Source organism: Tachypleus tridentatus, chromosome 13, assembly GCF_004210375.1.
Source record: "Tachypleus tridentatus isolate NWPU-2018 chromosome 13, ASM421037v1, whole genome shotgun sequence".
NCBI lineage: Eukaryota > Metazoa > Arthropoda > Merostomata > Xiphosura > Limulidae > Tachypleus > Tachypleus tridentatus.
In genome coordinates this window covers 107,548,687-107,692,865 of record NC_134837.1, presented here as the reverse complement: position 1 = coordinate 107,692,865, position 144,179 = coordinate 107,548,687, and the positions used below count along the sequence as shown (strand labels likewise).

At 34.1% G+C, this 144,179-nt stretch overlaps 2 long non-coding RNA genes across 12 annotated transcripts; one reads left to right on the top strand and one right to left on the bottom strand.

Moving 5' to 3' along the window:
- Positions 1 to 60,602: 60,602 nt before the first annotated feature.
- Positions 60,603 to 105,992, bottom strand: LOC143240605 (uncharacterized). 2 transcript variants are annotated; one of them, XR_013021854.1, is made up of 3 exons: positions 105,665 to 105,992; positions 74,416 to 74,505; positions 60,603 to 61,076 (listed from the first exon to the last, which is right to left on the bottom strand). It is a non-coding gene; the product is annotated as an uncharacterized LOC143240605 (long non-coding RNA). The 2 variants fall into 2 exon arrangements; XR_013021855.1 differs by lacking the exon at positions 60,603 to 61,076 and adding an exon at positions 65,268 to 65,604.
- Positions 90,384 to 142,664, top strand: LOC143240603 (uncharacterized). Of its 10 annotated transcripts, none has more exons than XR_013021848.1 (3): positions 90,384 to 90,489; positions 128,875 to 129,012; positions 142,449 to 142,664. It is a non-coding gene; the product is annotated as an uncharacterized LOC143240603 (long non-coding RNA). The 10 variants fall into 10 exon arrangements; XR_013021844.1 differs by lacking the exon at positions 90,384 to 90,489 and adding an exon at positions 90,663 to 90,829; XR_013021842.1 differs by lacking the exon at positions 90,384 to 90,489 and adding an exon at positions 90,676 to 90,829 and having other exon boundaries at positions 128,918 to 129,012.
- The last annotated feature ends 1,515 nt before the right edge of the window (positions 142,665 to 144,179 follow it).

The window sequence follows — 144,179 nt, the reverse complement described above, 5'->3', positions numbered from 1 at the left end:
ATACTTGTTCGAATATTTGCCAGTGGTTCTTCTGTACTCATCTCATTCAAGATATTTAATATATAATCAATAATAACCATCATAACATTCTACCACGTAATACCATTTTACAAATACCCAAAGTATGCATTCAATGAAGACGTAGACTTCCAGTAACTTAGACTTAGACTTGTGGGTACTATGTACAAAACTGTCTCCAATTTTTTCTTTTATAGAGAAGTGCGCTCTGTGTAGAGATGAAACGGATTCTTATATTAAAGTAATACAAAAGTAATCGGGAGTTTACAGCGCTTAAGAAATTAGATATAAAGAGCTACATGACATATTCGATCTATCTCCGATGTATATGCTATATCTAAAACATCCTAACATCTAAAACCACTGAATAGCCAAAATTTATCATCATTTTTCTTTCATGATCATCTTTTTTCTTTAAAAAAAACTAGGGCTGACTCAGTTCTAGTAGTAACTATAAGTTTATCATTTCATAGAGCAAAATGGTCTTCACAATCTTTGACTACTTATTTCGCTATTGTTATATGCAAAATTTATAAAGCTTTAGAACACACTCAATCTCCCAGTAACCTACGTACGGCATCTTATAAACACTAAAAAAAAAAAATAATAAGAAAAAAAGTATTCTGAAGTTAACTAAAGGAAAGGAATAATTAAGACAGTAGAAATTTCTTTCAAACACAAATATTTCGGTAGACAAATTGGGGAAGCCAGTAATGCACATATTTTATTATCCACGTTAAGTTGAGATAGTTTAATCTACTATGTTATAATTTATTAGCCGATCAAGTGATATGTCCACTTACATCCCTGTATTGTTTGATTACTCTTCTCAAATTCAATAGCCAGCCTTATATAGCTTTTTATTAAGAGATAATATTCCATCATACCTGTGAAATACCTTACCAACGATTTTACTTGTTTACTTGGAATTCAGCACAAAGCTACACATCACATCTACCCATAACAGATATCAAAACTCAGTTTCTAGCGATGTGACTCTGCAGCCTTCAGTAACAGATTGGAGGAGACTATATACCACGTATGACGTTGCTAGACACAGCTAGATGTCTAACTATTGACATTTGACAGAATGAAGTTGATATTCTCTAACTGAAGCGATGGGATTACTTGAAAGGTTTTTCATATTGCAAGATTCATAAATATTCTGACTGCGCTTGTATCAACCAAGAACTCGATCAATCACCTTTGTATTCTCATAGGTATGTATTAAGCCCAAATTAGCTTTGAAGGAGTTGGGATAATTATCAAACCCTTTAGTGCAAGCTGAATACTGTACTCTTTACATGCTGGTGGCCAGCTATTCTAAAAATTAAGTTGATTTTTACAAAGATTGTTAGGTAAGTTGTCAAATAATAAGAGAATTAGCAGGATAAAACAAGAAATGATATTAAATTCGAGTACAATGAATGAGCTTTAGTAGTAGTGTTTACCACTCGCTTTTGATTTTCTTTTTACTTGTTTAACCAACAACATAAACTGTGGCATTTTAAACATGGGAGAGCTTGAGTAGCTCTGTCAATTTACTAGAATTCATTGTGTGTTTAGTTGGTTAACACGAGACATGGCATTGCCATGAAGGAGACAACTGATCAGAACAGTTTGCCTCAGGTTTAGCTTCAGTAGCGATCATTGCAAATTTCTTTCTTTCCAATGAACAGCCCAAATATACCATTTTTTTAGCTGGTTGTGATTGAAATTGCCTCGATTTGAGCGAGGATATCCGTCTCAACTAGGACCAACGTATCTTCCAGTACGTTTGTTGTAATCTGCTTAAGTCATTAGAAGGTATGCTTTATTGTATTCATAAGAGGCCAAATTTCATTTCATCCTAAAAGTTTTCATGAACACGGTTTTAACGAGCCATGATCTCCCTGACAGGATGCCTGTCAAGTCAAAAATACTTACAATTTCCAAGTGGTTTTATATTCCTGCAGTCTCCAAGGTTGTCGCAAGTTTTGGTTAGGTCACTGCGCTTCTACTTTGACCTATACATGTGTCAAAGCACAAAGTTGTTCACCTAGATTTGTCTGTCTTGGCCTTTAAGGAGTCAAAGTGCTATCAACTAGTCTTGGGTAGCTTGTCTAATAGCTTGCAAAATAGTTTCCTGGTAGATGTGGACTTGCTTTGTGGCCAGCAAGTGGAAGTCTTTATGGATGATCAGTTCTACTGGTTTTCAGCAGCTGGCCCTATATTTTCTTTCGAGGTGATAGCCCACTTAAAAATCTTTTCGAGTTCAGTAACATCATCACCAGTGGTGCCAGTCTTGTGGTCACTTTCTTCCCATTCTTGTATTTTATGGCATCTTGCAGGTACGAGGTTTTGCCCATGGAGAGCACCATCCTAGCGCTCAATCTCACGCTTAGCCACACATTTGAGGTCACCAGGTTTACCAGGTTCAGGTCTCTGACAGGGTAAAAGCCATAGACCATTGCTGTGACTGGGTAGGTATTCTTATGGTTTTGCTTGTCAGGGCCAGTGTGAGGATTTCTGGTATCCTCGTCAATTGTCACAATTTCTTGATCTTATTTCTTTCCGTTTCAACTGGGTCAAATTTGTCCTCAACAATCCAGTCTCCTCTTTCTGGTTCTCGTAAGAATGAACTAACCTTTAGTACTCTTTCATGTGTCATTTAGGCATCTAGGATGGGAGAACCTACCCAGACTTCCATAACATCGACAATCTGGAAATCGTCAATCTCTTCTGCCTCAACTTTCCCAGTGGAGAAGATTACGGTGGTGCTATCCAGCTCAAACACATCTTTAGTGTCATTGTATATCTCTACCCTCTGTTCAGCCACCAGGTATCTAAGTCAATAAAACACTGCTCTGTAGCAGATTCTGGAATTTCTGCAAATATTTTTTGATAAGATCATCCATGGTTGCAACGGACAGTTGGAGGTATGACCTATCTGAATCCTTTCTTCAAATAGGATATTTTACTATCCTCAGCTGAGGAAGAACTACTGCAAATTTTACCTTCACTTACCTTTCCAAAAATGGTAAGATGGCAAATCATCAGCCAACTGCGATGGGTATATCTAAATGAAAAAATGTACAGTTCAGTGGTTATGTACATTGACAATGGTTATGGGTTGCAACATGGTCTAAAATGCAGGTATGATCACACACCTTTCTGCTGGGGCTGGAAGCCATGACGTAGTGTGAAACACTTGTATGATAACATTCACTGCCACTGGGGCTGGGGCTGTGATGGGCCCCGAAATAATGCTGTAATTTCACATCCTGCTGTATGGCATGGGGGCCGAGGTGGTAGCTTAATGCGCTCAAAAATCTGGTTTGTTGGTATAGTACTAGTCATTCGGTAAAGTATTTGTATCTGTATTGTTTTCCATTTATTTAGTTATTTGATTTGATTCACATTGTTCGTACTACCATTAACTAGTAACTTTTTACCTCATTTCTCAATTTAATATGCAAATTAGAGTGTATAAGTGAATGAAGCTCTTAAAAACATCAAAGAAAATATAATATAATCAGTTACTGCTATAATAACTATACTTGGTCATATTTGTATTTAACAATTGAAACGATCCAGTTCATAGAAAGAACATATGCTGAAACAAAGGATTTTGGTGTGATGGGAATACCTGAAACTTTTATGAACCTAGTTAGTTTTTATGACAAGGTTATAAGTTATTTGATATGGACAGATTATTAAAAAAGACGTAGAAGAATGGTTTTATATGATGAATTGTGAATTATATAATATTCACGTTGGAGATATCAAAATAAACAGCAACGGTGTTGATTTTCTTTGGGTTTCTGTTTGTGTTTATGAAGAAAATTTTACAGATCACAGAATTAACTAATGAAGTTCATAAAAGTAGTCCTAAAGCCAAGAAAGTTTTTCCTTTGGTATAAGAATGGATGATCAAAGAAAAGTTGATTCATCGAGTAGTTTTTCAGATCACTGAAAGTTAGGGCTCCTGTGAACTAACTAGTTAGTTATTCAGGTATGTAATAAATCAAGGAAATTTCTTTCAAACGTTATTAGTATATTAGGGCTATAGTAGTTACATAGTTTGTGTTGAAACGTTTTGCCTTTTAAATTAAGTCTATAGGTGGGTACGACTGTTAAAGAAAATAAATTAATTTGTTATTGTTACACGAATTGAATCTCTGTTATTTCAGTCTTAAAAATAATCCAAGAAAAAAATTTTCAACTTGTAGAACACGTTACAACAGTGGTGCAGAAGTGAAATTAGTTTGGTGGAAACAAAATAGATCTTTTGTTAATCTAAAACTTTTTAGATGACCTCACAGGTGCAGAACGATACAGGAAACACACTGTTAATGATAAAAACAAACAGAAAGCTTTAGAAGAAAATTTAAAACACAAAAATGAAAATGAAATTTAAAAAAGTATAAAAAGTAAACGATCAAACGTAAGAGAAGTGTTTGTTTGTAGTGAAGTATTTTTAATAAAAAAAAGATTTGTTTTGTTTGTTTGTTTTTAAATTTCGTGCAAAGCTACACGAAGGGTATCTGCGTTAGCCGTTCCTAAGTTAGCAGTGTAAAACCAGAGAGAAAGTATTGACCATGATTGATGCGACGGAGATTTGAGCCCCCCACCCTTCAGAGTAGGAGTTGAGCGCCGAAACAACCTGGCAATGCCAGGGTAAGAGAAGTGTGTTTATGAGGAGAGTTAAAAGAAAGTTATAACACACAATGAATAATTAAGAACAAAAGTAAATCTGATAGGAGATAAGAACAATGAAACTATAGAAGGTGTACAGAGAGAGTTCAACAATAAGACAGTAAGACTGTCATGATAGAATTGAAGATTTTTGAAAATGTGATAGTAAGGTCAATGAGGCAGAAAAGAACATCAGTGATAGAATAAAACATTTGGAATATGAAAATGTAAATAAAAAGATTAAATTTGTCAGGCCCGGCATGGCCGGGTGGATTAAAGCGTTGGACTCGTAAGATGAGGGTCGCGGGTTCGAAACCGGTCATACTCGGCATGCTCCCCATTTCAGCCTTTTGGGCGTTATAATGTGACGATTAACCCCACTATTCGCTTGCCATGAATTGGCAGTGGGTGGTGATGACTAGGTGCCTTCCGTCTGGTCTTACACTGCTAAATTAGGAACGGCTTGTGCAGATAGCCTCAATGTAGCTTTGCGCGAAATTGCAAAACAAACAATTAAATTTGTCACTCCTTTTTTACCAGCCCCATAATTCAAACATAAAACACATTTACTATTAAATATGAAAAATGGGAATGTTCATCTTAGCTTACATGTTTGCATACTGTTCTATATTAATATAATTGTCTACATGCATTTAGCAGTTATTGAGTTAATGCTCAAGTAGTAACTAAGAAGGTAGAGCATAAGATAACATGTCCGAGGTGTTGTTCTGATCTTCTTAAGTTGTTTGAGCATTTGTTCGTCAAAACACACATAAATATATATTTTGCAGTACATAACGTGTTTCAATATAATATTTTTCGAAACAGATCAATACTGTATGTGATTAAGACTCATACTTACCGACGTGAAAATTTGTTCGAATGTCGAGAAATAGTATAAACCGAAATGGCCAATGCTAAGACAGTAGGGTATCCCTACTGTATTATATCCTGAATCCTGAAACTTCATCGGACTACAGAAGATGTTGTTTCAGAAAAATACTACTTGTAGGTGACGAAAACCTATTGTCAGAGATAACCGTGTTTTGATCAGGTTATTACTTCAAATTCGCGAAAAGTCCAGTGACATCTTATGACATTAAAGGGATTAACACATTGTTTCCAGATTATCCAGATAACAGTGGATAACACATAAAACAAGCAAAGTGATTTTGCAAAAAAGGGCTATTTGTAAACCAGTATTAATGAAAATTTATAACAATGACATACAGTTAGGATACTAGTGATACGTCATCTTTTGAAATGAATCCTGTTTTCGGCTTGATACGGGAAATGGTAGGAGTCCTCTTAGTTGATTGCTCAGATAACAAATGAGGAAAGTCTATTTTCCACACAGAAAATACACAGGAGTTGTAAAACATGTTTTAAGAGCTATTTATCATGGTGGTAAAACTGCTCTTCATATCCTCTAGAGAAACATCAACAGCGCCCCTACAGACATAATATGGATACTATATTTCTGCTATATGCTAGGACAAGGTTTGGCAATAACCTTGTGTTGCTCAATGACAAAGTCCAAAGTTCATGTATTACAGAGGATAATCTCGTCCTAGTGTTCGTTAAACGATCTTCAGATTTTAATTTCATTGAAAATTGTTGTTCAGAACTGAGTCAGAAAACTGATAAACACTACTTCAAACCGTTTACTGCAGCTGAGTCGAAGTGCCTTATAGTGACATGATGGGAGGATATGATGGCGGATTACATCAATAACCTCATGGTATAGCAGAGATTATTAGAGTACAAGAAGGGCTAACTAAGTAATGAATGTTTATTATGAACTGATACAAGATTACAGACGTTATTTATAATAAGTTGATGTTATATTTTGTCATTAAACATGTTTCAGTAAGGTTTTCTTGTGATAAGTGAAACTGAGTGACACATCTTACCACAAGTGTTTAATAAAATTATTTGCTGTTCTAAGAAATTGTTCATGATACAACTTAAGTGTGTAGATGTATAATAAAACATACATTTCTCAGTTTGACAATGCCAAGTGTATTTGCTTTCCATTTTAACAATTATTGTTACATGTCATGTAACGATTTTAGTTAAAACTATATATTTGGTCTACTCTTATTACCACTACTACTGTGACATCTGTTGTCAACTAGTCCAGTTATGTAACCACCAGATCTGGTTCCAGAATTTAGCTTGTCATATGAACAATATTTCTCAATCCAAAGATCAATGGTGTATGATGAAAAAGCACCATATGACGCATATCAGGCTCAGTTCAAAATAATTTATATAGTGAATTGGCGCAATTTAGGAAGTTATTCATCTTGTTGTTTTATTTTAAAAAAATCAACTTTAAAGGCATTACTTACTTTTACAGATGAGAGATGTAACAACCATCAAACACACGAAGCTTTCATATCATCAGGTTTAGAGAGACACAACAGAAGAAAACATCGAGACTAAAGTTGCGGAACAGGGAGAAAAAACGACTAGTCATACTTATGGAAAACGTTGAAGGTTTTTAACTTTTATCTTACTCATAAATTAGTAGTTTGCATGTGAACAACTTTTGGATGTCATAATAAACAATACTATGATAAATGGGTTAAAGCAAAGCAGGTGTGTATGTTTATAGGAAGTTCTCCAATTGCTAATGTAACTGAAATCCATCAGTTGCAAGTAAACAACGAAAGACACCAGTTTCTGTTGAAAAGTTTGTGTTTAGATGTAAATGTGAGTGGACTATAGCAACTATAAGGAAAAAATAAATTAATATGTTAAGTGATTGGATATTGTGTTTTTTTACCAAATAATCCATAAGAACACGTCGAACAATAGATCAAAGTTCTGACAATATTACAAATCACGAATAACGATCAAGATAGTATGTGAAATAAGATGTCATATAAATAAGATATTATCAATCATACATAAACTTTGTTTGTTTGTTTGTTTTGAATTTCGTGCAAACCTACACGAGGGTTATCGGTGCTACCGCCCATAATTTAGCAGTGTAAGGCAAGAGAGAAGGCTGTTTGTCATCACCACCCGCTGTCAACTCGTAGGCTACACTGTTATCAATGAATAGTGAGATTGACTGTAAATATATAAAGCCCCCTTGGCTAAACAAGCGAGAATATTTAGTGTAATGGGGATTTGAACTCACGACCTTTAGAATGCGAGTTGGGCGCCCGAACCACTTTGTCATGCCAGATTTATATGAATTTTGGAACTATAAGTCATCGATAGGAGAACCTCATGTCGATTTTTGTCATAAAAATGTGACTTTATGTTTAATATAAAGCAAACTAAAGTATGGGTGAAGGAAACGATGGAAAAAAATGATTAAAAATGTAAACAAAACCATTTTTAAAGATAAAATACAAATCTTTTCTTCACAGATAAAATGGAACATTGGATCATATATATCATAATATATCCTGTTCAGGTATAATGGAATTCTTTATATTGTTTTATTTTCATAAAAGGAATGATTACAATGTTTTCTATTTCTGACATCTCTAGACTTTAAATTATTTTGTTTTTATGACATACCTAAAATTTATAATGTATTCTGTTTATGAAATCTCTAGTGTTTATAATGTTTTTTTCTGCTTCTGACATTTTAGTATTTATAAAGTGTTCTGTTTCCGAGGTTATTCTTTCTTGTTACTTGTGTTATGTAATGTGTGTTTCAAACTCTGTTTACAGTTTTCTATCTTTATTCAAGTATCCGTGCTTTTCGTACTATAGCCAATCATTAAATACATTAATCCTTTCTTTAGGTTGTAGTGTTTGAATAAAGATTGTGTTATAGTTTTCTTAGTAGCTTATTTGAACTGGATATGGAAGACATCAGTTTAATAAAACTGAACTGAAACAACTGTATTAAACACTCTCATAGATATTTCAAAATTAAAGTGTTTTTCAAAATCTAATTCTAAAGAAAAATATTACGTATCCTCCATTATGTATTGTACAAGTGAGAGTTTGCTTGAGCTAAGTCAAGGACCTAAGAACGAATATATATATATATATCATAATTTTACTTACTGAATATGTTGAGCTAAGTCAAGGGCCTAAGAACGAATATATATATATATATCATAATTTTACTTACTGAGTATGTTCCATCAAATTTAAAATATGTTCATTTGTCTTTTGAGTTTTACTTGTTTTCTTATTTTTTTTTTGTAGATAAAATATTTCCGGTTCAAAGTTGAGTTTTATCCATTCCAATAAACTGGTATCTTGAACAGTGGTATTATATTTTTTTCCGTAAACGAAAGGCGTAGTAGTTAAGAGTATAATGTTGAATGCACACTTGAATAATTAAAATAACTTTATTTGATGACTTTTGTTTAAAAGATATAGCATCAGTGTCATTTGCTGATGACAACGTTTAATTCGCTGAAGTAGATTGAGTACCTAAAGCAAATAAAGTAAGATACCAAATGTTTTCAATATATATATGTAGAAATAGAAATATGTTGATATTTTTTAGAAGTTGTTAAAAATGGTTAAATTGAGAGTCTCGTTAATGAGGCAAAATGAAATTGGTAGGAAAATCCAAACTATGCCACTAGATAGCAGCACTCTGCCATTTTCTGGAGTTGAAAAACTTAAGGCTGAGCTCTGGGTTTTTTATTCTTAATGAATTCAAGATATACAGTAAATAAAAATGCCGTCATCTTAGTAGAATAATTTTTAATTTATAAACTGCCGAACGTAATCACAAGGACATATATTTTTCTAGAATTTTATACTTGAATAATTTTGAAATTTTAAATAAATTTGTCTTATAAAACTACAATAGGTTGTTGGTAGTTAATGCAAAATAGTTTGATAATTAAAATTGTTTTTTGAAATAAAATTGTTTAAATTATTTTACACTTTACACTTGCATCGGTACACAACTCTTTATAGCTTGTAACAAAATATAACCGTATCAGTTGCTACAAGCATCTGCTATTCACGAAATTTCGATGAAGATCTTTGGTTAAAGAAATTGCGCTTCTTACTCGTATCACCAAAGTTGGTTTTTACTTAATAGAAATGACCTAACATTTAGAAAGGTTAAGAGATTTACGCTAAATGAAGAAATTTGATACGTCAAAAATTATCTTAGGTTTTCAGGGACAAAAATTAATACATAAAAAATAACTAAAAGAAATATTTTCTTTTCGTATTCAAACTCACTACAGATTTACTGTAGTTTTATATATCACCAGTTCTAAAGACGTTATGAGTGCTTGTTTTAAAACAGTTTTCAAACTATCTGTTTCAAGGTAGACTCATTCTGCAATATTTTTCTTTGTAATTTGGGGTGATACCCTTAACGTAAACTTAAGTTATCTTCTAATTTCTCATACCATTTTATCTGATATAAGAACGTTTTAAATATTTATTCATATTATTTGTGGTTTTGGTTCATGTTAAAGTATATTTATAAGTGGTTTTTTCACAAATTAGTAGGTGTCGAACAAACGCAAGGGACAGAAACAAACAATTTTAAGCTTGAATTTGTCTTGTACAAAAGGTTATGATACTTTAATATTGTGAGGAATTTGGTTACTCTTTTGAGAATTCAAAAGGCTGTAAGGGCAAGCATGTTTGGTGCGACCGGGATTAGAATAAGAGCTAATTAGCTCTCAGTTTAGTGAATTGTACACACGTTACTTCGAAATTAGCTCGATCATTGTAAACCTGCGATAAGACGTCAAGGAAGTTCCAGACCAGAAGGAATACTCAATATTGTTTGTAAGTTTGTTAAATTTTTGTATGTAGATCAATACTTGTAATAACCGTTATTATAAACTTTATAATTGTTTGCATGTTAAAATATATTTGTATAAAAAAAACTGCGTGTATCAGTCTTGTTGGCATTTATAATAAATTGCATACTTATCAACATTTATTTAATTTATAAATCTAAATTATAATTTAACTCATGTTTCGGCTATTTAAAATTATAATAATTAACATAATAAACTGGGAGTTTGTGTCCAAAGTCTGAAACGCAGACAAAATTCGAAGAATCGAAGAACCGACATTATATGTATATCGTCAGTATCGTTTTGCTGGCCGAAATTTCCATACACTCTCTTCACACTAATGAATGTATCAAACACGACGCGCTAAGAAACAGAATATCCTATTGGTATATTATTGTCATAGTTGGTATGCTATAAATCTCGAAAACTGTAACTGTGATCAAAGCTTATTAATTAGGATCTTTAGGTGTTTGAAGAGAAACGTGGGTTAAGGCATTCGACTCATAATCTGAGTGTTGCGGTTTCGAATACCCGTCGCACCAAACATGCTCGCCCTTTTAGCCGTGGGGGGCGTTATAATGTGACGGTCAATCCCACTATTCGTTGGTAAACGAATGGCCCAAGAGTTGGTGGTAGGTGGTGATGACTAGCTGTCTTCCCTCTAGTCTTACACTGCTAAATTAGGAATGGCTAGCGTAGATAGCCCTCGTGTAGCTTTGCGCGAAATTCAAAAACAAGCAAACAAAAACACCTCTATGAATTTCATTGTTGGAATTTAACTGTTTATGTTATTGTTACCAAATCAATACACAAGCTATTTCCAAGAAAAAGAGACAACACAACATAATAGCGTTTCAAATGCTATTGCACTTTAGCCTATGAAGTTTGTTCTTTGTTCTAACTGCTATCAGTTTTTATGTTCTTTATAATGAATTGTGCCCTTTAAATGTTATCATGTTAATATACTGATTTAAATAAAACGTGTAAAATAACTATGTGCAGTATCTAAATATTATTCACACGCAATGTGTGTGTTTTGTAGGTGCATGTTACTGTAAATCGAGGTATTTCAACATCTACAAGTTCGGTAAATATGATTGTTAAAGATAAGTTTACTCCACTCTGTAGTTCTTGTTTCTATCACAGATTTTTTTTTCCTTTTGTTTAAATTGTGTATTGATACATTAGTTTCGAATATATGACCGCTATGTTGTGCTTGTTGCTTTGTTCAACAAACCGAAATCTCTTTCAAGTGGCTATTCTTAATCAAATAGGATTGTCTGTCACTCTTATAATGTACTTACAGCTGAGAGTATCAAACCTGTATGGTATGCTACCTATTGGGAATGTCTGTGTCCACTTGGGTACAAGTTTACATGTGATATTGTAATGTTTTTAACACCAGATGAATAATATATAAATATCACTTATTTTGGAGTCGGACATGCGTAAACAGTTAATCAGAACGTCTTATTATACCATCCATATCTAGCAGTCAAACGCATTAAAGAGTAACCCAAACTTTGGCTGCAGATGCTTTTGACTAGATAAATTTACTGTAATTTATCATTTCAAAACACAAATCAAGTGAATAAAGAAATATAATGAAAACCTGTTTTAATCGCAGGTGGTTCGATTAAAGCATAGAAGTTAAAAACAGAAACATAAGTAAAGGATGAATATGTCTGTCTCAATCAGTGTACATAAGTAGGCTTCGATTGAAGAGAGATTGGTATATCCCTTCTTCTGCAAAGCAGTAAAGGTTTATATATACGTAAATTACATGTCAAACTATGTTATATTAGTCTGAATTTGTAATAAAATTTTAACCTGGAGAATACGTTTGAATTTTGAGTCGCTTTTGCATCACGTGACACGACTGCTTTAAAAATGATTCAATTTTATGTATTTTAAAGAGAAGATGTTATAGCTGTAAAATGGAGGAGAAAAACTTTAACTTCATTTTTGATGAGTTAAACTTGAAACACAAAAACTAGCCTTTTATTCGCACATGTACACGTGCATATATTAATAAATTAAATTTCAATTAGGAAATATATGTTTTTCTTAAACTTACGGAGTTAAGCCTAAATACATCATCACTATGAACAGAAAGGTGGACAAAGAAAACATAATTTTTCTTTTGTTAATTGTATATATATACTTGTATCAATGTTAGAAGTTAAAAGTATCAGTTAATGTTTGTTTGTTGGTTTTTTTACTTCGCACAAAGCTACTCGAAGGCTATTTGCGCTTGTCGTCCTTAATTTAGTAGCGTAAGACTAGAAATAAGGCAGCTAGTCATCACCATTCACCGCCAACTCTTGGGCTACTCTTTTACTAACGCATAGGGGGATTGACCGTAACATTCTAACGCCTCCACGACTGAAAAGGCGAGAATGTTTGGTGTGACCGAGATTCGAACCCGCGAACCTCAGAGTACGATCGAACACCTCAACACGCTTGGCCATACCGGGCCCGTCAGTTAATGTTTTCACTAAACTATTACATTGAAACACAATTAGATTTTTACAATAGTTTTTTACCACATAAGCTGGGAAGTTATTTTCTCTTTTTACATTTCACAAAAGACTAGTATTTGTTGACCCTTTCTCTTCAACAACGTTTTCCATAGTCTGGAAAACTTTAAAAAATGAGGGAATGAGTGTTATGATTACTAAATGGCACAAATATACTGACATTCGCACAATATCTATATAACATAATATATTACTACAGTATTCATTATTACCTCACTAAACGTTTCGTATAAGATTGAAGAACTCAGTATATATGTATGTGTGTGTGTAATTAAAACATGGTTTACACTGTGAGATGACTTTGTAGGAAGATGTAGCGATACAAGTAGTGGCGATACGAATGCTTCCTCTTACCCATTTTCAACATCCACATCTTAATGTCCTTCCACAGTGTTTCACGTGATTAATTAATTGATTGATTGCCATTGGTCGCAGAACTTTCTTATGGCCCAAGGATGAAAGGTCACAGCTCAAAGTAGGAAGTGGGTACAATTCAAGGAATTGCTTTTCATTGCAGCCTTAAGGTGACTGTTGGAGAACAGACTTCAGCTGATTTTATGTATTTTTGTAATAGTAGCGGCCACTTTAATATTCTTTTCCTCTACAGAGAATGGTAGCACATTCTCCGAGATATATAAGATGTTTGTATGCCTTCACCACGTATTTTGTACATGTTACACTTTAAAGAATTTAGTTTCTTCACTTAAGGATGTAGCGCCATCTATGAATGTAGCCAAATTAAACTTACGTCAAAGATAAAAAATGCCCAAAAACATTCCCCTTGTTCCAAACTATCATCGATTGGTCCAGCGATCTAGGAGTAGTTAGAAAACGGACATATATTGTGCTATATATATATGACATATATATAACTTATGTGTATTTATTATCTCAGAGATTTAATATGAAGCGATTACTGACGTGTACGTAATAAGCACTTTACGCTAAAATAGCTCAATGAGTGAAAATTTTCGTTCTTGTACAAGTTCGTTTCATCAAACTTTGAAATATAACCTGAAATGTTATGTTACAGAAAAAATGTATTGTTGTTGTTTTTCGAACTATGGATTATATTTACCGACAAATACAATAACTACTCGGTCGATATTAAAATAAGATGTGTATCGTCTTGCAAAACTATATCTTGTACTTTAAATGTTAAACATTTTATTTTATCAGTTAACTGATACAAAAACATAGAGACATAACTAAGTGTTTTCTGTTGTTGTTTTTTTTTTTTAATGAAATATGTTACAAAACTAAGGTACGCCCAGGTTGGAATCTGTTTTAAACGTTTCGGAAAAAATGAACTTATAAGAAAACTTTAATAGTATTGAAGGTATTTATTTAATTATATATATATTATACGAGCTATTTCCTAAATATTCCTTATAAAGTTATTTGTGTTGTTAACTTGGACAATATTGTTCATTTGGCGCGGACTTCGAGTAGGATTTTCAGATATAAATGTATAAGTTAAATTTAGCTCTTTGTAATTATTTTTTTCTTCTGGTCCCTAGCTGGTACAGCCGTAAGTCTACAGATTTACAACAAGATCAAATCACAGGTTCTATTCCCCTCGGTAGATTCAACAGATAACCCGATGTGACTTTGCTATAAGAAACCACACAGACACCATTTTTTTTTCTTCTCGTGAGTAAACATGTAATAAATAACTCTATTATTAAAATTAGCACTATAAAACAATACTGAATTTTATATAAAATAGGCTCTAAAGAGGTTTGGTAGAGTTTCCATTGTCATTCCTAGTTGACACCCTAATGACATTGTAATTCTATTAAAATCTTTTTACTGCTTATTATATGTATATATATATAAATATACAGTAAGTGGATGAAAAAAGTGGCTCTCCTGGAAAACTTTAATTTGTTATATCTTTTATTAGATGACAGAAACATTTGTAAAACTATATGTTTAGAACACAATCGACGAGATCTGTTCAAATCCTAATTTTCATAAATACCCGAACATTTCATGATTTTCGTTATATTTTCTCATAAAACGTGTTGTGCACCTGCTGTAATATAATATATCTTCTTATTTAACTTACAAACCACAACATAGAGTGCCATCCCTGCTTCGTAATATTTTAGGTATTTGCATCAACCTACAGCATACATCAAACAGATCTTCATTATTAAAACTTAAACTAGGTATATCAAGACCCTCTTTCTACATCAATTTCTTACGCTTTTACCTGTTTTGAAAATCGCAATAAAACATAAAACTGTAGGCATTAAAAGCAACCACAGAACACTAGACATTTTTTAAAGAATATCCATGTATATATATATAATAGTGAGAATGCATTTTAATTTAAAATAACGCCCATCCGTGCCCAGAATTTTCTATCTCGAAGCTGCAAAGGATCGCAAGATCACTATTGACCATTTGACAAACGTACCACGAACTTTTCATCGTGTGTATTGCTTCCGTTTTATTTTAAAGAAACGCTTAAGTACATTAAAGAGAAAAATGTGTATTGAAGCTGCGTTATAAAACTTGGCAGATATGTGGTTGAATAAAATTGCTGAGGTTCCAGTTTCTTCTGCCATCTTTCTTATAAAAACTGTCACCGATCAGACTTTTTGGTCAGCTTCAAATACATGTTTAGCATTTTGGTAACAACACCAGGAGACATGCTAGCTTTATCTCAAAGACTTTTGGGATCGGAAAGTAAAGGTTTTATTACCGACAGCACTCGTTTTGTTGATGAGGACGTTGGTCTGAATGCAGTTTTATTGTCGTTTTGTAACTCGTTGTTGTGCTGAAGATTAGGATGTGCGGATGTTTCCGTTCAGTTATGGAGCATCAAAATCTTGAGTCATTTGGTGAGTCTTTTAAAGATCTCACTACGTAAGTTCTTCCAATATGAAGCTTTTATTGTACTTTGTCAATTCCAACCATAAGTCTATCAAGATCCATATTGATTACAGTAGAAGGTTAAGTCATGTATTATTTTGAGTTTAAGTTTGTTTGTTTTTTAATTTTGCGCAGTTACACGAAGTCTATCTGCGCTAGCCGTCTCTGATTTAGCAGTGTAAGACTACAGGTAAAGCAGTTAGCTATAACTACCCACACCCAACTCTTGGGCTTCTTTTTTACCAATGAATAGTTGGATTTACCGTCACTTTATAATGCTCCCACGGCTGAAAGGGCGAGTATGTTTGTTGCGACTGGGATCAAGTTAAATCTGTATTAATTAAATTCCCAAAAGATAATCCACAGTTGGTGAAAGCAACAGCTAATATTTTATCCTTTTATATTTTATGTAATATATTAAAATGTTAGTAGCACTGAGTGTGGTTTGTTAAAATTCTGGATAATTGAATAAAAATACACATTAGTGATGACGAGAAACCCCACTTGTAGAGAAAAATATATATGTAAAAACGACTGGTTTGGTTTGAGAAAAATTTTTATGTAGAGGAGAAAGAAGGTCAAAACCTCAGTAAGAGTTACTGAGTCGTTTTGATTACTAGTTCAGACAGTAATGTGTTACACCAGAGACGACACTTTTCTTAAAATTATCCTTCTTTAAAAAAAAATATCTTCTTAAAATTAGTTCATCGTATCTTGGATTGTTAAAGAATAATCTAAAATTATCTCTAAATCCTGTGAAACATGTATTAATTTCTAAAGCAGCAGCCAAACAATCTTCTTAAAATCAGTTGAAGTTGTGTAGGTTTGTCGAAGAATAAATCAACAATCTCCAACAAACCAGTTGAAGTTGCGTAGGTTTATCGAAGAATAAACAAACAATTTCGTTTAAACCAGCTGACATTGCATATGTTTGTCGAAGAATAACCCAACAATCTCCCCCGAACCTGCTGCAATTGCGTAGGTTTATCGAAGAATAAAGCAACAATCTCCTTCAAACCGGGCCTGGCATGGCCAAGCGTGTTAAGGCGTTCGACTCGTAATCCGAGGGTCGCGGGATCGAATCTCCGTCGCAACCAAACATGCTCGCCCTTTCAGCCATGGGGACATTATAATGTGACGGTCAATCCTACTATTTGTTGGTAAAAGAGTAGCCCAAAAGATGGGGTGGGTGGTGATGACTAACTACCTTCCCTCTAGTCTTACACTGCTAAATTAGGGACGGCTAGCGCAGATAGCTCTCGAGTAGCTTTGCGCGAAATTCAAACAAACAAACCTTCAAACCTGCTGAAATTGTGTTGGTTTGTCGAAGAATAAACCAACAATCTCCTTCAAACTAGTTGAAACTGTGTAGGTTTGTCGGATAATAAACCAACAATCTCCTTCAAACCAGCTCAATTTAAACATATTGGTAGCACAAGAACCCAACACTCTTTTAAAGCCATCTCAATTTCTATTTACAGTCAATTTTTTGATGGCTCTAGATATAGTACTGAAAATTCTCGAGACAGGTATATCTATTGTGTATATTTGTGCTTAACAACAAAAATATAAATTTTGCAAACAACTCATTGGATATCACTTTTTTAAACTGATATCTTAGCACATTTTAAAAATAAGTTTTATATAAGTATATAGAACAACGAATCAATACCCTCCTTAAAAACAGCTCATCTTATTTCGATTTGTGGAGCACTAACAGAACGATCTCCTTAAAACCTTCGGGAACGTTTATATTTATAAAACTAAAGTCCAAAATTCTCCTTTAAAATTAACTTGACTTATACGTGTTTGAAGAAAAAAATAACCAACATTTTCCTTAAAACTAGTTTAACTCATGATATATCGGATTGTTAACCAATAGCTTAAGACTCCTTAAATTCTTCCTCGCGTATATATGTTTGTAAAACAATAAACCCACTGTTGATTTGGTATGCAACAGTAAGGCACAACTTACATCGAATTTATAACAATACGCTAACAATCACCTAATAAGTCAGCTCAGCTTCAAGCTGGGGGGCGTATAAAGCTATAATTCGAAATTCGATTCCCCATAGAGAGCCAGATAGCCCATTATGGAAATTTTATAAAAAACAAAATAATGAAACATAATATTACGACATAAGCATTTGAACTGCCTTTAAATAATCCACGTGTACCGAAGGTTAAGAAAACAAACCTTTCAGGTATGGCGCATGACATTTACTTTTCGCCATGGTGTTTGTATGATCAGAATCAGAATTTTGTTGAAATCTCGATATTTTTGTGTTGTAAGAGTTTTTATATTTTCTGATGTTTCTAAAACTAAATTAATGGAAAATGACGTCATACGTAGTGTATTTTAGTTCAAATAACGTTAGTTTATCTCATGTGAAATTATATTTGGAATGTTTTTGACAAGATATGCCTGTAAAAAAGAGCAACAGTGAATTCTAATAAAAGTTGTCTCTGTCCTTAATAGCTGTGGTTTGTCATAGAGATTGAAATATAGGCTTAGCTAGAATTCGTTGATGTTTGAGGGAATTAAGTTTAAATTTTGTGTTATTAGTTTGAACCAGAAAAATTGAAAACGCCCTCGGATTTGTTATTTGTGTCTTCAGAATAAAGTCTTATTTTCGGTTTTATTTTTCACTCTGTTCCACGATAGGTGGTGCTATTATCGTTCTTATATTACTCATTATTTCATTGTAAAAGTAATATATTAAGTTTGGTATTTTTTTGTTTCATTGTAGGAAATTTGTTTTTGTTTGTAGTTTCGTATTTCTGACTGTGTTTAAAAAGGGATTGCTGTTTTTGATGTCATATGTCTGCGTATTTTAAGACAGAAGTTATTGTTGTTTTTTGCCTCGCATTTCTGGATATTTCAGGAAAAGGAAACTGTTTTTGGTTTTGTATTTCAAGGAATGAGCATTTTTTTTATTTCGGTTCTGTATGTGTTTCAGAGCAGAAGTGATTTCGCTTTGTATAGTAGTATTTGTGTGCTTCAAGGTAGTGTTGTCTTTGTGTCTCCTAGCAACGAATTAGCAACCCTCATAGAATTCACCACGATGAAGACAAACTTCATGTTCAACAACCACAACTATATACAAAGAAATGGCCTAAGCATGGACAACCCAGTATCACCAGTTCTAGCCAATATTTTTATGACACAAGTTGAAACACAAGCAATTAACAAAGCATTACATCCACCACTATACTGGTACAGATATGTAGATGACACGGTTGCAGGATTCACATCTACAGAGCACACACTTAATTTCTTCAATCACATTAATGCTAAACATCCCAACATTAACTTCACATGTGAACAAGAAGAAAGCAATCAAATATCATTTCTTAACCTCAAAATTACAATAACTGATATACAATTTAAAACAGAAATCCGCCAAAAAATCACCCATACTGGACTATACATTCCTTGGGACTCAGCACATGAAACAAAACAAAAACTCAAAATACTAAGAAACCAAATAAACACAGCCATAAAACTATGCTCACCAGATAAAATTAACGACGAATTAGACAAAATAAAACAATACTTCATCAACATCAATAAGTTTCCTCCACAAACCGTAGAAAACATTATACGCAAACACCTAGAGAGAAAGCAAAATTAACCAACAAAAGTAAACATATTTGACGAATCAAAAAATAACGAAACCATACACTGCTGCATACCATATATTCCCGACATCAGCAGAAAAATAAGTAACATTTGGCAAAAACTAGTAACAAAATATGACATTTCAGTTAAAATCAAATTTATACAAAAACCAGGCACAAAACAGAGGTTTATACTATGTAAAAACTGTACTGACAAACACCACACCAACATTATTTATAAAATACAATGTGATAACTGCCACGACTTCTATATTAGGGAAACAAGAAGAAAATTGGAAACCAGATTCAAAGAACATAGAAAGTCACCTTCACACGTTTACGAACACTGCAAGTCAAATAAACACAACATAACCATAGTAAACACTCAAATACAAAATAAAGAAACAAAAATAAACAAACGCAAAATTAAAGAAGCCTCACTTATACAACAACTTAAGCCCAAAATAAACCAATACAAAGGAACACCTTTATACCTATATTAAAAATAATATAATAAATAATAATAATAAAATAAATTATATAAAATTACATATTCAAACATCTAAGCACGCCATCTACATTCCCACACTACGTTTATACTTATATTAAAAATAATATAATAAATAATAATAAAATAAATTATATAAAATTACATATTCAAACATCTAAGCACGCCATCTACATTCCCACACTACGTTACACAACCCCTTTCAAACATGCGGTCAGTTACCTCTTCCTTTCTTTGTGAACCTGACGACGACCAAAGAAAGTCGAAACGTTGTTCGCTCCTCTACTTAAAAACCGTTCTCAACCCAAACAAGTCGTTTTTACATCTATATGTTTCTCTACAAGTGGGTTTTCTCGACATAACTGAAACTTTGCAATTGTTATGGGTATTAACAATTTCATTTATAAGCAGAGAACAACGTTTCGACCTTCCTAGGTCATCTTCAGATCAACAAAATCTCGTGACATCTTTGTTAACCTGAAGATGACCTAGGAAGATCAAAACGTTTTTCTCTTCTTATTGATAAACGTGTTAATACCCATACCAGCCGTTCTGACATACACTTTTATTTCAAGTGGGTTTCTCGTCATCAAGAAACTTTGCAATTTAGATAACAGAATGTTGGCGCAACGGTGAGAGTGTTTGGTAATTAAAAATATTAATAGGGAAGCAACGATCAAGAAGAGATGATTTTGAGCATAACAAGATAAATAATAGTTTCATCGATAAGCTTCTCGAACTTAAAAATGAATACAACAGATTAAATTAAAAAATTCTTTTTACTTTAATGTTAGAAATATTAGAGGAAAAAATTAGAAGATAAATGCAAGGTAAATTTTTAAATGAAATATTACGGAATGATGGGAACTATTGAAACTTGGTGTGATGCGGCAAACATTGATAACAACAGTTATTTACAAATTCTAGTTTTTTAAGTTATTGAAGAATAGTAGACTAACATGGGTGAAGTGGATTTCTATGTAAGGGATGAACCGCAACCTATTAGAACTGAAGACATTAAAACGACAGCGAAGATATTGACTCTACTAGGGCTATATGATCTGAGTTTTCAAATACAAGGAGTTTTTTAATTAGCAATTATTATAGGCCACTTGATCAAAGAGAAAATGTCAAAGATAATTATATAATGATGCAAAACGTATAGACTACTTTCAGGGGTGGATACAGAAATTTTTGGTGGGGGTATGATCGCCTAAGTAACAGTAACTTTAACCCGATCCCAAGTAAACTTCTTCTTGTTACTGCAACGTAAATTTCATGGAATTAATTTAGAAACAAAGTAAAGAAACATATATGACTATGAACTCTCATTTATTGATTTTATTCTAAAATATCAAGTTATAAGTGATCGCACACAATTTTGTTATGGCCAGTGGGGGGAAACATTCCCCATCTCTCCCTCTGTATCCATCCCTGACTACTTTAATTAAACACAACAACACTGGAGTGAAGCAATAATAGAGAAAGAGAGATCTTTTGAAATTATTAAAAATGGTTTTCCACACCAAATATTTGAAGAACTAACAAGAAGTGTGCCATTTTGGATTTATCGTTAACTACTAATGAAGATATTAAAGTAAGAGTACATTTGTGAAAGAACGATTATTGATATTCAACAACGCTCTTTTAGTAAATGTTGATGCAAAAATTAAATTTCAGCTCATGATTTTCAAAAAAGCTAACTTTTAGGCCATGGTACAAGATTTATAACCTGAGATAATTAATTAATACGTTATGTCATATTAAATTGCGAAGTTCTTTCAAATAAATTGTTTTTAATTCTGGAAAGAGAAAAATAAAAGCAATGAAATTAAAACATAATTTATTTATTAAGGAGATAATTTATTTATATAAAGCTTTAACAGCCATACCCGAAAAAGATTTTAGGCTAGAAAAGTTGTATAAAACTTAAATTTTCCCTAGCTTTTATTACAACTCTGTTTAGTGTATAAGAATGTTAACGACATTTTTTTAAACTTTTGTCTCGCGGAGTCTGTGCTGTTCTGTATATAGGTATAATATGTGTCCAATAAAATTACAGCATTTGTAATACAACAATATCTCATAGAACAGTTCAAAAGTATTGCTGTGATACAAGCTTCACTTTCGATATAACGGCAAAAGGGTTTAGGAATTACGCTTTTTACCAATTAGTTGAGTATTTTATTTAAATATGGGCAAAAGACGAAAACACATTAAGAGAATGATTGTAAAATGTTTCAAACGTTTAATTCCATCTTGGTATGTAGCAATTATTTATTGATTTATTCATTAAACTTGCTATTATTTTTTCTTTTAATGCGACCTACAACCGTTTTTACTAAGCCTAGCTATATTTCCAGACGCCTGAAGCTATGGACTAGGCTAAAATTCTATTCTATACTATAAAACTCACTTGTCTTTTTTCTTTTTTCATATATTGTATTATTTATTTTGACAATTCAAAGTTAATCGCATAGTTGAATAATTACATACAATATATTACAAGACAAGAACAGTTAGAATAGTGGACGAATTTAACTTAAAACCGATTTTATTTTTGTATTTATATGAAACAATATGTTTTAATAAATACCATCAGTTTATTTCTATAACTTCTGGACATACTTTATTACTCATCGTATGTCTGGTTCCCCGCTGGTACAGCAATAAGTTTACGGAATGAGAACGCTAAAATCAGGGGTTGGATTCCCTTTGGTGGACTTAGCTGATAGCCCGATGCGACTTTACTATAATAACACACACACATACACACGCTTGAATGTCTGATAGAATGTAAAATTGAAAAGTAAGTAATAACATTCAGTATATTTTGAATGAAGATATTATTCTCGGTTTAGTTAGTTAGTTTAGTTAGCTTGATGTTTTGTTATGAGAAGAACAGAAGTTAGTAAACAATTTCTAATAGTTACAGACATGATTTTTGTTAAATCTTCCACAACTATTTTATACTTCCTTTTAATTATGAAGCTTCAGTATGATATAAAAATAATTGTGTTTTGATGGAACAAAATGAGATAGATTTCATTAAATTATTTTGCACTAGATTTTAATAAAGTTTTAATTTCGTCGACAAAGTCCATGAAAATATGTGTAACTTTAATATAATTTAAAACCAGTTTTGTAACTTCGGACGTTCGAAGATCTCACAGAAAATCGTTAGCCGAGACATCGGGTATAATAATATAAAAGAAGATTAGGGTTAGTAACAATTAATAATCTAAACCGTTGAAATAGGGATCTTTAAAAGTACAAAACGAACTGAATCAAAATACAAATATTTTATTTTCAAAATTACAACTAAGGCGTTAAACAAAGTAAATGGCCCTGCATGGCTAGGTGGGTAAAGGCGTACGACTAGTAATCTAGAAGTAGCTGGTTCGAATCTCCGTCGCACCAAACATGCTCGCCCTTTCAGCCGTGGGGGCGTTATAATGTAACGATCAATCCCACTATTCTTTGGTGAAGAGTAGCCCAAGAGTTGGCGATGGGTAGTGATGACTAGCTGCCTTCCCTCTAGTCTTACACTGGTAAATAAGGGACGGCTAGCGCTGATAGCCATCGTGTAGTTTTACGCGAAATTCAAGACAAAATCAAAAGAAACAAGCAACGTTTAAATAGTGCATGTATTAATTCCTCAAGCTAGTAATCTCTACTTTGACCGCACATCTACTGTACTTGTTAATTTTCTTGAGTCAGCATTGGGATTTGTACCCATAGAGACGATGTGAACAATAGTTCCAACCTTATTTGTTTACATTTTTTAGAGTACCTAGTTGTAGGTTTTAAAATATAGTCACTGCATTTTGGTTTAACTTGTTTGTCTATTTTTGATTATCCCTATTCCCACTTTTTTAAATTAACGATTCTTACCAATCATATTTCTTAATTCGTTTTATACCCATTGATGGATAATAACTTTTAAGCTACATTCGTGAATATGCGTTGAGTTGAATGTTACATGTTTTAACCTGTTTACAGCTGTATTCTTGTTTTTTTCACTCTAACACCACAGTGAACTTATTCGAAATAAATAACAAATGTATAAACAAAGAGTAAACACATGGATTGATGTGCAACTACAACAAACAAAATCTAAAGTTTTTAAAGAGCCCTCTTGAGGGTAAAGAGTGCATCATAACAGATTAATGTGTCATCAGTGTCACAGTGTAATGTAACACGAAGCGAGAAGCAACAAATAATGTCATCACAATGAAATAATGTTTATTTTTAGATAATACAACACAGATATAAACAGACATAGTAACATGCTTACCCACTAGGTCTGCATAACATACATATATATATATGTTCTTCAACAGCCTGCTATTCATAAACATTTACTGGAATGAGACGACATAAATGATGTACGTAAAACAGATAACAGCGACACACTTTGCGTAAGTCATCAATTATCGATAAGATTTACAAGCATTACCTTAACACCTACTTTTTGAAAATAGCAATTGCTGTATGGAATAGTGGTAGTAATGGTAGTAAATACTGAACACGCACTCAAAATTTCAGCTAATTATAAGAAACAGTAAAGAGTAGGGAAATCTACTATGGTAATAGTCCACTGTTTAAAATTTTTCTCGAATGACGATGAACAACAACGACTCAAATAACAATATGCAACGGCTAAATCGGGGAACTTTCATGTGAATTTTCCAATTAATTCTCTAGAAAATGCAGGATTTATAGTTTCCAACTAATGGACGTATTGAATTGTTTGTTTTGAATTTCGCGCAAAGCTACTCGAGGGCTATCTGCGCTAGCCATCCCTAATTTAATACAGGCACTATTTAAACGTTGCTTGTTTATTTTGATTTTGTCTTGAATTTCGCGCAAAACTACACGATGGCTATCAGCGCTAGCCGTCCCTTATTTACCAGTGTAAAACTAGAGGGAAGGCAGCTAGTTATCACCACCCACCATCAATTCCTGGGCTACTCTTCTACCAACGAATAGTGGAATTGACCGTCACGTTATAACGTCCCCACGGCTGAAAGGGCGAGCATGTTTGGTGCGATCGGGATTTGAACACGTAATCCTCAGATTACGAGTCAAACGCCTTAACCCACCTGGCCATGTCGGGCTCGCATGGTGGAAAAATTGAAATGTTATAATAATTTATAATATTTCGCAGTAAGACAAAATTAACGAGACAAAACTAAATTTTAAAGTATTTTTTTAGTTCTTTTGGAAAATTCCTGTTAGATCCCACACTGCAGTAGACATCACTTGCAATAATCTTATAGTGGAGTCATAGCACCCATTTGTAGTTTGGGCAAACTGTCAGCAGTACATCTCCAGCTTTATCTGCTTATAGGCGTTGCATTGAGGTGGGTAAGGCGCTTGACTTGTAATACCAAGGTTGCTGGTTCGTATCCCCGTGACATCCTTTTAGCTGACGATCAATTCCAATATTCCTTGGTAAAAGAGTAGTTCAAGAGTTGGCTGTGGATGGTTATGACTAGTTGCCTTCTCTGTAGTTTTACCTTGCTAAATTAGTTTCAACTAATGGAGATAACCCTTATGTATTAGGTTGAGGAATAATTCGTGAGCGTTTTTAAATAATTTCATTCAAGCATTACATGCAAGACTATACAATACTTCAATGCATGAACACATTACACCCAAAACATTTATTATGATACTTTATTTCATGTAATACCTAGGTATATAGTATGCATTGTTGTAAATGAAATTGCAAGAAATTAAATGCAAAAAGCAGATGGTGTCGAAAATGCTCGATTTTGTTCACTTGACATTCCATTTAATGAGCTGAAAATGAAAGCAAACATTAAAGACATATGAAAATCAAACACACCATCTATTAGAGCAAAAAATTATCTACCAAATGACATGAAATATGTTGCGAAAGCGTTTCATTTATGAATATATTTTTTAACTTGAAAAAACGCTCACGAATTATTTCTCAACCCAATAGCTTTGCACGAAAGTTCGAACAAACCAAATCATTTGCTTACTTTTTGCGTTCTCTGTATGTAAGTTTCAAATTCTCGATTTTTCATTACCAAGTATATTAGCTCTGCTGCTGCATAGCAATAATTAAACATATGTATAGAGTAATACACAATCCTTACTATGCACTTTTAACGCTTTTCCAGTAAAAAGCAGTATTTTCAAATAAAACAAATACGTCTAAAACATCGTTGTAAACAAATCTTTGTGTTAGTAGTTACCTAATGAACAAGTCAGATTTGTGCCTGAGATTTCTTGTAAACTTCGTATTTAATACACGACAAATAATTATCTTTCAAGTAGGTTATGAACATTTGCAGCGTTCTGAATATTGTATCTGTCTTGTGTTTCTAGGTTTTGGTGGTAAATACGTAGCTGATATTGCTGTAGGCTTGCGAAAAGAGAATAATATAACAATATGAACAAATGTGAAAATATCAATTTTGTCTACAGTCGGAAAATCATTAATTTTGGTTATTATTAATGTTTGGGTAATGTGCAATATTGAAAATAAAAAAAAAAAAGACTTAAGGTATTGTTTCAAGAATAAGTCTGCTTTTTAATAGGTTTTACCCGATGTTCTATTAGGGTTTTGAGTAAAATTCTCTGCGATTCCGTTTATGAAACATTATCATAATTCACGATAATTATTAAAATATTTACCTCAAGTTGTTTGTCGTTTTTATTTGAAAACGGCTGTCTTTGAGTGAGCACGGAAAATTTTTATGAATAATAAATTTTACAATTTTGCAAACCGAGAGCTTCATATGTGTTTTTAAAAGCTATTTCGATGATACGTTCATTTTGTTATTATTTTATTGTTTTATCGTTACTAATAACATCAATATTTTTGTAACTACTTGAATTCCAACATTATGTAATATATCATTAAATTGCTTTACAGTTGCTCTGGAGGTGATGACGGAAAACAGAGCAAGAACAGAAGAATACAAGAAGATGAAATAAAGGAAGAAGAACTGATGAAAGCAGTAGAAGTTATAAAGTTAAAAGAAGAGTTTGAGACTGTTTTTTACCCATTGAATAGAAAAGAAGAAGAGGAAACAGAGGAAGATGAGCTTGTGGAAGTCGTGGGATACATTAACTCAAAAGAAGGGTTAGTGGGCGTTTCCTTTCCGCTTAACAGAAGTGAAGTTAATCAGCCACAGAAAAGGAGTAAAGATCTGCTTCGCTTCTCGGAAAGCAACCTATGGTGCAACAGTGACTCTTCATTTGATGAAAGTCCAATAAGATTCGAAACGACTGTTGCAATCCATAAAGTCCCAGAACCACAAGACTGTATCAGCTCAAGTTCTTCCTCTTCTTCTTTCTATTCAATGTGTTCACTGGAAGAAGCACACAACAGTCAAACGAAAGAAAATATATGTACCATTCAAAGCATAGAAGAGAACACGGAAAGCAGCGTTTCAAGTTTTACCAGGAGGCAGAACATAAGGAGGCGAGTCATATTGAAGAGAACGTGTTCGACAATGATATATATTCTTCTGATTTGTATATTATATTGCATTTTATATGTGTACTGACTGTTAGTGTGACCAGATGTGGAATCTAAAGATCCAAAAATTAAGATTCCACTGAAAGTTCCACACTTCCAACTGTTGATGTATTCTAAAATATTTCAATACCTCTTGCAATCATTTAAAGTCTTTGTTGATTTAATACTTTTTTTAAAATATTGTGTGTATATGTTAACAAAATTTGGCAGTGTTTCACTTCATAATATAAGTTTTTAACATGTAAAAAGTAATGTTTTGTAGTGAAGTATTTCTAATAAAATAAAGATTTGTTTTGTTTGTTTGTTTTGAATTTCGCGCAAAGCTACACGAGGGCTAGCTATCCCTAATTTAGCAGTGTAAGACTAGAGGGAAGGCAGCTAGTCATCACCTCCCCAATTCTTTGGCTAGTCTTTACAACGCCCCCACGGCTGAAAGGGCGAGTGTGTCTGATGTGACGGGAATAAAGATTTGTCCACAAATAAACTGACTATTTGTTTTTAATAGTCCGTGTGCAAAGTAATTTTCATGTTAAAACTAAAAATACTTTTCCTCATATCAAAAATTTCAAAATTCCTTTGTGTGATCTAAAAGACTTCTTGTTAAATACATTTCTAGTGTTTTTTCTCTATAAAAATTGATAATTTACATGTTATTTTTCGTTAACCTAACTCAAAAAGGGAATTTTGAAGAAGAGGATGATTAAAGGCGCTGTTAACAGTAACAGTAATTATTTATTTTGTTGATTTATTGAACTTTGTGAAATGCCACTCGAGGACTTTTTAAGCTAGCAGTCCATAATTTAGAAGTAATAGGCTGGAAGAAGGACAAATGAGCAATACAACTCATCTTTAACTTTAGGACTTCATAAACATTATAATGCCCCAATGTTAAGAAAAGGAAGCATTTTCAGTGACGGGATTCAAACTTGCGACCAGCAGGTAGTAAGTCAAGCGCCCTAACTATTAGTCAAAAATATTTTTATTAGTATTTTGCTTCTCTTAGAAATTGCAAATATTTAAAAAAGAATAAAAAAGCTTGTTTTTTATAAATATATATTTTAAATAACCTGATTATTCATGAGTGACATTTTCCCATACTTTCAGAAGTGCCGAAGCTCTGAAAATCTTCCAAAATCACGCAAGTTGATTTAATGTCGTGTAAAAATTCAGCTATTATCATAAAAAAACAACCCATTTTTATTATTTTATTAGGTAGGAAGTGGTATGGCATGGCCAGGTGTTTAGGTCATTCGACTCGTAATTTTAGGGTTGCGGGTTCAAATCCCCGTCACTTCAAATGTTCTTCCCCTTTCAACTGTGGGGGCGTTATCATTATACAGTAATCTCATTATTCATTGGTAAAAGAGTAGCCCAAGAGATGGCGGTGGATGGAGATGTCTAGCTGCTTTACCTCTGGTCTCACACTACTACATTAGAAATGGCTGGTGCAGACGGCCCTCATGTTGGTTTGCAAACATGTCTCAAATTAATAAAATATATCTTGCTTTTTTACATCTCATAAACATCAAAGAAAGACCCAAAACCAAGTGATAAATATTTTTAATCAATATGCTTCTTTTATTTATATCCCTCGCTAGTACAGCGGTAAGTCTAGGGATGTACAATGCTAAAATAAGGGGTTCGATTTCCCTCGGTGGACTCAGCAGATGTGGCTTTGTTCTAAGAAAGCACACATATATATCTTTTTTTTTCATAAAAAAGCATACAAAGAAAGACTAGTTTCTTGTGAATCAGACAATCTTATACATTTTTTGTTGTTAAAAGCAAAGCTTCGCAATGGATTATCTCTGCAGTGCCCATCATTAGTATGGAAAACACTTTTTGGGGTTCTTTATCCTTTAGACGTAGTCTCGCGCCACTGAAGAAAAGCTAATAACATAAAATGTTGATTAAAACAATGACTAAAAAAACATTCAAACCCCGAAAATTGTCAAATGTTTGTAAGAACAACACACCGAATCTAAGATAACTAGGTCGATATATACTGGAGATGTAATATTACATTGTTGGAACTTGTAAGATAATTCTAATCTGTTAGCTAACGTAGTCTACACTGTAGAAAATATTTTGTTATTTTAAGGTTTCCCTTCAATATAGTTTTCACATATGGAAATGACAAAGGAGGATCAGTGTATTTTCTAAATATCCCGATAAACCATAAGAAATAAGATATAGCATTCACATTTACTTCTAAAATTTTTAAATTGTCGATGAATTCGAACAATAAACGAACAGTACACATTTCAATTATTTTAAAATAATATATATATATTAAAACCAAATTAAGTTTATGTGAAAAAATACGATTTCACAGTTGTGTCTCAAATTCTAAATAATTCTTTCTACTTGTCAAAAATCCACACCGTCTGATTCAATTGATTTAGAACTCAACTGATAGAAAGAATTATTTTTCTCTATTCTTGTCACAAAAGTATTAGTAAATAGTTCACTTACATTATCCCGTGGGTTACTACAGTTGTATCATAAACTAAATTATTGTCTAATTTGTATTAAAGTCCATTATTTGCATAAAAGTGAATTATTTTAGAAAACCCTTTAACAAGACAAATTATTCTCCTTATTTTTGTTAAACTGTAAAACTCACTTTAGAACATTAACTGCTAAAGCTAATCTCTCACACGCAGGCTAACTTGGCATTTTCTTTGGATAGTTAATTTTTCTGACTAAACTGAACTTGACCTTTTCTCTACTAATTGCGTTCGCTTGGTCATGTATATGTATATAACTTGCTCAACCAAATTCTGAAATTTTCTACTAACTACGCGAGTTGCAAAATAAAGTTACTATATTCACTTAAGGGAGAACATGTTTGGTGTGACAGGGATTCACACCCTCGACCATCGGATTATGAGTCAAGTACCTTAACCACCACTTAGGCCCGGCATGGCCAAGCGTTCGAACTCTAATCTGAAGAATAAGCCAAAACGTTATTGAAATTATAACTAACATTGTTTTGATAAAAATAACCATAATTATGTTTCTAAGGACGCTATTTGTGATCACATATTTTACAAATAGAATTATGAGGAAAATTTAAGAGCTGACACATAAATATATCATATTGTTTTGAGTTTTATATTGAACTATAAATATTAATAAAATATATAATATTGTAAATAAGCTGACACCTGTGTTGTATAATAAGGTTGGGTCTGTCTTTAAGGGCTAATCTAAATCTATTTTCACAATTAATATTAACTTTTGACCAAATTGCAAGTAATTCCGAACCAAATGGCTCATTAGACACAAACAGTAAACAAAAACAAAATTCAGAAAATGCTTTATATAAATATATTAAATAAATAACTGAGTCGAGGATGTCTTTTATTACATTATAAAAGTTTATACAGAGATATTTAAAATTTTAGACTTATGTAACTTAATTTTCCCCAAGTGATTAACATAACAGACTTTGTGTGTGTTTTCTTATAGCAAAGTCGCATTAAGCTAAATGCTGAACGCACCGCGGGGAATCGAACACCTGACTTTAGCGTTGTAATTACGTCGATATATCGCTGTACTAGCCGGCGGCAACAGATTTTGAAACAAACCAAACAAAACTCAATGTTATTTAGCAGAAGCTATAAACTTGAGATGCGTCTTTTAATTACACAATTAATTTGGTATTTCTATATGAATAGGAAAAAGTTAAGTAAATAGTTTGATATATAAAATTATTAAAATAACTTTTAAGCATATTAGAATCGAACCAAATTATTCACAGTAGTGTGTGGCCTCAGTGTGTATGGCGCATTTGACTCGTAATCTCAGGGTCGCTGGTTCGCATCTCCGTTACACCAAACATGCTCGCCTTTTTTAGCCGTGGGGCGTTATAATGTGACGGTTCATCCCACTATTGGTGGGTAAAAGAGTAGCCCAAGAGTTGGAGGTGGGTAGTGATGCCTAGCTGCCTTCCCTCTCGTCGTACACTGCAAAATTAGGGACGGCTAGTACAGATAGTTCTCGAGTATCTTTGGGCGAATTAAAAACAACAACAACAAATCCTTATTTCTTGAAAACACTGATGGCAAAGTGTTTTAAAACGATCATTGGAGCATATACGAAATTACCCTCAAACATTAAAATTACTTCCACTTAAATATTTTGAAAAGTTACTTGAAAGAGTGAATAGAAATATATTTCTTTGCTGTTTGTTTGTTTTTATGGCAGAGTCACATTAGGCTTGCATTTGTGGCTAAGGAGGGTAATTGATGGTACTTTAATTACCGTCTAAGTCGGTATCATTTTCTGAAAAAACAGCAAGCGAACGTCATATTAAAAATATATTTGTCAGTAAATGTTGTCCGATTTTCTCACACATAAAGATTACAACTAGTTTGTATGACATATATATTATTTCTACTTCTTCAACAAGTGATGATGACATCAGTGTTCTTCACAAAAATCACTTCGTAAAGGCATCACTCTAAACCTGATGATATGAAAGCTTCGTGTGTTTGATGGTTGTTACATCTTTCATCTCATCATGTTTAGAGTGACACACCAGAAGAAAACATCGAGACTAAAGTTGCGGAACAGGGAGAAAAAACGACTAGTCATAGTTATGGAAAACGTTGAAGGTTTTTAACTTTTATCTTACTCATAAATTAGTAGTTGGCATGTAAACAACTTCTAGATGTCATAATAAACAATACTATGATAAATGGGTTAAAGCAAAGCAGGTGTGTATGTTTATAGGAAGTTCTCCAATTGCTAATGTAACTGAAATCCATCAGTTGCAAGTAAACAACGAAAGACACCAGTTTCTGTTGAAAAGTTTGTGTTTAGATGTAAATGTGAGTGGACTATAGCAACTATAAGGAAAAAATAAATTAATATGTTAAGTGATTGGATATTGTGTTTTTTACCAAATAATTCATAAGAACACGTCGACCAATATATCAAAGTTCTGACAATATTACAAATCACGAATAACGATCAAGATAGTATGTGAAATAAGATGTCATATAAATAAGATATTATCAATCATACATATGAATGTCGTCGGTGTTTGGGTAATAAAAGTTCATACCCTGGAGGGTCAGGTTCTCTATGACCTCTTCCTCCTCCCCGTACTTATATTCTTGGCTGATTGATATTTATAACTGTGAACTGAATATTATTTGGTCCTTTTCAGGGCAATGTCCATGTATTTTGGCTCGTATACAGTTATTACTTTATTCTATTAGCAGAATGTCAAGTTTGCTGATGGCATTTTTTAAATACATAAATAAATAAACTATATATATTTTTTATTATTTTTTAGAGTTTATATTTTTTATTATTATTTAAAATTTTTATATATTTTTTATTATTTAAAATTTTTATATATTTTTTCTTTTTATTTATTTTTATATTTGAAATATAAGTTAACTGGGGACAGATATTTAGGACTAGCTTCATCATGTATGAGGTACCTGTCTTGTTCGCATAGTAATTCGTTTTTCATCCAATTCTTATTAAAGTATATTATTGTACTATGTAGGAGTCTATCTATGCTTGGTATGTTTGAGTATTTGTGAACGAATTGAGATGATATAGTTCTTGGAACTCTGTATGCAGTTGTGAGGAGTGTGTTTTGGATTGTTTGTAGTTTAGTTTTAATTATTTTATTGCTTACAGTTATCCATGCTGGAGCTGCATAGTCTATTACAGGTCTGATATATGTTTTATAGATTTTTAGTATGTTATCTGTAGATGCTCCACTGTTTTTACCAGTTAGACTCCTAGCATAGTTAGTTCTTCGCCAGACTTTATTTTTAATTTCGTTCACATGATTGATCCAAGTTAGTTTTGAATCATAGGTCAGACCTAAAAATTTTGTTGATGGGGCAATCTGGAGTAGAGTGCCATTCATATATAGTTCTGGCTGTTGTTTTTTGTGTTTTGTCGATTTCGTAAAGGCTACGAGTTGTGTTTTTGCTGTGTTTATTTTTATTCTATATTTTTGACAGTATTCACTTATTCTATTTAGTTGCGGTTGTATGTTAGTGGCTGCTATCGTGGGTGTTGCGGCACTTTTCCAGACTGCCACATCATCTGCGAACTGTGAAGAGAATCCATGATTCGGATCCCTCAGTGGCATATTGTTTACATACATGATGAAGAGTATAGGGCTAACCAACCCTCCCTGAGGGACACCAGCTTCAGGAGTAAAGTATTCAGAAAAAAATTCCTTAAACATTTACTCTACATTTTCTATTTTCCAAAAAGTTAGATAACCAGCGAATAATTCCTCGCGGTAGTTCCATTTCATTCATTCGGAACCTTAGACCATCGTGCCAAACAGTGTCGAATGCTTTCTCGATATCAAGGAAGCAAGCGACTGTACATTCTTTTTTGTTGAAGCTATCTATTATGGTTTCGGTTAATCTGATTAGGTGTTCTGTCGTTTGTCTAAATTTCCTGAATCCATTTTGTTCTTTTGGTAATTTTGATGTTATCTCCAAGAATGTGGAGAGTCTATTAGTGATTATTCTTTCAAGAATTTTGCCTACACAGCTGGTCAGGCTAATTGGTCGGTAGCTGTTAGGTTTATTCGCTGGCTTTCCTTCCTTATGGAACATTAATATATTTGCAAGCTTCCAAGAAACTGGGATGTATCCTGAGGACAGTGATTAGTTAAAAAGTGAATTTAGGTGGTCAAACAATTTCGGAGTGCCCTTTTTTAGGGGATAGCTTGTATTTCGTCTTCACCTGATGCTTTGTTTTTTGTGTTTTTTATTGCTTCTAGTAATTCTTGAAGGGATATTTCATTTGTTATTAATGTGCTTGCATAATCTGTATCGGAACTTGTATTTGTATCAGTTATGTTTATTGTTAAAATTGGTTCAAATTGATGTTTATTGTTTAATATGTGATTAGTGACTTTATTGTAGAAATATGTATTCATATCTGGATCAGTAAAGTTTTAAAAGTATTTTGAAGTTGATCTTTGAAAGCTTTGGCTATTTCTTTATTTGTGTGTGCTATAGTGTTATTATGTTCGAGTGGAGGATATTTCTTTGTGTTTGTGTTTCAATTTATAAATCTTTTAAGATGTTACCAGAATTTTTTCGGGTCAGTTTTATCATTTAGTTTATTGCAGTAATTGTCCCATTTATTTTGTTTTTGTTGTTTTATTTGTGTTCTAATGTGATAAACAACAATCATACATAAACTTTGCTTGTTTGTTTGTTTTGAATTTCGTGCAAACCTACACGAGGGTTATTGGTGCTACCGCCCATAATTTAGCAGTGTAAGGCTAGAGAGAAGGCTGTTTGTCATCACCACCTGCTGTCAACTCGTAGGCTACACTGTTATCAATGAATAGTGAGATTGACTGTAAATATATAAAGCCCCCTTGGCTGAAGAAGCGAGAATATTTAGTGTAATGGGGATTTGAACTCACGACCTTTAGAATGCGAGTTGGGCGCCCGAACCACTTTGTCATGCCAGAGTTATATGAATTTTGGAACTATAAGTCATCGATAGGAGAACCTCATGTCGATTTATGTCATAAAAATGTGACTTTATGTTTAATATAAAGCAAACTAAAGTATGGGTGAAGTAAACGATAGAAAAAAATGATTAAAAATGTAAACAAAACCATTTTAAAGATAAAATACAAATCTTTTCTTCACAGATAAAATGGAACATTGGATCATATATATCATAATATATCCTGTTCAGGTATAATGGAATTCTTTATATTGTTTTATTTTCATAAAAGGAATGATTACAATGTTTTCTATTTCTGACATTTCTAGTCTTTAAATTATTTTGTTTTTATGACATACCTAGCATTTGTAATGTATTCTGTTTATGAAACCTCTTGTGTTTATAATGTTATTTTCTGCTTCTGACATCTTTTATTTATAAAGTGTTCTGTTTCCGAGGTTATTCTTTCTTGTTACTTGTGTTATGTACTGTATGTTTCAAACTATGTTTGGAGTGTTCTATTTTTATTCAAGTATCCATGCTTTGCGTACGATAGCCAATCATTAAATACATTAATCCTTTCTTTAGGTTGTAGTGTTTGAATAAAGATTGTGTTATAGGTTTCTTAGTAGCTTATTTGAACTGGATATGGAAGACATCAGTTTAATAAAACTGAACTGAAACAACTGTATTAAACACTCTCATAGATATTTCAAAATTAAAGTGTTTTTTTTTTAAATTTAATTCTGAAGAAAAATATTACGTATTCTCCATTATGTATTGTACAAGTGAGAGTTTGCATGAGCTAAGTCAAGGACCTAATAACGAATATATATATATATATATCATAATTTTACTTACTGAATATGTTGAGCTAAGTCAAGGGCCCAATAACTAATATATATAATTATATATATATATAATTTTACTGACTGAATATGTTCCACGAAATTTAAAATATGTTCATTTGTCTTGTGAGTTTTATTTGTTTTCTTTTACAACGCTAAAATCAGGGGTTCGATTCCCTTCGGTGGGCTGAACAGATAGCCCTTTGTGGCTTTGCTATATGAAAAACAAACAAACAAACAAAATTTGTTTTCTTAATCTTTTTGTGTAGATAAAATATTTTCTTGTTCAAAGTTGAGTTTTATCCATGCTAATAAACTGGTATCTTGAATAGTGGTATTATATTTTTTCCGTAAACGAAAGGTATAGTAGTTCGGAGTATAATTCAGAAAGCACTCTTGAATAATTTAAATAACTTTATTTGATGACTTTTGTTTAAAATATATAGTATTACCTAAAGCAACTAAAGTAAGATACCAAATGTTTTCAATATATATATGTATATATAGAAATATGTTGATATTTTTTAGAAGTTGTTAAAAATGGTTAAATTGAGAGTCTCGTTAATTTGGCAAAATGAAATTGATAGAAAAATCCAAACTATGCCACTAGATAGCAGCACTCTGCCATTTTCCAGAGTTGAAAACCTTAAGGCTAAGCAGGATAGAGGCTTTTATTATTAATGAATTTAAGATATACAGCATACAAAACGGCCGTCATCATCGTAAAATAATTTTTAATTTATGGACTGCCAAACGTAATCACAAGGACATATATTTTTCTGAATTTTATATTAATTTTAAAGAAATTTGTCTTTTAAAACAACAATAGGTTGTTTGTAGTTAATGCAAAATAGTTTGATAATTAAAATTGTTTTTTGAAATAAAATTGTTTAAATTATTTTACATTTTGCACCTGCATCGGTACACAGCTCTTTATAGCTTGTAACAAAATATAACCGTATCAGTTGCTACAAGCATCTGCAAAACACGAAACTTCTATGAAGATCTTTGCTTACAGAAATTGCGTTTCTTACTCGTATTACCACAGTTGTTTTTTTACTTAATAGAAATGACCTAACATTTGGAAAGGTTAAGAGATTTACTCTAAATGAAGAAATTTTATACGTCAAAAAGTATCTTAGGTTTTCAGGAACAAAAATTAATACATAAAAAATAACTAAAAGAAATATTTTCTTTTCGTATTCAAACTCACTACAGATTTACTGTAGTTTTATATATCACCAGTTCTAAAGACATTATGAATGCTTGTTTTAAAACAGTTTTCAAACTATCTGTTTCAAGGTAGACTCATTCTGCAATATTTTCTTTTTTAATTTGGGGTGATACCGTTAACGTAAACTTAAGTTATCTTCTAATTTCTCATACCATTTTATCTGATACAAGAACGTTTTAAATATTTATTCATATTATTTGTGGTTTTGGTTCATGTTAAAGTATATTTATAAGTGGTTTTTCATAAATTAGTAGGTGTCGAACAAACGCAAGGGACAGAAACAAAAAATTTGAAGCTGGAATTTGTCTTGTACAGAAGGTTATGATACTTTAATATTGTGAGAAATTTGGTTAGTCTTTTGAGAATTCCCCATATTTTTCATAAAGCATTGTTACAAATTTATTTATGGGGAAAACCATAGTTCTTGAGGGAAGATGGACACCGAACAGAGTTGTTCAGTAGTTGGTACCGTTCTATATAAACAAATACTTTATCCAACGTCAGAGACACTTAAATATATCAGGTGAAGAGTAAAACTAGTTGTATCCTTAAAAAAAACAAGAGGTATGCGCGATGTTTTCTTGGTGATAGTTTATCTGTGCTCTGCTTATAGCGGGTATCGAAACTCGATTTTCAGCGTTATAAGCATTCAGTTTTATCACTGATACACTGGAGAGCACTGTGGAGTTCCACTGAAGATCGTTCAACGTGATTGGTGTTTTATTTTACTGCATTTTAGTTTTAAAACTTCATGGTGTTTCACTATGTGTGTGTGTGTAAAAACAGACCGAAACGACAATATTTAGAACACACACAAATAATGAGAGGTGTAGTTGTATCCTGACCTTCCAAAAAGCAGAGACAAATTTCTCTTAGAAAACATAAAGAAGATAAGCCAGAACATTACTCAGAAGCTACAAGGCAACATAATTGTAGTTTGTATACATATCAAACCATCAAAAGACTCAACGAATCGAAGAAATACTGTTTACAATATTTCTTGTGAATGTGGACTTCAATATGTTGGAGAAAAAGATAATACTAAAGTTAAAATACAGGGGTGGAACAGATCTATAAGACTATCCAATAATGATCTAGTCCAACATGTTAAGGATTTGTTTGTTATTAAGTGAAAAGATATGCAATAAGCTATCTATGCCTTGTCCACCACGAATATTGTAAGGTAGTTTATATCGCTAATGCATATATTAGTGAGTCACTAGAAATTCGGCCCGACATAGCAAAGTGGTTAACGTTCTACTCGTTAATCCAAAGTCGTGGGCTCGAATTTCCGTCATACCAAACATACTTGCCCTTTCAGCCGTGGGAGCGTTATAACGGGACGGTGAATCCCAATAATCGTTGGCGGTGGATGGTGATGACTAGCTGCTTTTTCTTTAGTTTTACACTACAGAACTAGGGACGACTAGCACAGATAGCCCTGGTGTGGCCTTGCGCGAAATTCAAAAAACAAACAAAATTGTAATGGCAATTTGTGAACTTATATAAATTAGTATGTGTATAACAAAGTAACATGAACTAGTAATAAAAATGACGTAATATGATGCGAAAAGATATTGCACTTCACATCATATTATTTAAATAATAGGATGTGTTTGCTGAATTTTTAATAATTGAACGAAATAACTTATTTTTACATACAATACAAAGATATACCAATAATAATAAATGCAGTATATTCGTGATGATGAGAAAACGACTTGAAGTAAAAATATATTCTCAAGACAGTTGGTATGGGTATCACCACTTTAATTTAAATAAAGTAAAGAACGACGTTTCTACCTTTTTAGGTCATCATAAAATTAACCTTAAAAAGGTTTAAACGTTGTTCTGTATATTATGTTAATTAAAGTGGTAATACATTTTCAGTGCAGTTTACTCGAGTTTTTACCATAGGCTATGTTTTAATTAAGGACTTACGTACTGTTAATTGGCCATACTGAGTTTGGACGTGGAGTTATGGGTGTGGATCAGTAGCTTAAATCTTCTTAGAAATCTTAGACATTATTCTAGAAACATTAAAAAAAGAAAATATGGCTAAAATATTGATTTACCAAATTTGTTACATTTACTTTCAGAAACATAATTTAGTTTTGTTAATATTGAGTTTCTCTTTGGACGAAAAAATACAGACAGAAGAAGTACCGTATGTATAGAGTAACTTGCAAGTAACTATAACTATTACGTTAACGTCTACAGTGACTTTAAGCCTTTCAGTAAACGTTCGTTAAACGAACTTGTTGGAATTAAAGTTAGAGAAAATAGGCCCAGTATGCCCAGGTGGGTTAAAGCATTCAACTCGTAATCTGAGGTCACGAGTTCGAATCCCCATTGCACCAAAGATGCTCGCTCTTTCAGCCGTGGGGGCTTTATAATGTGATTGTCAATCTCACTATTCGTTGGTAAAAGAGTAGCCCAAGAGTTGGCGGTGGGTGGTGATGACTAGCTGTCCTCTCTCGATTCTTAAACTGCTAAATTAGGGAGGGCTAGCGCAGATAGCCCTTGAGTAGCTTTTCGTGAATTTAAAACAAAGCAAACCAGAAATAATAGGTTTCGCCATAATTATGAGGACTGGGTTTTTCATTGTATTACACTAAATCATTTAAAAGGATCCGTTCAGCAATAAACATTTTTAAACTGGTGTTTATCATGAAATTTTCTATATGATATATGCTTTCAGGAAACTGAAACCAACAAAGTTACAGAAGCACAAGAATTTTTTTTTTTCACAAATAGTTTAAAGAATGTCTGAAAACTTGAGATTATCGTGCTTTAAATTTGTAACTATATAGTCATCATGTCAAATGAGTAATGTATTAATATGTGAAATAACATACAAAGTTTATTTCTCGAGACAGTATTTAAGAAAGTGTGATACTATATTAAATTTTTATCGATGATATAGCATAAACGTCAGTAAAGAACTCAATAAAAACAGTAATATTAAATAATTTTAACATCTGTTTAGTTAACTAGAACCTTCGTTTTGAACTCTTATAAGAAAGGTTTGGTTTGAATTTCGCGCGAAGCTACAAGAGGGCTATCTGCGCTAGTCGTTCCAAAGGCAGCTAGTCATCACCCACCGCCAACTCTTCGGCTACACTTTTACCAACGAATAATGGGATTGACCATCACTTTATAACGGCCCCACTGCTGAAAGGGCGAGCATGCTTGGTATGATGAAAATTCGAACCCGCGACCCTCGAGTGTCTTAGCCATGTGGTGATGCGGGTCGGTAAGAAATGTCATTGCGTGAAACCATATTTGTTACAGATTCATACGGGATATAAAATGACAAAGAAAAATTTAATTAGGTGATGTTATCACAATTAATGACGCATAACAGTATGAGAAATAAGCAACTGTAAATTTAGTGTTTGCTACAAAATTACATGAGTTTATTTACTACTTTACTCTTACGCCTTCTAAGTAAACTTATAATTTCTATACACATTTATATTATTGGTTTATATTCACTTAGAGAAATAACCAGTGATTCGCTTTTACTTTGGAAGTGTGAGAATCGTAAAATATAAATCAAATTACTATTTTCAGTGATGACGAGAAACCCACTTGTTGAGAAATTTATATGCAAAAACGGCTCGTTTGGGCTGAGAAAACACTTTACAAAGAAGAGCGAACAACGTTTCGACCTTCTTCGGTCATCGTCAGGTTCACAAAGAAAGAGGTAACTGACATGTGGTCAGCTTCCGGTCAGTTACCTCTTTCTTTGTGAACCTGACGATGACCGAAGAAGGTCGAAACGTTGTTCGCTCTTCTATGTAAAGTGTTTTCTCAGCCCAAACGATTTTTGCATATAAATTACTATTTTATATGATTATCAAAAAGAGTTGATTGGAGCTTCCCGTATACATAAAAAATCAAACAAACTTGAGACTAAACGTGTAGTTTCACTAAAGTTAAAAGTTACATTGTGAAGACAGTTGATTTTTAATGAAATCTTTGCTCTTATAACGTACCTACGGCCTCAATTTGAGGTCGTTTATGTTTTACGATAATAAGACGCGAACATCGAACTACTGAACCTCATATCCATAATCCAGTATGTTAACCCCTGAGCTGAGCTCAGAGAATGACAGTATTAATGGTTTAAATATAACGTAATTATTTTACTATTGATGTTTATTTAAGTTAGCTTTATATTAAGAAATGTACATAACTTATACTGTTAAATCTGTTTTGTAAATTTCCGCCTATTCATTAGAATTGCAAAAAACATAAGTGTAACGTCGATAATTTTATGCAGATTGTACAAATTATGATGAGGTTAAAATTGCTATTCTCAAACCATACCAGTTTGTACCAGAGGCTTTTCGCCAAAAGCAAGAAAGATAATCATAAAGAGATTTATCTTGATTGATGGGATAATTCTTAGCATATTGGGAGCAGTTTCGACACACTACAAATTTATATCTAATTGAGGAATTTAAACGTTGCGCAAGTGACGATCTAGTCCCCTGATGGTACAGCGATATTTCTACGGGTTTACAACGCTAAAATCAAGGGTTCGATAGCCCGATGTGGCTTTGCTATTTGAAAACACACACATACAATGACGACCTGAAAACTTACTTAAACGAAAGAAAGTTGAAACACTAAAGAAAGTAGCTGCTGTTTCCGACGATTACACTTCAACACACCAAACCATATTTCATAAAAGAAATTCTCAACATTTTGACAAAAACCTGTATCTTTTCAGTTCAACAAAGTTTAGAATTTTCGAAGAAACACAGCTACTCTAGTTCGAAATCGAACTTACATACAGTCGGGATAAAACTTTTTCAAAACCTTCAAGGTCCATCTGCCATTTTTTTAAAAAAAACCTGGTCATGATGTGTCCGATTGTTGGTGTTTGATAAATGAAAAGGAGTGAACACTCAGTGTGTGTAGTCAGGGAGTTTAGACCTTTTATGTCTGTTGGTTTAGTGCTAGTAACAAACGACACTACTAATCCCATATCCACACGCATTACACTTGATACTAGCGCCAATCAATCATTATTGCTAGAAGGTGTATTGTTTTTAGATTCGAGTTCTGCTACTAGTGTTTCTGTTATTGTTCCAGGTACTGAGGGTGGTATATTTAATGTTCATTCTCATTACTTTTATTTAGCATAAAACTTAGTTTCAGTACCAGTTTCGGATGGAGTAAGACCTACTTTGTCAATTGAGGTTGTATCGTTATTGTTGGGAAATGATTTGGCGGGGAGGGGGGGTGTTGCTGATGAACTAAATATGGTTAGCTAGCCATTCATTGTTTTATCTAAATATGATGTTGTGGTTGAGGAAAATCCCGGTGTATTTCCGTCGTATGTTGCAACTCGAGCTCAGGTTAGGAGTTACGCCAAAAACAAATGATATACATATATTAGAAAAACGACATTATAGATATGTCTCAGACATTTTTGTATCCGACAAATATCTTGTAGATGATTGTCCTACAAATGATTCTACGGTGAGTGACAATGATGGCCGTGAGGGATATGGCTCATCTTGTGATTTGGCTAATAGTAAACTGATCGCTGAGCAAGAAAAGGATCAGCAGATCTCTCCACTATTTAAATGTGCACTCTCAAAAGATGAAATGAATAAAGTTCCAATTGTTATTTTTTCAAAAATGGTGTACTTATGAGATTACAAGGATGTGTCATCTTAAGTGAACTGGGCTGTAGTTTATCAAATTGTTGTTCCGAAATCATATCATTCTCAAATATTGAAAAATTGCTCATGAACTTCCCATGGGAGGTAATTTAGGTGTTAAAAAGACATATGACAAAATTACGAAACATTTGTTTTGATCAAAAATTAAGCAAGATGTTTCTCAGTTTTGGAAAACTTATGTTACCTGTCGGTTAATCGGAAAACCTAGTCAGAACATTCCTGTTGCTTCTTTGAATCTACCTCACCTTTCTAGATACCCTTTAGTCGTGTAAAAGGTGATTGTATTGTGAATTGTCGAACTACAAGCAATAAAATTTTTGAGAATGGCTAATCATTACAGGAAGTTTTGTCAAAACGTTGTTCACATCACTGTACTGTTAAAAAACCTATTGTAGAAAAATCAAAAGTTCAAATGGTCTGAAACATGTCAATGTGCTTTTGAAAAGGTCAAATCTTTATTGTGCACTTACCCTGTATTGATGACGATTGACTTTGATAAACCTTTCGTATTTATTGTTGATGCCAGCGATTGTGATGTTGGTGCTATTATGTTACAATTAGACGACTAAGATATTGGTCACCTTATTTGTTATTTTCTAAAAAGTTTATTTCTCACCAAAGTAATTATTCTACAGTGGAAAACAACAACAACATTCATTTTAAGTGTTAGCTTCAGAACATTTCAGGGTGAATGTCTCTACATTACAACAACTTGTTGTCATTTATACTAATCATAACTTGTTGATGATTTTGAACCAAATAAGGGGAAAAACAGAAGACTGTTAAATTGGAGTTTAACATTACAAGAGTATATCATAGGGTTTGATAACATCATGTGCTATGTTAGTTTATGATCATAAATTTGTTTGTATTGACTGTGTTATATACCGACATGATTATTGAAGTTGTATAATTATTTGATAATGTGTTATATTTAATGTATATATATATATATAAATAAGTTATAACTTAAAAGCTCACGTTGGATAATTTTTGTTTCTTTAAGGAGAGAGGTGTGACTAATTTACTATTATATATATACTTTAATATCGGTGTATGTTTAATTCAAATGTATATTTAAAAATATACATATCTTATACTATTAAATTTCTATTGTGAAGTTCCCACCTATTCCTTAAAGTTGAAGAAGATTATAGAGTGTAAGAATCAACATTATATGTATATCGTCAGTATCATTTTGCATGCTGAGATTTCCATACTCTCTCCTCACACCAATACATGTAACAAACACGACGCGCCAAGAAACAGAATATGTTATTGGTATATTATTGTCATAGTTGGTGTACTATAAACCTCGGAAATCGTAACTGTAATCAAAGCTTATTAATTGGGATCTTTAGATATTTGACTAGGAACGTTCGACTCATAATCTGAGGGTCGCGGGTTCGAATCCCCGTCGCACCAAATATGCTCGCCCTTTCAGCCGTGGGGGCATTATAATGTGACGTTCAATCCCACTATTCGTTGGTACAAGAGCAGCCCAAGAGTTGGCGGTGGGTGGTGATGACTAGTTGCCTTCCCTCTAGTCTTGTACTGCTAAATTAGGAGTGGCTAGCGTAGATAACCCTCGTGTAGCTTTGCGCAAAATTCAAAAACAAGCAAACAAAAACACCTCTATGAATTTCATTGTTGGAATTTAACTGTTTATGTTATTGTTACCAAATCAATACACAAGCTATTTCCAAGAAAAAGAGACAACACAACATAATAGCGTTTCAAATGCTATTGCACTTTAGCCTATGAAGTTTGTTCTTTGTTCTAACTGCTATCAGTTTTTATGTTCTTTATAATGAATTGTGCCCTTTAAATGTTATCATGTTAACATACTGATTTAAATAAAACGTATAAAATAACTATGTGCAGTATCTAAATATTATTCACACGCAATGTGTGTGATTTGTAGGTGCATGTTACTGTAAATCGAGGTATTTCAACATCTACAAGGTCGGTAAATATGATTGTTAAAGATAAGTTTACTCCACTCTGTAGTTCTTGTTTCTATCACAGTTTTTTTTCCTTTTGTTTAAAGTGTGTATTGATACATTAGTTTCCACACGTAAAATGTATATTGAGGTAAAAAGTATCTTAGCAGTTTCCATTATATCCACTTTCATCTTTATACTTAGAAGCAGAACACTTCTAGCCAGGGTAAATATTTCATCTCGACTTTACAATCGTTATTTCTTGTGAAAACACTAATTTTTACTTAAAGCTGCTACTTACTTTTTACCTGTTTATATCAGGTAGGAAAAGTCAAGATCAAGTTTTTTCTTACCTGTCTATCTGAAATAAAAAGGACAAATAGTATTTATTTAATATAATGAAGAGACATTTTAAGATTTCCTAATCAACCGTAAAGAAGTCGATCTTGTTTTACAGATGTAATAAAGTTTTTTAATTCAACTGCCTATATAAAGTTCACATACAACTAGTTGTTATAAAAGACTTTTTTAGATCTGAAGAACCCGTCAAAAGAAAGGAAAATAATGAAATGAGCAGTGAGGGAATTAAACATTATATAGTTTCACTTTTATTGTAACAATACATTGAATAATAGATTGGAAGTTCATTTTCTTAATCATTTTGTTAGCCTTTAATTATTTTTCCTTATGAAAGTAGTTCATTTATTACTAGCCAGATGTCACTTTGTGTTACTTAAATCATTTCAACCGTATAATGTTTGCAGTTGGAGAAGGTGTCTTTTATAAATAAATATAAATATACCTTTATCTTTTCTGGTATGAAACTTGCCCATCCTTTCTATATCTATACATATATAGCTCATTTAGAGTTTATGTTCTGAATGGATACTATTTCTCGCCGATTTCATTTCTTGGTTCCTACCTGCATTTAGATCTAATCTATCATCCAACCATAAAATGTGATTCGTTATGGGACCAAATGTTCTTCCTTTGGAAGCAATGAAATAAACGATTGGTAATTATATAGATAAAACCTGGTTATAGGCCTGTAAAGAAGAAATAATATTCTCAAAAGAACATCACCATGTGCTGCTGTAATAGTAGCTTTTATTATAATGGCCTCATATATATCTGCCTGCAGGCTTCATTGTTTTCTTTTTTGTTTACAGGGAGGGTGACGATGAATTGAAATACTGATATACAATTTTTTTGCGTTAGCTTTATTGGATGATAAGATACGACACAGCGACTTGTTTTATGATGGCTTTGAGTTATATAATGAAAAAAGTGAAGAAAGTTGAGCATACATATATTTACACATTCTCACATTAGAAAAGTTAACATATGCATATCTGTTCATATTAGAAAATAAGTGTTAAGACCTGTCGCTCAAACCATTGAAGTTTTAATCAACCCTTTATTACAGGCCGATGACGTAGAAATTGCTCTTTTTGAACAAAATTCTATAAAAACTGGTTGCTTATACATGAGTGTCCGGACGATTGAAGAATGTGTAATATTTGACATTTCATAAAATAGAGATGGAAGGTCCGAGGTGTATGAGATAAACAAACCCAACATAAGATAAAATGAATGTAAGCCACCAGATGACGTAATCACGTAACTTTATTCAGCTTAAATAAGTAGAAAAAATAATGTTTTATACACTAAAGCAGCTGGAAGATGCCTAACAGAACAGACAGCACTCTAACCCATAGTAATATAAGCTCCTCGCCACCTGAGTACGCGAAAGTTGCTCTCGAACTTTTGCGTATCCCCTTAATTTTTGTAAACAGTCGTAACAATTTTTTTTAACATCATGAAAAATGCTCATTTGTATTAAAATTAATTAACGCTGTAAATTAATGTTTAAAAGTTATGATGCTAGATGAAGGACTGTATGATCTATACACATTCAACTGTTTACATGAAATCCATAATATAATATGATAAACAGATATTGAAAAGTTCTTTTCAGAGATCTTGATGGGAGTTTAGGAACATATATAAAAAATGTTTTTCCAAGCTAATGCGTCGAGATATCTCCCGAAACTGGATGTTTATACGTGTAGTAAAACATTTTTTGTAGAAATCTTAATGATAGTTTAGATTTAATACGGTGGGTTATTGTCCTAAATGGATGTTTATACGTGTTATGTCGTACCATAGTTACAAATCTTAATGGAAGTTTAGATTTAATACGGTGGGTTATTGTCCTAAAGCGATGTTTATACGTGTTATGTTACACCATAGTTACAACACTGTTTGTGAATTGACAAAATTATTACGTTTTCATGTCAAGCTAGAGCATTCATGGTGGTAGGTGTTGTTACTTAGCACTCCTGGTGGTAGGTGTTGTTACTTAGCATTCCTGGTTGTAGCTGCTGTTACTTAGCATTCCTGGTGGTAGGTACTGTTACTTAGCATTCCTGGTGGTAGGTGCTGTTACTTAGCATTCCTGGTGGTAGATGCTGTTACTTAGCATTCCTGGTGGTAGGTGCTGTTACTTAGCATTCCTGGTAGTAGGTGTTGTTACTTAGCATTCCTGGTGGTATATGCTGTTACTTAGCATTCCTGGTGGTAGATGATGTTATTTAGCCTTCCTAGTGGTAAGTGCTGTTACTTAGCATTCCTGGTGGTAGGTGTTGTTACTCAGCATTCCTGGTGGTAGGTGCTGTTACTTAGCATTCCTGGTGGTAGGTGTTGTTACTTAGCTGCCTTTCCCATGTTCGATCAGTTCGACTTAAGGGGCGAATTTGTGCAGACAGCTATTGAGTAGTTCTGTAGGAGAATCCTAAATAAAACTGCTAAATCTCTATAGCTATGTATGAATAAAAAAAATATGTATCTTGCAATAGAGTAAGGCTATCTATTGTGTCTACCACGTGGAATCGAACCCTCACTTGTAGTGTTGTAAGCCCGTAAACTTACCACTGTTGAAAATAGAGAAAAAAATGTTTTTAAGATAATACTCACTTATTTACGTTAATTACTGTAGACAATTTCAGGGCTATTAAACTAAATCGTTTAGGGTAGGGGTCTAACTGTTCTTCTTCATGGACTTAAGAAACTCCAGCTAACCATATAATTTAGAAATCATACAACAGACGATGGACAATTGTAGGGTTGGAAAAGGGAAAGTATAGGGTTATGCATGGAAAAATTGCAAACATTTGCTGTATGGATATGGAGAAAAAACATAAACAAAACCTTGTCTCGACTTGGCTAAATTTGGGATACTTTAAACAGTGTTTGAATGCAAAATTAACATTGTCGCTGAGGGTAAGACTATATTAGAGTTTGTAACTTGTTTTAGCTGAACTGAACTTTTGTCAGTTCCCTTGCTGGAGTCAAAGAAGGTCAAGCTAAGCTCAAACATTACACTTTCAAGTTTTCAACCAGTTTGTTCATAATTTGACAAAAGAGGTTATTTTTCTTTACATGAACACAAAACGAAAAAGGAACGTTAAAGGTGATGTTTTGTATCATAATGATAAAGGTATGAATGCAAAAATAACAAGTTGACGTTCAGTTTTGTCTAAATATTTATTATTGCTCTTATTTTTATGGATTAGTAGTGTTATCTTCAAGTTCATTGTTTAAAGATAACACTACTAATCCACAACCTACGCGATTGGTAATAATCGAATAGTAAGTTTGGTTGTCGCAGTCCTAACGCCCACACCACTAGACTGTACATGATTCTTGATTATGTGTATGTATGTATGGATGTTTATAATGGTCATTATTGAGTAACCTTCTCAACAAGCTCGATTTAATCTTCTACAGATGTGTCAGTGAAATGACGTGAAGTTTAAATAATTAAAATATGAATTGAATGAGAAACAAATACCCAAAAATTAGTATAATCTTTATAATTAGCCATCGGACTAAGGTTTTATCCCCAACAACTTATTTATTTTGTATATGAAAGAAGTGTTTTAAACGGTGTAAATTATAATATTTGTTAATCAGTTATTTGAAAAGATACAGATTATCAGATATTGCAGAAGTAGCTTTGGAAAGGAATTTATTTTATTTCTCATAAATAAGACAATATTTTATGTCTATAAAAATTTGGAAAAGTAGATTGTATAAATTTTAAGTACATAAAAATGTTTTGTCCACTATAACGACAGAATCTCATGCTGAAACTGACAAAATCTTCAAAGAATTTTTTTGCTTTACAGTATGAAACTTAGGCGACCATTTCACTTGTTTTCAGGACTTTTCAATTCGATCTTCTGCAATGGTGCTACCCTGGCAGTAGAAATATTTCAGTAGTCGAATATATGACCGCTATGTGGTGCTTGTTGCTTTGTTCAACAAACCGAAATCTCTTTCAAGTGGCTATACTTAATCAAATAGGATTGTCTGTCACTCTTATAATGTACTAAACAGCTGAAAGTATCAAAGCTGTATGGTATGCTACCTATTGGGAATGTCTGTGTCCACTTGGGTACAAGTTTAAATATGTTATTGTAATGCTTTTAACACCAGATGAATAATATATAAATATCATTTATTTTCGAGTCGGACATGCGTAAACAGATAATCAGAACGTCTTATTATACCATCCATAACTTGCAGTCAAACGCACTAAAGAGTAACCCAAACGTTGGCGGTGGGTACTGTTGACTAGATAAATTTACTGAAATTTATCATTTCAATATTAGGGACAGCTAACTGAAATAGACCCCGAGTGGATTTACGCAAAACTCAAATCAAGCGAATAAAGAAATATGATAAAAACCTGTTTTAATTGCATGTGGTTCGATTAAAGCATAGAAGTTAAAAACAGAAACATAAGTAAAGGATGAATCTCTCTGTCTTAATCAGTGTACATAAGTAGGCATCGATTGAAGAGAGATTGGTATACACCTTCTTGTGCAAAGCAGTAAAGGTTTATATATACGTAAATTACAAATCAAACTATGTTATATTTGTCTGATTTGTAATAAAACTTTAGCCTAAAGAATACGGACAGAATTTTCCCTCTCACAATCGAAATCGCTAATTTACGTGTTGATCACTAGGTGTTACCGTAAATGTCGATGATTGTTTGTTTGAATTTCGCGCAAAGCTACTCGAGGGCTATCTGCGCTAGCCGTCCCTAATTTAGCACTGTAAGACTGGAGGAAAGATAGCTAGTCATAACCACCCACCGCCAACTCTTGGACTATTCTTTTATGAACGAATAGTGGGTTTGACCGTTACATTATAACGCCCCCACGGCTGAAAGGGTGAGCATGTTTGGTGCGACCGGGCCCGTCAGTTCATGAATTCACTAAACTCTCACATCGAAAAACAATTAGATTTTTACAATAATATTTATCAAATAAGCTGGGAAATTATTTTCTCTTTTTATATTTCACAAAAGACTAGTATTTCCTGACCCTTTCTTTTCATCAACGTTTTTCATAGTCTCTGAGTTATGTATTTACAAACTGAAGAACCTGTCCTTTGTCTGTGTTGTGAACTTTAAAAAACGAGGGAATGGGTGTTATGGTTACTAAATAGCACAAATATACTGACATTCGCACAATATCTATATAACATAACATATTACTACAGTATTCATTATTACCTCACCAAACGTTTCGTATAAGTTTGAAGAGCTCAATATATATATGTGTGTGTGTGTGTGTGTGTGTAATTAAAACATGGTGTGCACTGTGTGATGGTCAAGGTTGACTTTGTTGGAAGATGTGGCGATACAAGTTGTGGCGATAGGAATGCTTCCTTTCACCCATTTTTAACATCCACATCTTAATGTCCTTCCACAGTGTTTCACGTGATTAATTAATTGATTGCCATTGGTCTCAAAACTTTCTTACGGCCCGAGGATGAAAGGTCACAGCTCAAAGTAGGAAGTGGGTACAATTCAAGGAATTGCTTTTCATAGGAACCTTAAGGTGACTGTTGAAGTACAGACTTCAGCTGATTTTATGTATTTTTGTAATAGTTGCGGCCATTTTAATATTCCGTTCCTCTACAGAGAATGCTAGCACATTCTCCGAGATATATAAGATGTTTGTATGCCTTCACCACGTATTTTGTACAAGTTACACATTAAAGAATTTAATTTCTTCACTTAAGATGTAGCGCCATCTATGAATGTAGCCAAATTAAACTTACGTCAAAGATAATAAATGTCCAATAACATTCCACTTGTTCCAAATTATCATCGATTGGTCCAGCGACCTGGGAGTAGTTAGATAACGGACATATGGACAGACGCAGATATTTTTGCTATATATATATATAAATATATGTATTTATATATACACACAAATATATAATGGTGATATTTAGAAAAAAACACACACAGATGTATATATATATATTGGAAGAAAAATTTGCTTCTTGCATGATTCATTATTTTTTTTGTAATCACGTATATTTTACGGAGAGAAATGTTCTAGTGCGTTTGTTTGAAACATACATTGTTTAAATTTCAAACTACAAAGGTTAAACCCTCATATAGACTAAACACTAAACAGAAAAACAACAACAACCTAAACGAGTTATTAAAATACTCAAACCAAATCAAGATATTTCAGTTTATTATCAACTTGAAGTTCACGAGACACAATGCTTTAAATCTTTCCATGTCACGTTTCCACAATAAAAATATCACTTTTGTGCCACCGTATCTGAACATTTTATCATGCTACTCTTAATCACAGTTGAGAAGTGATTTGTGAACAAAGATTGTTATGAATATTGGGGTAATTTTATTCGTAATTTTTCAATAGGTTATAAATGTGCAACAAAGGGAATCTGTTCACATACACACACATAAAACTTTTGATTACTGGTGTTCACATACAATATATCAGGACGCTAAACAACAGCTGTTATTCATATTAAAAAAGTAACAAACAAACATAAAACGCTATAGTAATTAGACTCGTATAGGAGCTTTTGATTTGTAGAATGTCTGTGTGATATATTTGTTTGTTTATTCGAGAATATTTTTTATTGTTTCAGAATGTTCGGGAGAATGACCACTTAAAGGAAGATATTTTGATGTAGGCGTCTCCAAGCCAAAAAGCCGTCCATTCGACGCTTGTGATTTGCTATGTTAGAACAAGGAGAAACAAGCACTCCTGGTCTCCATTTTGTTTTTGAACATGAGGTAAAGAGCATTTTAATAAGTGAACTGAAAGAGTCGGTGAAAATCACGTTTTTGATGGATTGGGTAATGCTAGCCATGTAGAAGTAAAATAAGTTGAAACTGCTGGTTTAAACCACTACCTAGAAACAAATCTCTACGCTCCATTCGTTCATGAGCTAGTTAACATCGTGACTTACTGTCTATTCGAAAGTTGGACTTCAGATTGTTAGGCCTGAGTAATCCCTGTGGTGTCAACAAGGGAGGTGTTATTTTTTATATATTTCTCGATTATTCTGAGCTTTAACAACGTGCGTTGCTTTGTCTGACTAGCAAAATGTGCCACGATGTTTAGAGATGGTGTTCGATAAAATAAGGATTATTCTTCCATTATTCGATAAAAGGAAAAGAACGAAAGGCGCCTAATAAATCAAAACGGTCCACCCAACCTCTAGGTACTGGAACGTCAAGCTCAACCGCCCTATTGTTATACATCTGGTTCGGTTCAGCCCATCAGCAAACACTCGCCACCTCAACGTGTCCAATCACGTGTTTATCTGATGCACAGAACCTGCTAAAATATTCAGTCACCAATTAAGAGCTTAATATAAAAATAAACAACTAAACGAATCACGTGAAGGCATATGCATCCGAAATTTAGTGAGCTTTGTTTTGGCCTGCCGATACACGTCTCGAGATTTTGTGATAACGAGCATTACTCATACTACGTTTTCGCGTAATTATTTAACTTGTAGAGATTTCGTTCAAACTAACGCATATTGTAAAAGGTGCGACTTCAAACATGTATTAAATTCTGTGTTGCATTGTAGACTGAGCTAATTTATTTAGAAACACAAAATTTACATTCTTTGGTTTTGTGTCTAAATCATATGTCAGTTATTGTGTATTTATTATGTCAGAGATTTAATATGAAGCGATTACTGATGTGTACTTTAATAAGTCCTTCACGCTAAAATAGCTCAATGAGTGAAAATTTTCGTTCTTGTACAAGTTCGTTTCATCAAACTTTGAAATATAACCTGAAATGTTACAGAAAAAATGTATTGTTGTTGTTTTTCGAACCATGGATTATATTTACCGACAAATAAAATAACTACTCGGTCGATATTAAAATAAGATGTGTATCGTCTTGCAAAACTATATCTTGTACTTTAAATGTTAAACATTTTATTTTATCAGTTAACTGATACAAAAACATAGAGACATAACTAAGTGTTTTCTGTTGTTGTTTTTTTTTTTAATGAAACATGTTACAAAACTAAGGTACGTCCAGATTGGAATCTGTTTTAAACTTTTCGGAAAAAAATATTTATTACATGTTTACTCACGAGAAGAAAAAAAAAAAAGGTGTGTGGTTTCTTATAGCAAAGCCACATCGGGCTATCTGCTGAATCTACCGAGGGGAATAGAACCTGTGATTTTATCGTTGTAAATCTGTAAACTTACAGCTGTTCCAGCTAGGAACCAGAAGAAAAAATAATTACAATGAAATAAATTTAACTTATACATTTATATCTGAAAATCCTAAACGAAGTCCGCGTCAAATGAACAATATTGTCCAAGTTAACAGCACAAATAACTTTATAAGGAATATTTAGGAAATAGCTCGTATAATATATATATAATTAAATAAATACTTTCACTTCTATTAATTACATTAAAATTAGCTCTATGAAACAATAATGAATTTAATATAAAATAGGCTTTAAAGAAGTTTTGGTGGAGTTTCCATTGTCATTCCTAGTTGACATTCTAATGACATTGTAATTCTATCAACATCTTTTTACTGCTTATTATATGTATATATATATAAATATACAGTGGGTGGACGAAAAAAGTGGCTCTCCTGGAAAACTTTAATTTGTTATATCTTTTATTAAATAACAGAAACATATGTAAAACTATATGTTTAGAACACAATCGACGAGATCTGTGCATATCCTAATTTTCATAAATATTCGAACTTTTCATGATTTTCGTTATATTTTCTCAAAAACGTGTTGTTCACCTGCTGTAATATAATATATCTTCTTATTTCACTTACAAACCACAACATAGAGTGTCATACCTGCTCCATAATGTTTTAGGTATTTGCATCAACCAATCTACAGCATACATCAAACAGATCTTCATTATTAAAACTTAAATTAGGTCAAGACCCTCTTCCTACATAAAGTTCTTACGCTTTCACCTTTTTTGAAAATCGCGATAAAAACATAAAACTGTAGACATTAAAAACGTCTATGTTTTACGCTTCTATACATAAAAAATTTGTCATCCCAAACCAGCCGTTTTATATATATAAAATGCACATTCAGGAGGTCATCAACGTGAGAAACCAACTTTCTTGTAATGTTGGTTTCACTATTCATTTTAACATAAACTTAACATGTTTCTTTTATTAAATTTGGTCACAAAAGCTATTCTTACATCTTTACTGTTCTAGAGATTCATGATGTTCGGCTGGTCTTTTACCTTGTCCTCTTAGAAATCGTTTATAATGCTGCTCCGGTTTAATGGTTGGTCACTTGTTTTTGTTTTGTTTTTTCATTTTCAGTCCTATGCATGCAGGTTATTCTAGGGTGAATAAAACGTATTCTACAAGTCGTCATCACCTTTTTACTGGAAGATGCACATACTCTGTTCCTGAAGTGTTAATAATAGCTCTATTAAAGCAAGAAAATTACTTGGGCAAACAGATCTTATCTGTTGTTAGAACCCTGGCTAAATCGTGCTTTTTCACGGTACTTGCAGCAAAGGTGGGGAGAGGGGAGATGAATTACTTTCGAAGGGCCCAAGGATTGACTGTTGACTCAGACACAATTAACAGAGAACGCACCTCTCCGAGCGGTGTAGGCTGTACCTTAAAGGCGGCAGGTGCGGAGAAGTCGACAGGCGTAAACTTGGTGCCTTTATCAGATAGTAGGTCCGCTTTTTACATCTGCCGATATCAGAGGTAACGCAAAACAAGCGAACGTAATCAGCGTAAAATTTCCGTAAAATTAGCAGAATAAATACAGACCGCCTTACCCTTTCATCCGGCAGCAGACACAATAGATGGTGGGAGGGGCTCCATGGAGAGGTCACTGCTCGGTTCATTAGATAACTGTTTGACAAATCAACGTCAAATGCAGGTGAAAATACTACGACTGAGTAAAAAAAAAACATTTATTTAAAATACATTTTCTGTAAGAGTTACTGAGTCGTTTTGATTACTAGTTCAGACAGTAATATGTTACACCAGAGACGACAATCTTCTTAAAATTATGCTTCTTTTAAGAAAAATCTCAACTTATATAGGTTTGTAGAACTATACTATAACAACTTCTTAAAATAAATTGAATTTTCATACGACCGTAGATCATTAGCTTCCTCCAAAAAATTGCTCAAAACAAAATAAAGTAAATTGACTAGTAGAGCAATAGATCAAATCTTTTTTTAAAATCAGTTCATCCTATCTTGGATTGTTAAAGAATCATCTAACATTATCCCTAAATTTTCTGAAACTTGTATTTATTTGTAAAGCAGCAGCCAAACAATCTCCTTAAAATCGGCTGAAGTTGTTTCGGTTTGTTGAAGAATAAACCAACAATCTCCTTCAAACCAGCTGAAATTGCATAGGTTTGTCGAAGAATAAACCAACAATCTCCTTCAAACCTGCTGAAATTGCGTAGGTTTGTCGAAGAATAAAGCAACAATCTCCTTCAAAGTGGGCCCGGCATGGCCAAGCGTTTTAATGCGTTCGACTTGTGATCTGAGGGCCGCGAGTTTGAATCCCGGTCGCGCCAAACATGCTCGCCGTATCAGCCGTGGGGGCATTATAATGTGACGGTCAAACCCTTTATTCGTTGGTAAAAGAGTTGCCCAAGAGTTGGCGGTAAGTGGTGATGACTAGCTGCCTTCACTCTAGTCTTACACTGCTAAATTAGGGACGGCTAGCGCAGATAGCCCTCAAGGAGCTTCGCGCGAAATTCAAACAAACAAACCTTCAAACCAGCTGAAATTGTGTAGGTTTGTCGAATAATAATCCAACAATCTTTTTCAAACTAGCTCAATTTAAACATATTGGTAGAACAAGAACCCAACACTCTTTTAAAGCCATCTCTATTTCTATTTCTTTCTAGAGCACTTTCCCAAAATTATCTTTACAGTCAACCTTTTGAAGGCTCTGGATATAGTACTAAAGATTGTGTTTCGATTCTCGAGACAGGTATATCTATTGTGTATATTTGTGCTTAACAACAAAAATATAAATTTTGCAAACAGCTCATTGGATATCACTTTTTAAACTGATATCTTAGCATATTTTAAAAATAAGTTTTATATAAGTATATAGAACAATGAATCAATACCCTCCTTAAAAACAGCTCATCTTATTTCGATTTGTAGAGCACCAGCAGAACGATCTCCTTAGAACTTTCAAGAACGTTTATATATATAAAACAACAGTCCAATATTTTCCTTTAAAATTAACTTGACTTATATGTGTTTGAAGAAAAAATAACCAACATTTTCCTTAAAACTAGTTTAACTCATCATATATCGGATTGTTAACCAATAGCTTAAGACTCCTTAAATTCTTCCTCGCGTATATATGTTTGTAGAACAATAAACCCACTGTTGACTTGGTATGCAACAGTAAGGCACAACTTACATCGAATTTATAACAATACACCAACAATCACCTGATAAGTCAGCTCAGCTTCACGCTGAGGGGCTTATAAAGCTATAATTCGAAATTCGATTCCCGTATTGAACACATGCCAGATAGCTTATTATGCAAATTTTTTAAAAACCAAAATAATGAAACATAATATTACGACATAAGCATTTGAACTGCCTTTAAATAAAATCACGTGTACCGAAAGTTAAAAAAACAAACCTTTCAGGTAATGGCGCGTGACATTTACTTTTCGCCATGGTGTTCGTATGAATTTTGTTGAAGTATCGATATTTTTGTGTTCTTAGAGTTTTTATATTTTCTGATATTTCTGAAACTGAATAAATGGAAGATGACGTCATACGTAGTGTATTTTAGTTCAAAAAACGTTAGTTTATCTCATGTGAAATTATATTTAGAATGTTTTTGTCAAGATATGCCTGTAAAAAGAGCAACTGCAAATTGTAATAAAAATTGTCTCTGTCCTTAATAGCTGTGGTTTGTCATAGAGATTGAAATATAGGCTTAGCTAGAATTCGTTGATGTTTGAGGGAATTAAATTTAAATTTTGTGTTATTAATTTGTACCAGAAAATTTGAAAACGCCCTCGGATTTGTTATTTGTGCCTTCAGAATAGAAGTCTTATTTCGGTTTTATTTTCACTCTGTTCTCGGGTAGGTGGTGCTGTTATCGTTCTTATATTTTCATTATTTCACTGTAAAATAATATTTTAAGTTTGGTATTTTTTTGTTTCATGGTAGGAATTGTGTTTTGTTTGTAGTTTCGTATTTCTGGCTGTGTTTGAAAAGGGATTGCTGTTTTGGTGTCATATGTCTGCGTATTTCAGGACAGAAGTTAGTGTTGTTTTTTTGCCTCGCATTTCTGGATATTTCAGGAAAAGGATATTGTTTTGGTTTTGTATTTGAAGAAATGAGAATTGTTTTATTTCGGTTCTGTATGTGTTTCAGAGCAGAAGTGATTTCGCTTTGTTTAGTAGTATTTGTGTATTTCAAGGTAGTGTTGTCTTTGTGTTTTTTTTTGTTTTTTTTTGTAAAGACGGGAGTATTGTTTGTGGTCCCGAATTTGATGTGTCTTTGATCTTATTTTGGTTTCATATTTCTGTGTATGTTTTATGGTCGGAGTGCTGTGTTTGATTTTGTAAACCTATGTATGTTTTATCATAGGAATGCTGTGTTTGGTTTTGTATATCTGTGTATGTTTTGTAATAAGAGTGCTGTATTTGGTTTCGTATTTCTGTGTGTGTGTGTTTTATGGCAGAAGTGCTGTGTTTGGTTTTATATATCTGTGTATGTTTTGTAATAGGAATGCTGTATTTAGCGCAAAATAATGTACGGCTGATAAATAACTTTAAGGTCGCGGATTCAATTAATTCGCGATATATATATATTTTTTAAATTTACTTATATCACAACATATAGATATATTTCCATACTTGAATAGTGAATACCATTCTTTACACTGTTTGTGTTTGGAGTTACTGAGGGTAATTTTTTAGTTGTACTCCGTATGGTATTGGTTGTATAACAACTTTTTTGGTAATGTTACGTGTAGCCAATTAAAATAATTAAAGGAAAAAAAATAGGTTTTTCATGTAAATATCACCTAATGCTATTTTATTTTCTAGTTACTCTTTGTGGGTGGGATTTTATTTTAATATTTTATATGCATATATAATGTGTGTGTGTGTGTGTGTATGCATACACAGTAACTAACACATGTAAGTAAAGAATAACATTTTTTGAAAGATAATTTTAATATTAAGAAGAGGGGACATCTATAGCGATACTTTCCATTTATAGTACTATTTTACCTACAAATGTAATAAATCATTATTTAATAACATTAAAAATGTAAAGCCGGATCTTGCCTAGTAGTTAATATGTACTAAGGTGTAGTTTCATGGGTCCAAGGTTTGAGATGTGATGCTGCTGGACACGCTTTACACTAACTTAAAAACCAAAACAATGATGTCACTCATTTTCACTGAGATGACATAATTTCGCTCTTACAAGTATTATCAATAACTAGTAGTAATTTATAAAAAGAAATCATAATTATAGTGTAAATGATGTTATCATTACCTCTTGAGATTAACTTTATTATATCAAGTTGGTGTTTCTTCATAAAGCTTATGGACAGGGTGAAACATAAGTTACCAGCCAATAATATATATAGGCAATATAAATATTATAGTTTGAACCTCATTGATTTTATAACTTAGTTATACATACAACCTTCCTATGTCTTTTGAAACACTGCATTTAAACAAACAAGCAAAGAAAAAGGCAAACAAACAATGGCTTATATAAATCCTTCGAAAACAAGAGTATGGATGGCACGTGCATCATTCTTACATAATAGTATATCAATATATTTAATTCTTCAATCACAATTGAGTTTGATTTAATTTATATTTCTCTGTTGACATTCAACTACACGGTGTGCATGTGTCCGGCATGGCCAGGAGGTTAAGGCGCTCGACTCACAATCTCCGTCACACCAAACATTCTCGCCCTTTCCGCCGCTCTGACATTATAATGTAACGGTTAATCCCACTATTCGTTGGTAAAGAGTAACCCAAGAGTTGGCGGTTGATGATGATTCCTAGCTGCCTCCCATATAGACTTACACTGCTAAATTAAGGACGGCTAGCGCAAGTAACTCTCATACAGCTCTGAGCGAAATTCAAAAACAAAACAAACAATCCCACGTGCCTGTGCTATCATGCAAGGATTGATAATAGTTATCCCTATATTTATTTCCTTTTTTTGAATTTTTTTTACTGGTAAAAAATAAAGTAAAATATTACTTCTGTACTTTAGTATTTTCTGAAACATTGTTGAATATTCATGATACAATATACAATAAGAATGATGAAAAAGAAATCAAATGTTAAAGTGATGAATAAAACGGCGGCGCAACAACGAACAACAAATTTTAAGTTTTCCATCAGAGGAAGCTGCAAAGACGCTTTAAATGAACTTTACTATTAACTTCTGAAAAGTTACATAAACTTGTGTAACGTAATGATTGAACCGAGAGCACTTATAAAAAACAAAGTAGATACAAGAAAGGAGCGTTCGATTCGTAATCCGAGGGTCGCGGGTTCGAATCCCAGTCGCACCAAACATGCTCACCCTTTCAGCCGTGGGGGCGTAACAAGCGACGGTCAATCCCACTATTCGTTGGTAAAAGAATAGCCCAAGAGTTGGCGTGGGTAGTGATGACTAGCTGCCTTCCCTCTAGTCTTACACTCCTAAATTAAAGACGGCTAGAGCAGATAGCCCTTGAGTAGCTTTGCGCGAAATTCAAAACAAACAAACAAGAAAGGACATAAAATGAGTGTATTTCAGCTATATGTTGTTATTTGAAAACAAGAGGGCGAATTCTTGAAACTCGTCTTTGCAATATTATAGTTGCATTTTGAATCATTAACTAACCAGACTAACCACTCTTAGAAAAGTACTCATCTACACAATGGCTATCTGTGAATTTCCTGTATTGAAACCCGATTTCTAGCGTTATAAGTCGGAAAAAACTACAGCTGTGCAATTGGGTGAATACAGTGATTAAGAAAGATCATGACAAACTTATATTTTACAAATAGACTAATTCTTATACTCCTCCTTGTTTTGGCAGTAATTGTCAAACAAACACACACAACACGGAAATATAGTGTTTACTTTTGCCCAGAGAAATTTTATAGTTTTGAATCTACTAACAAGAGAACAACGGGAGTTTAATCATTTTTTGTCGCAGCGTATTATGTCCAGATGGTGTAATTAATCGGTTTCGTTCTGCACCATATTACACGCTTCCCAACAAATTAATCGTTTTATCTTATCTGTCCTTACCAAGTGCTACATCAGAATTTATGATGTTTAAAGTGGCAATAGTTTATTATACACTTCCATGGATCATAAACTCAAAACAAAATCTATACGTTTAGAGATTTTTTCACGTTTTTGGACAATCTAAAACCCTGTTTACTCATTTATCATGATGAACAAATAAAATCCATGAACAGTAGAAAGAACTAATCATTTCCTGTAATGGACAAATAGGATTCGTGGAAAACTATGTACACAGTCTTATGTGTTATCACCCGTAAATGAAATGATTCAACCAGTTTAACAGATACACAATTTATTATCCTAATACTAACCTACATTTTTAAAGACTGCCATCTTTTTGAGGTAGTGATATTTGATTAGAGACTGGTATAATGTAGACTTAGCATGTTTAGGATAAGTAAATGAAACTATCCATAATGAGTTCAACAGCGATAATGACAGAGTAAATTCGTAATCTCCCAAGTACTTGAAGTTGCTGGTAGAGGACTCTGTTGACAATAGTGATGAAAAGTAGCACAAATATCTCAGTAAACTGCCGGCAGAGTGCACCTGTCATGTTGAATGACAAGACAACCATGTAAGTTGAATGAGCTTGACTCAGCATCATACACCAGAAGCAGGAACGCAATAAAGCAACCACTGTACAGGCTTACTTGTACTTGTAGTATTAGGGACATAGGCTGGGTTCTGAAAGACAAGACTGTACATGGTTATTACTGATGGTGATTGTGCGAGTTAAGATATACTGTCATACTTCTAATGTTTCATGTAAAGAATCTTCTGAATGCAGTAAAAACATTTATACAACATAACATTTAATGAGAAAAAAGGGCCTACTGGCCCACTGCTGTGTTCCACCCATCTCGAAAAACAGCTCAAAGCCAGGTCTGATGATTTGAATATTTAGTAAACCTCCCTTTAAGTAATTTATATTTATGATATACACTATACCTGAACACTGTTTGAAAAGTAAAACTGTTGAAGATAAAGATGGCCTCCCTATCCAATCACGATTTTTGGTTGTATATCCTCACAGCCAATCACTCTCACCATTAGATACAAGAAAAATGTTACATTGAAACTTACTAATCTTGAACATTTATTTTCCATTTCAAGACAAAAATAGTTTCAGTGATCATAAACTATCATAATATTATAAAACTTGACTATCATACAAGTACACTCTTTGAACCATTTTCAACAATTCAATGATATTTTTATAATAAGGAGTTTAATACTAAATACAACATTCGAAATGTGGCCTAATCTAATTATAAACTCGTTCAATATTTTTATAAATGCATCTGAAAATCATAGTTGCCCTACAGCTCGTAACATCACAATTGGAGGGCTTAAATAGCTGATTAAATAAAAACACGAATAGTCTTTTCTTTAATAACACTCTTACGGTTGTTCCTATTAAAATTATACTTACAATTCAAATTACGATAACCAACTTGCACTACCTTGCATTTATTATAATTAAAAGCCACCTGCCAGTTATTTGCCCAACTAGCTAAATGAGTTAAATCTTTTTGTAAACAGGAACGTTATTCTCAGAGAACTCAATATTATAAGAAATTTAAACACTTATTGACCTAACTTTATCTGTGCCATTTACAAACGGGAAAAATTCCCAAGGTATCTTCCTTGTGTCATCATTCCAGTTTGGCTGAACCCAGTTCATAACAATTTTCAGCCTTCTTCTCTGCGACCACGATTCGATCCAATGACCCAACTTATTTCCCACACTCATACGGATAATTATTTTAATAAACTGTTTATGACACCTTTTCAAATGCTCTGAAAACCCATATATAATAAATACACATCTTCAACATAAGCAGTAATCTTCAAAGAATGTCAAAATAATAGTATGGTAAAACTTTCCCCTAGTGAAAAACTATGTTAACTTTTTAACACAATGTTACACTTTGTTAAACTATTTTGCAAGTCATCTGTTATCAGACTGTAATGGTATAAAATGATCACGTCGATACAACCAGGTTTAAACAACAACAAAAAACAGTTTATCTACAACAACAAAACTTAGAAACAAATTCAGCACAGTTAATAAACAAATATCTGGCTAGGACTTCACAGTAATATTAATAAATAATTTATCATAAATATTAATAAATCAGTAAGAGTAGAATCATGACAACGAACCACAAAAAAGAACTAATTTCAAATAAATTACAACAATTAAAATATTCAAACAATACTTTCCAATATCAATATGGGGTGACAAATAGCAATAACTACATCCTTTATTAACTACTTCATAACTTTCTCTGTCTTAGTGAAGTTTATGGTAAGGTATTTATTCACAGAGTAGGTCACGAGAGAACATCCTTATGTGATCGTAAATTTACATACTCTTCTACATTAATAATACCTGAACTTCACCGCTAGGGAAGTTGGCGTTAGTTTTGTCATATACACATACATATATTTACTCAAGATGCAAATAATCGTGTAAGAGGTGAGTTAGCGTTTTAATGCAATTAAAAATCATAGATAAAAATCTAAACAATAAATGAAAATAATAAATGAAATATAAACAAAGTCAAAATCATAACAAAATGGAGTTTTCTATTTCACAATACTTTCAAAGACTTTTCCCAGCACTAATATGCCTGTAATGACCTGGATAATTTTTATTACTTAGAGTGAAGAGTAACATGTTCTCTGTCATCTACCCACTATTCCAAAACTCACATATCTAATCCTTTGTCTCTTTCAAAATCCTTTTGGAAATATTATCTGGTCCAAAAACCTTGTGATTCTTTAAACCATCTAATGTTTTCTTAACAAGCTCAGATTTAATATGGTCATCTGGTTCGATCTGATTTCCATCTATCAACTGTTCAGGATGAGAAGTATTGCTTTAACCTTCATTAGTAAAATCTGAAGAAAAGTAGAATTTGGTAACCCAATCATCTCATAAATGCCAGAAATAAGCCCACTGCTATTATCTCTCAAAGTTCCTACTTCTATCATAACACTTAACTTACCCATAATGTACTTAAAGAAATTCTTACTGTTATTTTTTACATTTTCAGTTAACCTTTTTTAAATATTTTATTTTCGATTATCTAATGTCCTGTTTAGCCAGCTCTCTTGATCTTTTATAATACTCTAAGTTTCCCAGCATGGCAGTCATTCATTTTTTTATATGTATATGTATTTCTATAATGTTAACCCCTACATTGTTGGCTAATAGCCAGTCTGGTATTTCACTTACAACGACCTTTGTTTCTCTATAAGGAATATGTCAGTATTGAAAACTTTAAAATTTGTTTTCAAAATTTTCCATTTCTGATCAATAGTCCAATTTACAACAGGCAGTTGTTGTGGCGTGTCCTCACATTTTGTTTTGTTGAAATTTATAAACAAAAATCTTATCATTCTTAATATCCGTGTGCAGTTAAACAATGATTACTTGGACCTGAATGTTACCCCGTCTCAATTCACGTATTACTAACTCTTTGTTACTTCAAAGTTGCTGCTACGTTACATAGGTCTCATTGTTAAATTTAACTTGCTGTAAATAAACATATACACATTACAACTGTCATTCTAATAGATGGGGAATATGAATAGCGCTCCGATCGCCATTGTAAATACTGAGAGAAACACAATGTTGACGGTGAATATGACGGACGTAGTGTGGTTGACAAAATAGTGTAAATGTTTTATTTCTGATAAACCATAAGTGGTCGAATAAAGAACGTAATGTTAAAAATACAATGAGCCTAAAACTATTGTATTGTGACAAATGTAAATAATTATAATAACGCTTCGCCAGAAAAAGACGTTTGCGTTATAACAACTGTTGCTAGAATAAATGACTAACTTAAATAGCGTTTTGACCAATACTATGTTCATTGTATTTCCACCGGCTGATGAACCCAAGTGTTGAGCAAAATGCATCGTCTTCAGTGGATGTGGTGGACGCAGTGTGGTTACATACTGTCATACAATCTTCTTGGAAAAACCCTGAGGGGGCGAATAAAACAAATGAAGTGTTTAAAAATACGTCTCATGACAAACATCAGTGGCTATAGTCATGCTTCGTCAGCAAAATGCTTTAAAACCACAACGATTGTTTTTATAAAATCCGGTTACCGTTTGTTTGTTTTGAATTTCTCGCAAAGTTACACAAGGGCTATCTGCGCTAGCCGTCCATGATTTAGCAGTGTAAGACTAGAGGGAAGGCAGCTAGTCATCACCATCCACCGTCAATTCTTGGGCTACTCTTTTAATAACGAATAGTGCGATTGACGGTCACGTTATAACGCCCTCAAAACTGAAAAAGCGATTAGGTTTGGTGAGTGGGGGATTCGAACCCACGACCCTCGGATTACGAGTAGAGCATCTTAACCGCCTGGCATGTGTAGTATTTAAGTGCTTCGGATTCTAGTTATATGGACCAGAATTTTCTTTGAGATTAGAACACGGATTATCTAATGGCAAATGTACTTTAAATAGTTGGAATAGATGAATGCACGTTGTATAACATTGTTTCGAAAATAAACATCGTCTAGGAAAGCATCATGGAAATACAAACGCATATTAAGAGAAAATAAAATATCTGTTGCAAAATGTTATAATACACGATGTAAGTCTGCAAAAAACGTTAAGGTCATTCAATGACAGCAGAGAAAACACCGCTGATAGTTAGAGACCAAAGTTCACAAACTAAAAATAACATTTTTAGGCTTTGATCTCTTGTGCACACCAACAGTTGTAGTATCATTATAACCAAACTGATTTACATAGTTATTATGTTAAGAAAACACGCAGGTTCAAAAAAATCAATTTGACACAAAAATACGATACCATAAAACCCTATATAAAATATAACAACTCGAGACCTTTATTAACTGGATGAAGAAAAACGGGTACAAAACGAATCACTTTGTTGTCAATAAAAATGAAATAAAGCGCATACAGTGACACACCTAGCGGTTTCAAGTGTTATGAACGAAGATATTTTATATTCATTACATAACCGAAAATGGCACCATACACAATTTACGGAAATTATTTTAATGGCTACATTTCTCTAAAACATTTTGAATAAGATTGTTTATTTGATCATCAATGGTCTGTGAGTCTCTGCACTGTTCAGGGAAGAAACTAGTCATACCAGGTGAAGTTTTGAAATGGTCAATGATTCTCCACTGTAGTAGATAGTACTGGACCCTTCCTATAAACAGGAAATGATACATCCTGTTAATGAGTGTTTACTTTAATAATGAGACTGAAGCTTTTAATACAATGACACTTCATCTTTACCTGCAGCTATAAGTCAGAAGAACAGTGGACATTATGCTTCGGAACGGTTTGTTTGCTTGTTTTGAATTTTCGCGCAAAGCTACACGAGGGCTCTCTGCGCTAGCCATTCTTAATATAGCAGTGTAAGACTAAAAGGAAAGCAAATAGTCTTCACCACCCACCATCAACTCTTGGGCTACTGTTTTACCAACGAATAATGGGATTGACCGAAACATTAAAACGCCTCCAAGGTCGAAAGGGCGAGCATGTTCAGTGTGAAGCGGATTTGAACCCGCGATACTCAAATTACGAGTCGAGCACCCTAACCACCTGGCCATGCTGCGCTCGCTTCAGAACAGAAGTAATTTTGATAGCCGCTGGTTCCGTAGCTATGTTGTTGAGATTATTTTTTTCCGTACTTTGTCACGCTAGTCTTAAGGTAAACCTCGCAGAAAAGTGAAATTAGATTTTGTTCTATTTAATTATTTTAATGGTAATTGAGAGTCTAAGACGTAATGCGGATTTTTCTTTTGTACAAGGTAATTAAAAGGTATATTTTTCGAATATTTTGAATGTCAAGACATGCGTTAGTGTATGAATCTTATTATTACTTGTGTCTCTTTGAATGATCGCCCGAAAATGGTTATATTTTAGATTCAAGTCGATGATTTTAATTTACCTTGTTCAATTATTTTAGGAAACCATAGTTTTGTAACCGTTTGTCAAGTTTTGAATTTTAACGATGTCGGTAAATATAATAAAGACAAACATCCAATGCATGAACATATATATATATGTATGTATATGAAAGTGTTTTTAACTAGATCTTAAAGATGAAAACTGGCCTGCAGCATTCAGATTGACGCTTTACTTACTGAAGTGAATCTTCAAACTGAAAACGATGAGTAATTAGTACAGAAACACATTTCATAACACATGCCGGTAGACTTGTAAAACATCGTTAAAACATGTAGATATGCGTCGACTTCGGTAGCAGTGTGCCGTAACAAAGTAATTTTCACTCACCGGGAGGATCGCCACAGCGCGTACTGACCACCTGACAACGGTTACAATTAATGGAGCTCACGAGTTCGCAAGACGGAGTTCGAGCCGCACGGTCTAATGATAGGGTGCGAGTGATGAATCCGCGAGACTTTGCAGGCCAAAATGTGGGTCTCAACGGCCACGCCATTCATAAATCTTATGGTTCGTTTGAGTATGTTAATAAGACTCATGAAGGCAAGTTAGCTAAACATGAACATAGCTTGCAGGTAAAGTGCACGGGCTAATGACAGCCTTGTTAAGCAGGCTTTACTTAGGAAAATATTGAACCTTTACAGGGCTTTGTGCCTAGGCTAATAATTCGAGGGTATAAATCAAGTCTGTAACCTGTGTTTAACCCTTTTTGTCGAAGCGATCTGAACGCTCTGAAGCACGAGATTTTTCCCTCTCGTCCCTATACCCGAGGCAGGTACTAATTGCTAACATAATCCACGTGTGGAGAAAACTATTTGTACTGCTGGAGGTTATATCATACATCATTCACGTAATTTATAAAACTTCAGCTCAGTACACCTGTATCGAGAAGAAGAGATTTTTTTCTTTGTTTATTAAGGAATTAATTTGAGAACGAACCTCCTCAGCTGATTCTGTATATTACTTGGCACGTTTCACTTTACAACATTTGTTAGTTTGTACTAATGTGTGTTAAAGCTTAAGTTTTACAACTCTGGAGCTGGTGCCAGGCTTTGTTCTTCTCTGCGACACACTCCTCTTCTTACGTAAAGATACTAGAGCTGGTGCCAGGCTTTGTTCTTTTCTGCGACACACTCCTCTTCTTACGTAAAGATACTAGAGCTGGTGCCAGGCTTTGTTCTTTTCTGCGACACACTCCTCTTCTTACGTAAAGATACTAGAGCTGGTGCCAGGCTTTGTTCTTCTCTGCGACACACTCCTCTTCTTACGTAAAGATACTAGAGCTGGTGCCAGGTTTTGTTCTTCTCTGCGACACACTCCTCTTCTTACGTAAAGATACTTTATGTCACTTTTATTTTGTAATCGTACAACTTACGAATATATATAAGTATAAGAATGAACGATAAAACAACCACAACTTACTTCACGTAGAAGTTTCAGGCTTTGTTGTTGTGAGATTTTGATTGGAGAGAATAAAAAAGTCTAATAAATATATACAGTATTGGATATAAATGTCGAAAGACGCAGCTGATGCAGTAACAGGAGTAAAAAGCGATGAAACAAAGTGGCTAACTTATCATTATTATACATTATTACAGAAACTAAAATGAAAACGAATAAGTTGTTATATGTAGCAACATAGCAATGTATATTTTTATGCTATCTAAAGTGCATCAGTGCATCATTGTCAAAAATTGTTTTAAATGTTGTACTCGAAACAGTTTACTAAGGCCAACATAGCCTTAACACTATTAATACGTTGTGCCCGACATGACCAGGTGGTTAAGGCACTCGACTCGCAATCCGAGGGTCGTGGATTCAAATCCCCGTCGCACCCAACATGTTCGCCCTCTCAGCAGTAGGGACGTTATAATGTGACGGTCAATACCACTATTCGTTTGTAAAAGAGTAGCCCAAGAGCTGGCGGTGGGTGGTGATGACTAGCTGCCTTCCCTCTAGTCTTACACTGCTAAATTAGGGACAGCTAGCGCAGATAGCTCTCATGTAGTTTTGCGCGAAATTAAAAATCAAACAGTTAATAAGTTGAAGTTTTACGTGACAAACCATGGTTTTGAGTATTCTGTTAGCCCCTCCCTTTTTCTTTCGCATATTTTTTTACATGTTTAAAATCAATGCTTCACCAGATGATGACTTCCTGCCCAACAGATATTCTTTCCGAATAAATTATGTGACAAGTAAGTTTCTATCTTTAACAATAAGGATTCCATAAAGTCTCTGTAGACCTTCAACACCTGTTCCTCACTGGTACAGCGGTAAGTCTATGGATTTCCAACGCTAAAATCATGGATTCGATTCCCCTTGGTGGACTCAGCAGATAGCCCGGTAGTTTTACTATAAGGAACACACACAAACTTTCAACACCATTGGTTAATTTACACTTCCTCTCACAGATAAGACCAATGGCAAGATTCCTACTGCATTATCACGTGGAGAGCATATCCTTACTTACTTAACATAATTTTTGAAGAGTTTGAGCTTTTCATTATTACCGCTCCTAGTATTAAAAGCACTAGTTTTATTTGCATTCTAAAGAGTTTCAATACAGTTCCAATTTAAACATGAAATTTTATCTCAACCTGCATGATTTTGGCACGTTTGTTATGTGGAACTTATACCCTGGGAGAAACGAGAGTGTTTATGATGTTACTGCTGAGAATAGTTTGGTTGGTGTATACTTTCAACTCTTGACTGTAATTTGATACATTTCATGTTCGTGTAGCAGAGGGATAGCAATACCGTAATATTTGCACTTTATTTACTGTTTGAACTATTACTTCCAATACAAAACAGGCATAAATATATCCCATTAGTACAAAAACATATTTTGATAATCGTTTATTTAACCTGGATTCATAACGTAATGGCCATTATTTAGCTGTTCTAAAAAGTACCGAATAATTCTTACTTTTTCATTTCGTTAATTTCCTGCTTATTTTAATGACTTGCTATTAATTTAATAACATCATTATGCGAAATAAAATAAATGTAGCTGGATGATTACAAATCAACACGTTGTCAAAAAATATTATTATAACTGAATTTGAAGCAACCACTAGAGGCCATGAACACATTTCAGATTTTTTATAGTTAAGCACAAAACTAGACAATGGGCTATTTGTGCTTGGCCTACCGCGGATATCAAAATCTGGTTTTTAGGGTTGTAGGTCCGCAGACATACAGTTTGTTTTTGTTTTTTTGAATTTCGCGCCAAGCTACACGAGGGTTATCTGCGCTAGCCGTCCCCGATTTAGTAGTGTTAGACCAGAGGGAAGGCAGCTAGTCATCACCACCCACCGCCAACTCTTGGGCTACTCTTTTAACATCACACCTACCACCAACTATTGGGCTACTCTTTTACCATCACACCTACCACCAACTATTGGGCTACTCTTTTACCATCACATTATAACTCCTTTACAGCTAAAAGAGCCAGCATGTTTGGCACGACAGGGATTCGAACCCGCGCCCCTCGGATCACGAGTCGAGTGCTTTAACCCACTTCGCCATGCCATACAGCTGCACCACTGAGGGGTACAAACTTCAGATTAGGGTTTCTGTACATATCGCACAGGGTTTTATGAAAACTTGCTATATCCAAAAGTAAAGATAATGACAAGTTCGAATTAATTGGACTAAATATAAAAATTAATATCCCTTTCCCTTTTAATTTTTTTGAAAAGTTGAAATTGAAAAATATGTAAAATGAGAAATAAATAAAAAGGATAATCAGTGTTTAATATTTGAATAATTAAATTAAAATTTATCATTACATTGAAATGAATGAGATTGAAAAATCCGTAATAATTTTAGTTCTTCAATAAATGTTAACAGTAACTACTCCCCCGCTGGTATAGCAGTAAGTCTACGGATTTACAACGCCAAAATCAGGGGTTCGATTCCCCTCTGTTGACTCAGCAGACAGCTCGATGTGGCTTTGTTATAAGAAAAGTACGCAAACAGTAACCAAGAGTATATTTTAGAAACATGAATCTATTTTTGTTGCATACACCACTAACATGCTTGACAAGTGTGTGAAGGTTTAATATGAGCTTCGACCTCATTAATTTCCCAATTAGTTTGGTATTAAATCTAGAATTGAACAAAGATTCGTGTAATATTAATCTGTTTTCGTTATCTTCCTAAGTCAATAACATAAAAAATAAAATAACTGATATTTTGTTGTTTCTATCACCAAATTAAACAACGAGCTTTTGCACTTTATGTATGGTGAGAAATCGATTCTAACTGTGTAAGTCTATAAATTACCGATGCACCAGGAGACATTTAAAAAAAATAACGTTTTTTTTTGTAATAATACAGATATATATCTAAACATTAGCATGTGACTCGATTCGAATGTTATAATTAGTTTCATTTCTTTTTTGTTTTGTCCACCTGACAACTGAGTTTTCACAAGGTGGAATACATAGGCTATCAATAAGGGAAAAGAAATAATCACATCCGTGAAGTCACGTGCATATTTCCCTTGCTCATAAGTACAGCGTTAATTCGATAAAGAACAAATAACACAAGCAGTTTTACCATAAATGAAAGACTAGTGGGAATTAACAGCATTTGTAGGAGGTCACATGGTCTGACGATAGGAGGAGTCATCAAGATGTCATCAGATCACTTATAGTTGTGCTCTGTTCAGTGATAAATGTGGCAATATCTACGTCGATTGCAAAGGGCATTAGAAGTTATAATACCCTCCTGCCTTTTGAGATACTGTAAGGATTCTTCTATTGAGTTCAGCGTTACACAGTTTTCTGAGAATGGACACACCGTAGTTTGGCGATCCTCCCACAAAGGAGTTTACAAGTTATGATGAAATTCGACTATGACTAATTCTGATATTCCAAATGAAGAAAACTTAAACCTATTTAGAAAATTGACATTTAAAATAAAAATGATTTTGAATTGATTTCCTACTTTGTGTTTTATCTCTCTAAATATAAATATTTGGAGCAACGTTACTATCGGCTTAAAAATAGAGAAGAGGAAAGTCCTTCTTATTCAGAATAAAAAAATGATGACTTGAAGGTGAGGACATTACCACTTTCCCATGGATAGGTTAGTCACAAGATATGAAGCCTGTTGTTCATGTGTGTCCCATCTCTGATCGGGCCCTGCAAAACAGTTATAAACAAACAACTTCTAGGGACACCCTCGTTCAAGCTCTTTGTCAGGACAGAAGTGGAGGTGTAATCTCATAGGCCATTTTTCATATCTTGTAAATACCATTTGTAACAGTATTACTACCTAACATATTGCAAAGAGAAAGTCCATCGAGAACTAATAGTAATCTTCCACCATTTATTGCCTGTTTGTTTATCTAATGAAAACAAATTCTTTCTAGTAGTGAGTATCTATTTACTTCTTGATAAGCTGTGTACACCTTTTGAATTTTGCGCATGGTACAATGGTACTTAGATTTAGATTTCAAATAATAGTTGTTTTATTTAACAATAAAAATAGCTACACAGTTAACTACGTACAATGTGTTCACAGCAGAGAACAGAATCCTAGATCTCAGCATTGTAAGATCGTACATTTACTGGCTAATCCGGTATTTGTTATTTTGAATTTCGCGCAACGATACTCAAGAGAGAGCAATCTGCACTAGCCGTCTCTAATTTAGTAGTGTAAGACTAGAGGGAAGGCAGCTAGTCATCACCACCCACCGCCAACACTTGAGATACACTTTTACCAACGAATAGTGGGATTGACCACAGCATTATAATGCCATCACGGCTAAAAGAGCCAGCATGTTTGATGCGACCGGGATTCGAACCCGCGACACTCGGATTACGAATCGAATGCCTTAACCCATCTGGCCGTGCCAGGCTGGGAGACTATTGCCATTAGATAAATTATTATTGTTTTGTAAATATCTCACATTCCTATTTATATTTTATAGTTTCTCATAATTTTTGCAGTTAAATGCCGTAAATTCAAACATAATCTATACTTATGGTTGTTCTAATGACCATAATGACGCTGTTAATGTTGTACGAATATTTGATTATTTCCATATTTAATAACAAATTAATTGAGAATGAGGAAAGCTGTTAAATTTTATAGGTGTGAAAGACATTAATTAGGTCGAATCTCAAATTAAACCTTCTCACACTTGTTGGTGGCGTGTGTAACAAGGATAGATTTATGTTTGTACAAGACATTATTAGTTACTGTTAACATTTATTGAAGAACTAATTTGTTGCGGATTTTAGAATATTTAAACAGTTTAAGAACCCGATAAATGATATACGTAATGATGCTGATTTCAATTTCCACACTTTTTGGTGTTCCAGTGTACATAGATATATGTAGCGTTATAATTATTATTGTCAGGGTAAAAAATAGATTGATGAAGAATCAGATTGAGAAACAGAGAGAGAAAAGGTGTAACAATCTCATCAAGTACTAGTAGTGACATCTTTTGGAACATTACACAATTAACTTTTACCTAAATTCGTATAATGATAAGAAAATAATAAAATTATCGAAGTTTATGAAGGCTCAGAAAAACATAGCCACATGAAATTATACAGATTTATTCTATTTTTATCTATTGCCAGTTAACATTAGTAATGAGAACTTAAACACACAGTGTTCAAACAAAGAACAACTAGAATGAAAAAAATAATGCAGGTTGATTAAATTGTGCAGGCTCGGCATGGCCAGGCGGTTAAGGCACTCGACTCGTAATCCGAGGGTCACGGGTTTGAATCCCCGTCACACAAAACATGTTCGCCATTTCGGCCGTGGGGGATTATAATGTGACGGTCAATTCCACTATTCGTTGGTAAAAGAGTATCCTAAGAGTCGGCGGTGGGTGGTGATGACTAGTTGCCTTCCCTCTAATTTTACACTGCTAAATTAGGGACGGCTAGTGCAGATAGTCCTCGTGTAGCTTTCCGCGAAATTCAAGACAGACTAAATTGTGCAGATAGATCTAAAAACCACCGCAAGGATCCACGCTTTTGGTTTCATATGACAATTGCAGTGCGTTGAGGCTATGACTTTGATTCTTCACTTTTTTAACCTCTTTTCGAAATATCCTTATTTATAAAAATATATACGTAAATGTACTAATACGCTGCTTTTGTACCAGTCTAATAAAGTTTAGCTTAAAGGTTTATTTATTTATTGTTGCCTAAGGCTGCGATAGGTTTTTATTTATGATATAAAATTATCAGTGCTGTGTTGTATACGAATGGATCCAAGTTGAAGACTTATGCATACACAACGATGGAAGCGAAGGTTAAGACTAACTAGGCTTAACTTTTGCGCGCTTCACCCTTCTTCACACGACCACTATTCCGTCACTTCATGATTTCCCAGGAATATAAAATAGATTTGGAGCTTAAGATTAAGACCTGTTTTTCATTTCTAAACGAAGAAAGAGACATAAAATTTTATAGCTAAACACGTAATTATTAACAGTATGAGTCGGACTCCAAATTCTTCTTTAAGAACCTATAATGTTTTTATTGTCGCTTCCAGAAACAATAAAGTTGTCGATCTTAAAACAGAGTAGTAGCATTGTTTAAAGAGAATGCTAACGTAGGCTCAGAGATAAGGAAATATACAGTAGGACAGAGTTAGAAACATAAATCACTCACGTTTTATATGCAAAACGAATGATCGCTCATTTATATAGAATATGATAACGCTCTCTCCAACACTTTTGAACACGCGTGACCTGATATGTCAATCAAACTAAGTTATCTCCACACTTTCATCCGAGTGAGAAGTGTGTAGGTGTGTTTTAGTACATGTAGTTAACTGTTGTCAGTCTTTAGGGTATAAAAATCAAACAACAGTTATCTCTTACTGTTTGAGATGGTAGAACTAGAATTTGAATTTTGACTTAGCTTTTAATGTTAACTCATAAATCTAGTCCTAAAAATGTTATTGTTTTGAATGAAAAAAATTGCATTAATCTATTTATCTACATATATGTCACGTTGACATAATTATAATAGTTCCAGCAGTGAATAAGGTTAAATAGATAACTTACTCATATTTTTCATCAAAAGTCAAATTTCATAACTTTGGTTGCAGTGTTTGTTTCAATCCGTCGTGTTATAGACCTCTCTCTTTCTCACTTCTGTAAAACAGATGAAAAATTGTTAATAATAAATACTTTCGTCCTGACTTACATGCGTAGAGCTTAATATTTGAAATGTGTTTATAACCTACAATGAAATCTAGAAAACCAGTGTACAGAACGTACATATCATCATGGCTTATTGTTAGTATCAGGAAAACCTGGTTATTGACTGTATGCATCTCAATGGCTTACTGCTAGCATTAGGAAGACATGGTAACTGACCATATACACCAGAACCGCTTAATGTTAGCATCAGGAAGAGCAGGTTACGGCGATATACATCATCATGGGTTATTGTTGGTATGAAGAAATTCAGATAACTGGCTGTATACATTATTAAGTCTTATTTCTAATATCAGGAAGACCAGGTTACGGCTAGATACAACACCATGATTTCTTGCTAGTATCAGGAAAAAGCTTTAAAGGCCAACATGGCTTAAACACAAATTTAAACACAAAAAATGACGAAAACACGTATAATAATAATAATGGTGTAATTGACACAGTAAGGACTGGATACCCAAATAAAAGGGAATGTAGACAAGATAGGTGAAGAAACAGCAGTATGCTTTATGTTTAGTAACATTGAAATCATTCATAGGACATCTGTAAGAAAGTATACTATTTAATGTCTGAGGGCTGTTCAGATTTTATCGAATCTAGAAATCATTAAAATCGTTATTTGTCTTCTTTTGTGCAAATATTCTGACATTGCTAGAGGTATGTCCGACATATCAAAGGACCCTTTCACATATAATAATATACGTAATTCGTATGGATTTTATTTATTAGTGTGATGAATATGCACAATTATTCTGAGAAATTATGATAGGTTCCAAAGTGACGTATAAAATGACAACGGATGCGCATGGATGTCACGGCAAAAGTAAGGTTAAATGATACAAACCTGTAGCTAAAGGCGTAGAAATGTGACTATGAAATATGTTCATTGAAAGTTACGTAAGGTATTTAATTCCTATTCCATACTAAGCACATAAAATCTAACTTTTTGTACTTCAGCAAGTAATGAAACCGATTAACAAAATTTATAGAATTCTATAGTAGTCAGTAATAATTTTTATTAAAGAACCTTAGGTTTCTAATAACTTATACTGAGAAAAATTAGTTCAGTATCTATTTGAATAAAACTTTTGATAGCCAATCAGTTTATAACCTGACATTTCAAAAAAAAAAAAAAAAATAGTGGAAAGAAAAGACAGCCACCAGGTCCGGCATAGCCAAGCGTGTTAAAAACGGTCGTAATCTGAGGGTTGCGGGTTCGCATCCCCGTCGCGTCAAACATTCTCGCCCTTTCAGCCATAGGGGCGTTATAAAGTGACGGTCAATCCAACTATTCGTTGATAAAAGAGTAGCCCAAGAGTTGGCGGTGGGTGGTGATGACTAGCTGCCTTCCCCCTAGTCTTACATTGCTAAATTATGGACGGCTAGCACAGATAGCCCTCGAGTAGCTTTGTGCGAAATAAAAACAAACAAACAAACAAACATGACAGCAACCATCATCTTGCCAAAAATTTCCATATAAGGATTTAGAATTTTCTAATGGAAGGAGTGAAAGGAAACAGTTCAATCCTTAGTGGATAAAAGACATATATCCACTTGATACCCACATATTTCCATTGGGAACCCTTTGTCTGACAAACTGTTTTCCTAAGTTCTTGAAATCAACATATCTGTAACCCTTATACATAGGGATATATATATGTGCAAAATTTTTTATTTTGACGAAAGTTAACATCTCAAAAAACACTCTAACACAACTACGGAATTTATGAAAATACAATAATAATTTGTTTTTCCAACACTTTTTTGAAAAATTGCATTTTTTTATTTACGAATAAGAAAACCTGTACTTTCTATAATATTATTGTCCCGCTTTTTCTACAGAATCTGCTATACAACAAAGCCAAAAGATCTGAGAAACGTTTCAATAACAAACGCTTTTATGGTTATGTGAGGTTATGAACCGTAGAACCTAGTTTTTCTGCAAACTCACTAAGATGGCTAGTTTGTTTGTTTTGAAATTTCGCACAAAGCTACTCGAGGGCTATCTGTGCTAGCCATCCCTAATTTAGCAGTGTAAGACTAGAGGGAAGGCAGCTAGTCATCACCACCCACCGCCAATTCTTGGGCTACTCTTTTACCAACGAATAGTGGGATTGACCGTCACATTATAACGCCCCCACGGCTGAAAGGGCGAGCATGTTTGGCGCGACCGGGATACGAACCCGCGACCCTCAGATTACGAGTCGCACGCCTTAACACGCTTGGCCATGCCGAGCCATCTAAGATGGCTACAAAGTTGAATCACTTTACACTGACAAAAATCAGATTCTTCGGTTAAATAATCGTTATTATAAATCCATCAAAAACGAATTTTGTCTGGTACGTTGTTGACTCACCTTACAGCAAATATGTATTCAAACTTATTTTATATTTGTGTCTTTTTCTTTTGTTTCTTATTATTATTATCAAACTTATCATTACTTTAGTCTGATTTATAGCATTTAGCACGAACTTTAGTTGGCCTAATTTGTTAAATCATAAGTTTAGAGTGAAGTATAGTTAAAGTGGTTAATACTTGTCGTAATAACAGCGCAAAATATTCCGTAAATAATGTATGTGAGGTAAACACATATTACAGTTTGCACATATGCTTAATCTATTTCTAGAGTTCTTCCTAAAATGATAAGGAAGTGCAAGGACTTGTGGTTAATTGACTTAATATTTATTTGTAAGACGAAAAACTAGCTGAATTCGAGGCGTATGATTCATATCCTGTTGCTGTAATGTCTTACTCCGTCTTTTGAGTGCATTATTAGAGTAACGCTCAAATCTAACTGTTAAATCAGACAATAGTATCCCAAGAATTGACACAAGATAATTTGAGAAATTGCCTCTCCTCACTTGGAAATTAGAAACAGCTATAAGTAAATATTTCATGTGAAATCTGATATAAAAATAACTTATATATGTAATAAATGTACATAAAAATAATACTGGAGTTTTATTTCCTTTTCTAGTCTCAATTAGATTAGTTATTGGTAGAAAATTACATGAATAATAACAGATGAAACGTTTTAAAATGCTGGTATTCTTTCATGATGACGTACTTATTTTTAAGGTTGTGTTTTAACATATACTGGCAAGGGTTTAGCGTACTGCACCGTCGCAGTTGCTACAATGTACGTTATATAGCTTTAAGAGATAGCGTCGTCCTTCTATCTCGTATTTTTTTCGTCATTTTCTTATCTTAGACAATCCTTGGCACGCTATGCAGTCGATGGCTCCAAAAACCATCAGTACAGCCTTTTTCCTGCCTCCTTTGCACGATCTCTCCTGGACGTTACAAAACACAGAGTTCTAATTGTAGTCCGCCGACAGAGTTATTCACACATAGAACAACCCTAATGGAAAACTTCTTGCGAACTGAGTAGAGGAGTTTGATTTTAACCCACAGTTCAAAACTCAAGACTCCTGTTAGGTTACAAACACATAATAATTTTAAATGAAAGCCTTGAACGACCATTACTCGGCGAAATGTACTTATTACATTTTGTAATTTCTTTTTAAACTGTCGAATAGCGTATGAGAACTAAAAAAATAGAGTAATAGATGTCATTTGGTGTATAGGATCTAAAGGGTCTTGTTAAGACCACAGTGACTCGGGCTTGTAACTATTCACAGGTTGAGGGGAGGATAAACATTCGAGGTAACAGGAATGCAACCGAACGGGTTCTGCATTAGACTTAGGAAAGTTTCAGTAAAAGTATGGTGTGTTTAAGGCGGTTGTCATGGCCAGCCCAGGTGTGAAGCCCTCATTAAGAAGGATTCAAGAGTTGCTTTCCATACCAATCATTGAGATAACAAGGCCGGAGATGCCTTAGGGAAACGACGGGTAGTATATCAACAAATCGGGCGGAAAGAACGGAGGTATGCCTGTGTGAGAATACCAGTTTGTAACTCAAGATTTCGAAGTTCTAGGAAAACAATCATGTTATAAGTCGTGCGTTACGGCCCCTGGTTCGTGACCCGTATGTTGTCTATCAACACATCAGTTGGACTAAGGCATGAATAAATCGTTCCTCTGAGTATGCGATCAGTAATAAACGCTTAATCGCTTTGTTTTTGGGTTACTTTGGATTTGAAACGGGGTTGAATAATTTGACTTTTTGTTTTCTTCAACATTTTTAAAGACAGTAATCGGGTCACACTGGCTTTGTAGAACTTGATTATAAGAAAATAGAACAAAGCTTTAACTAAAATCTGAAATAAAACAACAGTATGGAAAACGATATTATCTCAAGCTTTCCAGAACTTAGGAATCGAACAAATGCTGTCGACGTTGTGTATAGATAAGTAACATGAAATGGGCGTGTATCATGTAATAATTATGAAACAATCGCTACATAGAAAGGTTGGAGTCAAAGAAATAAATTAATTAAAAATAAGGTTGTAACATTAGTCTTACGTCTATATTATGCTACCAGTTTCAATGAAAAGTACAAAATAGATAATGAAAGATAACCTAAATAGTTCACATATTCTAATAATATAGAAAAAGCATGTCAGGAAAAGAATGTTTTTTTGTTTTTGTTTGTTTTTGAATTTCGCACAAAGCTACTCGAGGGCTATCTGCGCTAGCCGTCCCTAATTTAGCAGTGTAAGACTAAAGGGAAGGAAGCTAGTCATCACCACCCACCGCCAACTCTTTTACCAACGAATAGTGGAATTGACCGTCACATTATAACATCCCCACGGCTGAAAAGGCGAGCATGTTTGGTGCGACGGGGATGCAAACCCGCGCCCCTCAGATTACGAGTCGCACGCTTTAACCCCCTGGCCATGCCGAGCCCGTCAGGGAAAGAAAGAGAAAAACAGTAATTAAATATATATATTACCCGTGAACAGATTGCTATTAAGGTGAGTTATAAACACAATCTTCAAAAATATAGTGCTAACTAAACTTTCCTACATCAACTGTGGTTTCTTCGGTAGCGTTTGAAGAGCTCGGACCTGCAAGAGGTCTAAAATATTAACAGTTTTATTGTCTCGTTCCATGACGTATTATTATTTATAGGATTAAGTTAAATGTTTCGCTACCAGTTCTTTTTTTATAATAATGAGCTAAATTATGAGTTGCATATCGTGTACAATTAAGACTTCTCTTTGTACATATATATATACAATAATATTATATATTAATATATTTATTATTTCTGCTAGAGTGGTTTAAAAATGAAGTAACTCAGTATGCTATAATTGAAAAAGCTATTAATGAAGGTCTAATTGAGTTTTACCTTAGCCTGTGGAAAAAAAAAACAAAGAACATCGATGTCGTACTCCAAGGTGCTAAAGACCTGTAGGTCCATGTTACATCGGCATTTATTCGAGGACTTTGTAACCGGTTGTCCTTGATTCATAATTTATTAGTGAGAAATTTCCCTTTACTAGAAACCTTGATTTTTTCATATCTCTTTTAACCAAGACGTTATTTTATGTAAGTATAACCTCTCCTTTCCCGGTATGAAGCTTTTTTTTTTTACATGGTTGAATTCCTTAGAGAAACCCTTCCTCAAAATTCTTTAATGTTTATTACTTACTGGCCTCCGCAACAATGAATATAAAGAGTCATATGTATTGAAACGTTTGAATCCTCTTTTAAAATTAGATGCTACAACAGAAGGAAATTATTACTTTAGAAAAAAACGGAAAAATAAACTTCCGAAACACAAAGTTTTAGTGGTTTAATCTTGGAAAATATTATTACATCTGGTAATAGCGTTTTAAATATGCAAACTAATTCTTTTTATAAGATTTCACGTTATGTTTGATGCGAAACAAAAGCGTTAATCGATATTTGGCAAATGGATTTATTTTCATAAAATAATGTGGTTGTTACATATCATGCAACATTTTGCAAGAGTGATTTTACTCTGATTGTAAAGATAGCTAAATATCTAAGTTCTCCTACAATACCAAACTGTTCTGGTTGTTAGATACAATTTGTTTTCATACGTATACATTTTTCGTACTCTAGCGTTTCTCATATTCTAAATAGAAAATGTACATTTTGACATCTTCCACTGCACATTCAGAAGTCTGTTATTGCGTATCCTTGATACGTGCAACGAATATTGCGGTATATGTGAACGCCTACAACAACATAGTATATTTTAACACGCGCAATAAAGCAGTTTATTACAGGTAACTACGTACAGGATACGCGCAACAATAAAAATAGTCACATGTAATGGCGTATTTAGACGTATAATAATATAAGTACACTTATATTCGATAATAATATCGTACATGTGTAATCGCATATTTAGACACGTGCAACGTAAGAGTATAAAAATTAATGTCTGATGTAGTATAGACTTATCTCAGTGTAGAGTGCATTTTTATTTATCGTTTGTTTTGTACAAAGGACAAACAAGTTACTATGTATATAAAAAGTATGCTATATTTACTGCACTTGTTATATGCAACCAGAATATATTCAAGTAATCAAAAGCTTCGGTATCGTAGTTTTAGATATCATTTTTGTTTATGTTTGTCAGTTTTGAAACATTTACTCCGTATTATCTCATATTAGTGAAATATGTGAGATTAAAAGCGAACTGTAACGCATAAATGATTTTAAAGAAATATTGTTTATCAAAGTGGCACCAGATGGAGTTAAATATTCGTTGGTTTGTTTGTTTTAATTTTGCGCAAAGTTACACCAGGACTATCAGCGCTATCCGTCCCTAATTTAGCAGTGTAAGACTAGAGGAGAGACAGCTAGTCATCGCCATTTACCACCAAATCTTGGGCTACTCTTTACCAACGAATAGTGGGATAAACCGTCACTTTATAAGGCCCCACAACTGAAAGGGCGACCATGTTTGATGTGACGGGGATTTGAACCCGCAATCCTTGGATTACGAATCAAGCGACTTAACCACCTGGCCATGCCGGGCTTGTTTGTTTTTTTTTTACCTGAGCACAAGGATAAACAATGGGCTATCTGTGCTCTGTCCACCACGCGTATGGAAACCCGGTTTTCAGCATTGGAAGTCCGCAGACATACCTTTGTAACATCGGCGATAAATGATAATATTACAAATATTTCTAACATATATCTGAATAATTTATTATTTAAATACATGTATATAGTTTACATTAGAAACGTATTTAACTTTTGATACAATATTATTTTACTGTCGATACAATATTATTTTGTCATGACTGAAAATGTTAGAATGCTTAAGAAAGAAAGATCACAAACGAGTTAATAAGCAACAGAATGAAACAAATATGTTGCTAGTAGTAAATGCACAACACAAAACCATTTAACGATGTTTTGATTGGCTGTGTCACTTATATGTCTATCACTTTCGCACTTTTCATTAATATTGAACAAACGAAACTTACACTCTTTTGAAAATACTGGAAAATGTATAAAAGTTTAACAAATTTAAGAAGGCCTTTTTCTTAAGTCTACCCCTTAATTACCCTTAATTGAAACTTATGTAGGGCACCTCACCCAAAAAATTCTATTTTACACTTGTAAAAAACAACTAGTAGAACTGGCCGAATTTAGTTTGTTCTCTGAACTTAGTGACATTGTAGGTTTGTGTTGTAAACATAATTTAGCCCCAACAATTTTGTGTCAATTGACCTTTAACCTTATATGGTGTACGTGAGATAGTTCGGTAAGATCGAGTGAAAAGTCGTGCGGATTATCACAGACTTATCTAATATACACGTCTTGCTTCTTTCACTACAAGAGAACTTGCTTCTACTGGGGATGTTCTACTAATGGATTCTCAAGAAATCTTTATAGTAGAGTTGGGTGATCGAGACCAAATCACGCTCATCATTTGGATTGCATTCGTGACCTGGATAGAATCACCAATAAAAATAAAATTCAGTTTGTTTCAGTACTAAGGCCTCTCTCTAATACTATTAGCAATCACTTGTTTGATGGCAAGTGAGTTCATATAATAGTGAATACTCCCAAGACTTTCTTTATCAATAACTTCATTGACGTGGAATCACAAGATATCCTAGTAGATACAGAAAAAGAGTAAAGAGTATCATGTTAAGTTGATATTTTAGCTGTTGCGTAACATAATTCAGTTCAACTTCAGAGAAATATTAAAAATTAGGTGAGATACAAATGTTCTTGAAAATTATGTCCAGACATCAACATTCTAAGATTTTAGAAATTCCTACAAAAATACAATAAATATTTTTTAAATTTTTATTGGTGATGTTTGTTTTTCCCTCTATTTGAGTTTTTTTTTTAATTTATTTTTATTCTTTTTATTAGAACAAGGACATGTGATTTGCTTAATTTTATATTGTCATGTGCTTAATAATTTTCTTTCAGTGGCAAAGCGGTTTGTCTGGGGACTCACATCGCTAGAAATTGGGTTTCGATACCCGTGATGAGCAAATTACAGACAGCTCATTGTGTAGCTTTGTGCTTTATTCTAAACAAACAAATGCTTAATAATTGTATTTTAATATTAGTTCGCTTAAAATGCTTTTATATTGTCACTTGCTTAATAATTATTTTGTATTAGGGTTCGCTTTGTAAAGCATTTGTATCAAAAGCATTATAAAATGTAATAATTTTCTATACAAATAAACACATTTCACGCCCGGCATGGCCAAGTGTGTTAAGGCGTTCGACTCGTAATCCGAGGGTCGCGGGTTCGAATCCCGGTCACACCAAACATGCTCGCCCTTTCAGCCGTGAGGGCGTTATAATGTGACGATCAATCCCACTATTCGTTGGTAAACGAGTTGGCGGTGGATGGTGATGACTAGTTGCCTTCCCTCTAGTCTTACACAGCTAAATTAGGGACGGCTAGCGCAGATAGCCCTAGAGTAGCTTTGCGCGAAAATTCAAAACAAACACATTTCACGTCCTTAGGTTTCAACTAGTTAAGTCCGAAACACTGTTACTCTCGCCAATCAATATGTACTTTATTTATTTACAAATATTTTTCCTGCTTTATTTGTTGCAAATTAATATGTATTAAATATTATTTTTGTTACTTTAGCTTATATATTTATAATTATTGTGTTAACAACTTATCAACTAATTTTTGTACAACAAATTAACCATGTCAACTTAAAAGTTATTTAAAGATATTAAATTCAGAACAGATTTAATTTAATAAAGCAAATATTAAATACAATCGGAGGAAGTGAAACCAGCTTTATCGATATTTGCTTGCTTCTTATGTATATTTATGCGATATTATTACATGTTATGGTTTATCAAAAACTGACTAGACCAAGAAAAATCACCCGATCTAGACATTTCTATAATTAAAAGGTGTATGGTTGAGAACCGGAAATTAACTTAACAGTTGGAACTCGATACGTCAGCAGTATATAGAGAAGTTGTGGTTCATAAAACTAAATATTTAAGCCACACAACTATAAATCGCACTGTTGAAGCAACGATAATAAGCCGTTTTATACATATATATATATATTAAATAACTAAGAAAATAATTAGATTATAAACTTGAACGGAATTTGTTGAGATAAAGTACAAACAATTTTTTTTTATATTAGCGACTGTATTAGTCTTGAAACATTAGAAAAATAAAAAGGACAAATAATAATACATTGTTTGCATTCAACCGCTATACTAAAATTGCTTTGTTTATTTTTTTAGGCTTCCAAGCTGCTCTGATGAGTTGTGAATTCAGCGAAACTAGACTGCTGTATAGAAGAATAGGTCAGGCCTCTGCATCGTCCCTCCTTCGAAGACATTCATGTTTTGATGTGGAAAATAAATTTACATACAGTACAGAGATTTAACGAACACTTGTATATCCATTATCATAAGGCTTGTATTTAGTTAAACATACTAAACAGACAGTAAATATTTGAGACTTACATTAACATGCAGTTTAGTCGTTGTTTTGAATTAAGCACGAAGCTACACAATGGGCTATCTGTGCTCTGCCCACCATGGGTATCGAAACCCGGTTTTTAGCGTTGTAATTCCGCAGACATACCGCTGAGCCACTGGGGGGGAACTCCAGTTTTGTAAATCACTTCTTCCATAATGATTCTCTTTTGACCTAAGCTTAACAATCATTCTGTGTTATTAAATGTTTAACAATGGTTTGTAGTTTATAACTTGTTTAAGATTAATTTGTATTTCATCATTTGCTTCGTGATATTTTTATAGTTTTTGGCATCATAATCTATTAACGTTACGTCATAGCGTTAGCTTTAATTGCTCTTCGTTTATATCAAACTATTAATTACTTTTATGTTTTTTTTTTAAATGTCTTTGTAAATGTTTCTGCTTGGGAAACTCAACCCACATCAAAATGTTCTAATTTTAAAATTTCATAAGAAATCTTCTTGAGGAATAAAAATAGTTACTAAATAAAACGAATGCATGTGATGAGTGCGTGGTTAAGGAACAAATAAAAACAAATACCATCACAGGAAAGAAATGTGCGTATTATACTTAGAGAAACTGCAGGTGAAATTGACATTAATAATAATTGTTGTTGTTTTTCTCTTTACTTTAAGTATGCGGAAGAAAAGGAAAAAATGGTATTTTTGCAAGTTCAATCGCTTATTTAAAGACATGGTAAATCCAAAGCAACATTTTTTACACGTGATAATGACACATTGAATAAATTAATACATGTTTATATTGTATCAAAAGACTGCCGTCCATTTAATAGCCGAATCATGAAGAGCTATAGGTGCTTACAAAGTAGGTGGCCCGTTACCTCAGGCAACCAAGTATCTAATAATCTGATAACATTTAGTTCCTTAAGTCTGACCATCCTGATCAGAACAGCATCGACAAGGTGCTAATAGTCTGACAAGATCAAGTTTCTCCTTACCGTAATTGCACCCTTGATGACAGCCCCTGTCATACGGCTTTACTGATAAACCCCTCCCTTTCTTAGTGATTGTAATACGGCGGAATAGATCTTTGATTATTAATCTGAGAGACTATCTTACCCATAATTTTCCCTTTCAAATTTGTGTTTAGTTAGTGAATCAATCACAGTGATGCTAAGGAACTTACGAAGAAATAAAGTAGTGTCTTTCATTAGGTTACTTAGTGCTTTAAGTTCTCACACTTAACTGATCATACATCAGGGGATAGAATTACGCAAAACTGGATTTTTAGTACTTAAAACAAAAATTTGTGAAGTTAATTAGAGCTAGCTATGTTTTAAAAAAAATTCATCGGAAGAAAATAAATTCGAATGAAATCTAACTGTCGTTACTTCAAATAAAATTGACTATCAGACATTATTTAAGTTTGTTTATTGGTCCAAGCTTTCAATTTTTTTCTTCAGTTCCGCTGCATTTTTGTTTGTTTCCTTTTTTTAATTTCGCGCAAAGCTAACGAGGTCTATCTGCGCTAGGGGTCCCTAATAGAGATATGTAAGACTAGAGGGAAGGCAGTTAGTCATCACGACCCACCACCAACTCTTGGGCTACTCTTTTACCAACGAATAGTGGGATTGATAGTTATAAGTTTGTTACTTTAGTTTTTATCCTGCTGTGAAATTTTTGTATGAAAGTGTCAGTTTCGTTCATCTAAAATATAAAATTCAACTGCATTATAAGTTTCACGCAAGTTCAAATGACTCATTAAACAATTGAGATTGAATGCAGTGCTGTCCTTCAGTGGCACAGCGGAAAGTTTGTGGGCTTATAACTCTAGAAATCGGGATTCGATACCTGCGATGAGAAGAGCATAAATAGTCCGTTGTTTAGCTTTGCGCCTAACTACAAACAACAAACAAATCAATACAATGTTACGTTATCAGAGTAGTCTGTCTAAACATTACACTACATATGTTTTGGAATTTCGCGCAAAGCTACACGAGAGCTATCTGTGATAGCCGTCCCTAATTGTGCAGTGTAAGACAAGAGGGAAGGCAGCTAGTCACCGCCACCCACCGCCAACTCTTGGGCTACTCTTTTACCAACGAATAGTGGGATTGATCATAATAATATAACGCCCCAACGGCTGAAAGGGCGAGCGTGTTTGGTGTGACGGGGATTTGAACGCTCGGATTACGAGTCGAGTGCCTTAACCACCAGACCATGCTGAGCCCTGTTCCTATTGAAAAGACATTGCACAAAAACATTAACTTAAAAAAAATCTTTGTCACTCAGTTCAGAAGAAAGCAAAATACGTTATAAAAATGTGTTATTTTTAATTTTTGTCCAAGTTCATGGAAATAAGTCTTATTGGGCTATGCAATAATTTTAGTTGAAATAATAATAAAAATAAAAAACCGCCAGCAACTTATTCATTAATATTAATCAAAGCGCTATTTTTTAAATTAAAAAATCGTCATTACGTAATTTAAAAAATATCGGACTGTAATTGTTTTATCGTCTTGTTGATAACCGAGAAACATTTTATGTTACCTATCTTGTAACCTGCACCTTGATTTATATAATCTTATGTCATTCTAAATCTGCGATTCTATTTTTTAGTTGTTCTGATAAAAATGGAGTTTTGGTCTTTACTTTAATTAATGTTAATGATATATGGTTGGTGAATACTGTTTTTAAAGCTTTTCTTCTCATCAAAATATAAATACCAAGTTTATGAGGTTTACTTATTTTTTTAGGGAATCGTACCAGAGGAAGTGATAGGATCAACGGTATATGTTACGTATGGAGTGTGTTATAAATATAGAAAGCTTTGTAAATTTTGCTTATCTGTAGACTGTGAGCGTTGCATAACTAAGTCTGCAATCTTAAGAAAATATAACTAATGTGCTAGATAGTTCAGGAAGTTACACAGAAGGTTTTGATATTACACGCTTTGTACATTTTTCACACCTAATTAAATTGTACTTTATGCCACTAGATGGCGATAAAATAACTATATCGGTTCTGAACTTTATGCATATCAAACTGGCTGATTTTGTTTTCTACTGGAGATAAACAATGAAACTGTTATTGATATTTTAGTTTGTCTTTTTATCAAAAGTTCTTAAATTAAAACCAAATAATTGTACAACAAAGGTCAAAAACGGGTAACTTTTTGCATGATTTGCGCAAAATGGTTTGATCAAACTTTTCCATAGGGTAATTTCTCAAACAAAATGTATTATAAAACTAACATCCAAAACGCTCGGCATGGCCAGGTGACTTAAGGCTTTCGACTCCTCCTCTGAGGAACCAAACATGCTGGCCTTTTTAGCCGTGGATGTGTTATAATGTTACGGTCAATCCAACTATTCGTAAGTAAAAGAGTAGACCAAAAGTTTGCGATGGGTGGTGATGACTAGCTGCCTTCCCTCTAGTCTTACATTGCTTAATTAGGGACGGCTATTGCAGATAGCCCTTGAGTAGCTTTGCGCGAAATTCAAAAGTTAAAAAAAACATGCACAACCAGGTTCATCTCAAAACTTTTGTATTTTAACACATTAAGTTAAAAATTATTCGACTTTTGAAATCCTTTTTTAAAACTTTAGTTTTGAATGTTGATAACAATCAGTTGTATTAGTTTGTAATTTGTAGTTTGAATTGTTACATCTCAACTGATTATTTATAAAATTCCACAAAACATCCTATTATTCGATATTGATAGAAAGCCAAATGAAAATTATTAAGTGTAAGTTATTACAACCCAACAAAATGGTAATAAAGTAATACAAGTTATTTTTATTTACTAAATAATTTACACTCACTCATGTACACAGATATTTATATTCACAAACATTAATTAACTTAGTTAACTTTTAATTTCTGAATAATCTTTAGCATCGTTGCACTTGTTTAGTTATAAATACTTTATTCTGGATTAAAGATATATAAACTCTGTCCAAGCCAGATTTTAGCGATAGAGTTCTGTAAACTTACTGTTGTCACATCAGGGGATCATTTAAAATATTAATTCGGTAAGTTATTAAATGTAAATAATACCTCATACTTTATGATATGTTTACAGTAATTATTCATGAAATTTGGGCACCCTAGCAGAACAGCGGTATTTCTTCGAACTCACATCGCTAAAAACAGGGTTTCGATACCTGTGGTGGCCAAAGCACAGAGAGGTCATTATATAACTTTATGTTTTATTCTAAAGAAACAAACATAAAATTTGATAAAAAATAATAACATTGAGCCTAATATATTATTTATAAAAACTTTTAAATTATAATATTGTAACCAAATAACTCATTTATTTAAACATATAAGCCTGTTTCTGCTGATTATGGTGTTTCATACATGCATAAGCGTTGAATTTTGATTCTTTTTAATATTTTCATTATTTGATTTATGTTTAATCCACGAACAGCTACACCATATGCAATAATTCATATACCTGATACAAACGTTTAAGATTTTATTATGCAATATTCAGTGCACATTTAAAGTGTGTTGTAAAATTCTTACTATTTACAGATTAATTCAGTTAATTTTAAAATGACACCTTCATCCTCATAGTGGCTCAGCGACTAGTCTAACAGCTTATAATGCACAAAATCGAGTTTTGATACCCGTGATAGAAACAGTACAGATAGTCCATGTGTATCTTTTGTTTCACAAACAAATATAATACAACAGAAATCACAGAGACGCTCTCTATTACGTAAGTTTGTTTGTTTTTGAATTTCGCACAAAGCTACTCGAGGGCTATCTGTGATAGCCGTCCCTAATTTAGCAGTGTAAGACTGGAGAGAAGGCACATAGTCATCACCACCAACCGCCAACTCTTGTGCTACTCTTTTACCATCGAATAGTGGGATTGACCGTCACATTATAACGCCTCCACGGCTGAAAAGGCGAGCATGTTTGACGCGATGGGGATGCGAACCCGCGACCCTCAGATTCTGTTACGTAAGTCTTTGAGTACTAGTTATTTTTTTAATGTAGTAGTTCCGCTTGACCTTTACTAAAGCTGTATCTGCAATTACGAAACCTTTATTTTACGAAAAGCCAGCGTATATAGTAACCATGTTGCCAGTCTTAGCTTTTAATGATATTGTTTATTTACAACACATGACTCAATATTTTAATTGTTTTGTAAGAGCTATTTGAAACGTTTCTCACACTGTAATATAATGTACGTTAAAACCTGACTTAATGTTTCTTAACTAATGTGAAGTCTGTCGAAGTTTGGAACTTTGCTTCACGCCTTTAATCTAATAGTAGCTTGAAACTGGCTTAACATTTCTTAACAATACTGTGAAGAGTGCTATAGCTTGGAAAATCACTTTATAACGTTAGTCTAAAAGTCATTTTAAACAGACTTACATTTCCTGAACAATATTTGATGACTGTGAAGAAACTGACTTCACACCATTTATCTAAAAGTAGTTTGAAACTAAGTTTCTTAACAATTTTATAAAAACTGACAAAGTTTAGAAAATCGCTTCATACGCTTAGTTTAAAATTTATTTTTTAAAGGAAACTTAATGCTTCTTAGCAATATCTGAAGATCGTTAAATCTTCACACCGTTAACTCACAATTAATTAATTAACCTAAAATTAATCTGAAACTGTGTTTCTTACCAGTATTGTAAAATCTGTCAAAGCTGTTTCAAATATTGTTTTATACTGTCAATATAAAGTCATATGAAGCTCCACTTAATGTAACAACATTGTAAAGCCTTCAAAGGTTTAAACCTTGCTTATACCGTTAATCTAAATTAATATTTTACATGATTTTCTGTCCCTTAAGAATATTGCAAGGAATATCAAAGCTCAGGAAATCGCTTCACACTTAATGTAGAAGTAAAATCACCCACGAAGTTACGAAACGTATTTTAGTGTGAAAGCGTAGCAATATAGTTACCGCGTAATAAAACTTCAAAGTCGATATACACAATCAACAATCTTCTTAAAAGTGTATCCTGATATTCATGTGTGTATTTAGTTCCCAAGTTCAAATATAGACAGTCACCAAACTCCCTACTAGTGGATCCACTGAGGCATCAGGTAGGATGTATATTTTTACTTCAAGTATGTTGACTTTTATTTACATCCTACAAATAAAACTTCATCACGACATAAATAGCATGGACCTTTTCCTTTAGGTTCGGCTAGTGAGAATATTGATGCTTTTATAATTTCATACTTTACAGCAACCGTGTCGAAGAGATAAACCGCACGTACACACTTGGGAGATAAGGGCGTGTTACAACGTGCTTACGAACATTAAGATGGAATTCAAACAAGATAGAAAAAATTAGGTAAAAAAAAAAGAAGGCAGTAATAATAGTGAGGAAAAGTAAGGCCGAATGTCAAGTTAGGAGACTAGAGAATGGTGAAACGAGAGGTAGGTGTTATTACTCATCGTTCTCGAGAGCTTGAAACAGTGGCGAGCATGACATAGAGTTTGTTTACCCACATCGATAGTATGTTTGCACGCCGTGATCAACATTAGCGTCTAATAAATTTGTCTTCATAACTATACTGACCAGTTCGCGTTACAAATTTCTTGTTCAAAGCTAGATTAGACCTTTCAACTTTGTAATCACGGTTAAACAGTGTTCATTATCTGTAATTATGTAAATTTATAGCCTGTACGAGCCGCGCCATTGATAAAAAATAAATAAATAAGTAAAATCAGGCATGCCAAGGTTCCAAAAGAACACATTGTTCATCTCCTCTTGTGACAGCTCGCCACAACAACACCGAACTCTGTTGATCAAAATCTATAGGGATTTCGCCTTATCTAGAAAATGGGAGACACCCACCCTTTTAACTTTACTCACAAGTTGCAAGAGATTTGCCTTTAGCCCCAAGTCTCACACCAATTTTTCACGGCCCCACGACCTGGCCCTATCCTGTCTATTTCTATGGAAATATTATAAAACACAGTGTCTACTTCCCATAAGAAGTGAATTATTCGATCTATTGAAAGATTTATCTTGCTTCAGGTAGATAAACGAACCGTCTGCCTTCGCTGAAGTTATACAAACAATAACTTACCACAGAAGGTGTATTGTAATGAACGTAAGTACTATAGAAGAAGGGGTGGAGTTGCTGTGGGAAAACTAGGAGGGAGGATTGGCTCGAAAAAAAAAAGAATGATTTGTAACTTGTTAACATATTAGGGTTGTGCTATAAAAATGAGTTTGTAGGATAATACATTCATAAAACATTTCAAATGGACGTGGTTAACGATGAAGATAAAATAAGTTAATATGAAGAATGAAATGGTTAAAGATAATCTACAAAGTGAAATGTGAAAAATTTATTAATTAGAAAGTAACTGGTGTTATAACCGTGGGCTAATAGTATAATACTATAATTTGTGTCTCGTAAAGTTCTAATAAATATATTTATAATACGAGACTTATACCAACTATTAGATTCTAATGAATTTTCCGCATTAGCTTTCAGGTGGCGCTGCGTTACTAGACATGCTCGATAATTACGTATTTAATTTGTTTTGCAAGAAAGTAGATTGACAGGATTGTAGTCAAGGTTATTTTGAAAACTTTGCTTATTCTAGGCTTTAGTGATTAATAAATTAATAAGAGCTAAGAGCGACCTCGAGATGACGCTTTATAGCCTATTAAGGATTTCAGTAACGCGAATTACGTGGAAGTAAAACTAAAAATGGGACGTTTTGTAAGATCAGAAGTTTTTGCTTTTAACTTTTGTTAATATTTTCCGTTAACTCGTACGAAACATTTATTAACTTCTTATTTGCGTCTGGAATAAGATTAAATATTAACAGCTGTGAGTTAACTAAGAATTATACTTATATTCATTTTGATGTTGATATTTATGATAAATATGTTTCTTATAGCAAAGTCACATCAGAATACCGAGGGGAACCGTAAACTGCAGTTTCAAATTCAGGAATAGACAAAGAGTCACGTTAATAAACGAAAGTTGTTTTGGCGTCAGGCTATTAATAACATGATAAATATACTTATATGCAGATATTTGTTCTTCATTAAGCTTAGTTAAGATATTTAACGAACTTTAAAAGACCACTAATTTACACTCACAGAATATCCCAGAGGTACATAGTGTTGTACAGCCAACATAGCGTCGTGAAAATAAACATGTAAATATACGCGGAACCTTTAAATTTTCATGTGTAATATTTGCGATTGCATCTGTAAAAAGGAAAACTGTGATGAATTTCAAATATCTTAACTGGTTGTAAACATAAGCTTGTGGGAACAGGATACTGCTTAAAAAGGCGTTCTGTCTATCAGCAAACTGAAGCCACAGCTTAATGATAGGAACTTCCCTGAGAATGTCTTAAATTACAAACGTTTCTGTAAGTTAAAAACAAAGTAATTTGTTGGCAACGGCCATATCTCTAGCCCATCATGGCCAGGTGGGTGAAGGCGTTCGAATCATAATCTGAGGGTCGCGGATTCGAATCCCCGTCACACCAAACATGCTCGCCCTTTCAGCCGTAGGGGCGTTATATTGTAACAGTCAATCCCACTATTCATTGGTAAAAGTATATCTCAAGAGTTGGCGGTGGGTGGTGATGACTAGCTACCTACACTCTAGTCTTACACTGCTAAATTAGGGACGGTTAGTGCAGATAGCTCTCGAGTAGCTTTGCGCGATATTCCAAACAAATTTTACCTACAACTACATTACAAATACTGAAAAAAAACACATATACCCATACTAAAAAGTGTTCTTAACTGGTCAGTCAGTGGCTTGATGATACTTATAATAGTCATTTTTAACGGCCGAGGTATTATTATAGTGAAATAAGTTATATGAATATAACGTATTTGTAAATATGTATAAATTCATATTATACTTTGTAACTATAAATTTCCACAATTGATAATAATAATAAAATACGTTAACAACAAATAAATTATTATTCAAATAATATTATGCACTTTGATACCTATGTATTAAATAAAGATATCCTATTTTCATGTATGTAGTATTCATTATATAAACTTTGCATCTTACTGTTTTCAAATATATGTATATATATAGTACAAGCACGAAATGTTCAAATGGATCTTGGCTGTCATCAACATCTACTGTTATCACCCATTGCACAGTGACTTGAATACAGAATTACTTACTGTTCTATAAAAGGCAGGACTTGAAATCAATATCTATCCACGTGGATATCAGTTCATTCAAACGTTTGTGTCTGCAAGTTCCGATTTCATTAAGAATTAATGAGTTGTCTCGAGACTTTTGTAGTATATATCTATGTACAATGTGTGTGTGTGTGTTTTCTTTTAACAAAGTCACGTCGTGCTATCTGCTGTGTTCATCGAGGGGAATCGAACCCCTCATTTTAGCGTTTTAAATTCTTAGACTTACCGCTGTACCAGTGGGGGCATCTATGTACAACCGTTGTATGCACGTTCAATATTATAGTGCAAAACCTAGTACAAATACTACACGTGTGCTAGATATTATAGAACAAAAACGTGCATAAACACACATGCATAAATACTTTATTTGTTGACATGAACGATGTGTGCTGCGCCAACCGTAAGTATCGAGACGTGAGTTTTGGAGTTATAAGCCTTCAGATTTACTCAGTTTGCACAAATTTTTTAGTATTTTCGTTAATAAAGATTGCTACAAATAGTATTTGTTCTCCAGTATGCTCTCTCCTATAAGTTATGACTCTAGTTGAATGTGTTACACATAAAGAAATCTCAAAGTGTTTTAGAGATCAGCTCTACTCGGTTTGTTTGTTTCTTGAATTTCGCGCAAAGCTACTCTAGGGCTATCTGCGCTAGCCGTCCCTAATTTAGCAGTGTAAGACTAGAGTGAAGGCAGCTAGTCATCACCACTCACCGCTAACTCTTTTACCAACGAATAGTGGGATTGACTGTAACATTATAACGTCCTTACAGCTGAAAGGGCGAGCATGTTTGGTGCGACGGGGATTTGAACCCGCGACCCTCGGATTACGAGTCGAACGCTTTAACCCACCTGGCTATGCCGGGACAGCTATATTCGGAAACTAAATCAAACACGCCATCACAGAGGAGCGAATGACCATTATCAAGTTTGTGTTTGAAAATCCCAAAATGTACTTGTGAAAGCAAAGTTACGACAATTTAACGTTACCACTTTGAAGCATGAGAACACGTCGTGACACACAGAAACTATAATAAATTCACTATGAAAGCATATTTCGTAGCGAAGCTAGAAGGAATTGATACGAGAATGATCGATCCTGTACAAACGTGCCTCCAGTGTTCAGCGATAGATCTGAAAGCTAGTAAACGTTAAAAGCGGAGTTTAGATTCTCTTAGTAGACACAACACACATAGCTCATCATGTAGCTTTGTGGTTAGCAATAAACAAATTGTATGGATGCCATGAGGTTAAATATTATTGAAACTAAGATATTAATTGTACTTAAAACACAACTTATTCGACAAAAGTATTTTCTGTTTATATGCAAAATATATTTTGAGATATCAGATGTGGCTGTACGATCCTTAATGTATAATGAACAAAAATGTAGTATTTTTTTGGAAAAGAGAGAGAGAGATTCGTGGTGGAGAAAGGTTTGCTGCAATCGTCATGAGAGGGCGTGACCATCTCCATGACTGTTGTAAGAGGTGTATTGATGTATGTCTTACAGTGTCGCTGTATTAGGGAATTTAGGGAGCAGGGCACATTCTTACCTAATGACATGTTTGACATACCTTATATATTGTTTATTTGCTCCCTCTAATCGTATAATAATACAAATAGCGCGTGAGGATTACAGGTAAGGGTCATGGTGTGGCTTGTTAACGCATGCGGGAAACTGGAAACAAGCAATATCTCTCGGAGCCCTTTCAACTCACTGATCGCCCTACCCTTCAATTTGGTCGTCTGCCAGTTAGTGACGAAAAAGGCTGCTAGTCGGCGCTCATGTTGGCTCCGATACAGGCATGCAAATTATAGGTGATGTTTAAGGCTGGTTAGGATCCTGATGCTATACTGAGTTGTCCAGATAATAGAGGGGTAAACGTGATGGTTCAACACCATTTTTCACGAAGGCATTACAACTATACAGAAGGAGCCTTTGTATTTTACCCGATTTATACAACTATACAGAAGGAGCCTTTGTATTTTACCCGATTTATACAACTATACAGAAGGAGCCTTTGTATTTTACCCGATTTATATTTTAAGCTTTTAACTCGTGTTTGGTATGGGTTTGGTTTATCATACCTCAATAACCTTATGTTTGCTAGTACTGTTCGTGTAATAATCACTTGTCATGCCCACTTAGAAAGGATCACTGTATGAGTTTTAGCAGGAATATAGTACAGCGTTTCAAAGAGAACTCTGGTTTGAATCTTACACGGCCCTGTTTAGACATTTTCTAACTTTGCAGAATCATGGGTTACCCCATACATATCCAACATACATACATATCTTGCATATCCAACTAGCCTCTTGAGCAGAGTCTATACAAATAATAAACTCTTCCAGAAATGTCGCAGATTTCTTGTTTAAAGTTATAACTCGTACCAGTTCATCCCTTGGTAGGTCAGCGGTAAGTTTATGGACTTGCAACGTCAAAATCTGTCTGGTGGACCGAGCGCGGAAATCGCATTGCGTGGCTTAACTTCAAAAACATAGAAAACATATCAACTTTTGTATTGGAATGACTAGGAAAAGGAAAGCGACAAGTAGCTTTGAGACTACATTTAAATGAAGAATCACTAGTCCTCTTATAATACAAAGTAACTTACAGCTAGTTTGAGCTAACTTATCATAAATTAAAAAATACAAATTAAAAAACATGTTTAATTATATTTCTGGGATTTTACTAGCATCTCGTAAAGGTCTATGGTAGAGAGAAAAGGGGCGGGCTCGTGAATTCCAAGCATATCTTTAGCATTCTGGTGAATTAAAGAAAACTTAGAAAATTTAATAATCTGCTTATATGTTATTTATAAAACTTTGTTTTTTGTCTTGAATGAAGAGACGTCTCTCAACAGACAAGAGAAACGTACAGTGAGGAAAAACAATAACTGAAATAGTAAAATCTTACAAAACAACTTTTCTTTATTCAGGTTTTAACAGAATGTACGAATACTATATATTTTCTTGACGGGTTTTCAAGGAAAGATGTGACACCAGTTTTTCTGCATTCCCTGCTTCGTTCTTTCGTACCCATCATAGTATATACATGGAATCTAGTCCTGCACAAGTTACAGTCAGAGATAAGATATAGAAAAGATACCAAAACAACGTAGAAAAATACATGAAAAGACCAGTGATAAGCCTAGTCTGTTTGGCCTTACTTTTCTTTACGTTTTTATGTACCACAGCATGTTTAGTCTAGTGCAAGGCGCCAGTGTCAGTCTGACCAAGTCTGATGTGAGTTCAGTATAAAGAACTTATTAAGTAAAACGTAAATTGGATTAGTGATAATTATTTTTCCAAATCTGCGTCCAGTAATTAACATGCACATTAAAACAAATCTTAATAGAAACGGTTATATTTTAAGACTTAAAATTAGAAAGTACGCTCAAAAGCTCAAAGAGTAACTCCCTACTACAATTCAACATTTATGTCTGTTTATATATAACTAATATACACGCAAAGGAAAGTATTTTTTCCCAAATTTCTTCTTCGTGTGTAGCTTCGTAAAGACTATCTGTGTAGCTGTCCTTAATATTGAACTGATAGACGTGAAGATAAACAGGTAGTCAACAGCACAAACCGACGAATCTTAGACTACCCTATTCAAATAGTGGGGTTTCACTGTCACTCTTTTAACATACCCACAGTCCTGATTTGGTTTTCGGCAACGGAACGCAAGTCATGCTTCCTTGGATATACTCGCGCTCCAACTGTAATGAGTATGCGCAAGAACTCCTCAAAGCTCGCTGTCTCAACACACGTCGTAATGAGCAGTTCAAGTAGATTTCAAGTGCTCTTCTCATAATAGACAAAGCACAACTTTAATTGGAGATTCGGTAGAAAAATCTAATGACTTAGATTACTTGTGGAGTGCCATGTGTTTGTTAGAGGATCTTATATGTTAGTTCTTGCTAAGATCAAGTACGAAAACAGAAAAAGGAACATAAAATCATTTGAAATTTATAGAGCAACATTTAGGATGTATCAAAGCTGCGGCTAATTTCTCTACTTATGTTAGGACACCGTTATTTTTAAGAAATCATGTAAATTATTCCACAGTACCTTAATGTCTGCATTTCACTTCTGAAGACGAAGTATTAGTACACCATTTTCTTCAATCTCATCTTTTAACCAAATAGTGCAGCTTCGAAGCATATATACGTGACCTTAAAATTCTTAATCGAACAATATATCGCATTGTACTAATGGAAGGATGAGCGACATGGTGTATCATAAAACTGCTTACTGTCAATGAAAAATATAATGTTTTTTTTTTTTCCAAAAGAAACTACTTATTACACCTTTCGGCAGCATAGTTGTGGACTTACAACGCTAAATCTGAGGTTCGGTTGCTCTAGGTGAGTAGAGTCCAGATAAATAGTCCATTGTATCTTTTTACTAAGAAACAGAACAAAATGAACGACAATGTGTTGTTTTTAAACGTATCAAAGAACATTATGCTTGCAGGAGTTGTTGTTGTTTTGAATTAAGCACAAAGCTATACAAGGGGCTATTTGTGCTCTGCCCACCACGGGTATCGACACTCGGTTTTTAGCGTTGTAAGTCCGCAGACATACCGCTGAGCCACTGGGGGGCCTTACAGGAGTTAATAAATCATGTAATGTTTGTTACGTGTAAATAAGCTAAATTATGTTATAAATCCAAGGATCGAAGAATTTCTATTAGTATATATTGTTGTTTGGGTGTCCAGCGTGGCCAGGTTGGTTAAGGCGTTCGACTCGTAATCTGAGGGTTGCGGGTTCGAATCCCGGTCGCACCAAACATGCTCTCTCTTTCAGCCGTGGGGGCGTTATAATGTTACAATCAATCCCGCTATTCGTTGGTAAAAGAGTTGGCGGTAGGTGGTGATGACTAGCTGCCTTCCCTCTAGTCTTATACTGGTAAATTAGGGACGGCTAGCGCAGATATCCCTCGAGTAGCTCACTCCGCTAAAAACCGGGTATCAATACCCGTTGTGGGCAGAACACAACTAGCCCACTATTTAGGTTTGTGCGTATTTCCAAACAAACAAATCCTTTCACCGAGTCCATAAATGTCTTGACGTTTGGATTTCATGGTCAATACTTTCCCCTGGATCGTTGTCGGCATTAGTTTGTTCAAAACTATCCTGACGCTTGGCTTAGGTCATACAATATTCCCCTTAGGGCTTCAACTCCAATAGATTACTTACACTACTAGAGAACAGGTTTCGATACCCATGATGGGAAGAGCACCAATAGCTCTGGTGAAAATTGTGGTTAACAACAACTTTCTAGAGATTGACGATGTATGTTTCTCTCTCTACCTAAGTATCTTGGCACCTAGCTTTGGTCATATAATATTCCTCTCCAAACCGTTGTTAGCAACAGTTTTGTTTTCTTCTAGAAAGCTACTGACTCCTCTCTTAAGTTATTTCTAAGCCGTTGTTGGATTCAATCAAATCTTTGAAAAATTTCCTGTTTTTGACGATCAGTATTTCTTTGTAAGTCATTGGTTGCATTAGTACCTCAAATATTATCCATAATTTTTACTTTATAAGTTATTGACTGTATAATTATCATGTTTTTGGTTTGTGTGTAAATTATATATTACGACTCGAATCATCTGAATAAAGAAAAAAACATATGTGTATTTGACTTTGATATAATTTTTGTGTTCTACGCAACCTTTTTTCTCTGGTTGCGCCTGATTAAATTTTTTCTCTATTAAACAATCTCCCTAAGCCTTGTTTAGATATATATCGAATTCAACATTCAGTTTGACAGTTAAATTACCTTTTACTACGTTTAACAGAATTGAAATGTTTCATCTTAAAAGGTGAAAAAAAAAACACACTGTGGGATATAAAAATTAGGGTAATTAGATATGGAAGAGCTACGTTTTAAATTTATATTGGAGAACGAAAGTCATAATCAATGCTGAAGCGATTACAAATTGGATTTTAATTACCTAGTTCTTTCTTTTCATTCCGTGAGGTTGATGATAACAGTGCACTGTCTAGTATTATAGTAATTAAATACATCACAACAGTAAAGCTAATGAATTACCTTACTTAATCACTGACTCTAAAGTTAATGATTTAACTTATTTAATGATTAATGACAAAGCTGATGATTTATTTGTTGGTTGTTTTTGGATTTCGCGCTAAGTTGTACGAGGGTTATCGGTGCTAGCCGTCCCTAATTTAACACAGCTACTCATTGCCACCTACCACTAACGTTTAGACTATATTTTTACCAACGAATAGTGGGATTGACCGCACACATTACAACGCCTCCACAGCTGAAAGGGCGAGCATGTTCGGTTTGACGGGGTTTAGAACTCGGGACCCTCAGATTACGAGTCGAACATCCTAAGCATCTGATCATGCCGGGCCACTAATGATTTACCTCACTTAATGACTGAATCTAAAGCTAATGATTTACCTCACTTAATGACTGAGTCTAAAGCTAATGATTTACCTCACTTAATGACTGAATCTAAAGCTAATGATTTACCTCACTTAATGACTGAATTTAAAGCTAATGATTTATCTCACTTAATGACTGAATCTAAAGCTAATGATTTACCTCACTTAATGACTGAATCTAAAGCTAATGATTTACCTCACTTAATGACTGAATCTAAAGCTAATGATTTACCTCACTTAATAACTGAATCTAAAGCTAATGATTTACCTTACTTAATGACTGAATCTAAAGCTAATGAATTACCATACTTACTGATTAACTACGAAGCTAATAAGGCCTGGCATGGCCAGGTGGGTTAAGGGTTTTGACTCGTAATCTGAGGGTCACGAGTTTAAATTGCCGTCGCACCAAACATGCTCGCCCTTTCAGCCGTGGGGGCGCTATAATGTTCGGCCAATCCCACTATTTGTTAGTAAAGGAGTAGCCCAAGAGTTGGCGGTGGGTGGTGATGACTAGCTACCTTCCATCTAGTCTTACACTGCTAAATTAGGGATGGCTAGAGCAGATAGCACTCGAGTAACTTTGCGCGAAGTTCAAAATCAAACAAGCAAACAATGAAGCTAATAATTTACTTTACCTAGTGATTAACTACAGTTAATAATTTATCTTACTTAACGATAACGATGAAAATGTACCTTACAGGTTATGAACCATATGTTTCCTGTGTCTACGCCATCGACAATATAAAAAACTTAGGTGTTAAGGTTGCTTAGCTTTTGTTATACAGATATCTTCAAACAAAACTGATTTTGACATATAAAATATTCAGGTTGCTTAAAAACTATTAGTTTTTGTTATTTTTAATATAAAATAAAAATATATTTTACACCATTTTTAGACATTAGTGATAGTAGATTCAGTGAATTATGGTTCCATTATACCAGTCTGCACTAGTCCTTGCACGGCGACTCTTAATTTCGCTAATAATTCTAAGATCGTTCAGAAACAGTAACACATTAGAGTTACAAAAATAAAAATAAGAAATTGAACACAAAGAAGAAACTATTGTGCAGTTTAAGTTTTGTTTATAAACTTTTTGCCGAATATGTTTGTTTGTTTGTTTTTTTAATTTCGCGCAAAGCTACACGAGGGCTATCTGCGCTAGCCGTCCCTAATTTAGCAGTGTAAGACTAGAGGGAAGGCAGCTAGTCATCACCACCAACCGCCAACTCTTTGGATACTCTTTTACCAACGAATAGTGGAATTGATCGTCATATTATAACGCCCCTACGGCTGAAAGAGCGAGCATGTTTGGTGCGACGGGGATTCAAATCCGCCACCCTCAGATTACGAGTCGAACGCCTTAACCCACCTGGCCATGCCGGGCCCTCGAATATGTTTGAAATATTTTATCTTTCTTATAAGCCGAGAGCTTTAGAAAGTTTATACGTTTTTTTTTCATTTCTATCAAGACTTCTCGAACGCACGTGTTTTTTTAACATCATAAATTTTACATTTCCTTTATTTACAGTTCGTCAAACGTGCTTTTTCATAATTTTGTGAAAACTTGAATTTTGAAGGCTTTAGTAAACATCAGATCCAAGAATATATTATAATATATACAATACAGGTTAAGCTGTAATAAAATTATTGACATGAACGTCACATACACGTGAAACATTTATGGAGCTACGCAATTCAACTTAGAACTAAAAGATCGTCATGTGTTAGACCAAAAATAGAACATGATCGTGGGAAAAATATACATATATGTTGCATTTAAAATACGCTCGTGATACTTTGCTCCTAATGTTTGAACCAATAAGGTCAAATTCTGTTTAGGCCCTACTCTTGATGAACTTAGTGCATTGGTGAAATAGCTACAATATATGTTTGGCAAATGAATGACATAATGACGTTTCGAAGAGCTTTCGAGAAGAGTCACAAAGTGTGTTGCAACACGCTTATATATATACATAGAAGAAATGTCCATATTCCATTTAAAGTAAAAATAGAGGGCGTAATAGCAACTACTATTCATACGAAAATCTGCCGAGCAGTTAATATATGTACATAACCAACTATGAAATATTTTGTAATTTAACACGTAACAAAAAGTTTGTTTTTATCAGTGACAGACACTAGTCAGAAAGAAGTCATTCTGAAAATTAAATGAACTTCGTGGCGTTTAACAGAAACGCGGTTCAGCAGTTTTCATCGTAGAAGTGTTTAAAGGAATAAAACAAGAGATAAGTTTTATCTGTGACAAGCGTCATTCTGTGCTCATGAAGGACAATGAATGTATTTCGACTCAAGCTGTGAATGTAACGCCGGCAATAGACAAAAAGACCTCACTTTTCGAGTAAGTTTTCTGTTCCGTGTCGAACTTCAGAACAATCACGCGGCACATCATTCTCAACAGTGATCCCAGGAAATTTCTTCTTTAATAATAAATGTCACACATTAAGATCATGAGAAAGAAAATGTTATTTAAAAATGAAACAAAGCACTATTTAACTTTAGAAAGTCAGCAAACATTTCCAGATTATATAGAACGGTAGTCCCTGTTTGAGTATTTCTATTGGGTTAAGCCATAACACTTTAAACAACAACGGTTTGCAATTCCTTTTTAATGCCCTTTTGATGTCACCACAATTTCCGAGACTGTATTATGGTTTTAGAAAAGGGTTTATTTAAAATTCTGTTATTTTATTTGTTTCATTAAACATTTATTCAAATAAAAACCAGAACCTAATTCCAATTAGACACCAACAACCAAACCTATTTCTTTTTACTTTCTGTTTATTTTATATTTTATACCTGAACGACACTTTATGAGACACATAGGCTAAACTGATAGGTCAAGGGCTATAAGTTCAGGCATCGATAGGTAAAATCCCTGCCCTGCTGAGATGATGCATTGGATACTGTGCTGAATTCCACACGCAGGTGAGACAGACTCCACTTTACACGATAAACTCAAGCTATTATCATGAAGCTGAATAGATTGAAACAACTGGGGTAAAGTGTATTTCTCAAGAACGCAATAGCGTAACGCGAATCAGCCTCAAGCTAGCAACCATCCGCGTAGAAAGCCAAAGAGCAAAGCCACTGAGCTACGATGCACAGTTATCCCTAATTCCAAACTAGTAACCAAAAGGAGGTTAAACACTCAGAAAAACACGTTGCAAACACGGGTACTATCAACCGAAAAGTATCACTAACAGTCACTCTTGTATAGCAAATCCCGTTTCAAAGTACAAAACGTGTTCGGCTGCATATTGCTGGCTCGAAAATTAACTATTTCGAATCGCAGCTAAGCATGTCATCTATCAGGCCACGCATGACTGAGTCTGGTTGTCACAGATACTTGTTTATAGGGCTTCAAGAGAAGTCTCATAGAGCAGTAGGCACTTGGATATAACCCCTATGTCATCTCTTTATATTTTACATTCTATTCTATTAGTCTTAATGAAACTTGACATATACCCTCAACACCTCCCGTTCTTCCCTAGTTGCATAGGGAAGGTACTTTCGTGTCTAATCCCTATATCATTTCTCTGTCAGTACCACGCTATTATACTGATCTATAATCTATACCATAATCTGAAGGCATCCTAGAAGCGGTATATGGAGAAGGGTAATGATTCGAACCTGACCTTTTCTTCTTCATGTCATTCTTTGACTGGTCGTAGGCTGTTTATGTGTTCACCTTTCCCGCCTTCAGCTCAAATAAATTTCATCCAAACATGGGCCCTCTGAGGATTCATCTTGATTGGGATGTAGATCCTTTTTGGATTCTGAGAGAGTCAGATACTATGTAAACCTTTTTCTACCTCCGACACTGATGTTGTTGGGATCCATTTCAGTCGATACAGTTAGGTGAATTGATAAATGCTAAGCGTCATATAAATGATTGACCTGTATTTGTATAGAGTAACTTGTATAATTACATTACTTTACCAGACCTACGCCTATTTTTGTTCAACGTTTAACATTTGTGCTGGTTCACATCTTGCTTTATTTGGAATGTTCATCAGGCAATATATTTAGTATGTATTTAATATCAATACTCTAATAATATATAGTGAAGACACCACGCAAATGATATGGTTAAGTAAGTCTAGCAGTAGGCTTATGACTTCTATAGTTAGCTACAGCGGAGAGGAACTTAGGATAATTTCCATCATGTATGATCTAGTAAAATTGATATTTTTTTCGTTTCAGTTTTTTTGGAAGCGGGTGACCGGTCTATTCAGGAGCCTGTTGCAGGGTGGTTGTATGTTTGTGTAGGATAACTGAACTTGCACGTGGAACTTTATATGCTTTTCCCGAAGAGCGGTGTAGATAATAGGTGTTTGGTTCTTTGTTACCCTTGGAGTGACAAATTCTCTTCCTTGCTTTGTGAACCTGTGAAGTAGTTTTCATTTGGATATTAAAATATGATCGTATTTTGACGTGTACGTAGGATTTATATTACTGTCAAGCTAATTGAATAAAAAATATCAGCGGATACCCAATCACTCAGAAAAAAATATACTGTTTAAAGCTATTCAAAATCACATTGGAAAGAGTGCTGTTGAATGTATACACAGTAATAAGGGATAATAATTATTGGATCAGATACGCGACCACACGGGATTGTATTACTTGTTTCAAATACATAACCGCACGGTATAAAAAAAAAATCCATTTTTCAAGGCACATACAACCGGAAAGAATCTATTGTTCAAGATACATAGTCATATGGAAATTTCTATTGTTTAAGACACAGATTCATACAGTAGAGAATCTTTTGTTAAAGGTATCAACCTGACAAAGATTCCATTTTTCAAGATTAGGTCAACCAAATTAAGTAAAACTAATCACATTACGAATAAAAAACTTACTGATGTTCTTCTGGTGGATGTTAACGTAAAACCCATGACTGATCGATATTCTTGTGAGTCGCACCATAGAAACCAGGATGAATCTGATGTACAGTTATAATTTTGTAGCTGATTTGTCTCAAGTATCCGTCAACTTTCTTTAACTTATCTGTTTGTCATTAAGCGCAAAGCTGCACAATTGGCTATCTGTGATATGCTTACCACAGTTATCGAAAAAGGATTATTGCGTTATAACTCATCAGACTTATCACTGATGAATTAGTAACTCTTCGGCTCCTTTATTACTCTCAACCTGAAAATGACAATTTTATTGTGATAATGCTTTATATTTGGTTGTTTTTTATTTACGTTAAATTTAAATAACTTAAGTATTAGTTTCAGTATCTGAGTTAATGAGTAAAGACTTAATCAGTCTTGACTTAATACGTTATCGAATAACGTGACTTAATATTATGGTAATCTTTATGAGATCATTTACTGACAGGAACTTTGAAGCATACACACATACCTTACTATACTTTCGTTTATTTAATTATTGTGGAGATCTAAGCTGGTAAACTGGTTAAATGAAACAATTCACAAGACATAATATTCTTACCAAACAGAAACATACCTATCTTAACTATGTAGCTGTACAAAGGTAGATTAATTGATGAATGGTTAAAGAGATCTTAAAAAACTTGATTTAGGGCTATGTTGCCTGACAGAACTTGAATTTAGTGACAATATAGAGTAAATGAGACAAGCACAAACCTCGATTGATAACAGTGGACAAGTTACATCACGTTCAGAGACGAGTTTATCCAGAGTCCACACATTTATACAAGCGAGTTCCTTGGAAGTCGTAAAAGTACTGGACTAAGACGATTTAAGCTTCAGGAGTTGAAAAATATTGAATTAAAGACAGATTTCCAAAGAATTCACTAAACTAACTCGCCTAATTACCTATCAACAGTTAAGCTGAATATAGACAGACTAGACTATACATCAAACACGCCAATTTAAGTCCTTACGTAGTCTGACCTAGCACTATTGAAACCTAACAGAAAGAAACTTTGCTATATACCTAAGATTCATAAGGTTCTAGCCCAACGACTGACCCATTACATCAAGAACTAGTAGATAAAACCTCAAACTCAAGATCTTTGATTATTATCTAGTCTGACCTAATGCCTCTCGAGATAAACAGAAACGAACTACATTATAAAGATAAGATTCTAACCCAACAACTAACCTAAAACAACCAGAGCAAGTGGAACATACTATTCTAAACAGCTAACACCCTAACATCTAACCTAAGACGGTACCAACCAACTATTATTACAAATGGAAATTAAAGTATAAAAATAAATAGTATACCTTACAAAAAGGAAAAAAAAATACAAGACAAACCTAAGATAAAACACAATATAAACAAAATAATTAAACGGTCCATATTACTTTATTTTACATAAGGACAATACATTAATCCAAACAATGGAATGGCAAATTGTAAAATCAAATCAAAAGTAAAGTGACAGTCAGTACCTCATACAGTATCGGCGATAGTGATCAAGAGAAATAAAATAAGGCTGAAGTGACAATCTAGGCTTACGATCTCTTGAGTTTTAAGTACATCGATGTCTATAGCGGTTTTAGGATAACTAAAAAAGCGATGTTAGCATAAAGCAATAATAATTAATTATGTTAGTGATAGAAATTATGACTGCCATTGTTACCCTATAACCTCTAGGAGCAATACGATGAACAAATGCCACATGATATCAGTCGACGTCACACCGATCCAGAAACAATAACTCGATGTCAAATGAAATATATAATTCTTTCGCATATGAGGACCATGATGACATATATAATACAGTTAAATGGCTATTAATGTGCACTAATATTCGCGGTTATATCTACATCCAGATTTAATTTTAATTATTTTTATACTGTGTAAAGTTGCTTTTAACAATGGTTAAAATTTTATCATTTATGCTCATGTGAGTCTATTTCAGTCTTTACCTAGGAAGTAATGACATTTACTTTGTTTCATTATTTGTTTCTTTTTACATATACAATAACGTAACATTGGTGAAACATACTGTATTGCAAGAAGAATATTTATTTTACGTAATCACAGAATATTAGTTGAGTCTGCACACTTATAACAGGCTGAATCATAGTAGAATCATCCGTATGCGTAAATAAATTCATTAGTACCTATTATAGTATATATATATATTTTCATTTCAAAAACAGCTGCTACGACTCAAGAGCATTGTTCGTGATGTATTTGTTCTTTCACTAACGCCAGGCCCCCCCGCTAGTACAGCGGTATGTCTACGGATTTGCAACGCTAAAATCAGGGGTTTGATTCCCCTCAGTGGGCTCAGCAGATAGTTCAATGTGGCTTTGCTGTAAGAAAAACACACACACACCAATGACAGATATGAGCTAAACTAGGTCGTTTGTCTTCTGAAGGCTTTTCTTCGTCCAGGAAACAGTTTCACTTTCTACACTTTATTACAGATCTATGACTGTCAGTCTTCTTTTTCTATATGCCTGTTTTCTTCTTTTTGCAGTGAACTGCCTGAAGTATGTCATCGTCTGTTCTAATATATATATGTTATCAGTTCAAGATATAAAGAGACCTGGCTGTAATGCTTAAAGCAGATCTACAGGTTTGGACGATGAAGTTGTATTGGTTATGATTTAGGACAAGATAGTTGTCACCTTCACTTTGTCAAGGACAGCGGTGACTCCAGTAACATTTGTCCTTGCATCAGCTATTTTATGTCTTTCTGCCCAATAGTAGCCTTTCCACCTGGTTACTTTCTACAGCTTTAATTCTTCCGGAGACCTTGTCTGCTGTCCTTGTCCCAGGACCAGGGAAAGTTTGATGACGCCTCAACTAATTTTCTAGCTTCTCAAGCTTTTTTCCACAAAGACTGTATCTGTAATTTTGTCAGACGTGTGTGTAAATTTTGACAGTGTCTGTATTGCACTGGACAATTACTTGCCCAATAACTCTTGGACCTTGCTGGTGAAAGCAATATGTTCAGATGCTTTTGGTGGTGTTAAAATGACGAATGGAAACAGGTAGGTAACTTACTTCAGAGGAGATACTTAGAAGGTCATGTTGGACTTACTAACTTACTAACCAGAATATTCACACTGATTTCTTGTATTTTCTTTGCTTCTATTTTAAGCCTGTTTTGCCATCATTTGTCTTCATAGCATAGTTACCTTTGTAGAATATTTTATACCAAGTACTTTACCTAATATGCACTTACCAGAACATGGAAAGTAAGAGTCACACCTCCCTTTTGATCCTATTATTATCCTGAACGCAGATGTGGATTACTTATGCCCAACTATAACAGTCTGGAAGTAATATCTATGGTTTTAAACAATCTAGCTGTTCGAACATTGGTTCCTTCTTCTTGACACTTCATAAATAGCTGAAAACGTAGTTGTAATTTTGTTCTCAGTATTAACTGTATATAGATTATAAATTTCTTTATCTCTATCTAATTCAGCAGTTTGAACCTCATGAAATTGTGACTTAGCCAGTCTTCCAGAAATTCATCAGTGTCATACAGTTTCAGACTATCTACTTATTCCATATATAAACATTCATCGCGTGGCCACTGAAATTCATTTAATAATTCGATGGAGTTATTTATCAAAGTCCGAATTTTCTTTTAAAATAATGGCATGATCACTTCTCTGACATATTGCTGTTGTCATGTATATTCATGCCTCAACAATACAAATAAGTAAACCATATTACTATCAAATATCTGTGATATTTTGGTACATTCATAATAATATATTAGAATCACAGAAAATGCAACTTTTTCTATCAGATATTAACAAATTAAAAAATAGGCAGTATAATGTGCTTTATATGCCACTGTGATATATACTACATGGCCAAAAGTATGTGGACATTTCTTCTAAATTAGTGGGTTTGGCTATTTCAGCTACACCCATTGCTAACAGGAGCATAAAATCAAGCATACAGCAAGTCAATCTCTATAGACAAACATTGGCAGTAGAATGAGTCGTATTGAAAGCTCAATGGTTTTCAACGTGGCACTGTCATAGGATGCCCCTTTTCCAACTGGTCAGTTCGTCGAATTTCTGCTCTACTGGAGCTACTCCGGTCAACTGTAAGTGCTGTTATTGTAAAATGGAAACGACTAGAAGGTACAACAGCTCATCCACGAAGCGGTAGGCCACACAACCTCACAAAAAATCGTCTGTGAACAGTTGCAGCACTCACTATCGAGTTCCAAACTGCCTCTGAAAGAAAAGTCAGCACAAGAACTGCTCATTGAAGGCTTCATGAAATGGGTTTTCGTGGCTGAGCAGCCACACACAAGCCTAAGATCACCATGTACAATGCCAAGCGTTGGTTGGTGTGGTGTAAAGCACACTGCTACTAGACTTTGGAGCAGTGGAAATGCGTTCTTTGGAGTGATGAAACACGCTTCACTATCTGGCAATCTGACTGACGAATCTGGGTTTGGCGGATACCAGGAAAACGCTTCCTGCCTGAATGCATAATGTCAATTGTAAAGTTTTGTGAAGAAGGAATGATGGTCTGGGCTGTTTCTCATGGTTTGGGCTAAGCTCTTTAGTTCCAGTGAAGGGAAATCTTAATGCTACAGCATGCAACGACATTCTAGGGCATTGTGAGCTTCCAACTTTGTAGCAACAGTTTGGGAAAGGTCCATTAATACATGGTTTGCCGAGGTTGGTGTGGAAGAATTTGACTGGTCTGCAGAGAGCCATGACCCTCGATTCCATCGAACACCTTTGGAATAACTTGGAAAGCCGACTACGAGCCAGGCTTTCTCGCCCGACATCAGTGCCCGACCTCACTAATGTTCTTGTGAATAGGAGCGAATCCCCGCAGCCATGTTCCAGGTTCTAGTGGAAACCTTCCCAGAAGAGTGGAGGCTGTTATAGCAGCTAAAGAGGGAACAACTCCATATTAATGCCCATAGTTTTAAAATGAGATGTTCAACAAGCACATATGGATGTGATGGTCGGGTATCCACATACTTTCGGTCATTATCATCAGATTACTTTGAATAAATTTTGGAAATACATGTTTGACAACTTCTGTTTTTGCATTGGTGAAACTAACAGGTTGTAAAATGAAAAGATAATGTTTGTTGAAAGTCAGAAATATAAAACTGCTAAAATTCACTCTATAATATCTGCAGTAGTTCCAAACCACAATATTTATTTCTGATATAAGTTATCAGCATAGATTGTGTTAAAATGTGAGAGGATAATATTAAACTTTATTTGTAAAATAATTGATGAAAATCAGCACATATGAGACATCATTATTTATTTAAGGAATAGACTAGTTGGAAATATGGCTGTATAAAATGTTTCAAGCATTTTTGAGAGAACTTTAATGATTGTACACTTCTACGTGATTTCAAGTTGTGTTGTTGTTAGTTTCTAACTTTCGTTTTTAACATTTAAAATGGAGAAAAACAAGATGGTTACTAGAAAACAGAACTAACGCCAGTATTCTAGAGCATGTTATAATGAAATTTGTTAGACATTATATTTCCTATGATTTGGGGGTAATGAATCCAAATTTTGTGTCTGTATAATTTTAATATTTTCTTTATTAATTGAAATGCAAAATAAACTTAAACATGGATGGCACAATGCTATATATATAGACTATACTTGGCACATATATATGTTGTCAAGTTTCCTTCCTAGTCAATTAAACAATTGTTGAGTGTAATTCAGTAGTTGTGGAGCAAGAATTCTTCATTTGTATTCTTTCCATCTAGCTCTGTAACTTCAACAGTAGGCAAACATAGAATTTCCTCTGTGAACACACAGAAAGGCCTTTGACTTCGAGCAATGGTTTCTATTCTTTTCTGCTTGACTCAATGGTACAAAAACTAACACTGAATTCAACTTCATATGCAGCGTAAAGGAGTTTTAGGACTCTTATGAGCTTTGGTAGTTCTCTTTTTCCAAGCTTTTGAGCATTTCCTTTCAACATCAGACAGAAAGGAAATCGTCAAAGATTTAATCTTCTTTCATTTGCAAGTTAAAAGGTTTTCTTCAATGACAGAAAGTGTCCTGTTGCTCTTGCCCTTTATGTCTTTCTTCTAATAGGTTATATTCTGTGCGTTTTACTGGAAAATATTTAGTTGTAATATTTTGCAAGGCTTTGGGTGCTTCACTGAAAAAGGTGTGAGTGCAGCTCTAATTGTCATCAAGTTGTATTCATCCTTGTTGTCTTGTCTTTGTCTGCTTCTAGTAGAATTATTGTGTATAAGGGTATTATCAGAGCCCATGCCATACACTTCTCTAGTTTCATTTGTCAGATGCGAACTTACGTTGTAAGACAATGCCCATGGATGTCCTTTTGTTGTCACGTTGTATCTTCTTAGTCAATTAAACAATTTTTGAATGTACTTCAGCAGTTGTGGAGCAAAGATTCTTCACCTGTCTTGTAAGGTCTGCTTATATGCTATAGGTTATTTAGCATAGGGCGACTTGCCCCTTATCACTTCTTATACTAGCTCAGAGCCAAGCATTTTACTTTCAACCGATGCATCAAGTTGTTCAGAAGAATGGACATGTTTTAACCATAATCTTGAGAACATTGAAGAATATATTCAGCCCACTTAGCCTGACAATCAGTAAGTCCTGGTATTTATGTTTTGCCTATTTCGGTTCTGTTAGTTTACATTACAGTACTTTAGCAACAACATAGTGCTGACTAAGTGTTGTTGCTAAGTGTTTGCATCAGTAAGCCATTTAGTGTGACCAGCTGATGGGTTAGTACTTTGGCAATGGAAATGTACTCAGTACTTGTCACCTCAGAGTTAACTGTACTGTGTTTTGCTTGAAATGTGTCCACCGTTTGCTGACACCTACTTCATCCGTCTGTTTGATGAAGAATGCCATATCAGTTGCAATGGCTTGGTTTGCCCTTGGATTTTCATCTTTTTAATCACTGTACGTGCCTCCTGTGGTCTATATTTTACGTGAATTCGGCCTTTCATTAAGTACCTGCAATAGTAAAAATATTTCAACCACTTCAGAAACCTAGAAATTTGTTCTTGCTGAAAGTTCCATGTTCTTTAAACCCTATTTCTACTATTGGATTTGTTTGCTAATCTGTCCTTTGTATTCTAAAAACGGCTGGTATGGGTACCGTTACTAGGCCACGGTCAGTTGTAAACTCTTTTTGGTAACCTAAAGATGACTTAAGAAGGTCTAAACGTTGTTCTATACTTTATTTTAATTAAATTCTTAATACCCATATCAGTCACCTTTAGAATACATTTTTTACTTCAAGTGAGTTTCTCCTCATCACGAATAACTTGCCACTTGTGTTTTACGAAAACAGTTTTTTTTTTCTTCAAAGCTAATGATATAGATGTCTATACTGTTAAAAGGTGACGTGCACAAATTTGTCTTTCACAAAGTTGGGAGTGTCAGTGCTCTTGTTCTAGGATCTATGAACTCTGTATTGTTCCGTATAAGTATAAACCTACCTTTCATTCTCATAATCTATAATATGTCTAATGTTATAAAAGAGTTGAACAAGTTGTTTAAATCAAGTAGTCTAATACACCTATTAATACTATATACTAAATATTGTGTTATCCTGCGTATCTGAACTTACCTTTTTGGTCATGTTGATTTATCTTCTCCTCTAAATCACTTCAAGAGATTATGACTACCAACATAAGATGGGGAAACATAAAGAAGGCTACCAGGAACACAGGATATCATTTCAACTGCATTGATAACATATCCTTTGTACAGAAGCTAAGTCATAATATGAAAACACAGCTCAAGATAAAGGTGTATAATCTCTAGAAATCATTCTTCAATAGGTTTAATAAATAAATATTGATATAGGTTTCTTCTCTTAAAGCATTAGTTTTGAAATTGTCACATGCCAAAGCTTTATTTACCTGCATGGCTCAAACTTTCTTTTGAAAGAGGGTCTCCTGCTGATGAAGGGCTGACTTTCTCAACATCAGTTTGACCTGTATCTTATTCATACTTCTGTTAGTTCCAGCAGCTTTTCGTTTTTTGTCACTTTCTTCAGTTAAAGAACAAGTTACTGCTCTGTTAGATTTGTTTCTCATGAATTTCTTATGATCTTCAAGTAGCAAGAGCCATGATATTTACCTTCAAAAGCTATGAGATCATTCAGACTGGAAAGATATACACTGACAACCTGATTGCCTTAAGGTACCTTTAAATCTTTAAAATTATTTGGATTTACAGTTCACAAGAGCTTGCCCTTTGCATCTGCATCGTGGAAGATTCCCAGTTCTTAACCTTTTAGCTTAAAAGAAGGCCGATTTGGCACAGAATTTTGATCATTGAAACTCACATTTCTTGTTATCGTCTCTTCTGATTTTGTTAATCTGGATGTGGTTTTTTTATTAAAGAAATTTGAGAAATAAGACTTTTGGCACACTAAATTCTCCATTTTTATCGCAACAAACCTAATTTAATTCTGTCAATTGCAAATATATTCTAAACATTTCTAAATTCACATCTTTAATGTGTAGATTTTTTTACACTAGTTTAAGTAAAGACATTAAATAGCATTTTATACAACACGTAGGCTAAGCTTTCAAGTCAGAAACATCAGGTCTTACTCTTAGCTATCCATGTTTTAGGACTGGAGTAAGCAACACCCACTGCCGAAATGGTTTCCCTAAACAGAATAGTCATTTTTGTAATGCATCTGCACCTGAGAGTGCGAAGCGTGTTTACTGGCATGTCATGGTTATAAATGCAATAATGTTAAAGACTGTTAACACTAATCGTAGCGTCAGTTAATTTCATGACCATCATAGTCATACAACATAACTAAAATGTATTATAATTTCAGAAATATTACAGTTTTAGTAAGTATACCCTGGTATTTAGAAATAAAACATTTTGTTTCGTGTGTAATCTTTCGTTGCTACCGTTGTGGGTGATAACACATATGGCTGCCTTAGTAGTTTACCATAAAACATTGCTTGTGCGCATGACTGAATAGTTATCTTATCAAATGCGTGCGTTATTACATTACACTTTCCCACTTTTACATGGTTTTATTACAACTTACATATAACGTACAAAAAAAGGCCCATTACTAAAATAACCATACCTGAAACATTAAAATCTGCGTATTACGTTCATTCTGTCATACTACAAGAAACAGGAATGAATGCACTCGGTATTGACTTTCTCTCTCCATTCTAAGTTTATTTCCATTAAGTAGAAAAAAGTCAGTGTTCAGTAATCTGAGTGATGTCTTTGTTCTTGAAACACTACGAGGATAGTAAAGCTTCTGTGTATGATTACAGGAATAACTAAATAACTAAAGCTGAGAACACTTTATAAAATTATTTTAAAGGCCAAATAACTTTAGAAGTGTGAAATCTTAGTGTATTACTTGCACAACTGCTTGTGGAAATGGAATGTGCGATAGATACCAAATTGGATAAGTACTAACAGTATCAAGCACGTGCAATTTATGTGTTTGCCTCTTCCCGTGATAAGTGAAAAGATCAGGACTGTAAATAATTTGAAATTATTATTGAAATACGCAAGTGATATTCCCACAGGACTCAGAAATAATGGACAATCGTATGTAAGTAATCGTTTCATTATTCAAAACGACACACTGTTACACAAAACACAGAAGAAAAGTAAACATGTTACACAATGTACAGATATTTTGTACTTATCTTACACATAGCTGTACATCTTATTTTTATGTTACTATTAGGTCACCAATACCTAAGTGAAAAACACTTTCAGGTGTACTTTATTGATTCATATATTTCAGTTAAGCTGTTTGTTGCTGTTGGACCTTGTTAGTTACCAAATAGGCCTATTTATATCAGGATGTTGTGAAAGCCATTCGCATCTTTTCATTTAGGGATTAATTCCTCGCATTTTCTGCATATTTCAAGAAACTGTCTTGCAGCAAAATGAATCCCTGCTCAACAGAGATTGATTCAGATTAAATGAAATAACAGATAAAAATCTACTTGTATTTTTCAAAAGTCAAAATACCACCAAGTTTGTGTAGACCTTCAACACCACTTAGGTGCAGCCCCTACTGTGTTTGCCCCTCAGAATGTTTCACTGTAGATATTGTACGTTGACCGTCATATTATTTCACCTCTTCTACTGAAACAACTGTTGTTGACAGCTACGAAGAAGTTGATTTAGATTAATCTGTAAGCAACATCATCCTCCAGCTTTGTGAATCCTATTACTTAAAATATGACATTCACTTCAACCTTCTCGTTAAGTTATCTCTCTTAAACAACGGTTTGGAGAGAAATAAATATTCGCTAAGGCTTCCTCGTGCTAAATTGTATCTTACTGTTCTGGAGGTAACATTGACATCTTTATGTCAATAGTAAAATTCTTACTGGATTGTCGTATATCTCGTGAAGATCAAATACTGAATTATTAAACACAATTTAAGAAAAGGTTCGGCTTTATAATTCAATAGCTTATATAATAAGAGTTTTATTATAGCTTCTACAGAAACAATAAATGTTCGCTTTAATCTGTCGTATGGAGTAGCCTTTGCCAGCCAGACCTTTGATTTCAATAGTTTGTCATGAGATATTTCTGTTTTAGGAGCCACGAATGCATTACTTATGCAACTGATTATAATGTGATTCTATGTATTTTTATAGGTATAATGCTGGTGTGGCAGTGTCTTATTGGTTAGATGACAGCCAATTACAGCATAAACTACCAAGACGTGATTCTACTGTAGCGCATATCATTTTCAAACAACTGAAGGAGAATAGTTTACAAAATGTTTACATTTTTTTATAGTCATTTTATGAATTTTCCCACAATTTTTTCAGCATGATAGAACGCGAATAGATAAGAAAATATGATTTGTATGTAGATTAAATTGTGCAGCCATAATAGCCTTGTTCTGAACATAGCATATGATCTACCTACTCGATAAGACTTAGCTTTATGCTGATCCAACGACTTGTACAGACTCGACTTATTAACTGCTTGAACTACTGGCTATTTACAGGCTTTATTAAACTATGGAGTAAGTTATATTTATGAGAACAAAATGGATCTTATAACTTATGATGATCAAAACCTCAACAATTCTCGTTAGTTTGGTGTGATATACGTTTTGTTTTTTTCTGATAAATTTGGCGAACACGTGTCTTAAAAGCATAAACCATTCTAGTTCTAGTGAAATTATGCTGGGGTTAATACTTACGTTATAAACTGAGAACACTTTCACTTTTGTTTATTTTTGTCTATATTGTTGGTTGGATGGTTGTTTTTAAGCTCAAAGCTATGTAATGGTAGGTTTGCGTAGTATGTTTGTTTGTTTTTGTTTTTTTTTAAATTTTGCACAAAGCTACTCGAGGGCTATCTGTGCTAGCCGTCCCTAATTTAGCAGTGTAAGACTAGAGGGAAGGCAGCTAGTCATCATCACCAACCGCCAACTATTGGGATACTCTTTTACCAACGAATAGTGGGATTGACCGTAACATTTTAACGACCCCACGGCTGAAAGGGCGAGCATGTTTGGCGCAACGGGGATGCGAACCCGCGAGCCTCAGATTACGAGTCGCACGCCTTAACACGCTTGGCCATGCCGGGCCCATTGCGTAGTATGAACAACCAGGAATCGAAAGCCGAATTTTAGTATTATAAACCTTTAAGCTTATCTTTGAGATAATTTGGAACCTTGGTTGTTATAAACATATTCAACAACTTGCTTTCTACCATTTTTTGTTTGTGTAGTTCACTTCACTGTCATACAATGTGGAATTTTAGGTTTATCAAATATTAGATGAACCATTATAAGTGTGTTTTCTTAAAGCAAAGCCACGTCGGACTACCTGCTGTGTCCACCGAGAGGTATCGAGTTCCTGATTCTGACATTACCGCTGTCCCACTGGGGGGACATAAAAACCATTGCTTTTTGTGCATTTTTATATAAACCTGAAATATGAGCCACAGAATTAATCTTGAGAATATTGTCAGTTCCATATTCGAGTTTTATAATGCACCTTTACATTTTAGTTAATCAGCACATATTAAAGCTGTTAGGTTAGACATTACCTAAAGACGAAAGTAGTTTAAGTGTCTTAGAAATTTAAGCTCAAATGATCCTTATACGACACAATTTTTAATCTATTTATGGATCTTATAAGCAAATACATAGAAAAGCACAATAAACCCCAAATAATAGTGGTTCTCAAACGTTTCAATCTCGTGTACCACTTTTTGTTTATTTAATTATAAACCCAGGAATATTTCTTAAAAAACATTAAAACCCAGTAACAAAATTTCTTATTATTAATACTTACATATTAATTCGAAGGTTTTGTCTTGAAGAACATGTGGTACCATTTTTGACAATTTGAAGAGAAGAAAATGCTGGCAAGTTTATGTAAGTAGAGGGCAGATAGGGTTTATTGCAAATTTTGTAATTTTTTGTATAAATTGTGTTGTGCAGCACCAACACTAGCTTCACGTACCATCATAGTTACATAGTTTGATAATCTTTACCATGTAAGATCTTTATGTACTAAAAAAATAAAACATTCATAAGCAACAGCCCGGCGTATGTTTTTCTTATAGCAAAGCCACATCGGGCTATCTGCTGAGCCCCACCGAGGGGAATTGAACCCCTGATTTTAGCATTGTAAATCCCTAGACTTACCGCTGTACTAGCGGGGAGCACAACGCCCCGGCTAGTCCAGGTGGTTAAGGCGTTCGACTCGTAATCTGAGAGCCGCGGGTTCAAATCATCGTCGCACCAAACATGCTCGCCCTTTCAGCCGTGAGGGCTTTATAATGCGAAGCTTAATCCCACTATTCGTTGATAGAAGAGCAACCCAAGAGTTGGCGGCGAGTGGTGATGACTAGCTGCCTTCCCTCTAGTCTTACACTGTTAAATTAGGGACGGCTAGCGCAGATAGTCCTTGTGTAGCTTTGCGCGAAATTCCAAAACAAACTAATCATAAACAACACTACCACGTGATCAATGATGATATATTGTATACGTCAGTAAAATAATAAAAATGTAACTTTAACAGAACTGTAACTGAAAATACTACTTGTAGGATACTGAATATAGCATGACATATCTTTTTACAGTCTTGTTAAAAGTAAAATGTTCAAGTAAGCGATAAACCTGTGGAGTAAGTTAGAATAGTAGAGTGTTATTATCAGCAACTCATTCAAAAACGGTACTCTCAGACAACTTGTATAAATATTCCAATCATGTAGGATAAAACTTGTGGTTAATCGGTACATCGATAAACCATTATCAATAGCTCATTCAACAAACGTTGCAATCAGACAACTTGTAAGAATGTTCGAATCATGTATGATAAAACCTTGTGGTTACTCAATACATCGATAAACCATTATCAGCAACTAGTTTGAGATAAGAGTACAGTTTTCTCTTTGAACAGTTTGAGATGAGCAGGAGATATTACTGAACGTATACCGATAAGATTATTATGATAAGATAATTTCCTTTTAAGTCAAGTATCACCGACGTGGTTTGTGTGCTAAACAATTTATTTCTCATTTTCACAGTTCTTTGTGTGATATTCTTCAGTTTACCTTAGGTTCTCAATTTCTTTCATTCTCAACGTGTAACTTATGATAATAGTAATCCTATATAAAAGTCATTGTTTTATATTGTATACAAAATAAAACATTCCCAGCTTCTAATGAATCGTGCAGAAACAGAAGAGTAGTTAATATATAATAAAAAAAGAGAACAATAATAAATAGTTCGTGACAAATCTGCATACGTTTTTAATTTTGTTTAATAAAATTATATATAACATGTATTATTGAGTTCTGGTTGTATGTCTATGTTATTATGTGATACTATTTTTGGCCAAGATCTCAAAGGTCATCGAGGCAGAGGTGCGCTCTTTTATTTAAATGCTATCTTTAACAAATTTGGTGTGTTTTTATAGTGTATTCTTCAATTTGAATTGTAATGCTATATATTAATATTTTATGTTGTTTGATATATAACGTATATTTATATATATATATTGAAATATATGATATTTTAAATGATACATGGTAATAATGGGTTGTATAAAAACGCTTTATAAAATCTTCTCGGTGTAATGCACATACAAAACGATGTTAACATACATTGTACCTTCGTTGCTACACGTCACCTAGTGGAGAGAGCTTGTATCACTTCTTAGGTAGTTTTAAGTATACAACAAAACTGAAACCAACCACACTTTTAACAAGTTCCAGTTAGAAACTGTTAGAACTTTGAGTGTGAGTGTGCTGAAAATATTGTCTTTCACACTTTTTTTGTTACTGAGTATTTCAGTTTAAGAAGGTACTGTTGAAATTATAGTAGTCGTATTCTTATATTTGTACCTTTGACAGTAAACACGACATTATAGAAATAACATTAAATATGGATTGAATAATGAAAGCTTTATGTGCACGTATGCAGTTGTGGTGTTTTCACCCTGAGATACTTCAGCGCACGCACATCTTTCGCAAATGGTCTCGCACAACGTGCTGTGAGAAGAGGGGGTTCCAGTAGAAACTGTTGGTTGAACAAAAATAAAATCTGTTAGAACCGCAAAGCAACCAGACAGATGGATATTTGGGTTAAACCAGGATGCGTGTGACAGGAAGTAAAGTGTTTCAAGCGACGTACCAAGCTTGTGTTATTATAGACCCACAAGCAAATCTTCTTTATCCTGGGACCATACTGAAAGGCATCGTCGAAAGGAGAAGGACCCAACTCTACTGATTCCAAAGCTGATAAAGTCGCAGACATCTGCCGCAATGAAAAGCTCTCACTGTTATCCCAAAAGAGTGATACCATCAAGTAGTGTGGAAACCACAATTGTCACTCGTTGCTTGTTTCCTGTGAACTTCCTTTCAAAATCATACATCAAAAAATTACTAGTTTGATCAGATAGAACATGCTAATAGTCATTTTTCTCTTTTATCTATTTTTTTCAGAACTTAAGAATGTAGTTTGATACTAAGTGTTTTATTCGTGTTGCTCCAAGATGGACAGTCCTCGGAAAGATAACGTTTTAGTGAAAAACTATCTTCAAAATATAAGAGGCTCAATGACATGCAGTCAATATAAAACATATGTTACAACATTTTTATAGTATGTCATTGCTGTCTAATAGTTTCATCATCTTACAATTAATATGGATTTATATAAACGTACAAACGTTTCTAATTATTGTGTTGCTGTTTATCTCGTGAGAATCTTGTACACTTATTGCAGACGTTTAGGCTGTGGGTTTTATTACAACGCAAGTGTTATCTCAACACCTCCGAGGTCATTTGTATAAGTCAGCGAATATTGGTCAGTGTTCACACCTACTACAGTGGTGTAGTAATATTGGATTCGGCTAAAGTCCATTGAATCTCTAAAATTAGTAATACACTTACACTTTTGCTGATGGGATTCTGAATAGGTTTTAAATTAGTCTTGTTTTGGTTTCTAATTAATAAACTCGTGTTCGTTTCAGTTACACGTGTCTCCTTGTTTAGTGTCTTTCAGTCATACAGTGTGGCTAAATGTATAAGACTATAAACTTTTTGAGTCTGGTGAGCTTAAATTACAAACAGACATGGACACTAACTGATTATTTGATAGTTTCTTAAATGTTTGGTAGCGTTTTCTCAATTGTTGCTTCTCGACTAGGAACCTCTTACACTATTGGAAAAGCACAGCTTGATTTAAAATTCTTAATCTCTATATTTAACTTTATAAGAAGAGAACAGCCGACTGCACTACCAACCCGTAATGAAATAAAAGAAAACACTGTTCTACCACTGATGTCTTTGTGTTTAGTCTTAGAAAAAGTTATATCCGCTGTTTTTAATCCGGAAAATCCTCAACTTAGATAACTTGGTGCATTTAAAGTAAGCAACATTTTATCCACACAGAGACTAAACAGCCAGGTCAAACCCCAAGGTTCGGGCATGGCTGTCTAAATTCAGAGCTGCTGACCTGAAACAGGGGAGACCAGTCAGTAGTATCCGCCACTTACTCGTCTTCTCTGCATTAAATAGCTAACTGTACTAACTGTCAGAGAGGTATTGCTGTTAAGGCCTGAACCTTTGTTCGTAGATCGGTAAATCTACTACATGGTCACGCCTGACCCAACTTATATCACACACGCACATAAATATGTATATATATATCATTCACATATCTTTCAAGGTTTTAAGTGTTATCAGAGCTCACTCTATAATCATGAGTTGAATTATTTACAATAGAGAAGTTCTCTTTTTGTTTCTGTGTTTTGTTACAACACTTGAATTTAAATTGAGCCAAGAATGAATTCTAATTGTATTAACAAATTTCAAGTTCTTTAGCCTCAAGGCATCCTTGCTTGCAAAAGGTGTATACGATTCTTATCAGGAAGGTCTGATAGTTATATACTATTGCTAACACATCACAGAAAATGTCATATATTACTCATGCCATTGACGTAAACAATATATGACAGTAAACAACATGTTTAACAGGTATGGCATGTAACATTAAATGACATAGTCACTGTTTAACTGAAATAACATCACAAATGGTATATATTTAACGCAAAAAGCATCAAACGATAAATGTAATAAATGTTACTAGATTTTCACGTTAAACATATGCTGTTTGTGATGTTGTTCAGACTAAACACGTGTCTTTGTTGCTATATCCTTTACGTGTTAAACAACACTCACATTTGATTAGACTGTGGTAAAGTATTTACTGTTAATATGGAGTTCACAGTCAGCTGTGGTAAGTTCAAAGACGAAACACGTTTTTGGACACTTCAAATAATCAACGTTTGTTCACTGACAGTCGATTGGAGATTAAGCACGTGGCGTGGGTGTAACTGTCAACCAAGTAAAGGTTTGACAGAATATTTACTGTCCGTAGCTTCTAGAGAGAATTACAATGGCTTGTGTTTGATTCAAAATTTTTCGAAATTATATTTCATTTCTAGTGCTCGTCTAATAGTTGTTCATGAGATCCATCTTTTTTTTATATGTCAAATTTCAATGAAATTATCTTACACGTTTTTTATGTCTTATATAATCAAATCAGGCCTGTATATGTGTCGCTCTTATTCAATGTAACACAAGCTTGGTAATGATGAACAGGAATGAACTGAAAGGCACTGTTTTTTACCACAACAGAAAGAACTACAGACCGATGAGATTAAGCACAGCATGATTTATAATCTATATTATTATAAATTATCATGTGTTTGTTTCGCCCATGTGTTTGTTAAACCCAATTTCCCTACCTTTGATCACCATGGAACTTTTGAAGATTCGAGACTACACTTTAGAGGGATTAAAAAAAACCCTTACTTTATACAATTTAAAATTTTTACCAAGTTGATAGCCATTTCAGTTTTCACCTGACATTTCTTTGTTTAATAACACACAAGCACGTCGTCCCACCATCCACGCAATCTCATACAGTATTGTATATGACCGTAAACTTTGCTACTATTCGTACTTCACTTATAATAAACTTGTTTAAACAAAAGTGACATTCAATCAACGCTACTCATACTTCTAACATTCCAGATGCATGATGTAGGTTACTTTAGTAGTTGCTGCTTCATAAACGGACTCCAGATTCGAATCTCGAGCAGTTTTAGTTTTTGTTTATTTAAAAATTAGCTTCAAAATAACTTAGCATGAACTTGAAGAGTCAGTTGATGTTAAAATAGCTCGTAATAAAAAATTGAGCTTGAAATCTAAAAGTTCGTCCTTGTTGTCTCTTAAAATTGAAATAACAATCGTATCCTACATAAGGTTAGAATCATATCCCAGAATGTTTTGAGCTACAATACAAACAAGTACATAATATCACATGCTTGATATGATGCAACCCGAATTTATACCTTTTATGGCATCATAACTGTTGATAAGCGGTCATTTCAAATGCTTAAATGTGTTTTATAACTATATACGTTTTTCATGGATAATGTTTCGGATAGACTCCGTGATTACGCCTATAAACATTCTTTGATTGTATATCTCCCTATAAATGCTATTTTATCTTGCCTAACTTCATCCAGTTACATCAAGAAGTGCAGGTCGTTGTGATACAATGTGGGTATACTTTTTCAAAGTTTATCAATAATCATGTATTTTATATTATCAGTGAACTCAGAATACTCGTTGAAGGTGTTAGGCAGACAGGTAGACTAATGTTTAGCGCGTGCACCAGTCGTACTTGATACTAGGTTTCTCACGATCCTGATGTCTTCTTAGAACAGGAGCTACTCAACTCATAGATTGTGTTCAATATGTAATCTCAGCAGTAAGTGTTAAGACACGTGATCTCATAACTGGCCACTGGCGCTCATTTTCAATACATTTACAACGATTGGTTTAATCACAAACTGATTTTTTTCTTCTCAGTGGCACGTGCCGCGATCATTTTTGGTTTTTGTGGTGAAGCGTCTTTTTGGCCACAGCCGGTTTATTGTTCCACAATAGTAGTTGATTTTGAATAGAAACGAGCTCTCTCTCTTTGGTATCGAAACATTTTCCGTTTCAATTCTTAGGAGTGGCTGCTAATGTTTTCGTTTGTCAGTGAAAAATTATCAGACGATTTAGTTAACAATTCTCACCGGACTACCCCGATCATCCGAGCTGTCGAGTTCTTCACTTGACCAATTGGTCTGCCCCCTCAATAAACAGGGCTGGAGCAATTAGAAGCACTATTGAAACTCACTGCTTTTAACGGGAGAAACCTTAAGTGAAGACTGATTAGAATAGATAACAAAAGGTAACCTTAACCGTCCGATTAAGTAGCTGATTAAGCCAGCCACCGAGCTTGGCAGGTTGCAGGAGTTGTCATTAATCAGGATGCTGTCAAACGGACTAAAGAACTCTCATGGACTATAGTCCTTTCGTACCTTTACTGCGAGTCTCTGGCCTCTACTGTTGTATCATTAGTGCTACAGGAACAGACCTTATCGTGTCGATGATCGTCAGTTCTGGACAAGCTGGTATCCTGATCGAATTTCAGGGGACGTTTTCCCGGAGAAGGACATCTGTTCTGACTAAAGCACAAAAAGGTCTACATACATCGGGGCGTTTCAAGTGTTTAAATAGTAGAATATTAAACCAACTGTTAAACCTATATTAACAGGACTTACAGTTGTCTAACGTTTATTTCTTATAAGACTTATATAGTCATGAAATGGGCTAAAGGGATATGAATCATACTTATAAACAGCTTTTAAAAATATAAATAATCATAAATAGGTTTTTACTCGTCATCCACAGTTATATTTCTACACTGATTCATAAACCAAACATTACCTGACAGTAACGGTGGGTTTACCAGATTGTTTCAAGTCAAATGCATATATTTGTTTTAAATCCGATGTCCAGAAGCGCAATAAATAAATATGAAGGTCTTCACAATACGTTTAATTCGAGGGTTGAGGGTTCGAATCCTCGTCACACCAAACATGCTCGTCCTTTCAACCGTGGGAGCATTATAAAGTTACGGTCAATCTTACTATTCGTTGATAAAAGAGTAGCCCAAGAATTGGCGGTGGGTGGTGATGACTAGCTGTTTTCCCTCTAGTCTTACATTGCAAAATTCAGGATGACTAGCACAGATAGCCCTCGTGTAGCTTTGCGCGAAATTCATAAACAAATATTTCACAACACGTACTAATCACCAAAAGCTTGCAATGCTAACGTTCAATTGATATGGTTAATAACAAACACAGAAGGAGATGTAGATCCTGAAATACTAGCACGATTTTTATATTTTGTTTGTCACATTTGCTATATTCTTTTATCTTGGATAACAGATGTATAATATCTCTTGCCAGTTAGTATTGACCCGGCATAGTCAGGTGGTTAGGGGCTCGACTCGTAATCTGAGGGTCGCAAATTCAAATTCCCGACACACTAAACATACTCGCCTTTTCAGCCACGGAGGCATTACAAAGTGACGGTACATCCCACTATTTGTTGGTAAAAGAATAGCCCAAGAGTTGGCGGTGACAACTACCTGCCTTCCCTGTAGTCTTACATTATTGCTACATTACGGACGGCAGATAGCCCTCATGTATATTTGCGCGAAATTCACAAAACAAAGACAGTTAGTATTTTTATAGGTTGTCGAAAACAAAACATGCAGAAAAATAATGTTTCTGTAAAAACAAAGATGTTTTAACTTTTAGTTTAATTAATTATAAGACAAATAAAACTGATAAACATGTTTTGTGAGTGCAATTTTAGAAGACTGTTAACAACACATTCACATAGTTTGCTGGAATGATTAGTTGGAGCCTTTCTGAAGCATCTCTTACCACATGTTTAATATTTTCAATTGACACACTGAAAGTGTAACACATTACTTAACTATCATACGCATCTTTTACATATTCTAAACACGTAAACTAAGTTATAACATATTACTTAATTATCATGTGTTTTTATTACAAGGTTCTAAACACGAAAACTAAATCAATAACACATTACCTACTTATCATGTCTATATTTTACCATGCTCTAAGGCTCGGCATGGCCAAGCGTGTTAAGGCGTGCGACTCGTAATCTGAGGGTCGCGGGTTCGCATTCCCGTCGCGCCAAACATGCTCGCTCTTTCAGCCGTGGAGGCGTTATAATGTGAAGATCAATCCCACTATGCGTTGGTAAAAGAGTAGCCCAAGAGTTGGCGGTGGGTGGTCTTCTAGTCTTACACTACTAAATTAAGGACGGCTAGCATAGCCCTCGAGTAGCTTTGTGCGAAATTCAAAAACAAACAAACAAACCAAGCCATGCTCTAAATTACACACGGAAGCTATAATACGTTACTTAATTAAGATATCTATATTTTACCAGGTTTTAAACATATGCACTGAAATTAGAACACACTAATTAATTATCACACGTATATTTCAGCAGGCATACTAAAAACGTATGATTAAGTTATATCACACGTTCTTTAATTATCACGTATTTTTTAGTAGGTATAAAAAACGTTTACAGTGGTATTATCTGAAGCTATTTAACTCGAAAACAAAAACGACATTTTTGGCACAATAAAAGATAAACCCTTTAGCAATTCTTTCAATCGTATATTCTTGGTGGTACAAAAATCTTACAGTTCTCATAATCCGTGATTATAAGCATAACTGTTACTGTAAATAGTGGACTGAAATAATTAATAAAGACTTACCTTTCAAATTACCAAAAAACGCTTTTTTTGCTCTTTGTACATATGTTAAAGCTATTACTTATTTATAATTATCAGGTGGGTTCAGGCGTTCGACTCGTAATATGAGGGTCCGGGGTCGAATCCCCGTCGCACCAAAGATGCTCGCCTTTTCAGCTGTGGGGGCGTTATAATATGATGTTCAATCAGTTTAAGAGTAACCCAAGACTTGGTAGTAGGTGGTGATGACTAGCTGCTTTCCCTCTAGTCTTACACTGCTAAATTAGGGACGGTTGGCGCAGATAGCCCTCGCCTAACTTTGAGCGAAATTTCAAAAACAAACAAACACGAACTGCTAAACGTATTCAGTGTAGTTATTAAACGCTTACCATACGTGTAGTTTAGGTTCATCAGGTTATAGCTTTGAAATTATAGGTAACATAAACATGAATATTTCTTTACCACTCTTTGGAATTGTTTAATTTACTCAATATGATCAGGAGGTATTTTAAATATTAAGGCCTAAAACTGTTAAGTGTCGCACGGATGTATTTGAGAGATCGTATGAAAAAAAAGAAGAAGAGATCGTACGGAAGTAAAGGTACTTTTGTTCCCTACTAACTTACTTTTAGCAGACGTTCATGTCATTACGAAGACGATTTAATTTTTATTTTTGGTTCAGTGATGAAGATAACTTAGCTAACTGAACTCTTTAGAGAGAACATCATTCTGTCTGGAGTGAACTTCTGGAGTAACTAGATTTAATCTAGTCGAAGTTTCAGCACTAATAAAATCAGTTAAATAACCATTTTAAGCATACAAGATGTTTCCTCACCCAAGAACGTTATTTTCATGAAGTAAATATCTATATGGAAAATCTAAGTTGAAAGCATTAAACTGTTTGCACTGGAATCATCAAATGTGACGAGTTAAGAGTGTGATTTTCAATTTTTAGGCCTAATTATTTTTCTTGCGCGGAATTTAATATATAGATTTTTTTGTCCTCACACGTGGTAAAAAAGAACATACTTAACGTTGAACTTTGGAAAACAATAATCAGAATAAAAGGCTATTATTACATAAACACGTGTTAGTGTGATAACGAAGTTTTGTATCTCTTGTTGTCACAGTGACATTACTATCTATCGCATGTGACGGTGATGATGTTCTGAATCACAGTGACTATGTATGGTTTAATCGCTTATCGTCAATTAGCTATCACTATAAAAGGACAGGAAAAATAAGTGTACGTACAATACGGATCATTTCTAACCGTATTCTAAACGTCAACCTCCCGTCTCCCTCGAATTCTTACCGCCGATCCTGCTCTCGACCTTGTGTCGCCACCAGCTATCCACCCTGTCTCTTCAATACACGGGTCACTTCACATACATGGGTTCTTAAGAGGATATTTGTCATTCCTCAGCCTCTTAAGATAACATGGTCTTTATTTAGTATGTTTAAAAAGCCAGTGACTTCTGACGTTAAGATGATTATGTTAAAACGTATATGTATATAGCAGTAAGCCTCTTGGTTGCTGGTAGAAACGATATATATATAGATATATGTGTGTGTGTGTAATAAAGTTAAATATTTCCTTCCATGACGAAGATTGACATCAAGATTGAGAAGGTTTGTAGCAGTATTCTCATCCGGACGAAACGTTCCACTTGTGAGAGAATGTAAAGATGAAGTACAACATTAGAACGACATAGTTTAATTTTACAGTTGAGATAAAAGATAACAGCAGATGTACACGTTGTTATCGGAACTGAAACGATACATGTTGTTGTTGTAGCATAGGCTTTTTGAAAGTATTATAAAAAAACAATATTTTCTTAATAGTAGGGATATTTTATACGAAAACAAAGAAATTGTAAAAAAATAACCCGGCGGAATTAGCGGACCTAATTACTGAATGTTCAGTGCATAACTGATCCAACTCAACCTTAGTATTTAGTGAGAACCTTACTGAGCTTAATAATTAAATCAATAATATAATAACAGCAACTTGTATAACAAGCACGTTCTGACTTTAATAATTACAACGTTTCCAATCATAATATCTAGCCTTGATCAGATAAAAAATGTTACATTCAGCTGAGAATTAACCTCAGATTTTATCTTTCAATCATAAGGTCGTCATTTTAGAGAACTATATTACAGTATTTTATCTGTTCTGCAGTTTTAGAACATATACAAAAACCTTATATATATATATACATATATGCTACTGAATATTTAATCATTTTCAAAAGTGTATATTCGGAACAAAAAATTAAAAATCGCCACTTGTGACCACAACTGGTCACACGATCTTGTTTTTCTTCAAGATAATATGTTAGGGGCAGAGAAAAGAACTTTTTTCCTGTTGGTTCTTCAAAGCAAAAACACCGAGCATTTTAATGAACTAACGAATTTTTTCAACAAACAAACGAAATTTTGAAAATAAGATATTCTCTTAAAGTCTTATGTCACTTTGTTATTTAATAATAGCTATGTCATTACTGATTAATTCAAGTTTCTACCCCCCTTCCCCACCATTATCATATGTAAACTTCATTTTTGTGTTTCATTAATCTTTTGAAATTTGTTTAAGTAGAATATTTTACATTTTCTAAAAGTATACTATTATTACCTGATGCTCTAGTTAATAGTAATGAAACATCACATCGTATTATAGAGTTTATTTGTTTATTTTTTGTTATTCTTTATTACATTATAGGCCGTGTATACTTTTTACCATATAAGTACATATAAACCCGCAGAAACGCCGGTCTGAAGGTGGCTGTCCGGTCAGGATCTCGGCGAGCTCATCGGTGTGCTTCTCCGTCATGAAATTACTGTTGACATCTGTTTCTCGGTGAGCGATGTAACATGCTTTCGCATTTAGGGTTTGTTCTTGTTGCACCTTGCCTAATAATTGATTTGTAGTGTATCCTGACATATTATTTTCTTTCTCAAAGTTTCAGTCTTTCTCCGTGTTAAGTTACTTTTCCTTTTGGCAATTTTTCGCATCATACTTTTCGATGTTTTTGATCACTTTGTACTGACACTGAAGTAAAACAAAATATTCTCTAACTTACGAAGAACAAGTTGCTACTGAATTCCTGCAAGTTTATGTGTAACGAATTCCGTATAAAGGATTTGGAATTCACAGAACAATTCAGTTCATAAAGTAGGCTTAGATTCTCCATCAGAAAAACTTACTTTTCTTCTGAAATATCACAGCGATTCTCCACTAGGATGTCTCACTTTGAAATTCTCCATTAAACTCACTTTATCATAATTTTAGAAACTGTATTATAGTTAATTTCGTTAATATGAAGTTGTTAAAATTAATGTAAGTTGTTAAAAAGGAAAGAAGTGCCATTTCTCTATCAAGGAAGTGATTTGGAAAAAAAAAATGTTAAATTAGGTCCTTTTTAAAAAATTTTAGACAGGGTGTACTTCATAACATTTTTAATTTTGATGAGATGTAAGTTTGAGAATACCCACATCACATAAGTTTCAATAATTAACTTAGGTCTTCCTTTTTCTTGTTTTTCCTTTCGGAATTAGAAATTAAAAGGTGTGATTTATGTTAAACAAGCTCCTTTACTTATTTCATCTTTATGTGCAGTACACGCAACACCACACTGGGAATCTCTGAGATAACTATTTCTAAAGCAGTTCTAGCCAATGAAAAGACACACGCTTTTATGGAATTCAAGTTGTATAACTGGTCACGTGCTTTATTTCGTCAAACTAGGATTACTGTCTTTGTTTCAGTCAGCAAAATTATTTGTTTTCTTTCTTTTAGTTAGACTTGAAAGATTTTTCTTTAGATATCGTTGTAATGATAAATATTACCATAATATTCTCGAAAATAAAAATAATTATATTATGTATGAATTTAATATCAATTTATTATGCCTAGAAAAACATAATTCTTCCCCCGCAAATGCATTTTCTTATTATTTTATGAAACTATATAGAATGTCATGATACTTTTATCATCTGAGAAATTTTGTCGTATTAAATTACGTATGGTCTTAGACGTTTCAAGGAAAATGCATAGACAAGGACTGCTTGAAATAATGTAGAAACTGGTTACATATTCATAGGAAATATTTTCCATGTTTCCAATGGAAAGTCTTGTCAAAATATAAAAATAAATACGCATTTTACGAATAATTAAACTAGAAAATGTTTCACTTTAATGACTCTTCATGACGTCATTATCTGACAGAAATGTTTCTCCTTTTTAATGTCCTTCTATATATCTTCTGTAGAAGATATACTGTGTTATGATTGACTTCTAGTACAGATTGTTCTGCATTATACAGCCTGAATTTGAATATTAGTGGGCTCATATTTGGGACTTCCTGTATGACCTAATATTTGTTTGAAGTTAAGCACAGTGCTACACAACGGGCTATCTGTGTTTTTGTAGCATCTCAGGAATATCGTTGTGCTACTGGGGAGAAGGGCACCTAATGTTTCAGAAAAGAAATACAGATAAACATATAACAATACACACACAAACAAACAAATATAAGGAAACATGTCGTTTCTTATAAACACGTTATATTGAAGTTGTTCCTTACTCGAGACCATTTGATCCATGTAAAACTCAGCACCACACGTATTGTACTTGATTATAGATTTAATACCATGTTTACGAAGATTTATAACTCGGCACGAGCCACATGATCCCGCTTCTGTCTGCTGAACAAGATATGTTGAAACAAATGAAGTGGTGGTTCGTTAAGGTCATTTTCTCTGAATTCAAGCCATACGTGTTCTATTATTATTGTTTCAGCTGTGAATCATGGGTGGTCGCTGCTGTAATCAGTGACCTATCGAGACTCACCTGTGCACGTAAGTATTTCCGACGCTGTTGGAGATGACGGAGGCGGATGCGAAGATGGACCTCCCTAGACGGGCATAAAGTCGTTCAGTGTTACCGCGAACATTGTTAAGACTTGTATATTTCTCGAAACAATCGAGATCAGAGAGCAACAGTTTACGAGATGTAAAACTGTTTTACCACTCACTTTGTCGGAAATTGTCCAGAGATAGAGCTAGAGGGAGAAATATTCAAATGAGTTTAACAATAAAATATTGGTGTGCTCATGAAACAAACTTTTGAATGACTCACCAGGCGACAGAGCACCGCAATGATCCATGATACAAAATCTATAAAGTTGATTGGCCTTCTCATATAATAGCAAATAATGACTGTAAAAATCGTTTATTGTCGTCAAGTTTGACACCTTAGGATTTGTTTGACAACTTAATAAAGAATAGTCTTTAAAAACATGGATATCGTAAATTTGAAAAGCATAGTTTGTGTTACATCAAGCTCACAACAGATGCGTAACTACGTGGATGAGATTCTCTTTTATTGATACTTCTAGCTTATAATAAATATTAATGTTCAAACCATGAGATGCAAAAAATCAAATAACTAAAATTAAATTTTATGCATTTATGATGACAATTTTGTTCACTTTAAATCATTACCCAATAAAATAATTAAACGATTTGGCGAAGAGATTCAGTTTAGCTTTAGAGTTATTGAAACATTTTAAATGTTTTGTAGTTGCATTAAAACATTAAAAATAAATAACCTTTTCGATCGAGTACCGATATAAAAGTTATGGTTGTTTGTTTTTGAATTTCGCGCAAAGCTACACGAGGGCTATCTGCGCGAACCATTCCTAATTTGGCAGTGTAAGACTAGAAGGAAGGCATCACCACCTATCGCCAACTCTTGAGCAACTCTTTTACCAACGAATAGTGGGATTGACCGTCACATTTAACGTTCCCACGCCTGAAAGGGCAAGCATGTTTGGTGCAACGGAAATTCGAACCTGCGACCCTCAAATTACAAGTCAAACGCCTTAACCCACCTGGCCATGCCGAGCCTGAAAGTTATGTATATAAAATTCTTATCTTAGCTCGACTAGATGACAAGAATCGTTTCCATTAGAACTAGCCTCACTGTTTATCTGATATTCTGAAGAAACCCAGAATATTTCGGGAAAACAAAAACATTAAACCAGTATATCCATGTTTATATTTTTATATTAACTGCATACATACAAAAAAGGTAGGTTTGAAAGAAAAAAATTATAGTGTACCGTATAATTTTACTGTCGTTGAAACGTAAAAATACTTTATTGCGTACACTTGTGTACATACATTTCCATTTTAGTTTCATTTTAAACAAAGATTGTCTTAGTAGTGGTAATTATCACAAACATTTATTGGTATATTTTATACATTAGATAAAACCTTTTTGTTCTGAAAGTGTCATCATACGTGTTCAAATTAGTGAAAAACTGTCTGTTTTAGGAGTGATATATTCAACTCAAAGCTTATGAAATATGATATATTCAACTGAACAATGGTATAAAAATGTTTGTTTTACAGATTTGTCAGATCGGCGAATAAAGGTATTTTCTAAACAAATCAAGTTGAGCTTAAGCACTGTTTTTAAAAATTTCTAGATTTCTTTACACGGTTGAGTTCCTACAGCTAGTACAGTGGTAAGTTTGCGGGTTTAAAACGCTAAAATCAGGGGTTCGATTCCCCTCGGTGGGCTTAGCAGATAGCCCGATGTGACTTTGCTATAAGGAAAACACACACATTCTACAGAGAATTAAGCAAGAGAAGTAAAAATTTACATTTGGAGAAATACAATTATAATCTTGATTTTTACACGTTTAAGATATCTACAAGATATTTAATGTTTTTAATGGTATTTTGATACAATCTAATAGGAATGAATGATTTACTACGACTTTTTATAAAATAATAGGAATCCCAAATACTTTTGTTTAACCATACAAGGAAATGACTCTCATTGTGCATCTTTTAAAATCGTTAGTCAATGAACTGGTAAGATTTATTTGTCCGTAAGATTGTAAAGTGAACAATCCGCTACAAAGTATATAGACTCAAATCTCACGTCCCTCCCATTAAGAGTAAGCAATATCCATTCTATTCCTTAACCTCTCCAACTTTCGTGTTTTCTAAATAATCAAGTATTTCCTGGACATCTAGACAGCTACTTATTCATGGCGAAGACTGATTGCTAACCAGTTGGAACCGCTTGCTGAGCTAGGCCTAAGATACTTCAGTAACACCCTCTTGTTTGTGGGCAAACAACAAAACCACATCATACTTGAATGACGCTCTCAACGAGATTATAATCCTTGACTAGGGGTTCCTGACGTTTCATTCAGCTTTACCTTCTTTGTGCGAGCTCTTAAACTAAATTCAGTCATTCTATCTGGTTTGTCAGCAGGGGGCGCTGTTTGTCCCTCTTCTATACGAGATCAGCTCAACTATTCATAGGATTACATGCAGTTTCTTTTACCATTTCAGAAAATTTAAAATAACTATAGGCACAACTTCTAAAGGCTTACCACTGGCTTCAAATGAGCTGGTTTGTAAAATGAATGTTCACACGTGAGCTAAAAACTGTGCATTACAACACTGCTTATACTTTATGAATCTCACAGACTTGCCTAAACATCCTTACTCATCAGAAACACGCGTAAATAACAACAACAACAAACAAACAACTATAGCATTACTGAAGTATCATGTCAAATTAACTTTTATGGCTTAGAGAGGTATCCGAAAATATGTTCAATAACAATAACCTTTATAACACCCATAGTATGATTATATTTCTGTTTAGATTATACCTACAATACACATAAAATAAAATATTACAGTGCAATTTTACAGTTTAATTACTTCATGCGAGGAACTATAGATACAACCGGTAATCTATTATGTAAATCACAAGAATATTCAAAAACTTTGTAGCATTACACGGTTGTATTATTAAAGACGTTTTTCTTGAAATCTTGGAATCAAAAGCTATATTCCTAATGATGCTGGCCTGTCGGACAGTACGGATTTACTGTCATTATACTGACGAGATGAGTCAGTGAAGCTATATCGAGGCAAATATGAGAGTTTTGTGATAATCGTAATATCATACCTCCCTTTCTAGAACGTTCCTCTTTTAAAAATATTACAATTCTAAAGAATAACGTTCAGTATTGGTATAGCTGCAGTTCAGTAAAACCCTCTGAGAATCTATCTACGGAGAAGAAAAGAAAAGCTTCTTAATTATTACCTAAGGCTAGTTATAGTTTAGTACTGTCCTAGCATAACAAAGCACACAATAACATTAGATGACAACAAGGAACCTTTCGGTCCATCTACTCTATCCTATCCACTAAAGTAAACAAACTAAACACTTAAAGAGTACAAAACCGTTTAATACTTATTAAGCTTTCCTTTAAACTTCCTTAAATTAACTACATCCACCGCATACAAAGAAACTCTTTCCAAAGGGTTACCGCCTTGTTAGAATAATAAAGTTGCCTCAGTTGAAAATGGCTCAGAACCTGCCAAAACTAATATTTTTATAACTTACTCTTACCATTTTCACCATTGAATAGACAAAAAGATGATGCATCCACACTACCAATTACCTTGAATATCTTAAACATAAATATAAACTCTTCAGACTTGTTTTTAATATTTCTGTAGCTATAACCTAAAATCATATTTATCCTGCCACAAGAAACAGTACATTGCTTAAATGGCTTAAGAGATTGATCGACAAGAGCATCAAGATATTTTTATTCCGTAACATTTTAATGTTATTCCCATAAAAATTGCTTTCATAATTCAAATTGTAATATTCTACATCATTATCTTGCGTTTATTATAAGTAAAAGCCGTGTGCCATTTTTTTTGTCCAATTCACCAAATTATTCAAATTATTTTGTAAAGCAGTAGCATCCTCCTCACAGACGGCCATAAACGCAAAAATTTTAATGTCAAAAGCAAATATAAATAATCTATTGATTATTTCTTTATCTATGTCATTAGATATATGAAAATATCAAAAAGAGTCAAAATCCTAACTTTGAGTCCCGAGGTGACCCACTCATGATATTAATTCAGTCTGACTGAACACTATTTATAACAGTCCTCAGACTTCCTCCATCTTGCCAGTTTTCTATCTAATTAGTTGACCTTTTCCCCACAACTACAGCGATTATTTTTAACCAGCTTTTTTAAATATATGATAATCCATACACATCAGATTCGCATTCGTATCCTCATCTACAAGAACAGTCAAAGAGTATCAAAACGCTGGTAAGGCAAGCCTTTCTCTAGTGAAAACATGTTGACGTTCTACCAATGGTCCCAATGACTCGCAATCTTAGGGTCGTGGGTTCGAATACCTGTCCCACCAAAATATGCTTTCCCTTTCAGCCATAGTAGCGTTATAAAGTAATGGTCGCTCACACCATTCGTTATTAAAAGAGTAGCCCAAGAGTTGGTGGTGGGTGGTGTTTTCAGTTCAGTTCAGTTTGTCTTTATAATAGTTTTGGTTTTAGCTCATAAGCCTCTAAGAGGTTTGGGAGACAACAAGGGACGCTCAGAAACATTTGCTTTTCTTCAGCCCCGCTTGCGGACGTACGATTTAGTCATAAAGGAGTACAGGTTGATACCTCAACTTAACGCTGTGATGCCACTGTGTGGAAAGTGTAAAACATCGAAAAAAGCTGAGACGTCGAAGACAGGCAGGCCAGAAGAGTGGTGTTTTCACTAACCTTTTATTGTTAAATTAGGGACGGCCAACGCAGATACCCTTTTTGTAGCTTTAAGCGAAATTTAAAACAAAGAAAATTTTTTTCCAACGTCAGAAAACGATATAAACCCCGAAATTCACAAACAACCAAGCGAAAGTTTTAATCCAACTGAAAACAAGTGTCTGTACCTCAGTTCAGGTTCAGTTTCGTTCCTATCTTAGTAAATCACAATTCTATAAGTGTTTTGGTCAAGCCAAACTAAGAATAATGTCCAGCATGCTGGTGTAGTCTAATAATATTTTCGTGCCTTCATGAAAGGTTTGTATCCTGTAAAGCACCGTCATGATCAGGTGGTTAAGGCATTCTACTCGTAATCCGAGAGTCGCGGGTTCGAATCCCGGTCTTACCAAACATTCTCGCCCCTTCATTCGTGGGGGCGTTATAATCTGACGCTCAATCCCACTATTTGTTAGTAAAAAGAGTAGCCGAAGAGTTGGCGGTGGGTGGTGATGACTAGCTGGTTGCCTTCCCTCTAGTCTTACACTGCAAAATTAGGGACGCCTAGCGCTGATAGCCCTCGAGTAGCTTTGCGCGAAATTCAAAACAAACAAACAAAGTATCCTGTAAATATTAATTAAAATTGACTGATGAAGGCTGGGTTTTAAAAGCCAGGGAAAAATGAAACTGACCGAAAACAAATCACTGCAATGTGTCGTGAATAGATTCTAGTTGTCTGTGACTTTCTGCATTAGTGTCATTTTCTGATGCATAATTGTATTTCTTCTAGCATGGTCGTTATGAATCTTTCTGTAGCTGATAGACGAGAACTGCTTTGTAACAGTATGTTACCAAAAAAAATGTCGCTCACTATTCTAATGTATGGATTGTTATATATTCTTCAAACAAGTATCACAGTATTTCGTCTGTAAACCTTTAACTGCCTGAATCAGGTAGCACGCCACTGAGAAGCCACAATTGTACGTGACTGCAGCTGTTTAAAAATGAGTGATTGTGTTTTTTTTTTATTTCGCACAAAGCTACTCGAAGGCTATCTGTGCTAGCCGTCCCTAATTTAGCACTAGTAGACTAGAGAGAAGGCAGCTAGTCATCACCACCCACCGCTAACTCTTAGGCTACTCTTTTACCAACGAATAGTGAGATTGACCGTCACATTATAACGCCCCCACGGCTGAAAGGGCGAGCATGTTTGGCGCGACGGGGGTGCGAACCCGCGACCCTCAGATTACGAGTCTTAACACGCTTGGCCATGCCAGACCCCAGATTTAATGATGCCGAATTATATACTTTCATGTGTGTTTGTGTTTTTTTATAGCGAAGCCACATCGGGCTATCTGCGGAGCTTGCCGAGGGGAATCGAACCCCTAATTTTAGCGTTGTAAATTTGTAGACTTACAGTTGTACTAGCGGAGGGCGTTTGGTTTCACAATACTTATCAAATATCAGAAATGAGCTAGACAAGCTAGGAACTACCGATTGTTTGATGAAAAAAGATTAAATTTCGATTCAAACTTTCTTAACTAAACAGTTACTTGTTTATTTAAGCTATCCCTTATACACAGTTTTTAGATAAAATGCTACATTACTTTTATGTAATCTGTCCTAAGTCTGAGAATCAGAGACACTTAAGTGACTCAAACTAAGAATTTTAAATAACAACAGACACTAGTAATTAATTATCGCTTTAAATAAACGAAACTATAAAGTTATATAATCTATCTGAAAAACAAAAAAAGACATTTTTTCTGATTAACAGAAAACTTCGAAATAATAATCGATTTTTTAATATTTAGACTTGCAATAGAAACAGTAGTTGTGCTTTACTCACTTGGATTCAAAACCCCCCAAGATATATATATAACCAATTAAGATACCAAGTCCCCCTTGTAACAACTTTGTATCTAGTTTGGAAACTGCGCAGGTCGTGTTTATTTGGCTTAAGCAGCCATAAAATAGCCTATATACCTCCTGCTAGGCTGTAGCTTATGATCACTGTTGTTCCTGAAACTCATAGCTCCCGACCACCCACACAGCCACTTTAGTTCCCGTGGATAGCTGCACGTTCCCTGAACCCCCCTGTGACAAGCGGAAAAAATCCACTAAACCTCCATTATAAGTTGTCTGAAATCTATAGTTTCCTAAGCAGTTCTCTTATGGACAATTGGGAATTTAAAGAGTTACTGTTGGTTGATATCTCGTCCGATTTTATCAAGTTTAGGTCACTGGTGTTTCTTTAAGCAAGGGTTGATTTATTGCAATTTGATTTAATGAAATTAGCACTGGTGTAAATCGTGGTCTATTTTTAGCTCATCATATTTTCGTATTTTCACCTTTAAATGTAATATTCTTGTCGAATCTGATGTTTGGTGCTAATAAAAATCTAAATGTTTACTTTAAAGACATAGACAATTTTTATAATGCCCTTCAGAGAAAAACCTATAAAAATATTCTGCAGTTTTGTTTGTTTTCGGAATTTCTCGCAGAGCTACATGGACTAAAAGGACTAGAGGGACGGTAACTAGTCGTCATCATCCACCGCCAGCTCTTAGGCTACTCTTTTATCAACGAATAGTGGGATTGATATTTACGTTATAACGCCCCCACACTTGAAAAGGCGAGCATTGTTTGGTGTGACGTGGATTTGTACCCGCAACCTTAAGATTACGAGTCGACCGCCCTAACCACCTAGCCATGTCGGGCCATTCTGTAGCCAATTTCAAACATCTTTATCAGAATGAAAAATAATTTAGGAGTTATAAACTAGAGAAAATGCAACTAGCCAACATTACCCACCATACAGTTTGGGCTACTCTATATCCAAACAAAAACTGAGATGGACCGTCACATTCTTGGAGAATGAAAGAGCGAGTACGTTCGGTGATAGAATTAAAATCGAAGACTCACAGACTGCGAGCCATGCGCCTTAACCACTAGGCCATAAGAGGCCACCATGGCACACACAGAATATTGTGTAGCTTTGTGTTTAACAGCACAAAAACGAAGCCAAATATTTTAATAACATATTTTCATCCAATAAAAATAAGTACATAAAAAACGAAATTTTGAAGAAAGAACTGATATCGAACGGGACTTAAACTTGGGATTTTCTGTCCCAGTAGACTTGGCATAGCCAGGTGGTTAAGGCACTCGACTCATAATTTGAGGGTCGCGGATTCGAATCCCCGTCGCACCAAACATGCTCACCCTTTCAGCCGAGGAGGCGTTATAATCTGACGCTCAATTCCACTATTCGTTGGTAAAAAGAGTAGCCTAAGACTTGGCGGTGGGTGGTGATGACTAGTCGTCTCGCCTCTAGTCTTACACTACTAAATTAGGAATGGATAGCGCAGGTAGCTCTTATGTAGCTTTGTGCGAAATTTAAAACGAACCAAATCAAACTTTACCAGTAAAATGTTTTAGATGACTAAACGCAAGCTCTCAAATACTGCCACTCTCACCTCTCTGAGTTCTCCAGTGGCACAGCGGCATGTCTAGGGACTTGCAAAGCTAGAAACCGGGTTTCGATAACCGTAGTGGGCAGATTACAGATAGTTCTTCGCATAGCTTTACGCGTAATTACAAACCGTTTCTAATCATTGAATACTGAGGACGGATTTCGGAGAAGTACTTAAGTTACGTCTATCGTCTTTTATAACTCAGAATCTGTGTATTATCAGCGTGTTGGAAGTATCTCTAATTGTAAAAATATTAAGATGTGTGCATTTGTAATGTTAGTTTGGTTTGTTTTGAATTTCGCGCAAAGCTACACGAGGGCTATGTGTACTAACCGTCCCTAATTTAGCAGTGTAAGACTAGAGAGAAGGCAGATAGTCATCACCACCCACCGCCAACTCTTGGGCTACTCTTTCACCAACAAATAGTGGGATTGACCGTAATATCACAACGCCCCCAAGGATTAAAGAGTAAGCATGTTTGGTGTGATGTTAGTGTAGTTAGATAAATCATTTCTCGATTGTCAGAGTCATCAAGTCAAGTAACGCCCGATCATAGTTTTCTACATTCTTAGAAAAAATACATATGAAAGAGAAACACTTAATGATGGCTAACCCAAATATCTCCACAGATCGATAATACATAAACAATAAAATCAAACACAAAAATAAACAAAATAGGAAAAACTACAACACAAAAAAAATGCTGATGCTTTCTTCAATATTTTTTCTCTCTCCCCAAGGATAAGATGGTTTTAATATCTTTGATTACGGTAATGCCGCTCTACGATGCAGTAGTTAAGTCGTAACGTAGTCATGAGGTGTCGCTAGTGTTGCTATTTATAAAAAGACTAAGTTGTTTTGAATTAAGCACAAAACTACACGATGGGCTATCTGTGCTCTGCCCACCACGGGTAACGAAACCCGGTTTCTAGCGTTGTAATTTAGCAGACATAACGCTGTGCCACTAGAGGCAAAATGACTAAGAAGAAAGAGCTAGTTTAATAGCTGTTGTATTCTCCTATGTATACATATATAGATGCTTTATTTTTGAAACTTTACGTTCTTTGCATCTTTTTTACACATTCGACGATTTGAGGCTTTTATAATTTCTAAGGTTCTTGACTTTCATATTACGTTCGTGATGAAACTTTAAGTTGTGTTGTTTAATGAAATAGGAACTTAAGAAATATCTTGTGAAAGTACATATGGAAACACGTAATTCTTCGAAGCTAAAAAACTTTACACTAATTTATTTTTTCCTTTTCGTACGTTCTAATGACCTTCCAATTATTTCCACATATTGAAGTAAAGTATTTTGTTAACGGAAACAAACATAGCGCTATTTAAAAATAAGAAAAAAACTGTCAAAAATAAAATATGGACTGTCTAAATACCTCAGATGGTATAAAAGCAAAAGGTTGAAAAGAAATCATAAGGAACCAATGCGTTCTATTTGTTAAACAATATGGTAAAGGTAAAGCTATTTTACATATTTCGTCAGATTACCTTCTGTATACACAATAAGATGTCGTTATGCCTGAGTTTCAGTGCCCCGCTAACAAAACATAAATACTGTGTTAAAATTCAAATTCAAAACTTTATTTTTTGTTTCAAGATTCCTAAGAACGTTTAACTATTTTTGACATGCTTAGAGGTAATTTTAGGATAAAACTTATTACCTACAGAAGATTGATAATGTATTATATTATGTGTATTTTGACCTTTTAAGACGATAATCTCAAAACTTGTTTTATCCTTTTTAACCGTTACATTTTCTTCTTTAACTTACCTACATTTATATATTTACAGGGCTTGGCCTTTTATAACTTGAATCTGTTTGGGCGTCAAATATTGATATAACTACCTCTTGCGGCCCGGCATGGCCAAGCGTGTTAAGGCGTGCGACTCGTAATCCGAGGGTCGCGGGTTCGCATCCCCGTCGCGCTAAACATGCTTGCCCTTTCAGCCGTGGGGACGTTATAATGTGACGATCAATCCCACTATTTGTTGGTAAAAAAGTAGCCCAAGAGTTGGCGGTGGGTGGTGATGACTAGCTGCCTTCCCTCTAGTCTTACACTGCTAAATTAGGGACGGCTAGCACAGATAGCCTTCAAGTAGCTTTGTGCGAAATTTAAAAACAAAACAACTACCTCTTGCATTTTACTGGCTTATTTTTACATATAAAATGTTTTAATAAGATATGAACGATCTTCACCCGTCGCCTAAACTGAACCTCACAAACACCAAGGAGCTTAAACATACAGTATTTTAAAACTTACAGTTTGAAAAGCTAAAATCTGGTAAAATATTAAGAAAGCCACTAGGTGTAAAATTTGTTATAAAAATAAGTTAACAATAGATTTTTGTTATTCACATTCCTCTTAATCGCCTCCCGCTAGTACAGCGGTAAGTCTACGGATTTACAACGCTAAAATCAGGGGTTCTATTCCCCTCGATGGGCTTAACAGATAGCCCGATGTGGCTTTGCTATAAGAAAACACACATAATAACCGTTATTATAAATTGTATTTTTAGCCCCCGCTAGTTCAGCGGTAAGTCTACGGATTTACAACGCTAAAATCAGGTGTTCGATTCCTCTCGGTGGGCTCACCAGATAACTCACTGTGGATTTGCTATAAGAAAACACAAACACTCCCGTTAATTTGTCCATTGGTGTTAAAAACAGAAATGTATTAGAAATAACATTTCAAGCCTATCTTTCTTCTAGCAAAGAAATGCTGTTTTTTATACACCTCTGATTGCTAGATACTGTAGACAAAGTAAGAGGTACTAGGAAATTAACTTTTTCAGTTAATTAGATTTTATGATACGTAATTATATCTTCACTGGAATTTAGGTTAAAAAAAAAAGAAGAAGGAAAAGAGAATTTAAGAAAGGAAGGCGAAAATAATTATCTGGTAATAAATGTGGCTGATTCTAAAGTGATACATGTACGAATCAAATATTTATATTAACATCTCAAAGTAATAACTTGACCGTTTATTTTAAGCCTAAATCTATACAATTGGCGTCCTGTGTTCTGTCTGTCGCAGGGAGCCGAACCCTGAATTTTGCGTTATAAGACCGGAAACTTATCGCTGACTCATCAGCTGACGACCTAATTATTGAATAGCAATAACGAATATATCATTTTGTGTTTAATTACATTTAGGTTATTGGTGCTCAATTATCCTTATATATCCTGTTAGATTTTCATCGAAGCCGAGGAAATGTTCTGAAGGACACATGACGCATCTGTTATTGACAGTTGAAGACATATTCTGAGTATTTTATGGGAACTGAAGAAATAGTCTCTGACGCCGACAAGTCTCGAACTATTACAGTAATATAAAGGAATTCTGTTCAACATGTTCGTATTTTCTGTGTTTCTCTGATAATCAATTAAATTTCAGTCTTAGACCTTTGAACATTGCAAGCACGTTCTTTGAAATCAATACCTATTGAAAGACAGATAGGTCGGCAGTTCAGGGAAACTCGCAAGACTGAAATCACGTCTCCCAAGGGGCCGTCTTAAGATTAAATAAATGTCGAAATGCGACCTCTTTTAATTATGTTTCATAATATTACACATAATGATACTGTTTTAGGAAAATTTAACGTATGTAACCATAAAACATTAACATGTTTATTTAACATAAAAATGATTTAGAAACCACTTACTGTGATTACGAAACTAAAGGAGAAAGAAAACCTTTTCATGAACCACAAGAGTTAACAATTTAATGGTAACCGTTCTAAGTCTTTACGACTAAACATTAGGGACATAAAAGCCATTTCGAAGAAGTATCAAAATACTAATTATTATTAGTCCTAAGAAGAAGAACCAGATCTGTTTTATTTCCAAATGTGTGTTATTATATTTAAACATCACTAAAATTCTTATTTGGTGCCACTTTTTCTGACTTAAAAAAAAAGAAAGAGAAACCAATGACACAGCGGTAAGTTTGCGAACTTACAACGCTAAAAAACGGGTTTCGATACCCGTTATGAGCACAGCACTGATTGCTCATTCTGTAGCTTTGTGCTTAAATTCAAAGAAACAAACAAGAACCTAACTAAAAATGAGGTTACACGAATGGTAGAAAACTTTGAGCACTGCACCTAATGGTTGTATTATTTAGCTTATTGTTTTATAGCTTTAATTGTAAAATATAACCTTTTTGTTCCTCGCTTGTCTCAAAAGGCAATGAATGCAGTTAACAACGTTTACCCTCATGTGTTTCTTTGTTGTTGTTTTTTAAGGGTTTAGAATGGAAACTGCCCTTAACGAACGTTTTCTTTATTGTTAAAACAATTAGGAATCACTAACCAAATTTTTTTTAGAATCTCGAACACTATAGTTTCTAAAAAAAGTAGAAGGGCATCTATAACAAGTCGTAAAGAAACCTGATGTCAAAAGAGCACGTCAAAAATAATTCAAAATATTCATTTATAATTATTGGATACTTTTCTGCAAAAATACAAAAATAATGAAATATCTTGTCATGTAGAACAAAAGAAAATGAGTTTTCTTCAGTCTCTTAAAGTGTAGAAAAAACAGACTTGGCGTTTCATTAAATTTTGAGAATTATTTCAAATCAAAGCAACTCAAGAATGGAATCACCCGTTTCTTGTCAAAGTAGCCCAAGAACGGAAGTAAAATGTTAGCCGATCCTTGTATCTTCGAGAAAGTGTTTTTGTCAAAGTATACCAAGTACAGAAACGAACATTAGTTGATACTAGTATCTTCGAAAATGTGTTTCTTTCCAAAGTATCTCAAGAACAGAAATGAACGTTAGTTAATGTTAGTATCTGTTTCTCGCCAAAGTAACTCAAAAACAGAAATGAATGTTAGTTGAAGTTAGAATCTTCGATAATCTGTTTCTTACTAAAGTAGCCCAACAATAGACAAAAAGCGGTAGTTTTCCCAATATGTTCAA